This window comes from Rhamphochromis longiceps, linkage group LG11, assembly GCF_057381845.1.
Source record: "Rhamphochromis longiceps isolate RC_006_pf linkage group LG11, R_longiceps_female_GT1.1, whole genome shotgun sequence".
Classification (NCBI taxonomy): domain Eukaryota; kingdom Metazoa; phylum Chordata; class Actinopteri; order Cichliformes; family Cichlidae; genus Rhamphochromis; species Rhamphochromis longiceps.
The window spans coordinates 18,688,591-18,831,718 of NC_140567.1; the positions used below are offsets into that span (position 1 = coordinate 18,688,591).

General features: G+C 40.9%; 10 protein-coding genes and 1 long non-coding RNA gene across 17 annotated transcripts in view; 1 reads left to right on the top strand and 10 right to left on the bottom strand.

Moving 5' to 3' along the window:
• Positions 1-2,882: 2,882 nt before the first annotated feature.
• On the bottom strand, positions 2,883-14,598 carry rnf144b (ring finger protein 144B). The gene is made up of 8 exons (XM_085422601.1): positions 14,297-14,598; positions 11,027-11,293; positions 9,668-9,772; positions 8,863-8,923; positions 7,284-7,491; positions 5,978-6,122; positions 5,740-5,829; positions 2,883-3,967 (listed from the first exon to the last, which is right to left on the bottom strand). Exons 2-8 carry the CDS (start codon positions 11,189-11,191, stop codon positions 3,794-3,796), a joined length of 948 nt encoding a protein of 315 aa, XP_085278727.1. The 5' UTR covers positions 11,192-11,293; positions 14,297-14,598; the 3' UTR covers positions 2,883-3,793.
• A 2,922-nt stretch (positions 14,599-17,520) lies between these two features.
• LOC146658851 (uncharacterized) lies at positions 17,521-20,062 on the top strand. Its single transcript, XM_085421784.1, has 5 exons — positions 17,521-17,670; positions 18,094-18,235; positions 18,446-18,484; positions 18,772-18,915; positions 19,018-20,062. The coding sequence occupies exons 1-5, from the start codon at positions 17,587-17,589 to the stop codon at positions 19,194-19,196; spliced, it is 588 nt and encodes a 195-aa protein (XP_085277910.1). The 5' UTR covers positions 17,521-17,586; the 3' UTR covers positions 19,197-20,062.
• A 2-nt stretch (positions 20,063-20,064) lies between these two features.
• On the bottom strand, positions 20,065-27,077 carry LOC146658852 (dynein regulatory complex protein 9-like). Of its 3 annotated transcripts, none has more exons than XM_085421783.1 (10): positions 26,992-27,077; positions 26,633-26,753; positions 26,417-26,451; positions 26,216-26,322; positions 25,996-26,080; positions 25,739-25,885; positions 25,565-25,639; positions 20,779-20,910; positions 20,608-20,697; positions 20,065-20,240 (listed from the first exon to the last, which is right to left on the bottom strand). In XM_085421783.1, the coding sequence occupies exons 1-10, from the start codon at positions 27,025-27,027 to the stop codon at positions 20,130-20,132; spliced, it is 939 nt and encodes a 312-aa protein (XP_085277909.1). In that variant the 5' UTR covers positions 27,028-27,077; the 3' UTR covers positions 20,065-20,129. The 3 variants fall into 3 exon arrangements, with proteins under 3 accessions (XP_085277909.1, XP_085277908.1, XP_085277906.1); XM_085421782.1 differs by having other exon boundaries at positions 26,216-26,338; XM_085421780.1 differs by lacking the exon at positions 26,992-27,077 and having other exon boundaries at positions 26,216-26,338; positions 26,633-26,951.
• A 504-nt stretch (positions 27,078-27,581) lies between these two features.
• Positions 27,582-64,669, bottom strand: LOC146658853 (protein spire homolog 1-like). Of its 4 annotated transcripts, none has more exons than XM_085422604.1 (18): positions 64,007-64,669; positions 60,099-60,127; positions 50,718-50,951; positions 48,201-48,326; positions 41,696-41,767; positions 41,296-41,460; positions 40,193-40,279; positions 39,519-39,648; positions 35,666-35,716; positions 34,525-34,688; positions 34,334-34,427; positions 33,936-34,095; positions 33,187-33,421; positions 31,873-32,010; positions 31,586-31,656; positions 31,431-31,458; positions 30,857-31,158; positions 27,582-30,307 (listed from the first exon to the last, which is right to left on the bottom strand). In XM_085422604.1, the coding sequence occupies exons 1-18, from the start codon at positions 64,347-64,349 to the stop codon at positions 30,052-30,054; spliced, it is 2,685 nt and encodes an 894-aa protein (XP_085278730.1). In that variant the 5' UTR covers positions 64,350-64,669; the 3' UTR covers positions 27,582-30,051. The 4 variants fall into 4 exon arrangements, with proteins under 4 accessions (XP_085278730.1, XP_085278731.1, XP_085278728.1 ...); XM_085422605.1 differs by lacking the exon at positions 33,187-33,421 and adding an exon at positions 38,859-38,900 and having other exon boundaries at positions 33,953-34,095; positions 64,007-64,666; XM_085422602.1 differs by lacking the exon at positions 33,187-33,421 and having other exon boundaries at positions 33,953-34,095; positions 64,007-64,666.
• Positions 64,670-67,598: 2,929 nt separating this feature from the next.
• On the bottom strand, positions 67,599-68,654 carry LOC146658854 (chemerin-like receptor 1). The gene has a single exon (XM_085421785.1). The coding sequence runs from the start codon at positions 68,652-68,654 to the stop codon at positions 67,599-67,601; it is 1,056 nt and encodes a 351-aa protein (XP_085277911.1).
• Positions 68,655-84,020: 15,366 nt separating this feature from the next.
• On the bottom strand, positions 84,021-90,046 carry LOC146658855 (uncharacterized). The gene is made up of 5 exons (XM_085422606.1): positions 89,675-90,046; positions 88,584-89,585; positions 85,271-85,429; positions 84,729-84,824; positions 84,021-84,648 (listed from the first exon to the last, which is right to left on the bottom strand). The coding sequence occupies exons 1-5, from the start codon at positions 89,675-89,677 to the stop codon at positions 84,328-84,330; spliced, it is 1,581 nt and encodes a 526-aa protein (XP_085278732.1). The 5' UTR covers positions 89,678-90,046; the 3' UTR covers positions 84,021-84,327.
• Positions 90,047-90,248: 202 nt separating this feature from the next.
• LOC146658856 (uncharacterized) lies at positions 90,249-93,594 on the bottom strand. Its single transcript, XM_085422607.1, has 3 exons — positions 93,541-93,594; positions 92,414-92,532; positions 90,249-92,331 (listed from the first exon to the last, which is right to left on the bottom strand). Exon 3 carries the CDS (start codon positions 91,752-91,754, stop codon positions 90,768-90,770), a length of 987 nt encoding a protein of 328 aa, XP_085278733.1. The 5' UTR covers positions 91,755-92,331; positions 92,414-92,532; positions 93,541-93,594; the 3' UTR covers positions 90,249-90,767.
• A 9,418-nt stretch (positions 93,595-103,012) lies between these two features.
• LOC146658857 (N-formyl peptide receptor 3-like) lies at positions 103,013-108,430 on the bottom strand. Of its 2 annotated transcripts, XM_085421787.1 has the most exons (3): positions 108,348-108,430; positions 104,134-104,163; positions 103,013-103,976 (listed from the first exon to the last, which is right to left on the bottom strand). In XM_085421787.1, the coding sequence occupies exons 1-3, from the start codon at positions 108,428-108,430 to the stop codon at positions 103,013-103,015; spliced, it is 1,077 nt and encodes a 358-aa protein (XP_085277913.1). The 2 variants fall into 2 exon arrangements, with proteins under 2 accessions (XP_085277913.1, XP_085277912.1); XM_085421786.1 differs by lacking the exon at positions 104,134-104,163 and having other exon boundaries at positions 103,013-103,988; positions 108,330-108,430.
• Positions 108,431-120,322: 11,892 nt separating this feature from the next.
• On the bottom strand, positions 120,323-121,422 carry LOC146658858 (chemerin-like receptor 1). The gene has a single exon (XM_085421788.1). It carries the CDS (start codon positions 121,420-121,422, stop codon positions 120,325-120,327), a length of 1,098 nt encoding a protein of 365 aa, XP_085277914.1. The 3' UTR covers positions 120,323-120,324.
• Positions 121,423-132,658: 11,236 nt separating this feature from the next.
• LOC146658859 (chemerin-like receptor 1) lies at positions 132,659-133,636 on the bottom strand. The gene has a single exon (XM_085424164.1). It carries the CDS (start codon positions 133,634-133,636, stop codon positions 132,659-132,661), a length of 978 nt encoding a protein of 325 aa, XP_085280290.1.
• An 8,488-nt stretch (positions 133,637-142,124) lies between these two features.
• Positions 142,125-143,128, bottom strand: part of LOC146658860 (uncharacterized) — a 1,508-nt gene continuing 504 nt past the window's right edge. Inside the window, exon 3 of the long non-coding RNA XR_014913660.1 lies at positions 142,125-143,128. This exon is cut by the window's right edge and continues 32 nt beyond it. This is a non-coding gene — a long non-coding RNA (uncharacterized LOC146658860).

Sequence of the window (143,128 nt, forward strand, 5' to 3'; positions counted from 1 at the left end):
TACTGACTGTAAGGCAAAAGTGAAGTATATTAGAAGAATCCTGATGGATTTTCATTTGTTTTATTTTTTGCTGAGTGATGCTTGATGGTAGCAGCAGACAGAAATACAAGTGCTTTTTTGTATAGTTTATTAACTTACTCTTTGTATTTAAGGAGTGGGCAGCCACCAATCTAACGCCCGGTGTGTGTAGGGACAGTACCTTGCTCAGGTACCTCAGGGTAGCCATTCGGTAGATTTGAACCCCGGACCTTCCGATCATGGGACAAATTGGGGCGATCATGGCTCAAGAGTTGGGAGTTCGCCTTGTAATCAGAAGGTTGCTGGTTTGAGCCCCAGCTTGGACAGTCTCGGTCGTTGTGTCCTTGGGCAAGACACGTCACCCGTTGCCTACTGGTGGTGTTCAGAGGGCCCGGTGGCGCCAGTGTCTAGCAGCCTCGCCTCTGTCAGTGTGCCCCAGGGTGGTTGCCATCACCAGTGTGTGAATGTGTGTGTGAGTGGGTGGATGACAGGTTGTGTAAAGCACTTTGGGCCCCCTTAGGGACTAGAAAAGCGCTATACAAATACAGACCATTTACCAAACGATCTACCTGCTGAGCTGTTGCCTCCTAGTGGTGCTTGTTTTGCGCCTTTAGATGATCACACAAAGAAAGCAGCAGTGCAGAAGAATGAGTCTCAGTTTACAGCAGTTGTGACAGATGATAATTGAGGCAAAGCCTTTTGTGTTTATTTATAGCTTGCATGTGCACAAATAAGTACTGGAATAACAAGCAGCTGCTTTTCCTGTTTAATTAATTTTCAAGATTAATTAAGAGAAATGAACTCTGCAACACAATACCATGAAGTTTTGTGCAGCATAACAGTTTCTGAAGTAGCAATGTCGTTGCAAGTGTGTCAGTGTGTCAGTATAATCTTATGGGCATATAATCTGTCGTTATATTCACAAGAATCTTGTGTCTTGTGTGAAAAATTACACTACCTAGTGGACACTAGAGGAATAAAAAATAATTGGCAGAGAAGCAATGCAATGGTCACATGTGTCTGTGTGCTGCAGTCAGCAATAAAGTTATGCTGCCACCACGGTCTGCTTCTTATAAACACCAGAAACACTACATCTGTTTTTCCTTACTGTGCGCTCAACTTGTCAATCAGACAAAAAATAGAAAAACAAAAAAGCATCTCTGCTTCGTACAAAGACATCCATTTATCAAGTCTGCAGACTGTCCTAAAAGTTGTTTTTATACTTACAAGAAAATCTGTCTACTAAAGAGAAAAATCAGGTTTTCATGTTAAACAATAAATTTTATTCTCAGGATCCACTGTTTGCCTCTGACTGACTAACATATTTCCTTTATATACGCAGTCTAATCTTTTTAAATGATTATTTGCCTTCTTTCTGCTCGGTTTCTCTGACACCACATCAAATGGATCCAACTCTGTCTTGACATCATTCGACTTTTGTCTATCCTCCGTAGCTCTTCTTTCTCAGCCTTTGCTTTAATCTTGTGAAAAAAATGTCCTTCCCCATGCTATTGTTTTCCCATCAGTTTATGCCTAATAATCAAAAACATCAAGTGACTCCTCTCTGTGGGTTCGCCTCTGACCACAGACCCCCCCAATCATATGACATTAACAGCAAACTGTCTTTCTACATCTCTTGTTGGTCTTGTGACGTGGAAATGTTCTGCCTGAAATGCCCACTTAGCTTCTCAGACTGAACTGAGTGCAGTTTCTTGTTCACACACAGGGTGCCACTGAAATCCCTTTGAAGGTAACCTGTTTAGCCTCTGCTACATTTACCTCGGTCTTTGGGTCGACCCTGAACTGCCCGCACATTTATACGCCGCTAAACTCACTTTATTACTCCCTGTGCTGTTTTCTAATTCTAGTTGGGTCTTTGTAGCAAATTCTTCTATCTAAGGTTAGAGTGGGGTGACCTGTGATCTTCACACTCACCTTCATTTTGAGTGCCATGGATGTTGGAGTGGTTTTGTCCACTCCAACATTCGTGACTCCTACTTCCAAGTCAGTCGCTGTTTCTCCTAGCTCCTAGCTTTGCTTTTGTGGGTAACTTAATTTACAACTTTGACCCATTTCCTCTTGAATTTACATTTATATGAAATATATACTGTGTTTCTAACTGCACGAGTCATGTGGTCTTTTAACCCCTGACACTGCATGACATTGCTTTTGGTGTGTGACACTACAATTGTACAAAGTTGAAATCACAGATATTCTTACTTATGTTCAATCAAAAGTCCGCTTTGTGATATGAATTCTGACCCCACCATCTGAATGTCTCAGGAGAAATTGAGACTCGTGAGACCAGGCAATGTTTTTTTCAATCTTCTATTGTCCAGTTTTAGTGAGCCGCTGTAGCCTATCGAGGTTCAATGTGTTGTCTATTCAGAGATGCTCTCTTCAGCATACCTTGGGTGTAAGAAGTAGTTATTTGTGTTACTGTTAAGAGAATAGTAGTTTGGCTAAACCCTGAAAACGGTTTCTCAGGAAAATCCCAGCAGTTGCTCAGTTCGAATTCAGCAAGTTGTCTTGATAATGGCTACATGACTACATGGATTAAGTTGCTGCCATGTGACTGGTTGATCAGGCATCTGCGTTTGTTGTTGCAGCCAAAGGAAGCAGAAGAGCATCTCTAGATGCACAGCATGTTTAGCAGCTGAAGAGCAGAGCCACATAATGCTATTTACAAGATATCAACGATGTAAAAAGACCAGATAATGGGTCAAAGTTCTTATGGTACACACTTATACCATTAAACTGACAAGCGAATAACTTAAACCATCTTACAGTGCAGTGTTCTGCTAGGAAACCTTGGGTTGTTTGGGCTAGAAATGATAAACGTCAAAGTCACTGTCCAATGCATGTTCAGTTCATCGTGTTTATTTTCCATTTACAATGGCGCTTTTATAAAATATTTGATGCCGAAACATCAAAACAAATGTAGAAATGACACCATACACACATTCCCCATGAATACATATTAACACACTTTAGAAAAGTACACACTGTCCTCTTTAGAGCCTTTGGTCTGGAACATACACCAGGTGGAAACAACAAGCATCTGCAGAAGAAGAGTTCTCTCTGTGCACCATTGAAGCCTTATCGTGTTTCGTATGAGTAAAGATTATACAGTGCACACATGGTTCCAGATGCCTTCTCCTAACACCTTAGAATGTTTTGCATCACTGCGGCGTTTATAACCATGCAGGATCCTGATGGTTGTCCATTTCCATAACGCTAAAATTATTTGCATAAGACAGAATGAAAGGCAAAGCAAATCGAACCAAGCACCAGGCACTGTAGAGCGAGGCACTTGAGCGCCCAACACTTCTGGTTTGGCTTCATGACATTTGGCACATGAGGGTGGCTTTGCACTTTAAACTGCATGTATGTGTTTGTGTAGGTGTGTTGGTGAGAAAAAGAGAGCCCTGTCAAGGGAGATTCACACCTATTGCTGTCTCCTAATTATCTTGTTGTGCCTCTGAAAACTGGCTAGACAAGTGACTTACATTCATTCTCCTCACATTTACACACCCACCATATAAAGTATGCACTCTCGTGATTCAAGAGTGATTTTTGAGCAGCCCTCTCACTGAGGCATAATGTAAAAGTCCGGAAAACCCGCTCACTTAGAGGGCTTCCAAAAAAAAAAAAAAAAAGGTAATCCATTAGTTCATGAGTGTTTTTTATTCCCATCATGCAGCGCTTAAACTTTCCTTGGCATTCATGAGGTTAGCAGAGTGATCCTGTGCGGGCAGATGAAAGCAGGGAGCTGCTATGATGTGGAGGTGTCTGACTGGCTGAGGTCCTTCTTGCTCTTGTTCTTCTTCTTCTTCTTGTCCCCTTTGCAGGGCTTGCAAACACAGCACAGGATGCAGGGCGAGGCCAGCAGGAGGAGAGGTGACGTCACCAGCACAATGATACTGACTCCCACCAGGATCCCCACCACCTGAGCAGAGACACAGCAATAAATACTGTAATTACTCTTCTTATTAGCACTGGGTCAAATGACTGTGTCAAAGGACTTGGTCATAATGGCATCAGAGATTCATCATCTGACTCTCCCTACAGAAGTTGTTCAGTTCCCTGTTTTGGTTTTATAGTTTGTAACTTTACTGTCTTCATTTTCTGTTTAGATTCAGTTCTGGTGCAAACCTTCTTTACATCACCTACCCAGCAATAAACATTCAGAAAACATTAACAGGCAGCTGGTAAACACAACTGAACTTTTGGGAACTATGGAGACTTAAAAAAAATGAAATTAATGAAAGTGAACTTACATTTACCAGCAAGACAGAACCAGGACTTCAACTGTCAAGAAAAGCGACTAAAGAACTCAGTCACTTTTCGAATACTAGGGCTTGCTGTGTGGCTTATGAGTGTATTTTGCTAACTAAGCTTGCTAACTTTGCCGATAACGTAACACTCGTTAATTCACATTAAGTTCACTTTTGACCCCATAAAACCAACCTGGTGGCGGCTAAAATGCAACGCTGAAGTTTCAAAGTGTGAAGCCTAAAAGAAACGAATGATGTTGTTTTAACAAAGTTCCTCTTTTATATACAGTCTGTAGTTTTAAATTACTGTAACTGTTAAAACCTGATAGACTTTATTCATGTTAAATTGTTAAATCATTCATTCAGTAAACTTGATACACATACCATTATATGAATAATCCCTGTATGTGTAAACAAATAAGGCACACATATATATGTACATATCTTCGTGGACTTCCTGGTTTTCTGTTTCCCTTTGACAACACTCCCATGCACAAGCTGAGGTCCGTGGAGACATGTTTTGGAGTGAAAAGGCATGGCCTCCACTTAATCAGATACAGCACATTTGAGATGAACAGGAATGCCAAACTGTGACTCAATCTTTATCAGTCAACCTCAGCAGCTTACCTCAATAATTCTTTGGATGACTGTATGCTGCCGTAGCAGGGCAGACAGTAATAGCTGTGGTAGTGGATGTGACATGTTAAATAACCACAGATACATGTCATATACCGATGTCAACATTGTTTTGGATATGTAGTTACACTAAGGGTCGGCAAAAAACATCGCAGGTTAAATCTAACAGACTCAAGTACTTAAATGCAGCGGTGGAAAAATAATTTAAGGTGAACATACTTAGAGGACCTGTTAGGCAAGGGTGTAACCAGCTCTATAATGAGTTGTTTTGCACGAAACAACTTCGCTGCTGTACTTCAGCTCTTCACATACTTAGCAACCTGTACACACCGAGACGCAATCTGGAGATCCCAAGCAAACTTATCATGTGATAATGGCATTAGAGGAGGAGAAAGCAGAAGGAAAGTAGGTCTGGTGGGCAGTTGTAATCTTTTTGTTGCATAGTTGGTGTCGTTATGGGCCGGGAATTTGAGATTAGCTTAGGGATTTGCTGAGTTTAAAGGATTTCTTCAATGAACTGTGGGAAAACAAGAAGTCGTAAACAGCAAACTATGTGAGGCTTTAATATTCTTAAAGTGATATATAGTAATAAACCAAGCAGCTGATAAACTGAAAGACAGTAATTATGTCCCATGTCTCATGGTGATTGAGAGCTGGGTTGAAGTCCAAAATCCAGGTTATGTGCTGGTATGATTTGACTCAAATCCAGTCCCTGTATACAACAACCAGGTGGTTCTGTGGTCTAATCCATTCAGACAATAACAACATCACAAAATGCCACGCACTGCTGCCTTACAACTGGGCTCACCTGCGTTCTGTTCCACATAACCGAGGCCCTGGAGTGTCCCAGCTTGTTTCTGCATGGCCCCTTATCATAATGTCTCAAAAAGATATCACCCTGCATTTAAACACAACATACACATGCATGCAAAGACGTGAACAGGTGACTATGCAGCAAAGGAAATATTCCATTTGAATTTGGAAAAAAAGAAAGAAAAAAAGAAAAATGCATCACAGCTATTGTTTAGTTAGCAGGGGAGACTTACATCCAGATTCTGCAGACAGTACCAGCAGAAGGTGTGTTTGCAGCTTTTACACAGCATCTGTGCACAGCCTTGGTTTCTCTCGATGTAGATACCACACATAGGACACTGCTTGATGGGCATGTCAGAGTCACTGTCTGAGCGTGTCCTGTGAATTGGAACAAAGGCACACACGAGGAATGCCGTTAATGCCGCGAGGGCCTCCAGGCAGTGCGTGCAATCTTTATTTAGAGGCAAAGGTGAAGGGTTGTTATTCAATGTAAAGTGGGAAGCAGAGTCTTGAAGTTATGGTTAAGAGTTTACAAATACATATTTCTCAAGGCCGTTTCTTTAAACGCGCTAAAGGTAACATCTCTCTCATTCTAGATGTCATGCAGCCCTCAAAAAACCCTGTTTTTGATTAATACGAGATAGCAGAAGCTATCGCAGCTCATGTGATGTCAGAAAATAATACTGCAAAAAACACAAACAACAAATCTGCTCAAAAACACAAAGTCAGCAGGAGACAGAGACCAGTTCCTTGTTTTAAAAGAGGAAATTGAGCATTGTTTTGGGAAATAAAACTATAAGATATAAGATAAAATGCAAATGTAAAAACTACTGAAAGCCTCTGCAGGCTGAAAACCCCCCAGATATTATGCTGCCACGTTTGACTCAAAAGTGGATTTTAACTCATCTTTCTCATCCCCAGCGCAGGGATCATCACTTCACTGCTGTACAGTGAGGTAATTGGATCGGTGCCCATCCTCCTCCTCCTCTGTTTGGCACAGAGACAATGGAATTCCGATATAACTCAGTGACTCCCCAGTGACATCATTCAGTCTGGCAGAGTCACAGCTCAGCGCAGCGCAGTAATGTCCCTGCTCAACTGGGACGCTTCTGAGGCACACTAAGTTATTAATCCTGAAATAATGTTTTTATAGAGCAAAGGGTTTCTACAGAGAGATGAGGAGCTACCCATCACTTATGTGATTCATTCAGTGTGCTGTGAACATCCTACACCGGTGAAAGTTAGGTCTTTTATGTCAAAGGAAAGTCTGGGATTTTCCTCATGGTGTAAAACACCACAATTGAAAATAAATGTAATCCACGTAATGTCAGAGAAAAATTCATCTGCCTCTGTCATTTCATCACATGCATGGCAACTGATTTGTGCAATCATGCATTGCTCACCAGTTTGGTTACAGCAAGTCTATCTCAGTGTCCTGACCTAATACCCTCCTCCAGCTTTTAGCCCAGTATCATTTCCAAAGTGCAGCTCTGTGGCTGCAGGCAGTGGGCAGCGGACCAAGAGGCTGGCTTTACTGACCTGCTTTGATGAGAAGGCGTCATCATGGCCTGCCGCTCGGGGCAAGCGTGGCCATCCTGCCAGGGCCCTCTGCAGCCGGAGCAGAAGACGGTGTGACAGGTCGGGCAGGGCACAGCGGCGGGGTGGCCTTCGGTGCTCTGCTCCACATTACACACAGCCTGACATTCAAGCACCGGGCACCAGGCTTTACTGTGGTCAAGCTTCACTCCTGTGGAGAGGAAAAGAACGGATGAGGCACATAGTCAAGATTTTGTAATTTAACTCTTTCTGTCAGTATCACTAGCATTAAAGCCACATGCCAGGAAGCAGAGTTTAAAAAAAGATAATCAAAAGCTCCAGTGGTTAGAACATTTTTGGAGTGGCTCAGATCAAAGATCACAGCTAGAGGACGATCGTTATTATTCACTGTAAACTTTTTTTAAAGGAGCAGAAGCACTAATTAAATAAAACAAACTGTGACAAACTCGCATAGAAAAAACATAGTATTTTAAAATACCTGTGGTGGCCAATAGTACCAGCCTCCTAGAATATACACCTGTGGTATCAATTTCAAAATAAAATACAACATCCCATCAGTCTTTTAAGGCTGAGGGGTAAAAAGCCAACGAGAGTGAGTCATCATGAATAAACAGATTTTTCCACTGTTATCAAATTGTTTTGGGCAGGATTATTTACCTTTTCCCACCATTATCAAGTATTATTTATTGTGACGATCAGCTACTTTTACCTTTATTAGATGTTTTCGCCACAATTATGAAGCAGTTATTAAGTAATCGTTGCTAATTATCGAGTAATTTTTATCATTACAAAATATTTTTTCCATCATCATCAAGCAACATCAAACAAACATTTTCACCTTTAACATATAATTCTATCTAACAAAGGCATGCATTTGATTGGTTATTTCTGAAGATCAACAGTTTTCCTACAGGCTTTTGAGGAGTTGTGAAGAATGGGATTTTCCCTTTCTGAAGAAAATGAGCGTGACGTGTCGCAGACAAAACAAAAGCAATCACTGTGAGCTGACTCAAACCCTTTACACTCCCAGCACATGCTTTCACTATGAATCATAACAAAAGGGACAACTGTAGTAAGACCGACTGCACTTTGCACTTTTTTGTTCTTACAATAACACGAGTTTTATGATTTATGGACGGAGTAAACAATAACTGTTATTGGATTTGCAGTGTATTATTGCTGTGCAAATAGAAAATGTCAATATAGCTGCACAGCAAACTACCCCTTTGTTTGCAGCTTATAAATATCAACAGTGTTTCCCACAGAGGTGCTGTTTGCCTTCACAAACATTTACCTAACCAGTAGTACACAATTTATCTCCACTGAGAATCTCTTTTCTTCAGATTAACAGATTATTAACATGGGTGTCTTATAGTAGTAACCCCTTTATTGTTTGATAGCTAGAATTTAAGTAACCTCTAGGCTAAAACTGTACCAGAATTAAACAGAACACAAAAAAAGCCTCACAATATGCCAGGCATGTTAAGATAAATACTGGCTGGGACTGTTTGTGTGACCTGCCTGTCATCAGACAATAGCATGTAAACACAACAGTGCTTACCTCTCTCAAACTTGAGACGCAGATACAGCTCCACCTGACCTGCTGCTGCCAAAGCAGCTATCTGCAATCACACAGAGGTACTTCAATTATTTTACTGACTCAGATTTTATGATGCAGATTTCAGAGATGTGGAAAAAACAGCACTTTGGATACTAGACTTCCTGAAGCTTGTGATAACATGTTCAAAACCAAAATCTTTCATGGTGCTCTAGATAAAAATGAGGTTGTTTACCATCATAGTTGACAATCTGACACTTCAAGTCATCTGCAATTTGCAGCATTATTTTCTAAAACTCATAAGCTGTTAAAAATGACACACTTTGCAGTATTTTCCAGAAAAACACTACTAAAGGATGGACTTCCTAGCACAAGAGTCTTAATAAAGTTGTATTCTGATTAGCAGAAGATTAAGGAAGGGGCACTTTTCATGTGGTTTTGAGTCAGCATTTTCAGCCTCCCCACTGAAACGTTTACTATGTATTGTTTTAATGTTTCCATCTGACGTCATTTCATTTATAGCGATTCACCCCTGAAACCAAAACTAGTTTCTTCAGAACTGTGATTAAGGGTGGATGTGCAGTATTTACACAATTTACACACTGTAAAAAGACAAGCGTGAAAGTCCAGCTTCCTATTTCTTGAGAAGTACGGCAATGGCCTTTATGTCTGAAACCAAACCGGTTGAACCACCAACCTGGGACATTCGAGGAATGTGCAACAACAAAAACGCAGATCACTGATCATGTTTGCATTTTATCTCCTCTCATCATTTTTTCTGCTATGTGCATTGTTGCACAGGCCGTACCTCTGAGTCCAGCAGCACTCCAGTCTTTCGGCACGCCATGTCGGGGCAGGTGATTGGTGCCCCCCCACCCTCCATTATGGCTAGCTGAACATACTGCTGCAAACACTGAAGAGGGAAGAAGGACAATAGGGCATTAGACTGGACGTTTAATCAGACAGGGAGAACTGTCATATGCTCGCCAGCAGCATTTTATCTGAAACAAGTGCAGGAGCTCAGAGAGCCACAATGTTACTCAGGACGAAATGAAAGGAAGATGTTGGGTTAAACCGGGCAGCTGAAATGTCACAGATAGAGAGCTTCCTCACGAGTGCTCACAGAGTCAAAAGTCATGTGTTGCCCAAGCCATGACATTGAGTAAGGCAGGAGAAACTGTGGAAGCACTGTTCATAAAAGCAGTGCTGTTTTCAAAAATTAAAGTTAAAAAATTCTTTAAAGAAGAAAAACTTTTGCATGAGCACAAACCTGTGCTTCCTGTGTGAATACAGCCCTAACACAGCATGAAGCACTGATCACACAAACAGAGCTGGAACAACACCAGGAACACGGTGTGCTCTTTAAGCAGACAGAAGGAGATGGTTCACATTTTTATACTAAAGATAAGTACGTGTTTCAGTATCAATTTCCCTCGCTGTGTCGTACCCTGCGCATGTACGTGAGGTTTATCTGTGCGACCTTGTGCGTGCCGCTCTGACAAATGCAGCGAGCTTGGAAAGAGATTAACACCTGCCACTATCTGGCTCCGTTTTGATATGCAGGCAGGCACGCTTGAGACCAGAACAGTGCAGCAGCGGACCTTTGCACTCCTGTTATAAATATTACAGCTCTGTTATCTAAAGATAGCGCTTCTCATCATCTCACATGAAGGAGTGAAACTGAAACTCAGGATAAGTTTGTGAGTTTAAAAACAAAGAGCGAAGCGATAAAGCACATGAGAAAAAAAATTCCATGGACAATTCAAAGACGGTAAATGTGAAAGACAGACAGCCCTGTGTTGAAATCAGCATAATTTTACTGGAATGGAAGTGTGATAGATTTGCCTATAAAAGGATCTATTACTGTATACGGTCATAAAGGAGGAAGTGGTGTTGTAATAATAAAAAAAAAAAAGAAAAAAAAAATCTCATTCCAAGTAATTTAAACGCCGGACATTTGCCTAAATTGCCCAAATTGTAAAAAGCTGGTTTTGGATCACTGTCCTGAAATTTTCAGCACCTGCAGGAAATGATTAAACGCATGAGAAATGAAATAAATATATTTATATAGCTTGACACATGCACTCTGAGTCACTGACTCAAATGAAGACCTGGACACGATGAGAAGCAGCTCCTGAAAAAACCTGAATGCATCATCTGTACCTACCGCTGTGCAGTAGATGCACTTGCAGCTCTGCAGTCCTGTGGTGGCTGTCGATGGCTGCTCGCTGAGGCACAGTTTGCAGAACACCTGCAGGTTGGCGGCAGCCTCGGGCGTCTCCGGAGCTGACTCCCGGGCTTCCCGGCTCACGGTGGGACTCCCGCTGGCCATGACGAGGCGAGGCCGGCCGGCAGGAAAAGAAGTCACGAGGACGAATCAAGCCTCTCTTAGCCTTTCTGCTGGGAACGGAGAGCAGCCATGGCCTCCATGTTCCTAAAAAGCAGAAACAGCACTAATCTATTTGTCTATTCAGTATGGGTGTAACTCTTTGCTTTCCCTTCCCTGTCAGACAACACTGCACCCTCTTTCTAAAAACCGCCATCCCATTCTGATAACTGATGTAGCAACTCTGATGATTTCAGCTATGCCTGCAGCAATGCCCTGTGATTGTTTTGTTAAAGGAGTGACGATTACTCACAGCTTAAAGCTGCGTGATGTACGAAGCAAATTTGAGTTACAGTATGTGTTATTGCTACAGTAATATGAAAACAGCCTCATTATCCTTTGTTGTGTCTCCATATATTCTTGCCATTTTCAAGTCCAGAGTCCAAGGCGTGTGTTTACTAAGCCCGCAGTTATTGAGCAGCGCTTCATTTATCCTGACAGGAAGAACTGGCTACTGACTGTCACGTCCACTTTACAGAAACACGGCAAAGTCTTGTGTAATTATAGGTTGGGATTTTGTGAACATAATGCCTCAAGAGACTAAATTACATCAGGGGAAAGGTGGTTTTGAACACTCTGAACTGTAGTTAAGTTTAAAAAGTATTAAAAGCAATTAGCCGAGACAGAATGGTGATGCCCCACACGCTTGTGGGGATAGGTTGATTGGATAATCCAAATTGTCACTAGGTGTGAATGTGCGAATGAGTGTGAATGGTTGTCTGTCCTTGTGTGTTAGCCCTGCGACAGACTGGCGACCTGTCCAGGGTGTAGCCTGCCTCTCGCCCTATGACAGCTGGGATAGGCTCCAGCGCCCCCCGCGACCCTGAAAAAGGATAAGCGGAAGCGAATGGATGGGATGGATGGAGAATGGTGATGCTTCACGTCGTCTTTGCTTCAGTATTTAGTTGAAGCTGAACCTCTGAATCGGGCTTTGTAGGAGCAGCATGGTGACCTTGTTTTTGCGTTTATGGTGACACCCTCTGTAGCGCCCACTGCCACAAATGGGAGAGAGCTTTCTCTGAGCTAACAAAGAGAGAAAGACAAAAAAAAAAAACCCCAATACAAAACAAAACAAAACTAGGAAATATGTATTTTATTCTCTGAAATGCCTTTCAGTGTGTGTATTATCACATCATTATTATTAGTCTAAATGACATGTGAGATTCCCAGTGATTTCAGTCTGGACCAAATTAGTGAACTGGCTAACCAGCCAATACCAACATATTACCATCTACAAAGCCACAATGCAAACCTTCTTTGCTTATGAAAAAAATAAAAATAATTATGGACGACTCATTTTAGGACAGCAAGACAAAGGTGAGTAAAACTCTAGTCTGAACTTAAAGGAAACTCAAGTCACCCTCCAAAAAATCCCTTTTGGTTCAGCCCTGTTCCAAAAAGCATGAGAAATAATAACCCCATAATCTGGGATTTGAGATTAATCGCATGGACAACAGTGGTTGGACAGAGAACAGGGTCACACAGGAAACTGTGGCGTTAAAAAACACACTGTGCAGCCTGAGCAGCTGCTGAAATCACACATGATCTTGTACATGATGTTCTCTGCTTCAGCAGCCTATCAATGTTGGCTGGAAACTTTGGAGCCGTTCAATCAATATAGCAAACTCCGCCACTGGTGTCCTCCTTTGTAGTGTGTTAATGATCATTCCCTGGTAACACACACGATAGCTGGGCATGCTGAGCTCTGTGCACGTTGCTATTTTTGCACAGTCATAGTCTGCTCTCCTGCACTACTTACAGGCAGACGTGCTGAGCCGGCTGCAGTCATCGTCCCACAATGCCGTCAGCCTGTCCTGTCCTGCCTGAGCATAACCACCCCTGTGGTTTCGCATGGGAAATTACAGCTTTCGTGCCTGCTAGCCTTGCTTCATGGAAACTCCAGCATTATTAACAAAGTGAAGCCTTCATCCCGAAGCAACTTCAAAGTTTAGAATTTAAGATTACCTGGGTAACTTTCAGTCAACATATCAGGCGGAAGGCTTCATATCTTAGAAAATTTGATAAATCACATTTGTGATTGTCATCTGCCTTTCAGATCATGGATAAAAAGTAATTGTGATGTTTTCAGTGCTGCACACACAGCGAGTGTAAGGTGGAACAAATGATTACTTTGCACCTAAATTTAAATAAGTATCAATGCAAAGTCCTAACAACCGGAATCTTTAATCCAAAGCCTTTACTTTCAGAACTGTCCTTCAAAAAAACACACAAAAAAACCTTTCTGATTGTAATCCAAAAGCTCACATTCAACCTCGAATCTCCACTGTTGCAGCACTTCCTTAATTAGAATGCTTTTGTGTGCAATTGCTTTCTTTTTCCGTGTGGAAGCTGGCCATTCAGCGATTAAAACCCTTCACGGATCAAGGTCTAAATGGCATTCCAGACATTGAGGGCAGGGTGAAGTGGGGTGAGGTGGTGGGGATCAAAGCATCATTGTTGACCTGGGAGGCAGAAACGGAAAAACCAGATCTGCCTGGTAAAAAGCTGCTGCTGCTTTCACACAGACTGTCACTGTTCTGTGGAAGGAGACAGCAGAGAGTGTGCACTGGGGTAGTAGAATTTATATGGCATCATTTGTACGTTTCCAATCACACCATGTGTGTGTGTGTCTTTTTGGGGTTTTTGTTTTTGTTTGTGTGTGTGTGTGTGTGTGTGTGTGTGGGTGTGTGTGTGGGTGGTGCATAGAATAAAATGGCACATAAAGTTGAAACATAGCAGAAGGAAATGACAGTGTGGGAAAATGTAAGCCTTGATGGTAATGCTCACCAGTTAATCACAAGTGTGCTCGGTACAGATATGATTTAAAGGCTGCCTTTGTGCATGCATATTCCCAGACTGCTGATATCTGGTCTTTCTGCACTGCGATCAACCACAAACACACACGTGAAATCTGAGACATCTGCAGCTGTGTCAAGGTTGTAGACCAGCACAGGTCACAGAGCGCTTTTTTCATACGCTTTTTTCTATGATACCACCTTAATGAACAGCTTTGAGGGTGGACAGTACAGGTACAAATGGTGCGGAACCTACCTTCCCTGTGGACCACTGGGCGTAGAAGCAGTCTGAGTCCAGATCCACAGCCGCAGTGCTCTTGTTACTGTGGTACAGACACATGTGTTATAACACAGTCTGGTGCTGTAATAACCTGCTGTCAACGCCTAATGCCACTGCGGCCGTCTCGATACCGCCTCCTCCAAGTGCGTTGCGGGATTAAAGAAAATCTAAATCATGTTTAACCCTCCTGCTCTCTCCTGTCCTGCTCTCTGCTTGTGTCTGAGTTTCGGTTCTCCTGCCTCTCGTCCCCATCCAGGAAGCAGCGCTCTTTGCTCTCCACTTATCTGGACTCTCGACTGCGCCTGCTGGCTGCTTCAATAAACTCATGCTGCTTTCAAGTACTGTCGGAAATGATCCCGCAGGAACAAAAAGAAGGCTTGACATAAACGATATTCCTGCAGCATAAATTTTTGATGGCACGGTTGTTGTCTGTAGTAGAAATAACTATGCCAAGTTCATGTCATCAATTCAAGCTCAGGCTATCAGAATTTACAATCTTAAAATGTGGGCATTACTTGAGTAAAGGGGCTATTTGCATTTTGGGACATTTTTCGGAGCTACTTGTGCACGAGCTAGCTGAGCCATAGCTTGTGACTTTACGAAACAAATTCTAGCTAAAAAAGAAAGACAAAGGAAAACAAATGCAGTTTTAATGATTACTCTTAGAATAAATATTCAGCATATCTACAAACCCTTACCTCTTCTAGCCCCCCAGACAGAAAAACACTTAGTTCACAGTGCAACAACTTCCTCTAGGGTTCTGGTTCACCTAGCAACCACAGCCTCATAAAACAAATCAGAATGGCCTCTGTTGCCTTGGCGTTGTGGTGCAAACAGTGGTACAAAAATGAAAAACAGATTATGGTGCTCAATACATACAAAATCCACCTGTATGCAGATGCTCTTTAATCAGAACAATATGTTTAATGATAACATATAATTATTGTTGTTATCCATGTTATTTTTAAATTTACCGTTCAGAAAATTTCTGGAAAGTTTCTGGAAACATGGAAACCCTTCTATAAGGGAAATGATTGGGTCGTACACCAACGAGACAATGACATCAAGCATACTTCAACGGAATCTGGAGTACTGGAACTGATGGATTGGGCACGTCAAAGTCTGGACTTAAATCCTATTGAACAGATTTGGAATTTAGTGGTCTTAAAGATGGATCGCAAAAAAAGTTTCATCCAAAAGAAGGAAGCAAAGAAACTTGTGAAAAGTACATAAAATAATGGCAGCAAGAATGCGAGCTGCTGTCAAGGCCAAAGGAGGCTATAGGAAATATTATATTCTTCGATTATTATGTGTGAATAAGGACTGTTATTTCAGTTTGTTATTTGCTTAATAAGTAACAATATCATTTTTGGTTATAAACGCATTTTTGCTTGCATTTTCTTGTCTTTATGACATTATTATTAGGCCTGTTAGTTTGTTAAGATTGTTACTCCAACTGCTCAGTGCCCTGAGGTACTGGTCCCGATCAGTGTTGGTCAAGTTACTTGAAAAAGTAATCAGTAACTAATTACTGATTACGTCCCCCAAAAAGTAATCCCGTTACTTTACTGATTACTTATTTTCAAAAGTAATTAATTACTTACTTACTTAGTTACTTTTTAAAAACACGATTTTCAACCTGAATAGGTGATAAAGCGATAGAGCTTTCAGCCCAATTCTACTTTTTCTACATAATCCATCATACAAAATGTAATCAAATGGAAAAGTCTCTTTTTTTAACTTGTTTTATCAGTTTTAATCTTTTAACTTTATGCATCAAGCAAAAATTTAATTATATGCAACATTCTCTGACTTGAATAAATTAGTTTAACATTTAAACCTATTTTCTACACATTCCAGCTCATAAAATAAAATATTTTTTGTGTTTACACTCACTCTTTCAAATAGATGCAAGTAAAACACAGCAGAAAATAAATAAAGTCAAAGACTAAGCGGTCCTGTTGCTCTATTGCTCTAAAAAGTAATCAGATTACAGTAACACGTTACTTGTAACGCATTACTGCCCATCTCTGGTCCCGATAGATTGCAACCTCCTGATGGACTGCAGCCCCCTGCAGTAATCTTCCTTGCCCGTCTGTGTCCTGGATGTATACAGGTGTGCAGAAATGGAGAAAGATGTAAGAAAGATATCATCTTACTTGTAATGCAATAACCAATTTTAGAGTTTTGTGGTCAGGTTTATGACGAGCCATGTTTAACTGACAAAAGCTAAACAAGGGGTTTGTGGTCATTGTTAGGTTACATGACGGGTAGCAGGCATCGATTTATATTTAAGGCAATGATGATTAGATTTCCTTTTTATAGTAGCTTTATACTCTCAAGGGGTTAGAAATCAGACATATGCCTTGTGAAACATCTGCTCTAACCCGCCCAGCTTCGACAGGTAAATGCTACTTATATAATAATCGGACATGGGGGCTAGAATAAGCTTTAATACATTACAAGAAAACATTTTAAAAGTTGATTCGTGATTTTACACTAATTTCTGGGTCTTTGTTGCTGTGTGCCATATTAGCTTACGGTAGATGCCCACAGTTTGCCTCGCCACTGAAACAGTATGCGTGTGCGGGGATGCCCCATTACCTCATGAGAATGACCGGTTATTGTTTATCTTGTTAACAGTCTTTATCTGCTTTATATACATCTATAACTATACTTATTTCATGTAATACCATAATTTAGAAGAACAAATGGTTGATATCTGACTTTATTGGGCGCATTTAAAAAGATTTCACTCACACATTGAAAAGATTTCTCTGTTAGGCTACCCTGCTAGCAGCCTCAGCAGGCTAACCACAAACCAAAACCTACTTGCACGAAGTTGCATCATTTCATGCTATCGGCCTCGATGCTACAGTGCAAAATATAAGTAATTTAGATTTGATCGTGTCTTTTTTGTTAATAAATCATTAGGACATGTTTTGGATTTCAAGGGGAAAATAAAAAGTCCGAGGTTTAGTGAAGGTCGCATCTGCGTGAAAATAAAGAAGGAAATCTTTAACTTAGTGTTTAACAGCATCTCTAATGTTACTGTCTCATCACAATCACATAAAACACAAAAGTGTAACAGAATAATGTCCACAGCAATACAAACATTACAGAGAAACCCCTCTGAACCTGAAGTTAACTGCATGGAAACCCCGAGTTAAAGTGCGCATGCGCAGGGGCTTTTCCCAAACTACGGTTTATCAGTCGGCGTGAGTACGAGTGCGTCTCACAAGGACAGTATCACAAACTGGCGAAAGATGGATAGCACTGACCCTCTGCCACTGTCTCCTTTTATTAACAACAGCTTTGCAAAGACGAAAGAAGGAAGCTTGTTAAATCAGGTGAGATTATTTAGAGCTTTCTGCTTCAATAACGGGCGGGATGTCATGTCTGAAATCTGAGTATGCCTCTCTTCTAAGTTATCATGTCCTATTGTAGAATACCATGTATTTCATTTCACTATTTGTAATGTGGGGGAAATACTTTTAAAGTAGTTTTGCTTAAGTTTAAAACTTCTTTGGGATGTAGCACGGTTTCCGTGTTTTGTTCGTGAAGAAAGAAAATTCTCATCGACTTGTTGTAGGGAAGACGTCACGTGACCTAGATATAATACACAGGTGGCCTGTCCGGGTGGGATGTGGTTTGCAGACGAAAAAACCGCCGACTCAGTTGCCTCTGCAGAAAAACACGTTTTCATTTTAAAAGACGTCATGTCATCCATACTCATATTTTTTTAATGTATTTTTTGTGCCCCCTCCCTCCAGGTGATGCCATCTAAAACCTCCACCGTGGCCACCGTGATCCAATTGGTGCAAAGAGCGGTGCAGAAGAGCTGCATAAGGGCCTGTCAGCTGCTCTGCCTGCCTTTTGACCCTGTGATGTGTGAAAAAGTCACATGTTGCTCAGGTAAAAAACAAAAACAAAACCGAACAAAAATGACTTTATTGGAGGTAGATTTTACATTTATTCTTTACATAACTATAATTGCATGAATACATCTGTTTATTTGTGTTTTGTCGTTATAATCACGATGAACTTTCAGTTTGTCTGTGTAAGCTGGAAAGATAATGTGTCATTAGTAAAAAAGTAACCTTCCCTCTCTTATTGCCTTTACAGCTAAAACTCATCAGCCCAAGGAGAATAAAAACATTCAAGGTAACATTTTAACTTTATATGTTCAATAAAACGTTGGCTTCCTTAAATCTTTTTTGGTAAAATCTTTTGCTTCCCCTTTTCCCCATCTTTATGTTTTCCATTACTTATTTTTCACGAGCCTGGAGGCGTACTGCATTGCGGTTCATTACACATATTAATTGTATGCGTGATGGAAGTTTTTTTTTTGACGTTCGCCGCACATTCAGGAACTTAAAACTGTGACATCACTATGGATCAACAACTTCTCATTTTCTCTTCCCTTTTCTCCTGCTTTCCCCGTCACACAGCAATGGCCCTTCAGAGTCCGCCGTCAACAATACTGATCGTCAACATCAGCAACTCCACGTTGATTGACTGCGTCATTGGAAACGGCACCCATACAGTGGCCGAGTGTCAGCCTCTCATGCAGGAAACTGAGCGCCACATGAAAGGTGTGTAACAGCAAAGCCTGGCCAGCTGAACATCTCTTTAAAATACGCTATGCCGACTGCACTCATGTGAAGTGCAAGCTTTTAATTTGAGTTGTGTTACAGGTCAGATGAGGTTTAGCTGCTACGGTGGGAAACAGGAGTCAGCACAGGATGCTGCTTTGCCACCACTTCCTCCATCAGAAGAGCATCCGAGTGTCAGCATCCACAGCTCCCACGTCAGCTACACCATCATTGGAGACAACAACAGCATGCATGTTGATATGAGCCAGCCGTCCAGCTAAAACGGAAGATTCACAAGTGTGCCACATGTACACACACATGCAGACTCAAGAAACACTGTAGCCACGATTATAACTTCAGCTTAGTATCAGGGCAAACATTTTCAGTCTGGAGGTGAGAGGTAACAATGTCTCTGCTAATCAAAAACTCTGCCAGATAAGCAGTTTATTATTATAAAACACAAAAAAGAGCTGTTTTGTGGGCATTTTGACCATCATGACTGTTGATTTTTCGCTCTGGTCTCTTTTAGTTGACATGAGGGAAAGCTTTTTGTTTGTTATGTAAATGTTCTAATCGGGGGCAATCATGGCTCAAGAGTTGGGAGTTCGCCTTGTAATCGGAAGGTTGCTGGTTCAAGCCCCAGCTTGGACAGTCTCGGTCGTTGTGTCCTTGAGCAAGACACTTCACTCGTTGCCTACTGGTGGTGGTCAGAGGGCCCGGTTGCGCCAGTGTCCGGCAGCCTCGCTTCTGTCAGTGCGCCCCAGGGTGTCTGTGGCTACAATGTAGCTTGCCATCACCAGTGTGTGAATGGGTGGATGACAGGTTGTGTAAAGTGCTTTGGGGTCCTTAGGGACTAGTAAAGCGCTATACAAATACAGGCCATTTACCAAATGTTATCTTATGTCTGTCACGTCATGATATGGGCTTGGGTTAAAATGTATGGCCTATGGTCATTAAAAGTAGACTATTTAGTAGTATTTATTACCAGAGGTAATTTTGATTTCCTGTGTCTCTATATTTGATATTGCTTAATATAAAATAACTGTGACTTTGTTATGTACATAAAACTGAGTAAGAGGACTATGAATGAATGAGTTTTAACTGTTGTAACGGTAACTGCTATTATATTTATAATAAAGACTTCACATACTGCATTAGTGTTTGTTTTTATTCAGATGATCATGTCAATGACATTCGGCAGCACTATCAAAAAGTCATTTCTTCTTTTTCCTTCTTTCCTTCTTGTTCCCTTTCTTGCCTTTCTCAGCTTTTTTAAAACCGCAGAGTCCTCGGCGTACGATGCAGCCTCTCCACCAGGCCTGCAGCTGCACAGAAACAGGGATTCAGTTCAGTTGTATTTATACAGCGGCGAATCAAAACAACAGTCACCTCAAGGTGCTTTATATCGTAAGGTAGACCGTACAATAATACATACAGCAAAAACCAACAGTCATATGACCCACTATGAGCAAGCACTTTGGCAACAGTGGAAAGGGAAAACTCCCTTTTAACAGGAAGAAACCTCCAGCAGAACCAGACTCAGAGAGGGGCAGCCGTCTGCCGTGGTTGGGAATGAATATGCCGCAGTCCATGTTCATTCTGCCTGCTGAATACCCTCGTATTCCTTAGCGTTGTTCTTGAATACGAGAACAACCGAACTTAAAGAGCATGAACTGTGTTGGATACTGTTACCTTGGTGGCAGCTCTGATCCGTGCCTGCTGTTGGTACAGTTTCTCTTGCTCCTCCCTGTCCTCCATCACCATCTGCTCCATCTCCTTGAACTGAAATCAGGAAGTAATTGACATTCACTTAATAACGAACTAATTAGCATCTGCATCTGTTCAGCACCGTGAGCCGCCAACCTTCATTTTCATGTCCTCCAGCCTGTCTAAGTTCAGGTCCTTTTTGAAGCACATGTTGTGGAGCTGCTTGCTCTTCTCCTGCACCATCTGCTCTGTGTGCTTCTGCAGCTCATGCAGCAGCTGCTGCAGCTCCTGATCAGCAACAGTGCAAAGTTAGGTTCACCATATTATCAGCAATCAAATTAATGAGATAAACAGTCTTCTGGAGAATGACAAACACAAAAAGATCAGCTACTTGATAAAGATGAGCCCAAACCACAGAAACTATGAATCCATACAAGCGACAAACCAGGAAAGAGCTTTTTAGTTTTAGAGAAACTGAAAGGACACACACACACACACACACACACACACACACACACACACACACACACACACACACACACACACACACAAAAAACTGAGCACAGTGTTCAAGTTCAAGGTTCTTTATTTGTCACATGCATAGTTATACAAGTATAACACACAGTGAAATGTAGCCTGACACGCTCCTCGACATGTGCAAAAATTGGGGGGGGGTGTAGAGGAAGAACATTATATATATATATAAAACACCCAGCGCGCCCCTGCGGGCGGTTTATCCTTCAAGCTCGGGTCCTCTACCAGAGGCCTGGGAGCTTGAGGGTCCTGCGCAGTATCTTAGCTGTTCCCAGGACTGCGCTCTTCTGGACAGAGATCTCCGATGTTATTCCCGGGATCTGCCGGAGCCACTCGCCTAGCTTGGGAGTCACCGCACCTAGTGCTCCGATTACCACGGGGACCACCGTTACCTTCACCCTCCACATCCTCTCGAGCTCTTCTCTGAGCCCTTGGTATTTCTCCAGCTTCTCGTGTTCCTTCTTCCTGATATTGCTGTCATTCGGAACCGCTACATCGATCACTACGGCCATCTGCTTCTGTTTGTCTACCACCACTATGTCCGGTTGGTTAGCCACCACCATTTTGTCCGTCTGTATCTGGAAGTCCCACAGGATCTTAGCTCGGTCATTCTCCACCACCCTTGGGGGCATCTCCCATTTTGACCTCGGGACTTCTAGGTTATACTCGGCACAGATGTTCCTGTACACTATGCCGGCCACTTGGTTATGGCGTTCCATGTATGCCTTGCCTGCTAGCATCTTGCACCCTGCTGTTATGTGCTGGATTGTCTCTGGGGCATCTTTACACAGCCTGCACCTGGGGTCTTGCCTGGTGTGATAGACCCCAGCCTCTATGGATCTTGTACTCAGAGCTTGTTCTTGTGCTGCCATGATTAGTGCCTCTGTGCTGTCTTTCAGTCCAGCTTTGTCCAGCCACTGGTAGGATTTCTGGATATCAGCCACCTCCTCTATCTGCCGGTGGTACATACCGTGCAGGGGCCTGTCCTTCCATGATGGTTCCTCGTCTCCCTCCTCTTTCTTGGGTTTCTGCTGCCTGAGGTATTCACTGAGCACTCGGTCAGTTGGGGCCATCTTCCCAATGTATTCTTGGATGTTCCTTGTCTCATCCTGGACTGTGGTGCTGACACTCACCAGTCCCCGGCCCCCTTCCTTCCGCTTAGCGTACAGCCTCAGGGTGCTGGACTTGGGGTGAAACCCTCCATGCATGGTAAGGAGCTTTCTTGTCTTTATGTCAGTGGCTTCTATCTCCTCCTTTGGCCAGCCTATTACCCCAGCAGGGTACCTGATCACGGGCAGGGCGTACGTGTTGATGGCCCGGATCTTGTTCTTACCATTCAGCTGACTCCTCAGGACTTGCCTGACCCTCTGCAGGTACTTGGTGGTTGCAGCCTTTCTAGCGGCCTCTTCATGGTTCCCATTTGCCTGCGGGATCCCCAGGTACTTGTAACTGTCCTCTATGTCTGCAATGTTGCCTTCTGGTAGTTCAATCCCCTCAGTTCTGACTACCTTCCCTCTCTTTGTTACCATCCGACTACACTTCTCCAGTCCGAACGACATTCCAATGTCATTGCTGTATAGCCTGGTAGTGTGGATCAGTGAATCGATGTCTCGTTCACTCTTGGCATACAGCTATATGTATATATATATATATATATATATATATATATATATATATATATATATATATATATATATATATATATATATATATACATACATATAGTATATACACTGGGTGAATGTGCAGTAGTAGCAGCAAGCAGGTGAATTCTGTACATTAATATGAATAGACATCTGACTATTTTACAGGATAGACAATATTTAAAATTAAAGGAATTGAAATGTACATTGTGCCTTGGTTTAGTGTCTGGAAGAGTCCTGTCTCAGTCAATTATAGATGATGTGAGAGGGCGGGTGTGTGTGTTTAGGGCACGGATGGCTTGGGGATAGAAGCTCCTCTTGAGTCTCTCTGTCCTTGCCCGGAAGATGCGGAACCTTCTACCAGATTGCAGAAGTTGGAACAGTTTGCTGCCAGGATGGGACGGGTCCTTCAGTATCTGCGCTGCTCTAGTCCGGCATCTCCTGGTGTAGGTGTCCTGAAGCGGGGGGAGAGCAATCCTGCAGCAGCGTTCTGCTGTACGGATCACTCTCTGGAGAGCTTTTTGGTCCTTCACACAGCTGTTCCCAAACCACGATGTCATGTTCTGTGTAAGGATGCTCTCCACAGCGCCTGTATAGAAAATCCTGAGGATCTTTGGAGAGACCCTGAACTTCCTCAGTTGTCGTAGGTGATACAGGCGCTGCCTAGCCTTTTTGGTCTGGACCTGAATGTGGGCAGTCCATGTCAGGTCTGAGGAGATGTGGAGATACTTGAAGGACTGCACCCTCTCCACTGGCGCTCCATTGATGATGATGGGCTTGTAGTCTCTGTGCTGACCCCTTCTGAAGTCCACCACCAGCTCCTTGGTCTTGCTGACGTTCAGCTGGAGGTGGTTGTCCTGGCACCACGATGCCAGATTCTTCACTTCATCCATGTAGGCCGCCTCATCGTTGTTGGAGATGGCACCCAACACCACTGTGTCGTCAGCAAACTTCACAATGGTGTTGGAGCCATGGGTGGCCACACAGTCTGAAGTGTAGAGGGAGTAGAGCAGTGGCGAGAGGACACATCCCTGAGGGGCTCCTGTGTTGATGGTGATGCTGTTGGAGAAGCACCTGCCCACCCTCACCACCTGAGTTCTGCCAGTGAGGAAGTCCAACACCCATGCACACAGACAGCTGTTAAGTCCCAGATCCCTCAGCTTTGTGAACAGTCTGCAGGGCACTATTGTGTTAAACGCTGAACTGTAATCAACAAACAGCATTCGCACATAGTTACCCTGTTTCTTGTCCACGTGGCTGAGAGTGGTGTGTAGGACGTGGGCGATGGCATCCTCTGTGGATCTGTTGGATCTGTAGGCGAACTGCAGCGGATCTGTGGTGTCTGGGATGGAGGAGGAGATGATGTTCTTCAGCAGCCTCTCAAACACCTTCATTACTACCAAGGTCAGTGCAACTGGCCGGTAATCGTTCAGGGATGAGGGGTTGCTGTTCTTGGGCACAGGGATGATGGTGGATCTTTTGAAGCATGTGGGGACCACAGACTTCGCCAGGGACTCGTTGAAGATGTAAGTGAACACACCTGCTAGCTGGTCAGCACAGCAGCGCAGCAGACGGCCGGTGATGCCGTCTGGCCCCGCCGCTTTCCTTGTGTTCACTCTCCTCAGTGCCGCTCGGACGTCATGCTCCGCGATGCTGGTCACCGGTCTCTCGCTGATGACGTCACTGTCCTCGGTAGTCAGGCGGTAGATAGCATTAGCCGCCTGGCTAACCTCGAAACGGCCGTAGAACCGATTCAGCTCGTTGGTGAATGCAGAGTCGAATGTTGCAGTCCCTCATGTCACGTTGGAAGGTGACCCTTGCTCTTAGGTCATCGAGCTTGTTCTCCATGGATTGTACATTGGCCAGTAGGATACTGGGCAGTGGTGCGCGATGCGCCTGCTGTCTCAGTCTGTTCCTAATACCAGCGCGTTTTCCCCGGCGCTTCTTTGTTCTGTGCCTCGGATGAGCGGCCCGTCCTTTGTTGTTCTCCGCGCCGCGTAGAATCTCTGGCGGCCAGGAAGGGTCAGGATTAAAAGTGTCCAAGATTAGATGTGCAACCTTGGCACCGATGTTTACAAGTGATCCGCTGTCGTATACTATAAGACTAGAGGATTTTGGGATGTAAACCAGAGCAAAAAATAGGTAAAAAACAAGAAAAGTGGATAGTCGGAGCGGAGCGGTCAGGAAGGCATCTAGACGTGGCCGCGTGTTGGTTTAGTTAAATCTCCTGATGGCTTATGAATCAAATCACATGGCGAATTCAAGTTATTCAAGCTGCTTTAGCCTTGACACAGTTCATCTCAAAGCTGCTTTGCAACCCAACTCCGCCGCCGCGTCTCTCTGTGATAGTATTTCTGACTTTATCTATAACAAATGTCATATTTGTTGTCATCGATGCCTACCCTGTTCTGTGCTAGCGACTTCCTTGTGCTCTCCATGGATACAGATAAAATACCAGGGAAAAAATTACAGCAGATGGAAATCTTCTTTTGAATAGCGAGCGATCTCAAGTGAACTGCTCCAAAGCTAATTTAATTAATTTCAATTTAGTTTTATTTATGTAGCACCAAATCCCAACACAGTTGTCTGAAGGTGCTTTATACAGTATGGTAAAGACCCCACAATAATACAGAGAAAACCCCAACAACTACATGACCGCCCATGAGCACGCACTTGGCAAAAGTGGGAAGGAAAAACTCCTTTTTGAAGTACAGCCTCTAAGCCACACAGCTGCACAACGCTGCATATAGTATTACTTCACCAACCTCATGCTGCTTCAGCAGGAATTTCTGAGACTCCTCGTGAACTCTCACCTCCTCCTTCAACTGTTTCTTCAGCAGCTGAGACAGGATGAGCCAATGAAGGTGATTATTTAGTCATTAAACATTTGACTTTAAATCTAAAATGTAGAGCCGAGCGTGTCTTATATTTGGACCTACCTCCAGCTGCCCTTCCAGCAGTGCCTCAGCCTGACTGGTCTCACTCTGGATCTTCCTGAGCTGCAGCCCAGTGTCGTTCTCCTTAATGTTCTCTTTGCTTCTCATCTTTAACAAATGATCTTTCTTGTTTGCTTCATGGTGTATGACCTGCAGATACAGGTCCGGATGGAGACCAAGTAGTGGGATTACTGAACTCTTATTTTTTCGACCCTTACAGCTATTCATTCACAGTTGTTCCCTATGGGTCAGTTTCTTACCTGCAGTTTGAGAGTTTTCTGTTGGAGCTCCTCTTGTTGTTTCAGAAGAGTCTGTCTTCTCTTGTCCACTTGTTTCATTTCCTCCCTGAAAGGAGAGTGACTTACATTATAGATGCTGATTATTTCTCCATGTGTTTTTTCTCCTTGTCCTCTATTTAGAACACCCCCTTCTTTTTTACCACCAAGGTCAGGATTACTGGCAAATCATTCAAAGAAGAACCTTTTCATGTTCGTATCCCTTCTCCTCTGCTCGACTTCCTCCACAGCCTGCAGCAGAGAGCTAAAACACTGTTTCTCCTCCAGCTCCAAATGTAGCTTGGACATCAGCTGTGAGATGTATTCACTGCAGTGAGATGAATTATTGAGAATAAATAATGGCTTTGTTTATTTGTTTGTTTTCAGTGTGTTCTGTGCTTCTTACCAATCCCTTGTCAACTTCCTGAGCTTGGCTTTCTCCTGCACCACACACACACACACACACACACACACACACACACACACACACACACACACACACACACACACACACACACACAGTCATGTAATAACGCCCAAAACACAGTTTTTCACAACACTGCTAGATCAAAGCAGCAGGCAGCTGTTGACAGATGTTATCGTGGTAATACTGTGAAATCACCTGTGCAGGTCTTTCCCTGCGTATCCGCATTGCGAGAATATGTCCCAGTATTTCCAGCTGGTGTGAACAGTCCTCCAGTACTGCTACCAGTCTCAGACTCTGAATCCTGGATAAACACATCCTGTAGAAAATGAAGGCAGCGATGAACAGATAGATTCAAAGTTACACTCTTAAAGATGGGTTATTTTTAGCATGGCGCTGTCTAAGAGCTTGCTTGCGGAAATAAACCACAAGCTCTTTGAACCTCGGAGACATTGGCACTGGTGTCTGAAGGCTAAACGTTAGGCTCGGCGCTAGCTAACATTTCCGCTTCACGACAAAGAACGTGGCAGGGGTACCAGGCAAAAACTGTGGCTTACTTCTCTCTTTCTCGCTTTGTGAATACCAGTAACCATTTCTAACACGAAACCAGAGCCGGAGATAAAGTTCAGGCTTTATGTTACTATGGTAACAATGCCACTTTTTTCCCCTTGTAACTTTATTGACAGAGTAAAACATTTACAGACCTGTTTAACACTCCTTTTGTTAACTTCAAATGATGTATTCATTAATAAATAAAATCTAAAGGAACAACTTGTTTTTCCCCGGTCAATCAGGCATTATAAAAGATTATAACATACAAAATTATACAAAATATACACAATTCCCTTCTTCTGATTGTCTATTTACAACACCATTACTACTACTACTACTATTATTATTATTGTTGTTGTTGTGTTTTATGATTTGGTGTTTTATAGTTAAAAAGAAATTGAATTCTTTTCGTTAGTAACCCTCATGGGTATCAAATTATGATCCAGGACTGAATAAAGACTTCCTACCAACTCTATTAGACACTTGGAGACACTTGAAAAAACAAGGCATTATGTTTTTGGATACTTTAAAATAAAAGATGAATAAATAAATGATGAGGATAAATAAATGATGAGGCTGTGGTCAGCTATTGCATTACAGTTTATTGTTTATACTTGTCATTTGTTGCACTCTCTGCAGGGAGTTACAGCTTGAAGGTAATACAGACTGAAGGTACAAGCTACACTGTAGTACATGCATGATGCTGTCTGTCACACCGAGAGGTTTCTTCTGAAGACTTCGCAGCCCTCCTGTTCTTCACACATGGACAATTTCCCTCTCAGCTCTACAGCAGTCTCATTGTCAGCACTGTCATCTTTGAGGCAACACACCTGAACGTTAGAACAAACCCTTTGAAACGATGTATGTACAGTAACAGCAGACGACTGTTCAACAGATGAGAGCGATAACAAAAGGCATCTTTTAAGGCAAAATATGAAAAGACGTGGAATGCGATGAAGTGTAAAATAAACATCCGGGCTATGAGGAAGTTATATCTCTCTGCCAGTGAGACTATGAATGACAAAAAAGAAATCATAAAGGCATTGTATTAACATTAACTCTGAGTGACTGAAAGCTGGGCAGCGTGCTGTTATTTTATGTATTATGATTCATCTTTGCAAACATACAGAAACAAATCATTAACTTGATTCATGGGAAAGCAAGAGCGTTGCATCAGTTTAAGGTATGTTTTGAAAAGATGCTGTAATGGACATATTTCAGGTAAAATACTTAAAGGCAAATCTGAACCATCTGGGTCATAGTAATGTCTGAAATTATTATTATTATTATTATTGTTACAGTCCTAAAATTGTGTTTTTCCTCAGTCAGCCTCTGAGTAGGAGTGAGGGGATCGCAGGTGAACTCAACATTTGTTAGATGTTTTGATTCCCTTTAATCAAAGATACTTTGCTTGTGCTTTTGCTTCTGCCTAGAAACAGGTGATGTCATTCAAATGCTTCCATTTCCAAGTCGGTATTTAATGATAGTTGGATATTTTTGCCTATAGAAGCTCGTCAGGGTGCAAGCGTAACTTCACAACTGATCAAAACTGGTTCATCACAAAAGTAAGCTGGGATAGATTGTGGTGAGATCATAATTTTAGACTGATTGGAGAATTAATTAATGTTATAACTTGTCTTTTGAAAAAGTTCAAATCAGCTTTATTTATACCACACAAATTAACAAAAAAAGCACCTTAGAGACATCTGTGCATACCAAGTGGTGTGCAGTTTAAGAGATTTTAAAAGGCATTTACCAGTTAATGGTAGGGACTAGAAATCTCAATAACATAGCCTCAGCTGTGTTTTGACCTTTTTTCCCCCTAAAGCACCTTTGATAAGATATTTCTGAGAAAGGCAAAACTAAATAACTGGAGCACCACACTGCTGTCACTTATCCCTGATCGAAACCACCTGCACAGATCTGATCAAGTACATTTATAATATTTATTAGCATTAAACACTGATAAATGTTTTTCTTTGTTTTTCAGAGGGCTTATTTTAATCTCTATATTTTTGTTAAAATCCTTGTTTATCATATACTGGGCCTTGATGGAGCCAGATCAACTTTATTCTGATTGGCTGCCCCTCACAAACACAACGTTTGCATGAGCTTTTGACTCCGAGAGATTATTTAGACATAGGCTGGTATCAGTATTTGAAGCGTGGCAATGTTTAATATATTACAACAATCTATAGATGGCAAAATAAAAAGCATGACAGGAGTGTTTTAAAGAACTTTGATCATTGTCTAATTACACATGAATATTTCATTTTAACAGAGACTGGAGCGCTTGAGGTGGTCTTCCTCCATTAGCAAGACCACTGCATAAATCAATAACTACATCAGGTGACATATTTATTTAAGGAGTTATTATTTGGCACTATAGTCAACATAAAAGCAGGTGATATTTCTCTTTGTGTAGCAACCTTTGGAGGAAAATAAAACGGGTAATTTAGCTTGAATTCCTCAAGGAAGCATGGTTTCAAGAGCGCTGTCAATAGCAGAGAGGAGTGAGAGTCTCCCTGAGCATCATCAGCAAAAGTCTGAACTGAAAACAGAGGGTGACATTTTATCGAGTAATTATTTACTGTACATACATGTAAAAAACTAAATTATAGCCCATACAAAATGTACAGTTTTATCTTCTTTTTGATGACCGTCACTCTTCGTTTACAATACGATCGCTTTTCTGTTTTGTGCTTTTTATGTGAACGCGAGTTTAGGTGGAGCAGACCGTGGCACCATCATGGAGGAAGGAAGTCAGTCCCCTTTGCACTTTGTCTCTGTTGAGTCAAATGCCTGTGTCCACACATTAAAGGTATTTCTGATATATTGATGATATTATTAAAAAAAAAACACAAAAAAGACTGGCAGATCTACAGTACTGTCTAGAGAAGCTGATCACGATCAGGACACAGCAGCCAGAAACCTCACTATCCACCACCAAGGTTCTTACAGCCATTCAGGCAGCCTTCTCCGACTCACGTCCACTAATACAGTAAGATCATATCCAGTGTTGTGCCATTGGAGCTGGAAGCAGCCAGAAGGAGAGATACAGAGTTTCAGATTTCACTGATTGTTCGTTCAGAGGGATGGTACTCCTCCCTATCTTTAGGGGAGGACATGTAGAATGACTGTGTCTTGCGTTTTAAGCGAGCCCTCTTGGTGGCCAGTGACAGACTGTGTTTGCTGGAGGCGATTATGTCACAGATGAACTTCTTGCAGTCCACACAGACCTCCATGGTAGCCCAGTCCTCCGTCAGCTCTGGGGGAAGCTCCAGTTCTTCATGAGACTTTAAAGAGCCGTGCTTCGAAAACCTACAGAGACAGAAACAGCAGAGGAGCTCGGCTTGAACGGGAGCGAAACACAACATTGTTTTGATATATTAACAATGTGAATTAGCTTTGGTTTCAAATTATCTAAAATGTGCATTCATAGCTAACTTAATCCATGGGATATCAATTAAATGTGTTTAAAAACAAAAAAACACATGAAACAACTCATCCTGAAAAGACTTAATGAAAAGTTCAGTCATGCATGATAATACAGGTAAATGAAATCCAAACTTCATGATTGTCTTGCTGCTTTTCTGATAAGGACGCTGAATAATTTGGTAAAGTTTGACAATCAGCCAAGCAGTTTCTGATGTGGTAGTTGCAATTTTATCCACTAGATGTCAGCAACACCCAACAAATCTTCTGACTGAAGAGGACACGCTGTACCAAGCAGTAGTAGCTACAATGAACAAGGCCTTTACTTTGCATTGTGTGTGCAGTTTGTGATGACGAACACGAGATGTATGATCTCCTCCTTTTGATTGTTGCACTGCTATTTCTAGTTTGAATAGTGTTGTTCATAGCTCTTACTTAGACATAGTCTTCTGGATGCTGTGGCGCTGTGGGTTACTGGAGGACTTGTCAGTTTTAGCAGCTGCTGCTGTTGTCGCTGCCCCAGGAGCTTTTCTGGGACCTTTAGATGCTCCTTTTGCAGGTTCTTTCAAAGCGGGGGATGCAGCAGCCCCTCCTGGTTTAGATGGACCTGGGGCTCCAGCCACTGACAGTCCTTGTCCTACAGAAGCCATGGCACTTATTCTCTCCCTGGGGAGAGTGTTGGTGGAGCCAATGGAGTAGATGGGCAAGCTGGAATAAGGTTTGGATGGCAGCCGCATCTGTCAGAGATGGAAGGCATGTATGAAAGAGATAAAACTTCCTCACAATGCGTATGGAAGCACAGTAATGATGCAAAACAAGAGAGAAGAGTGTCGTCAGTTTGAATTTGGTTGATTGGGAAGCAATTAGCCAAAGATCAGTGACCACCATTTGCCACATTAGGAAGTATCTTACACTATTTACTTATTTATTTTAAAGAGGTCCACTTTATTGTCACCAGCACAAAGATGTGATACTGCAGAAGAGGACTTATTTATCCCACGTGCCTTACCTTTTTGCAGCACTGTGCGCACACAGGCCTGCAAAGAGACGATTGACAGAAGTTACAGGAGAAGGAATAAACGAAAGCAGCCATAGATCCTTAAATAATTATAAACAGAAGAGTATTAATGAAAAAGATGAAGATAATCATCTGAAATTGTTTACTTTTTGCAGAACTGGCAGGTGTAGGACCAGGTGAAGAAGGAAAACCTTTTGGCTCGACAACAGAAGCAAAGCTGCAACAGAAATATAGAGATCGCAGTAAATATAAAGAAGGTATTTGGAACCAAAAAAACATTTTTCTCAGGATAAAAGTTATACTGTTTCCCTAACCCACTTATGGTGTTATAATTTAACTGTGCTCATTTAGAAAGAGTAAGTAATCCCTGTTTATTAAAGAGAGATTACTTCTTTATAATAGAATTAGCCTAGGCAATAAAAAGATGTATTACCTTCCCCTTCTTCATGGCATTGTAGATGTCTTTGTACTGCTGGAACTTCTCCAGCTCTGCCTTCACCAGCACCTGTCTGATGTGCATCACTTCCTCCACCGTCAGAGACAGACACTCCACAGGAAAACAAAACTCCTCCTGCAGCAACAACAAGAATTATACGCACAGCAGTCAGTGGACCCAGCAGACTCAAAACACAGGACTCAGTGTTTTTCATTCAGCACACACATGCACAACTCTCCTGCACCTTTAAGAGCACTGAGAGTGGGTCCGGGCTACAATTGGGTCATAAAAATATCCTCATTGTTCAGTGAAAGAAACGGCAGCTCAGAGTAGAATCGTGATGTGGGAAAAACAGTGAACACTTTTTTCCTGCAGCAGTGCCGAGAAATAGTGTTCACAAAGCGTGCAATGATTGTCTTCAAGAACTGGCTAAAAAAAGAGAATTTCTTTTTATATTTGTTATCCAGCTGGAAGCAGCCATCAGAACATGATACACTCATAAGGGCATAAGGGATGGACATGGTCAGCAACAATACTCAGGCAGGCTGTGGCATTAAAACAATGCTCAGTTGGTCCTAAGGGGCAAAATGTGTGCCAAGAAAATATCCCCCAAACCATTACACCCTCAGCAGGCTTAAGTATTTATACAGACATTGTGGCAGCAGAAACAGAAACTCGTCAGACCATGCGCCGTTTTTCCAACCTGTTCTTCTATTGTGCAATCTTGGTGAGCCAGTGTGAATTGGGCCCTCAGTTTCCTGTTCTTAGCCCATAGGAGGGGCACCTAATGTGGTCTTGACCATGTCTACATGGAACTCAAGGAACAAAGAGAGCAATATTAAATAAGGGGAACTCCTAGATGACTGTGGTTTTATTGTAAGGGGAGGCTGTATATGTTTGTAGCCACAAGGTGTGTTTGTCTGCTACTCAGGGCATCCTCAGGGCCTTTGTAACAGTCGCACATTATGAATCCTTGATTGACTGCTGAAGGACAAGTTAACGCACCGTGGTTCTTCCCATTTCTCTCTGTTACCAGAAACACAGAGGAGAGGAAACTTCAAATTCACTTTTTAGTGTTCAGAAACATGAAAAAAAGAGATCTTTGATCCTATGTTCGTCTTTCCTGTTACTTCCTGTAAACGCTCTGACAGTTCTTTGTTAGTTCTATGTTGCTATACGTTTGAGCCACTGTGTTAGATATCCAAAGCAATGTCCTCAGCCTGCTCTAGGTGAATGATATCTAGTGAAGAATTAGGAGGATGAGCAGCTACAGTTATTATGACGGGACAGACTGATGGGAGACGGGCAAACCTCGGCCGAGTCTCTTCGAAGGATGTAAACCTTCCTGCACAGAGCAAAAAGTGTCTTCACCAACCCCAACACAAACACCTCGATAGGGTTGGAGCTCCACAAAGGGCACAGAGTAGAGGGAGAAGGGTGGAGAAGGAAGGGAATCCAGGAGTGATGTGAGATTTCGATTCCAACCTGAGCAAGAGAAGGTGGAGGTGTGTGTGTGTGTGTGTGGGAGGGAGGAAGAACAGAAAGCCTGCAATTTAACAGAGATACAGGGACTCGATGGTTCTGGTAAAAGAAGGAGGGAAGAAATCCTGAGAAAGGGGCAAACAGAAGAGAGATGACAGCATGTGTGTTTAGTTTCAATCCTTCCTCATTTCCCTACAGATCTTGATGCTCTACCTACTTATCTCGTTCTCCCTCTGCTTCTTTTGATTATTAAGTTATTTGACCACACTGGACACTGACAGCCACTGGAACAAGTCAAAACAGCAATCGATGGAATATCCTTTGAAACTAACGCATTAGTAGATTTGTTTTTGATTTCAATCTGGTCCAGTTGTGACTCTCTTCCAAAGTGTGTCGTTTGTCTTGTCTTTCTCCCCTAACCCCCCAATCAGTCGTGACAGTTGGCTGCCCCTGTAGTGTATTTAACTTATAACATAAAGCGCCCTGAGGTGACTGTTGTTGTGATTTGGCACTATATAAATAAAACTGAATTGAACTGAACTGAATCCTATTTCCAAATGTTTATTTTTAAATGATACACGAAGCTCTGACTCACCAGGGACTTGGAGCTCTGCTTGGAGGGCGGCTGAAACGGTCGGACATTTGTGGGCGTTTCCTTCTCAATAGAGTGTCTTCTCTGGGGGGTCTTACGCCTCTCTGGTTGAGGTGTAGAGGAGATGGGCAGGAACATGGGTGGAGCTGGTGTTCATAGATAGAACGTAAGAGAGAGAGAGAGAAAAAAAGAGCAAGTTTAACTACAAAGAAGCAATTGATTGGTTAATCTTTAGCTCAAGACCTACTGATTATAAATAATCTTTCAAATGAAAAGACTTTGGGAAACGTGACTGGCAAGGCTGCAAGATTAAAAGCCATCGATCACTGCCAGCAGATAGCTTAGTTAAGGAGGCAGGGGGCGTCGAAAGGCTTCCTGACTCACTTTTCTTCCCCAGCACAGATTCTGGGGAAGTGTCATCCATCAGAGATGTCGCCACGCTGGAGCTGCTCGCTGATTTGCGTCCAACAATCTCATCCTGAATGCACAGAATACACATGCACTTCAGTCGTCACTTTTTCTGCACAAAGTAAATGCATCTAGGAAAAATAAAATTCTAATACACAGAAACGCACTTCAGAGTCAGAGCTGTCCAGTTCAGCGAGGCTGGGAGCCTTCAGGAGCCGCTTTCTCTGAGGAACTGACTGAGATCCAGAGGGTTCGACTCTGGGTGATCCAGATCCGTTGGTGAGAGACAAAGAGCTGGATGTCCTCCTGCCCATACGTGGGCTGAACTCATCTGCATAGAGCCACACAGGAGAGTGTCATTCAGGCACAGCAGTTGAAACGAAACCCAAAACACATCCTCTCTGGATTCTTTGCATCCAAACAGGTTATACTTTGCATCTTTCTTTTACTATCCCATTTGTTATATGGGGGAACAGAGTTTTCAAGTTGTAGTGGGTTTCAGTGGGTGGTGAGGTGAAAGGATGCAATGAATGATGTTACAGAGGACTGAGTTTTGAGAGTCGCCGAAAGGTTAAAGAGGTTGGCGAAGGTTAAGTTTTTCCTAAGGGGAAGCATAGGAGCAGGGCGGTGTTACACGCAGAGCATGGATGCCTTCTTCATGAAATATTTAAACTGTGGACTCCTAAAAAAAAAAGCTTCTCTCCCATATCAACCCCCAGGGAACGTTTTTAGGGAAAGCTAAGTCCTTGAAACCAAATTTCCCAATTTACTAAACAGACACTCTTTACTGGCTAAAGTCTAAAAGTAGAAAAGACAACATTAAAATCAACCACCTACAATACCAAGCTGCCTGATTCTGACTAATTTCTGGGTAAAGCAAAAAGACAACCTGATGAGAGGGTTTGGAGGCAGGGAGTATGGGAAAAGCAGACAAGCGAGTGCTGCAAGAGACAGATAAAAAACACAGCTGATAGGATTGGTGGGAACCCTGAAACTCTCCTTTCTCCCTTCAGCCTCTTGTTTGTGGGAAAAGCATCCACATGAGCTCATCGTCTCAACACGAGCTCTGTTCCTGCTGCCCAGTCTTTTTATGACCAAAGATTCCTAAGAACCTACATCACCAGTTTTTCTCTATTCAGCCATCATTCTAAACCCTTTCTTTGTTTCACCCAAGTCTCAGCATTCACATATTCAAAAAGAGGAGATATTAGTTTAAAGCTGGCGGGCAGGGGGGAGACAAAACAGACAAGACCATTAGGTTAAAATGCAAACATGGCCTTCCAAACCACAGCATTGCTCATACGTTACCTATTCCAGTACGGAATAAATCCTGCGGCATACTGCGAGTTTTGCCGAAACCTAAAAGGGAGACCTCCTTTAATAAGATGGCTACAAGTAAATTGACCACTCAGTACACCTGCCGTTTATATCCAAATAAAATGGAGTGACTGAAGTAGTAAACAGATTTGTGTTTGACAGAATACTTTGGGATACTTTGTGTACGTGTACAGCTACAGGGAAATGGTCTGTTGTCTGGATTACATCATGAAACGTATAACTGCTCAATGTTAAAATACTGACCCTACAAAGGAGTCATTTTGATTCTAAAGTATTTAGTGCAAAATCTGATATTAAATGTTTTTATTTTGTCTATAAAATGATTTAAAATAGACATGGTTTTTAACATATTATCTGTCTTTGTGTGGGTTAGAAGAAGTTTAGTATCAGTCTCATGTTGCCTGGCTAAGTCAAGATGGTTCAGCTTAGTTCAGCATAAAGACCACAGCTTTCAGTTCAGTTAAGGTTTCATTTGATTTTTTTATGTCTAATGTTTAAGCATCTTAGCCATGCTTCAGATCAACGACATGACCAGGGTGTAGCCCAGCTCTCGCTGTATGGTAGATGGAATAGGCTCCAGAGAGAGAGAACTCCAGTGATCGACTGGTCCCCTACTAGCAGGCACTCAGAGATAGAGGGGTAAAAGACCTTCCTTTTAACAAGAAGTGACCTCCAGCAGAACCAGGCTCGGGGAGGGGCAGCACATCTGCTGTGTAGTTTTGCAGTAAATAGAACAAACACTTGCATTGCATACCATGCAAGAGTTCTGATTTGAGAGTTTGGTTTGTTTGGGATCATTGTCATGCTGTCAGCCAATTTCTAGCTGGTATTGGATGGTGGATCAAAAATTTGTGGTGTTTTTCTTTGTAATTCCATCAATTTTAACAAGATTTTAAAAACACTGTCTGGAATGCAGCACAAAACCATGACAGAGCCTCCAACGTGTTTTACAGATAACTATGAACACTCGCGGTTTTACGTCCCTCCTCCTGAAAATGTCAGATTTTCAAGTTTCATTCATCAGACTTATTTCTACTGATTTTAAGTCCAGTCCTTGTATAATTTGGCAAACCTACCTGCCATTTCTCCCAGTTTCCCTTCTTTAAGAATGGTTTCTTAACAGCTACCCTCTGTGTCAGGTCTTTGCCAGCGTTATGTAATTTATTCTAGCGTTATGTAATTTGAAACATCACTCCCATTACGGATCGATTAAGTTGACATTTTCCTTTCAATTTTTTGTAGGGGACCCCAGGGAGCCAATCAAATTACCCAAGTCACACCCTTGTTGCTAATCTAATCACCTGCTGACTCTAGCATTAAACAGAAGCACAGAGAGAGTGGCATCAACCTTCTCAACTAATGCACAACTACAACAAAATACTTAATGTCACATTTTAATGACAATTTAATTAGAACCAAGCAGCACCGCCTGCTCACGTTGCCTTTAAAACAATAAGCTATCACGAAGCCCCAACGCTGCGCGCAGCGACATGATACCTCACTGAGACTTGTGATCACAGCATTTAATCTCATGAAATCTATTTCCCCTTAGCCATACTCATTAATTTGTCAGCGGGAATGTAAAATCCCCACAAAGTACAGAGTTATCAATATGGTCACATCATATGGGAATGAGTGATTATACAGGGAAGGTTTTACACAGGTCAACAGACAACACAAATGAGGGAGCTGTTTTGAGAGACACTGGCTTCAGTAGGAGAGAAAGTGGAGCACAGGATTATTCTAAATTGGCCACCTGAGCACTATTCCCTCATCGCAATCACAACACTATCTCCAAATTTGGAGACAGTGTTGGGCATGTTCCACTGCTGGTAGCCTGTAGCTCGTCATCTTAGACTATATATTTTACTATGCTGTGCAGAGCATGAGGCTGCGCACCGGTCCACCTGCGCACTGGCTCGATTCTGCAAAGTCACTGCTGCACACGAAAGACTCTTTTGTATAGATTCTTGGAGACGTTGACGGTGTCACGTATGCTTTTGGCTGTTCCTTGCCAACCCTTGATTAGATAGCTGGCAGCTCATTTCTACTGAAGTTTCACATTATAGAGGAACCTTTAAGAAACTAAGTGCTTGGAAAAGGTGACACTTTTCCCAAGAAGCAACAGCAGGAATATTTTTCAGGAGGTACAGGAATTTCATGAAGACTGACTAGAATAAACTGTTTCCTCAAGGCTGCAATCATTTTAACAGCCAACAGTATTTTTTTTAAAAAAAGAAGAAGATGTTGTTTGTATAGAAAGCAGTGATGTAATTTTACCATCCTTCCTTCAGAACGCTACATGCAAAAAAAAAACAAAACAGCAACATTGTGAATAAAATTCTTCTTGTTTTGTAGCACCTCTAAACACTTTAAATATCTCAGTCTGGCTGTGAGGCGATGTAATCTCTTCCAATCGAAGACATGTATTACACAAAGTAAAGATTCCTTTTATGACAAATGAAAGGCAGTGAGTTTTGAACATAAGCTCATTTTTTGCTGGTCTGTAGGATAAAGTCACATCAAATACTTTTCAAGATTTCTTTTAAATGATCTGTTCATATATTTTCTATTATTTTTTGAATTTTCTTTTGTTTTGCACACTGAAATATAAGGCAAAGTTTGAACATGAAGACCTTTTTTTTTAATATTTGAGATCACATTGAGATCAGTGTGTGCTAAAATATGAGACTTTACAGGACCGATTGTTTGTTTTCCTCATATTTTAACTAGCCAATACTCAGACAGGTTCAGGAGGTTTTTATCTTTAAAGGTTTTCGAGATTTTCATGTTCAAGCTTTGCCTCAGGTTTCAACGTGCAAAAAATTGGTCTGAACGTTCATTTGATTTCCCTGGTTTTAAGGTTAACAAGTTTAAAGCATGGCCTGTGGATGTAGTTCAGCATGCCACTCATGTCACCTCGCTCTCATCAGCATCCTCCTACTGCCCAGTGTCCCACGGGTCCATTTTTCACCTCCAAAGGAGGCAATCACCAAACGATGAAGCACAACATGAAATGTGTGTACAATATGCAGATTGATGCATTAAAAGTGTGTATCTGTGTCTGTGTGTTTGTTCGTGCTGACAGAACAGATGAGCAGCCACAACAAAGCGGGGAACAGAAAGTGATGAAAAGCCAGGTAAGCAGCGAGGGAGACTTTACCTGACGCGTCAAAACTGAAAGACATGCTAAGTGGCCGAATTACTGCAACGAGAAACGTCATGGACAGTTATTGTTTGTGATAGAGGCACATCAAGTCAAGACTTACTACTGTACATACAAGAAGTTGGTATTTAGTGAGAAAAGAATTGAAATGGCATGCTTATTGTCTTATTTCAGATCCCAAAGGTTTCATTGCTTTCATGACGAGCAATAAGAGGATTTTTGAATAAGTCAGCCAATGGGGAGACACTGCAGACAACACAGTACTGGGTTCAGTGTGTTAATAGAAGTTGCAGACACTTAGCATTATTGTGGCATACGACTTATACTCTGTTGCAAACAATATAAGCCACAAAACAATAATAGGCATTAGTTGCAACACAAATATGAACGGTTAGGCAGCAGCAGCTACAATAGCACAGAGCATAGGCACAAAGTAGGAACATATAAAAGAACAGAAACAGCTCAAAGTAATGAAGCTAGTGCACACTTCTTATGTGATTCTGAGGTGCAGGCATCAGATCCATACTTCAGCTTAAAACGTCTTAAAATTTTAGAGCGAAGTATGGTTGCATGTGTATGGGAGTGTGCACGTGAGTGTGCACTAACGGGACTAAAAGATACCAAGAGCAGGGACAATGAAGTGGGACACCTCCTTACCCAGCCTTCCTCTGCGGACCTCGTCAGGAGAGACCGGGCGAAGTTTCCGCTCTGCTTTGATCTCCTCCAGGATCCGCTCGTGCAGCGTGGGAGGAGGCTGAGTCTGTGGCTTCAGCTTCCGAGCTGACACCTAAGTAGTGTGGGTTGATGATGGGTGGCACAGAGTGAAAAAGGGAGCATACCAACACTGACACAAATGTACAGGGCTGTAGCCCGCAGGCCTGCTTCTCTTCGCCTCTTCGGGTCTACTTTGACTGATTGTTCACCTGATTGCTGAGAGATGAGAGCACTGCTGAAAAAGCAGCCTGCTAATCCTGCTGCAAGATTGATATCAGCACAGAATCCATTATTTCTCCAAATTCAGGCTGCAGTGAGACGTGAACACCCGTGTGCTTTACAGAGTCTGAATTTACAGTCGATCACATGTAGTGGAAATAGTCAAGTCTAATCATCGGGATGATTTTGGCTTTAGCAACAGCAAATCAACCTATAAACCATCTCCTGACATGAGAGTCACAGTGTTTCCCACAAATAACACCAGGTTAGAAGCAGGAAATGTCTTTGTTAAAAATCCTTATTTTTTCAGAGTGTTTACTAATTTGCAAATGTGTAGAGGGATTATGGGTTTAATCTCAGTTTTAATGTTTAAATCAATCAGATTTGTTAGTACTCACAGGATTGAGAGGGGGTCTGGACCTGATGAACTCCAGGATGACTTCATGAGCACTTTTCTTTAATCTTGGTGGGATGTCTCCATTGACCTGAAGCAAAGGAACAATTGGTCTGCTTATATTAGCTCAGACAAACGCTGCTTCTTTCAGGAGGTCATTTACTAGATGGAGAACATGATGGATGGAAAAATTAAATAATCCAAACTCAAATAATAAAAAAAACACAATATCAAAAAAAGTATATATGGACATTTTTAAATTTTCTGTTGCAAGACAACCAAACCCAAGACCACATACATAAGGCTGAGATTGATGATTATTTTTAATTATCATCAAGGCTGTCAAATTTTCCAGCGTTGTTCTCAGAGCCCAAGACGTTAAATCATGCTTGGGTCATCTGACAGTCAAAAAACTAGTAATATTCAATAATGGTTCTAATATAAAAGCAGCAACTCCTCACTGCTAAATAGAAAGACTTTAATCAGCGATCACAATAGTTACAAAATATTATTTGAAGTTTTCAGTTTTGCTATGAATAATGCCAAATGGAAGAGTAAAGTCATGCATATGCAAGTTTACACCAAAGCAACCCGTTATGGTACCGTTTTCTGGAGTATTTCATTAAATGATTTGAACTGTGGTGGTGTGTTTTCTAGATGTGGACTTACACAACAACTTCAGGTATCACACTGAAGCCTTAAAAGACTAAAAACAAAAGTCAACAGTATACTAAAAAAGTGATTATTTGCCCTCGTAAACATGAAGCCATGTTTGAGTAAAATGCAGCTGAAATATATAAAATCAAAGGTTTATTTATTTAAATCATTAAGGAAAATATGTTTGGTATAAAAAGAATCTAAAACAATCAAGTGAAATTTCCATTGACTAGATGCCATTAAATGTAACATAGCATTTTATGAGTGTATGCAGTCATCATTTCATCACATTAGTGAAAGTCACAGTTATACAGTATCCAATAATAATCAATGCAACCTTATGATTTTCATGAAGCAAGCGTTTCCCTGCTGGATCAAAACAACAGTGCAGCACTGAGTGCAGCATTCGAGTAATATTTTCAAAGCTGCAACACGTGTTTTGACACTGACCATGACTTTACGTAGTTTGTAGCGTTTGGACCTGATGTCATCCATGAGCATCTCATAGGGAGTGAGCTGGTACTCAATAGGCAGAGGGTTGTACTGACGCTCCTGCACCTTCTTCAGCTTGACTCCTTCACGCAGGTCCCTCATCACCTGAACCCAGAATCGAGCCTGAGAGGAGAAGAACTAGTGAAAGAGGAACCCAGTGTAGAAAAGAGAGGCTAGCCTCTGCTTGCACACAGAACAGGGAAACAGGGCGCCATCATCATGTGCAGTGGCCATATCAATCTCAGCATGGTTCCTGAGAAGTTCTTTGATTACTGTGTGTTTACCGTGATATATGAATTCATGGAGATATCTTCACGTGAACATTTGAGGCTACAGCCAAAGGTTGAACATTGCATACCCAGTCAGCATTCTGTAACTCGTTCAGGTCTCGGCCAGGCTCCTCTGATGACTCCTCCATCTTACGGAGGTTCTGGTGAAAAAGAACAAGATCAAATATAAAAAGTGCTGTTTTGGTAAATAACAAGACATGTTCCCATATGTAAGCTGTTAAGTGGCTTCACTCAAATAGCTTTGAATTCACAGCTACACAAATCTTTATTTCTCTCATGCTGCCTGTTATGCAGCTCCTGATGTTAGTCTCTGGCTTCAAACACTCACTATTAGTTCCAGACTTTTAAAGATCCCCCTCTGTAAAATCATAGTTTTCTTACTGGAAAGTTTCACAGAAACTCAAGCTGTAAGAACTGTAAGCTTAATGCATATCTTTATTATTATTATTATTGGAAAATAATAATAATTTAAGACATTATAATTTAATAATTTAATAATTTGAGACATTATGACAAGAAGTATGAAGTATGGAAGCAAGTCCCCTTTAATGCTCCCCTTTAACTTTTATATTAACAGGATGAGACCATAACAAGCTTGTAAAAAGCAGTAGACAGACTGAAAATGTGTTTCCTCTGGTTAATCTTTGCAGTGATGCTGTCCTGATCATGTCACCGGAGGGGAAAGTTTGGTAAGACAATCACGGGAGTTTGCCCAGCTGACTGCCGAGTTAAAACCTCAGGCCACAGGGGAAATTAGAATTCACCATCATCCTACGGGGGCACAGCTGTGTTGACTGACTGCTTACATAATATCACTCGCAACAGGCTTTTTGGTGCATCACAAGTCAATATGTCTACAGTGCGTACAGTACTCCAATCAAAAGATAACAAGATGGTCCCTGATGCTTTATGATAGCCCATCAAAATAAATAACTGATAATCTAGCCAGTGAAGAGCATAACAACAGCTTAGTTCAACTGCTGTAAAACACCATTATCTCATTTGGATGGACAGCAAAACTCCAGATCAGATCAAAGCAACATATTTTCCATTCCACTTGAGCAGCTTCTTCCACGTGTTCTGCATTACTTAAATCATGAAAAGTAATCCACAATGTGAACGAAACCTTTTTGCTGCTAAAGGGGCCACAAAATAAAATATTTAGGGCATTTGCCAACTGCATGTAAAACCTTAGTAATTCTGCCTTCTGTTGAGATTATTCATTCATTTTCTCTCTTAACAGCTGACAAGAAGCACGCAACCCTGAGCAAATAGGAGCACAAGTTGTCTGTGAATCACCACTAATTCAGTTGCTGTTCAGCAGCAGGAGGCATGTCTGTGGATAGATAAAGGGGCTTTATTTGGCAGCGATGTCTGGTAGCAGTGGTTGGATGAAGATGGACTTTTCTGAAATGTGTTTAACAAAGAACACCAAAACACACAAACAGGACAATGGGTTTGAAAGGAATTTAGGCACATTTGGTTCTTTACAGAATAATTACTGAGAGTCTACAGTTAGGTAGCAGGTATACGAGTCTGTACACGGACTAAACGCTGATTGATGTGTTTAGATTAAATAGGGATGAATCTATATGTCATTAGGGGAAATGGCAGATGCCGCTCATTTTATGCTGCTGCTTCTTATATCAGCTTACTATTAATTCTTAGGGCCAAATTTCTTTAACGGGCCAAAATAGCTAAAATAGCATCATTTTTACTTAATCACAGTTAATTTCACCATCAAGCACAAACAAAATAAGACATGCTTTTGTTTTGGTGCTAAAAGTTTGAGCAATAAACAGTAAAGTGCATATTGCAAATGTATCCATCATTTTTGCCTTAAGAAAGAAAATCCTGAAAAAACATTTGCAACAGCTTCAGCACAAAAATCTGTGAGTTCCCATCTTTTACATGCAAACTTGTCACTGTGCTCTCTTTGTAAGTACTGATAGTATTTTTTTTTTTTAATGCAACACATTATTAAATCTGCCCCTTATTGACTTCCTCTGTTGCATTTGCTGAATAGCCTAGATTGTATTCCTGCACAGTTGGCTATCCTATTCTATTTTTCTTGCCTCAAAGGACACTAGTAAGCAGTGTTGCCAACTCCTCAGTAAGGAAAATCGCTATTGGCTGTCCTAACAGTCGCTAGAAGTCGCTAAATGACATCATCGCCTAATTTGCATAATTGGTCATGCTAATGTAATTGCAACCTACGCTGTTGGAGAGAGAAATAACATCGTGAAAGAGAGATAAAGTCAGTAAAAAACGTCTTAAATCCATTTATAATTTATATCTTTTAGTAATTATTGTTTTTTAATGTCACAATTCCAACCCTGCTGCTTTATCCGGGCTTGGACCGGCAAAAGTGACCCGAAATAGGCACTCTGGTGGAGTTACTTTGTGTGTGTGTGTGTGTGTGTGTGTTTATAAATATTTTAAAACCTTGTGGTCCACAAAACAACTGAACAGTAAAAGAACTGACTGCATTACAGTCAGTTCTTTTACTGTTCGTTCCTGCGCGATTCATTTGCAGTTTGGACGCATAGGTTTGAACGTCTCCTGCCCTGATAGCAGCTGGGGGAGGACTATCCTCCACCTGTGAGCGCTTTGGCATGGGCAAGGTGCCCATGGCAGCACCCGCTGCTTATTGAGAGTAAGAGCGATACGCGTTTTCACGTCAAAAAGTCATAAATAAGGCTCCAATAACACCAGAAGAAGTCGCCAGATTTGTCGCTAGTCGCTTTTTAGGAAAAAAAAGTCGCCCAAGGGGGTCTGAAAACTCGCTAAATATAGCGACAAAGTCGCTAAGTTGGCAACACTGCTAGTAAGGAATGTCTTAGCAAAAAACAGTATAATGGGTATTAGACAGGAGTGTACCTTGAAGTGGCTCGCAGATTTTCACTTGCTAGTGCCTCTCACATATATATGGGGTTTGAAAATATAACTGCTACTGGAATTGTTAATCTTACTTATGGTAAATAACTGTTAATAAAATCTGTTTACCATGTTAACTTTTTTAATTTATTTGTGGTGACATTTTGATGTTTAGCATGTTATGTTTACCATCTTGCTTTAGCACTTTAGCATGCTAAGGTCTTTTGACATTGCATGAGAAGAATGGCATAGGTGGTCACAATGACAATGCTAAGGTGATGTTTAACAGGTATATTATTCATAGTTTTAACTATTTTAAATATGTGTTAGCATTACTAAACTTGTTAATTAGCACAAAACAAAAAGTAGAGCTGAGGCTGATGGAAAGCTCATTCATTAGCATTAGCATTATAGGTTCCACACATGAGTTCTGTATAAATGGTACAACATTTTATGTGGTACAAGAACCATCGCAAAGCTATACAATGGACTCTAGTTCTTTTGGCACGTAAAAAAAACTGACTACAAGAAATACGTCTGTATGCTATTGAGTTTTAACAAATGACAAACACAGCGATGGTAACAACTTCAGTTTACAATTACTGCAACCCCCAACTTTCCTCAAATTTAAGTTTCTGTCTTAGCCTGTTCCACTCTGCAATAAAACTCTCCTTTCCTCAGAGTTGCGTAACTGACCTAATCCTCCCCTGTATTCATTCAGCTGCATTACACGCAGTGAAAGGGCAGCAGCAGTAGTGCATAGCAGGAAGGAACCCTGAGGTGAGACGTACAAACACATGCACACAGCTCCTTAAGGAAACTGTTCCAACCCACAGCTGAGCTCCAAAATGCTCCCAAGGAAAACAAAGTCCACAATGACTCCTGCCTGTGATCTTAATGGTTGGGTAGAAAAATAAAATAAAAACAGAGCAACGAGACATGACTTGAAATAAAAAAATGAGTCAATAAGACATCTTTGGTAAAAGAATCACGTTGTCAACTGGCATTACATTTGCTCTCAAAGACTTTTCTTTAGAAAGATTTAGAAAGATCTGCATTGTGTCTGTGCAAACCTGCTAATCATCGATCTCTAGGGAACATTATTAGAAATCACCTGCCAGGATCCCTGCCTACAACAGGCATTACACCAACAAAATGCTGTGGAGAGAATTAATCTTCGGTGGTATGAGAACAACTTGTTAAAATATTATGGTGCAAACCATCCAGCCACTACAATAGGACTGTTTTCATGATCATGCCAGGCTGAAGGCTAGCTATGAGAACCTGAACTCAGCGCTCTTGGAAGACTGAGAGTCAGCATGTCTGCAGATTTAGTCATCTATGTCTGACATGCACAACAAACATGTCACTATTTTTTTCATGGTGGCTCACTTCAACCTGTCAGCTGGGAGGGTGTCAGTACATGGCATGTCACCCGCACACAGCACCCTTGCCTTACCAGTTTATATCAAAATTGCTACTGCAAGTGTTTTGCTCTTAATCATCACTGTCACCATAAATGTGTTGCTACTTTGTAACCTCATAGCTTGTTCTTGTATAAGGAAATCAGTAGTTTTATTTCTGTTCTCATTCTATTCCATGTATTCATGTATATGAGAATTAATGAGTGGCCCATAAAATGAAGACAATAAAATCTTCATTTTTAAAGCTGTGAGTCAGAATCATTTGTGGTTATATCACAGTATGAGTAATGTAGGTTGAGCACGCATGTATATTAATTCATTCGCTCTTTCCCCAGCCATTCCCACGGATGCCTTTCTGCATCAGCTGACTGCCTTCTGCGCTGTCACACAGTAAACAGGGCTTTCACACACATACTGTCTTCATGTCTTTGTGAGTCACATTCATGTGTATTGTAAGCTACAGTCAAGCCTAGTGATGGTGATATAACTAAAAACCATTCAGGTGGTTTATAAGAATCTTTGATACTTAAGATAAGATTTATGGTTGTTACATAAAAATTGTCTTCTCTGTCAATAGTTAGTTAGTTGTTCTCAGGGCTAGCCAAGTGGTCAGCTAAATAATTAGCTGTGAGTCATAACGTTATTATCCATCATTAAAAATTTAAGTTATGCAGATTTTCCTCCGTTTTGTCTTTTATTGCCTTTCTGACTTTTGGCTGACGGAAATTCTTGTTTAATTTGGACACAGCACAATTTGTCATGACATCAGTCATCTTAGGCAGACAGCTAGCTTCCGAGCATGAAGAAATCTGTGAGCCAGTCCATCATCAAATTAGGCTGTAACAGATGAGGCTACATAGCTGCAGAACAGCCAGGGTGCCCATGCTGACCCCTGTACACCAGCAAAAGCATCAACAATGGGCGCGAGAGCATCAGAACTGGACCACGGAGCAATCAAAGAAGGTGGTTTTGTCATGGTCCGGGTGAATACGGGGTGTTTCCACTCTGCTGGGCTCCACCTTCAGACGGAGACTCCAATCAGCTTCCACACCTGGTTCCAATCAAGTCACCTGCATATAAGACCAGCGTTCACGACAGACCCCTGCCAGATCTTCTGCTAACACATGTTAGTGCTAGGCCGCCAAGCCCTTGCGAGAACTCTGGATTACTGTTTTTTCTCCTCACCGTGTTTTCTTTCCTTTTTCGCCATAGGACCCATCTGCCTGCCTCCCTGCTCAGCTCCCCACTCCAAGCCTATTCTGGATCTGCTTTGGACACTCCTCACCCGGAACCCCCTGGACACTCCCTCCTCGATTGACACTCCAAATCTGCGACGCGTAAGCCCAAACCACCATAGCCTAATCCTCCAGCTGTGATTCATTGAGACTACCACTGACTACTTTCCTCCTCTCATCATAGTGACTTCACACCTCCCTCCAAGCCGCTGCCCCCTTTCTCCATTCCCTGGATCCCTCTGTGGAATCCAGCCCTCAGAGTTTCTCGTTCACAGTTTTGCCTCACAGTTTTCCGCTCATAGCTTTCACAGTTCATAGCATGCATAGGTTATAGCATTCTTAGTTTTCTGTTTTGTAACTTCGCTCAGCTCTGTAAATAAACTCTGTGCTCACGCCCGTTTTGCCTCCCTCTGTGTCTGCATTTGAGTCCACACCCACTGCCTGGCCCTCTCGGCCGTAACAGGTTTGGTCTGAAGAATCACGTTTTCCTTTGCATCACATGGCTGGCCGGGTGCATGGCTGTGGCTAACCTGAGGAACACCTGGCACCAATGGGAAGAAAGGAAGCTGGCAGAGGCAGTGTGATGCTTTGGGCAGTGTTTCTTCTGGGTCCATGTGGATGGTACTTTTACACGTACCACCTACCTAAGCATCGTTACAGACCATGTACACTGTTTAATGGAAACAATACTCCCTTATGGCTGTGGCCTCTCTCAGCAGGATAATGTGTAACACAAAGCAGTAATGGTTCAGAAATGGTTTGAGGAACACAACCACACGTTTGAGATGTTGAGATATTTGAAATCTTGGCCTCCAAATTCCAAAATCTCAATCCAATTGAGCATGTGTGGGATGTGCTGGACAAACAAGTCCCACCTTGCAACTTGCAGGAGTTAAAGAATCTGTTGCTAACATCTTGGTGAAGATACCACAGCAAGACTCGATGGGTCAGGGCTGTTTTGACAGCAAAAGGACTCACACAATATTAGGCAGATAGCCATAATGTTATGCCTGATCTGTTTTATCATAGGACCCTACCTCTTTGGCACTCTTGATCTTCTCCAAGAAAGTGCGCAGCTCTCTGGTTTCTGTGTACAGGGCTCGGCACACTGCCTGGTAATGACTGGGCGCATCTGACACACTGGGTAGATGAGCTGTGCACAGCTAAAACAGAGGAAGCAAAAGGATTTTCAGTTCACACTTCACACAGCTGCACTGAAAGAAAATCAAAAACAACAATCAACAATACATTTTCGGTGACACACAATTCATTTCTAAATTTCACGCTCTTACATTCACTTCATTAAGTTTCAAGATTTTCTTTGTGATTTGTTTGTTTATTTGACAGCCTGATCAGGTTTTCAGGTCATTTAGGACTTTATTAATTGATTGATTTTGTGCTAAGACAATAACAAGCTATTATTTTGCAAAGCATTGTATTAGATCAGATAATTTAAAGTATAGCAATCTAACAAAAGCTGGCATGACAATGACAATAATTAATCTGACTATTTTGATTGCTGGTTTCACGGCTACAACAACAGCACGCGTTTAGGCTTTAAATGAAGTATAGATAGTCGTATCAAGCTAGCACTTAGCTAATGGATCTCAGTGGCATTAAATAAAAGCAAAATACCAACCAAAAGACACTTGTAAACAGCTGTTATTGACTGATGAACACAATTCACAAGACAGCTCTGCCTGAGGTCAGCCACACTGCTGCTCCACAAACACACACACAGCGATGACAAAATATGCCCTTGTTTCTCTCAGAGGAACAGAAGGTACCTTTGGCCAACGCTCTGCATGCTCTTGGCATCCGTTTGTCCAGACTGCAAAAATTTCACTAAACATGGAAAACACCAGACAACTGTCTCATTTTAGAAACTTTAACCTGCCAATAAGTGTGGGAGTAACAGAAAATAATGGGTTCAGTTAAGTGTACATAAAATTCATATTTTTTAAATACAAAATCAAAACAGTTCCATTGAGTGGATAAATATGGCTCTAATCTAAAATAGTGTCATCGGGGGTTAGTACAGTAGGACAAAAGGTAAACCAAGGAGCACAGGGGGTGAATGGTCTCAGGGGGAAAACAATTCAAACTGACAGCTAGAAAGCCACAGGCCAGACTGCCACACCGCTCCCATGCATCTCCTTGGAGAGCAGTGTTGGTGTGCATGTGTGCACTTGTGTGTGTGACTGGGTACATAGTTATTACGTAAACAGTGCACAGGCATGCGAGGACTGACACAGTGACTCTGCTCCATTGGACAACAGAGATGCATGCCTCCCAGCAAAGATGAGCCTGGCAGCCCGAGTGCACTGTGGTTCTGAGCTCTGCTTTCACTGCTGAGTTTAATATGTTGAATATTTAATAGTTTAATTTTTCCTAAACACTTGCCCTCTTTGTTTGCATCTGTTCCTGGAATACCTTGGTAGATGATGTTTTCCTCAAGAACTGGAGAACTGTTTTAGCTTCACACATAGTAGAGAAAATGTTTTATAAGTGAGTATAGTTCCAAACACTTACACCACTCATGTCTGTTTGGAGAGATTACTATTTTATTTCACTTTCCTTAGATTTGGAATTATGGATTTTCACTTGCAAACGAGTGATTACCTGCTCTAAGTGGGAATTACATCGCCTACGTCTTCCATTACTGGAATCATTAAGTTCTGTTTTCTCCCAGCTGTTGCAGGAATCCTTGATCAAAAAATATTTTATATGTGACTGACAGTGATGGGAATAACGGCGTTACTTTTTTCAGTAACGAGTAATCTAATTAATTACTATTCCTATCGTTACAACGCCGTTACAGTTACTAACAAGAAAATGCGCGTTACTATTTTACACTAGTGGGAACACAACGAATATGACTGCACATTTACGCCGACATCATCCTAGTGCAAAGACAAGTGGAAGCAGACAAAAACAACAAGCATGCATGCTACAAACTTTACCCGAGTCATTTAGTCATTTTTTGTTTTGTCTGAGCACATACGTGTGTGTATTTACATATATATTCATATTTGTAGATGTAAATGCAAGTATGTGTAATTGTATATGTCGTTTTGTACTGTGTATGTGTGAAATAAAGATACAATAACAATAATAGCTGATTGGTGGACCCTCTAGCTCTTACCCAGCACTAACTACTGCACCTCCATTCTGCCCTATAGGATTAATGTTTTCATGGGTGACCACTTTGTCCACTATTTAAAAAAGCTGTTTTAGCTCATGTCTTTTACAGTATCAGCCCACTTTAAGACAGCTTTCTCTTAATTGGCCAACGTCTGTACATAGTGCTTGTGTGCCTGTGTTTCTTAGCCGTTTGGTGCCTTGCAGAGATGACCTTTGAGGAGTAGATATCAGCTCAGAGAAACTGTTAGTATATCAGTATGCAGAGCAGCTGGAAGCCTCTGCTTTTGAGGGGATTACTTTTACATACTTAACACTTATTAACTAAAATTACTTTATCTCTTGGCAGTATCCTTTTTAACCACCAGCCATCAGTGGCTGAACATACATATTAGCGTCCACCAGCTGCTTACATTGAAAATATCTCTGTAGCCACGAATGCCAGAGACGTTATCAGAGTCCTCCACCTCGTCCTCTTCCTCTGTGGCCTCGTAACCTTCGTCAAGGCATGCTTCCCTCTCAGCCTCAGCCATGTTAGTCATGAGATCAATGAGCTGCTCTAGAGGAGGACTCAGCTCCCTTTCCTCACTCTCCTTCAGCCCGTAGTCCAGAGCCTTGTAAATCATGATCCCCAGAGACTCGATCACCTGCAAGACAAAAACAACTAGTTTATATGCTATTACTAACTCATGTCTATATGTTTATTAGAATCATCTGTTTTCATTAATAAATAAAATGTAACATTTGTACATCTAACATGCCTCGATCATTTAAAATAAAATTCATCTATAAATATGTTGTATCTGATAATAAAGATCATAATAAAAATGATACTCTTTATTATACATTTACTCTTTATAACTGTTAACTATTTGTCACATAATAAAAACAAATATAGATTTGTCCCTTTGTTATTCAACATGATCCCCTCTAGTGTATCAGGCCTGAGCGGAACACGTGTGATGTGTTGACTGCACGGCTCTTTGCAGAGACAGCTTCCTCTGTCACCACACAAACACTCCCTCATGAAGATCATATGCACAATCAATATCATATGCATACAGTCAGGTCCCAGTCTGGTCCCATGTAAAGAAAAAGAACAGTAAAGCAGGCTTTATTTAGGGTGTGGCTACTTTTTAAGCTCCTCCCATTTTAACCTGCAGTATCCTCATGTTTGTCAGGCAGATGATATATGATCAGTCACTAAGACTGTAACTAGCTGCTTGCTTGCCTCTTACCATGTCTTGTGTGTGTAGCATAAAGTGGCTTCATCTCCTTTAAACAGCCATCTCTATTGGCTGGAAATGACTGTAAAATACTCCACGTCAGCGAGAACAATAAATTGTCTTTTTTCATAAAGAGTCACACCTTTTATGTACAATAATTGTATATTAGTGTAAAATTAATGATTCGAGCAGTTTCAGCTGGTCATTTACGTGAACGTTTCTGTGAATGAGAGAGCAATAACCTTTATGCAGCTGTATGCAAACCAATCAAAACACTTTTAAGACACTATACTACTTTCTGTGGCTTCATCACATGTTTGGGTTGTAAACACAAGCAATAAACACACATTAATATTTAACAGGTTTAGCAAGAATCAGCCTGTTGTGACCTTACCTCATTCAACAATAATACACACTTGACAAAAAGGATAAACATTAGAGTGTTTAAACAAAATTAAACAAAAAATTCTTACTAGGTGAATAGCTTTTGTCAGACCAACAGTGGCAACAGCAGCAAAAGCTTAAAAAATCACAGAAAATTACTTTAAAAAATCATATATTATTTTCTTTTTCTCAGGCTGATGCATGTAGGTCAGGAGATGGTGTGCTTGAGTTTTCCTGGAATTGGGGAGTCATGGTGGATAAAGCAGACATTGCCAAAGCCAAGATAAAAGAGTGAGAAATCACAGAGAGGATTATTCTGCAGCCCTGAGCACTTAGACAAGACTGAGAGGGGCAAAAACCAAAGCAAAACACTGAGAGAAAAGACAGCAAGAAAGACATGGGATGAAATCAGAGGGAATAAGGGGAGGTCAAATATCAGGAGACAGGAAAAGAGGAAAAAAACAGATAAAAAAACAGAAAATGATATGTTGAGAGGTCAAAGGGGGCAGTAGAAAGGTCAGGCACAAGGATCAAGTGTGTGTGTGTGTAGACATGAAGATCAAGGGCAAATCAATGATTGCTCATGGAAGGAGGAGTCATATGAGACATCCCCCCCCCCATCAGTGGGTAATGGCTGAGTTTTCTCAGGGGGAAATGAATGCGACCTCTTTGTCTCAGCTCCACCTGGGCCCACACCCACTGACAGATGAGACATATTCAACCCAGGATGAACACACCCCACACCCCGATTTAACCAATTATCAATGCATAGTTCACCCCACAGTATGTTTTACTCAATAATGTTTTAACAGTACGTGTTCAGTTTGTGGATTTTTAGGCTCCTGTTTCTTATCTCCTCCTCCTCCATCATAAAAAGCCACGCCTTAAAGTATTCAGTCAAGGTCTGAAACAGCATTTGATCTGCAAAATGAGATTAAATGGAACAAGACGGACTACAGCGGATTCAATCACACTTTTTTCTTCACAGCAAAGATTAAGAGCATCGAGGGACTCACATTGAGATATATTATTCTGTATTTTGCTGGAGTGGGTGTTTAGTTTAAACCAGCATCAGGACCAGAATGGTGCTCATTTAAAGAACAAAAGGCTCATCTTTATAGTCTGTAAGAAAACCAGGCAATGAAGTTTGGTTACAGAGAATTATGACAAATAATCGAAACAATCCTTGGCATAAAATTGGCATTACAGAGCAAACAGATATTCCAGTATTTTACAATCCTAGCGTCTCTTTATTAAAAATAATATGTTTATAAATTTATGTAATTTCTCTCGAACTTTTCCTTGAATTGCAACTTGAAAAACAAAACTTTCAAAATGAGCTCATCATTTAAGGTAAAGGAGACTAACACGTTCTTGACAAATAATAAACTACAAATTGCGACTAATGGACAAACCTGAGCTGTCCCTGTGACTGTGAGGCTAAAGCAAACATGTCTCCATTCTACTTTAAAGTCTCCCTGAATGGTTCCCAGGCTTTCGGGCGACCAAGCGGAATGATGAGATGGAAAGGAGGAAGCAGGGGGAGTAATGCTACAGCTTTGTATAGAACCTGACCTCAGATACAAGCACCAAACATCTAGCAGGATATGATGCGAGCACAGACCCTTATATTTACATGGATCATGAAACATTTAGCCTCTGTCCTAATTAAGTACATTATTGATGTATGTCTGTGAATATGACCAGGTTTCTGCTGCCACTTCTTCACTGTTTTAACATAAAGGTTCCTGCAGTCTGGAGTCCAGTATATCACAGCTTAACTTGTTAAAGTTGCTTACATTTCTATGATCTGTGTCTCTGTTAGAAATATGACTCCTTTTTGTTAACATACATCTCCTATCTGGAGATAAAATAAAGTTAACTAACAGTCCACTTAGCCAATTAATATTTTCAGCACCATATATCAATACACACAATTCAATCCATTTTATTAATATGTAGCAAATTTAGTTAGACATGTATGTGTGAATAACCAATTCAGGTAAAAACAAACTCAAGACAACAGTGTCTGACTGAGGAAGGCTAGGAAGGACCACAGATGGAGAGGAGGCTGGCGGTAACAATGCCTATGAATGTGGCAATGAATACCAGCTGTAAGAGACAGTGACTCACACTAGCTTGAGATATTTGGCTTTGGGTGGCCAAACACCAGTTCCAGCTTTACAAATTGAACAACGGCTGAAATGTGCGAGCTCTGCTCTCTAATATGCAAAAGCACTCAGCAAAGGGCCATAGTCTAATTACCTAGTAAAGCCTTTGAAATTTGGAGGATTGTAGGAACAATGTGGGGATTTTAAATACTTACATGTCTTAATTAGAGGGAGCAGAGAAATTAGGTCATGTCTGTGGCAGTAAACAGGAAACAAGAACTGGGAATCCTTTATTTTTAAAAACTAATTACTAGCACTACGGTCGATTTCAGTGTTTTCAGAATATTGTGTTAGGAATTGTACCATAAAAGCTTATTTCATATACCTTTTTGACAACGACAGGTGGAATTTAGGATCAGTGACAGTCCACCTGGTGTCATTTTATTTTACAAAGCCATCGTGGGTTTGCCTGGTATGGTGTTCTTAGGGCAAGGGTTTCAAACATAGGGCCCACATATGAGTGCGAAATAGCAACAACATTTCAAAAAAGACCTAAACCATTCAATAATAAATAACTGCAAATAAAGACAACAGTCTCCTTTTGGTTATAATCGTCATGACTGAAATCAAGTATAGCATTAGTTCCAGGCCAGGAAGTCACAGTCACACCAGCTGATCTCAGGGCTAGCTCACATTAGCTACAGCCTCAGCTGAGGCTTCTACCCATCCTACTGGCATATCTCCTATAGGGTCCACTATTTCATTTTCTAATCGAACATTTCTCTCATTAATCACTCCCTCATAAAGTTATGCTATGCACAATGTGCACCAACTTCTACTTCACAAGTGAAGACTGTATATTTAAGTTGGGGAAAAGAGAGTGTCTTTATTTTGGGTCTTTTTCTTAGGAGTTTACCTTTATTATTGGCTGCTGAATTATTACAATTGCTGAACAGCACAAAATGCAAAGATAACAGGTGCTTTGTGCTGTAGTGTCCTGTTTTCCTTCTAAGTTAGGGAACTGTGTCACCTAAAAAGCCTTAAGATAGCACATCAAATGTTAAAGCTTACATGTTTTACTCATTCTTTGGAAAAAATATAATTATCATGATTTTGATGCCAACAACGCCTTTCTTAATGGCTACATTTTGAGCAACTTGCTAACATCAACATGCCAGTGACATGCTAGTGATATAGAGTCGGGGCTGAGTGGAATATCCTTTCTGCTGTCAGAAAGAAAAATATGTGTCTAATCTATTTTATTAATATTAGTTTTAAAAGGTCAGAGGGAAACCAAATAGTAATACTTCATTATACGAGGGAAATCAACATGCCAGACCATGGCAACCTTTTCAATAGTCATCGAGTATTTCAGTTTTAATATGAGTGGTTCACTGAATGATGTTACATCCCTCTATTTCTTTTCAGACCACTTGCGGGTCTTCCAAGACCGGTGTTGGGTCACCTTACATTTTTCAGTAACAGACTAATGTAACTACTGTACTACATTCATTCTTCAGTTATTTGCACACTTAGCAAATAGATTTTTAAAAAGCTAGCTTGTTATTAAGCTGAGTAAGACACTTAAGCAGCAGCCATCACTCAAATTCAGCAGGTAACAAAAGCAGTGGCAGTGGCGATCACTTCAGTCTCCTTGGGCTTGTTTTCACCTTTATCTACGTATTACAGAAATTTAAAAGCAAAAGATCATATATGTGTCCTCATCAGGATAAGGATTTGTGTTGGCATGTGGAACTGAAGTCTAAGGTTTATATTGTTAACTAACAATTTGTTTCAGGTAATTCAAACACAAAAGTAACGTGATGCAAAGTGTAACAAATTACTTTCTCCAGTGAGTAATTAAGTAACAAACTAGATTACTTCAAAAAAGTAACACAAAATATATAATGTGTAAAACACATTATATATTGGCATGGCTGAAATCAGATGAAAACTAAAACTGTTAGTTTGTAGGTGGCATGTCCAAGCTGTACCACAGCAGCATGTCTGCCACACCTGCAAAGTCTGACAACAGAAATCTGAACTTTTTTTTGCTTCTGATACTGACCAACATAATAATAATAATAATATATGTCAGTGCAGTTCTCTACATCGAACCTATTTTAAAACAAGTGAATTCAGTGAAATTCACATGATTACATAAAAGTTGAGTAATAAGAAATAGTGCAGATGACAAAACGTCATATGTCGAAGCATAGGCTTTTTCCTCTTAGGCATAATTTTTATCCAGTTTCCTGGCCACGCTGCTCTGGGCTCTGACTATCATATGACTGGGAACAATTACCTTGGTTTTCTTGGAGATGTAGAACCCAGTGAGTTCACATATAGAACAGAGAAAACCTTTGAACCACACAACATTCTTTCCCCCTTAGTAGTTTGCCTCTACTTTTATGCTGTCTGTTTCTCTTCTTTCATGGCAGCACAAGCCTTAATGGGAGAGTAAATGCAAATGAACATTAAACTCGCAGAGAAAAGACACATAACATCTGACTGAATTTTCTGTTTACATTAAACACTGGATGTGATGTTAAACTCTAATCCTTTTCATGGCGTTAAAGCTCAGGACTTGAAAGAGCACAAGGTATGCACGGTTAAACTTTGGCAGAGGGGAATGTGATGAAGCATAATCCACAAATGCCTGAGGTTACACAGAGTCACAGGACTAGGATGCTCCACTGAGGAGTCAACAACAGCCTTTTTGCTAAAGCTGGCGCACATAATCATCATATTTATGTCAAAATATCTGCAACTCCAAAACAAAAAATGATCCATTTTTAGTGAACTCATCTATTCTGATTATCAGGCAAACAGCGTTAGGCTGCCTTATGCCGTGTCGGTGAATCCAGTTCACTGGCTATGAAGAGAAGCAAATCATCTGACATTCACAGCCAGATCATTTGCAAGAGTTCCTGCTGTTTGAAGCCGTGTGCAGATAATGCCCATCACACATATGCTCTTGTTCAGCTAGCTCTGGGCTAATTCCACACTGCATGCTATAGCAGAACGCCTTCAGTCCTGTCAAGCATCAAGCAGCTCCACCAACTTGCAGTAGCTTTCTGATCCATTCTGCCACACACTGCATTGTGAGAACTCATTTGTGGTGCAAAGCTGCTTAGCGGGGATTTGTCTATACAGTTTCCCATTCACTGCTTCTACAGCGGACTGCATGTGTATGTGCTCGGGTTATTTCCTGACAGTCCATCTGTTATTGCAGCTCTATTACACGGCAATCCAAGTCCTCAACGCCTTGAAAGCTACTGCGCGCTATCTCTAATAAACTGGGACGAAAAAGTGTGGTAACTGCAGTGACAAAACAGTTCCTAAAACTAAATAGCAGAGACGCCAACCCCTCCGTACTGTAAGACATTTCCAGAAGCTATTATCACGATCATTAAGAGCAGCTGATAATAGTGCAGTGAGAGTGCACACTGTCAGTTTTACAAAGACATTTAATTAAGGGTGAACATTCTCCCAGAGCGCTCATCAAAGGAGGAGGCCTTGCTGGGTGACATTTTAACTAGTCAATCAGAGTAGCCAGCTGGGAACTCTGCAGCTGAAAGAGGAAATAGGTTGGTAGAATAGACAGACATACAGTAGATACAGACTTTATTAATCCCATATTCAATTTATTACAGCAGCACAAGGAAAGGAAAGGAAAAGAGAATTAGTGATATATTAGAAAATAATAAAATAAAAAAGTAAGTAAGAAAAATAAAGTAATAAAAACCCCAAACTGCTAAAAATGCAGAATCAATAAAATACTATATAATAGTAATTTTTACTGTGTACAAATTTGACTTCACATAGTATGATACACTGGAAGACATGTCACAGAGATATTTTTTTTACATGTACATTAAGTGCAGTGGGAATGATATATATACATGCATTTGTTTGTAGGTATTTATCATGTGTGCATATTTGACAGTCAAACTGCTGTTGGCATGAACTGTAAAAGTAACCAAAACAGAATAACTGCTACAGCCGCTCTGTGTTTCAAACGGTCAGTTTACATATCAGCTTTGGAAGACTCATCACGGTAAGTCTTGCTCAGCCTGTGAAAACAGTTCTGTAAAATGTCCTGTCGATCTTCAGGAGATTTTCAGTTCCTGAGAAAATAACCCCTGGCTTTGGATTAACGGCTGCAGATTTAGAACAAAAAACTGTACACAGACCCCAGAGTTTGGAAAATTACAGGAGTTTGTGAGGCAGCAGTGAGGCTACACAAGCTTTACCTATAGCGACTAAAAATCAAGCTATTTTAGCTTTTGTTTCTTTATTTCATTGTAATAAACCTAGATTTATGTAATGGTACATTTGTCGAGTAATACCTTACAGAAATACTACAAAGTTTACTTTAAAGTTTAAAGAAATACTACAGTTTCCTTTTGCTTGAAGGTTAATTTAGAGGAATGTTCAGTTTTTCCTCCACATCAGAGCTGATGATAACTGTTCGCTTGGTTCATAATTCATTACTTTGCCTCTTAATACCAGCGATCAAGGCTCATTATCCATCTGTACTGTGATGTCATGTCCAGCACGCCTTTTCAACAACTGACAGAAAGTAAGAACAGAAAGTAAGGACCTATACGATTAAGAGTTCATCCTGATACCTCGAGCTGAGGTCTCATCATCAGCTACAAGGACACTTGGAGAGAACATCACTGGCCAAGATCAACACCCTAGTTTATGTTTTCACCACCTGGCTACTATTTTTTCAGTGTTACCTGTGGTTTGCACCCTAAGGTAGGTGATCTGATTTCTCTCTCTAGGACAGAGCACTGCTCTTCTATCTACTTTAGTCTTTAGTTGTCCTTCAGGGCTTATGGCGTTACTGGGCCTCACAAGTTTATATAGATTTTTTAACAATGAACAAGATGATTTGACCACCCTTAATAATTCTGCAGTCACATACCTAGAAGCAGAGATATTAAATGCAAATGAAACACAGAAGTTTTCTCCTTAATTTCTCATAAACTAACAACAAACCATGAAACTCTCCCTGCTCGTGACAAGTGGATAAACCCAGAATCTTAGTTTCATCCTTTTTCTATCAGGACCGGCTCATCATAGCATGATGTCGACTCCATTTTTTTCGCAGTGCGTTTTTTTCCGTATGAATTCTTCTCAAAATTTAAATAGTTTTGTAAATCTGAAATTACTTCAAGGTATTAAAAAGCACATCTCATTCCTGTATCAAAAAATGCCCAGCTGTCAGCGGTTGTCATGACATCAGGACACTAACCACAATTTCGCTGCTGAACATGCAAAAAATGTGTAAATACCTCAGACTGGAGACAGTCTGGTATTTGCTTTGTTGGACTGTTCAGGTCTTTGTAAAGCCTAAAGTGAAATCCATTCCTTACTGAGAAAATGAAAGCACATTTTGAACTTGTTTCATTTGTTAAAGGTATTAGTTTTAGAGGCAGGGGAGCCAGAGCAGTGGCAGTGCAAACATTAGGATTAACACACACCCAGGGCTTACGACAGTTTCAACCATAGCACTATCTGACACTTGAAATAATCCTACAGGGTGTCCGCACTGTAATCTGAATGATATCTCTGTTGTTGTGACTGACTGCTAGCTTACTGTAAGTAGCTAATGAAACCATTCACAAAGAGTAAATATTTAAAAAGATTATCATGTCATTATTGTGGACAGGAAGCCATTATTTGTACGTACAGCCACATATTTCTCTTCATAAGTAACTCGCTAATTGAATGATTGGTTGTGTTCCAGAAAATCTGCATTTGCTCAAGTCTCAGATTTAATCAACTGCAAACAATATTCACAAACTAACTCCACCCAAAGTAATCACTTTGTGTGAGTACGCTCATTTAAAACACGTTTGAAATTAAATTTATTTATCATTTATTTCCACTCAGCAAGTGGATTCCACAACATATATAAATACCAAATAAAAAAATAGATACCAAATTCTATTCACCTGCTACTCTATAAACAAGTAAATACATCCACATACAAAACATGTGCAAGTGTGTGATGATGAAATAAAAGTAACAACAGCAGTATTAGAGTGCAGTTACTCACCTCTGTTGTTGTGCAAGGGCTGTATTTACCTGCAGATTAAAAAAAGAAAGCACTGTTATCATGAGCAGCAAAGAAGCATGAGGTACTCGAACTTTGATGCATAAATGAAAGGTAGCATATTATTCAGCTACAAATCCCGGTTCAGCTACAAAAGTTCTTTTTGTAGGAATAAAACAGCACTGACAGGACTTCCAACCAACTACGAAAACTGATTTACGTCTTTAATATCAAGGATGAGAAATTCTCAGAGAACATAATATTACTGGTACAGTGGTGTAGTTGTTAGTGCTCTTATCTCACAGTGCTTCATCCATCCATCCATCCATCCATCCATCCATCCATCCATCCATCCATCCATCCATCCATCCATCCATCATCCATCCATTCATCTATCCATCCATCCATCCATCCATCCATCCATCTTCTTCCGCTTTATCCGGGGCCGGGTCGCCGGGGCAGCAGCCTAAGCAGAGAAGCCCAGACCTCCCTCTCCCCAGCCACCTCCTCTAGCTTATCCGGGGGAACACCAAAGCATTCCCAGGTCAGCCGAGAGATATAATCTCTCCAGCGTGTCCTGGGTTTGCCCCAGGGCCTCCTCCCGGTGGGACATGTCCGGAACACCTCACCCAGGATGCATCCTTGTCAGATGCCACAAACTACCTCAGCTGGCTCCTTTCGATGTGGAGGAGCAGCAGCTCTACTCTGAGCTCTTCCCGGATGGCAGAACTTCTCACCCTATCTCTAAGGGAGAGGCCATCCACCCTTTGGAGGAAGCTCATTTCCGCCGCTTGTATCCGTGATCTTCCACATTCTGATGCTTAGTTTGAACTTCAGCAGGCTGTCTTGACCATAACTACATGTCTAAATACTTTAGATTGCTGACCAGTGATTGACTGATTAGATACGTGCATTACAGTTTTCTCCATCCCTATGATGGACTGGCAAACTGTCCAAGCATCAGGTGAGATGAGATCTTAGTCTGCTTGACAATAATATTAATTCATCTGTCTTACTCTTATTTGTTGTATAGATTTGGGGCATAATAATCACCAGTGTTATTGTTTCGGAAGTCACATTTTACAGTAGAGTAAAGTATCATCACAGGATTTTTAATATGTAGCACTTGGGACTTATATGCAGTTCCTCTGTGGTCAAGCACCTCCTATTTATCAGTGATAACAAGTTTGATTTCTCAATAAACTGATTTTGGCCCACTTTGTTCTTGCCATCATTATGCAAGCTGGAATCAATTTCAACAAAATCTCTAAGCTGTGACTTATTTATCACTTTGAGTATCATGACCAGTGACGACAAAATTCTCCAGTCGAGAACCCGCGTTGGATGAATGCGCTCCCTTCAAAAGGAAGAATGTAGCATTTCTCCCGGCTACATCAGCAGAGCTTTTACATCATGAGTAAACAGCCTGCAAACAGATGACCCTCTAAACAAACCCCTGTTTTGTATTGTAATACGCAGGAATGCAACATCATGGCACCACTGACATCAGCCCACAACTTTAACTCGCATCAGTAGATTTGAATGCCGTGCTGCTGAGGTGAAGATGTGTCAACTGCATCTAAAATGAGCAGACAATCAAATGTGCCTTCAAAATGAATCAGTCAAGGAGAGTACTGGCATGAAATTCCATCTATTTCTAACAGGCATGAGCAAAAACATTTACAGTCATTGAGATGTAATAAAAAGTGTCAGGTGGCCTGGTTAAATGCTGTATTACATAGCAGACATAATGTGGGTTAAACGGCAACGGAGTCTAAAACAAACTGTGTTAGGATTTAACTTGAAGCCATGTTAGCAGATGATAGCTTCAAAAGTCCTTAACCTTTAAAACCTTTACCACACATTTATCTCATTATTTACATGAATGGCTTTGATTATTAAGCTTGTGCATTAGGAAGACAAAAGCACAGCACTTAGTAAAACAGTTTAGCTCTATTAATCAATAAACATGCAAACACATTCTCAAAATTACAGAATATAATGGATAACTGAATGAAAATCCCAACTATGACTCCAAACAGTAGAAGTTGAGTAGAAGTAGAATGCTGAATACTGTATAGCCTACATTAACCATTTAAAACCGTTTAACAATAAGTTCAAAATCCGTTCATATGAAAGCATTTGGTGTGTTATGTATGTAGGCGGAGCCAATAAAGCAGTCTGGGGATCATCTGAAGAACCATAGGGGTATATATTTAAAAAAATAACCCTCTACTTTTCTCTGACAAACTTAAAAAATAGTACAAGAACAAACAAATCCAAAAAACATATTGATATGCAGCCACTATTTGCAGCATGATGTCACAGTACACAGGCAACAGAGGAATAAAGGCTAGGATGACTCCCCTCTCCAGTGGTTGCATCCATGTTCCTAAAAATAACCCATTCATTCTATAACCATATAGACATACAGGCCAAAACCAGCATGAGCATCACAGCTGAGCCTCTCAGATTTGCTCAAAGACAAAGCAGGATGTGAAATGTATTGAATCAAAGGCCATAACACTGACTCAGCAGGGTTGTGTAACAGTGTGTGTACGTCGGAGCTGAGTTGAGAGCACTTCCCTCAGGCCCTCAGGTAGTCAATTACAAAGACAGAGATGGATAGGCATTAAGTCAGTCTGCTCTGCACTCTTTGGGCAAATGTAAATATAGACGAACATGAACACACCAGCTCTTAGTCTAACAACATCAGGTGCTTAGTTTAAGCAAATGTTCACAGACGCACCCACAGAATAAGGCAATACAAATATCACATAGCATGCAGTGTCACCTGTTTTGTTTTGGTTGGATTCCAGGCTTATCCCTCAATTTAAAAGCTCGACCGTGCTAGAAAAAATATCCACAAACACTAACTCTGCCTCATGTTACACATGACCCACCATAAAGTACAATAACATCAGGATTACAACACTATAGACACACTTTAAAGGCCCGTAGGGGTAGCTTGAGAATATTACAGCGGTTTTTCAGTTGGCACACTGCTACTACTCTCTCTCTGACTCTGTTATATTTCCAGCATGGCACTAACACTGCTTTAACTCTAACTAGCTCTTTTTGTTTTATTGCCTCTCATTAATTGTAGCCAATGAATGTGGCTCCCACAGGTAGAAGTAACAACTAAATATAACCAAGACCTAAATGAAAAAAACAAGGGTGATGTATCACTAATGGTCCCTGTTCTGTTCAGGCACAAGCAGGGCAACAGTCCACGCCTTGATCTGATCAGTGCCCGCATTTCGGCTCGTAATCACATGCTTTAATCAGATGAAGCGGGATGAACAGACTGATCTGATACGAGGTGACAAAACAGGCTGACGGGCTCTTCATAAAAATAAATAAATAAAAGAGATGAAACCACATGATGCCCACACACGTGTGTTTGCTGAGGAGGAAACAGTGAAAATGAGCGGAGACGCATGAAGCCACGTGAGGGAGAGAGCGGCGGGGGTTTGTGATGGTATGTCTTTGTGCAGATGAGATCAGGTCATGGAGCCTTAAGTACTGGTTGTTTTGGTGCTACATGATGCAGATTATGGACTAATCCTGACATGCAAACTGAGCACCTGGTCAGGAAACACACACACACACACACACACACACACACACACACACACACACACACACACACACACACACACACACACACACACACACACACACACACACACACTTATGAATCTTTCACGTGTGAGCTCAAAAACATGTGCGGAGCTATTTACAGGATATTTTTGCATCGCACCTCTATAATAGTCTCACTGGGGCCCTTTCTTTTAGGTTTATTGTTAACATTATACTAGAACGTGTTGGAACAACACACGTATATTATTTAAAAGACCAGTGATGGTTTGGCCTAGATCTGAGTAGCTCTAGGCACAATAATATTTTACCTTCACAGCCCTGGTGGTCCACCCTCACAGACCCGTCCTTCTGTATCCTAACACCCCCCGGTCCGGATATCCTCCTCGGTGTAGCCGCTGATGATGCTCCGGTGGCGGCAGCGCCCCGGTGCTCCGTCGCCAGTGTTCTGCAGCACTGGTAGCACACCGCCCATGCCTGTTCCTCGTTGATGGGCTGGTTATAAAGCCTCAGTATCTCCTCCAGAGACAGATCATCCGCTCCCGCTTCTTCCGGCGAGTTCATCGTGTTGTGATGCTGCTCCTCATCCCGGCGAGTCGCTGCAGCAGCATCCTTCAGCCCTCTGTTGTCCCCGCCGCATCGTCGTCCATCCATCCTTTCATTATCTCAGTGCAGGAGGCCCGATGGCGAGAACAGGTCCAGTCTCATGAGCGAGTACTGACCCGGAGGCATCGATGCTTCCCTCTTGTCTCCCCAGGTAACAGCAGCAGCAGCAGCCAGTCAATCAGCACAGCACTGGATCTGGATCTTTGCCCGCCTGATGTTCAGGCTTTGCTACCAGCAGTCATAAGATACGGTGTGTTTATGCGATTAAGCCCGGCTCGGTGTGTGTGGGTTTGTCTCACATCGCAATTCAGCAAGCTAGGCTCAGTCATTTGTCACATGATCTCTCTCTCTCTCGCTCTCTCTCTCTCTCTCTCTCTCTCTCTCTCTCTCTCTCTCTCTCTCGCTTTCTTTTTCTCTCAAAGTCCTGAGTGTGGACTGGCATCAAGTTAAAGAACTGTGGCCCCTGTAACACAGTGAGTTGTTTGGTATTTTGAGTAATCGCAAAGGGTCTGCAATATAAACTAATGTCTGCTCTCCGTTATTACCTGTTCACACGTGTTCACATGTGTCCCTGTAGAATCTGAGGTCTAATAGTCCTTTCTGAAGTTGGTCTCTGTGACTGATGTAAACATAAAATGTACCTACTCTGCTCGTTTACTGCTGCTTTCTTAATATCCTTTTTGGAGTAGACTCCCAGTTCATAACTTTCTTCTGTTTGGCCTGAACAGAACGTTTGAACGCATATCTGCCATTTCCCCCCCAGCTATTTATACATCTAACAGTGTATAAATAGCAGTGCTTTTATACACCATTTATACAACAGTTTAAAAGGGGAAAACTGAAATGCAGAAATGCAGGTGGAGAGTGAGTCTGTCATGGGCACTAGGTTTTATGCCTAAGTTTTGAATTGTTGCTGATTGTTTGGTGTTTATGGTGTTTTGTTTTCTAGTTGATATTCCCTGTTTGGTTCACCATGTTTATATAGATGGGTTTTCTTTTAAATTCTGTCCCTTTTTGCTGTCTAGTTTCATTTTGTACCTAATTCCACGAGTTTTGTGATATCCTTTCTCCCCTGTATTTTCCCACTTTTAAGGTTTTGTTGTTTCTTTCAATGCCATTTCCTCATGTTATGTTTACTTTTTTATCCAAGTTCCCTGTTTAATTATTGCCATTCATTTCCTGTTTTAGTTTGCTAGTTAGTTGTCTCCTGTGTTTGGTATTTACTTTGTCACCTGCTATTTGAATTGTGTGCACCATTCTTCAGTGTGTGTGTGTGTGTGTGTGTGTGTGTGTGTGTGTATAAGCCCACTCAGTCCTTTAACGGTGCTTCTCTTTATCCTTTTAGTGTGTCTAGCATGGCTTAGTTCCTTTTATTTCTACTTCTAACCAAAAAGGTGGATAATGTCAGCAGTTAAGGAACATTTTGACATGCTATCGCCTACTAATAACATTAATCATTCTCAGAGAGGATGGGTAGATGTGTGTGTGTGTGTGTCTGTTTGTGTATTTATATTAAACATACACATATGGGTATTCTACAAGTGATACATCATTACATATCCACTCGAGTCCACATGTATTATCAGAGCAGGGCTGCTGTAAATCGAATGAGCAGCAGGTGTCAGTACTGTGCTGTTGAACCGGGCTTCATGTGATCTGCCCTTTGGTGAAGCAATTGGCTGGAAAGATTCAACACCTTCATTCAAACATAAGTCTTTGTTTCCCTTTTGAAGTGTATCCACTGCTCTTATTTTAGTTGGATTAGCAGTCTATGATTACCGTCTTATAGTTATTTGTCTAAAAGGCCCTACTTTTAGCTGTTGTGTATCATCTCAGGTCTTTTTCTGATTAGCCCTCTCATTAGAATCGAACAGGCACTTGCACTTCTAGGTTGCGCTAGACTGTTTACTGCTCCCTTCACTATGGCTTACTTCATGCAGTGGCAGTTTTTGATATGGGCGACATGGGTTATTGATCAAGGTGGCATCATGGTGGGCATTAACAAAACAAGTTTCTCGCACCCATGCTGCCTTGACATCAAGCCAGCGCATTTTGGGGATTGCATAGGCACCGATCGGTTTTCTAATAAGAGCTCCCTCCATTTGCGAGGAGCTCTTGCCGTGCAGGGAGGAGAGGGGCGAAGCGGCCAGGGATTCTCTGGGTGGCCGAAGTGGCATCTAAAAACCAGCTTGCAAAATAAAAGGAAATAAAAACAAACCACCAAATACAAAAATAACAGACATTATGATATAGACTTATAATTGGCACCGATGTGTTTTCTAAATTCTATCACACACATATACGCGAAAAGTAAATGTGAGATCCCTCGGTGCGCCTTCTTGCTACTGCTGTGCTTAAGTCTCACACACAACCTGCCAAAAGGGGAGGGGGCGGGCTGCTTCCAAATAGAGCACATTTCATTCATAATATTCAAATGGAAGATGGACAAGAAAAGGTCAAAGCCAGCAGGTCCTCAGTTTAGAAAAAAAGAAAAGAAGAGGAGGAAAAACGAGCAAAAGATAGAGTTAAGCAGATGTGTCATTGGATAATGGCACTTATTATGCATCCTGAAACAAGAGAATATTCATTAGTAGGGATAGTGATAAATTTCTGTTTACCTTTAGCCACTTGGCTATGATAGTAAAACAGTAAACTGACAGTAGCCACTGAGATGTGGCTTATTGAATCTTTTGGACTGTGTTCAGCATAATATTAATTAGCCATTAATTGGAAGAGGTGTGTTGTTGATGTGTCTCCTATTCTCAATATATCACAAATTATAATTGTAATGTCTTTTAGCTGTTTGCATATGATTAAATATTGTTATTATTATCCAATGCTTTGTGTGTTCATTTAATACTACTGATACACATATCAAAGTATATTTATAACACAACACAAGAACAGTGATTATATGAGCAAGAATGATCACTACTGTCATTATTTATTGACATTCCTAAAAAAGTTGAAAGACAGAAAGAAACTATTAGAGAGACTGTTTAGCATAGTAACATCATGATAATTATATAACATTCACATATAATAATAATGAATAGAGTGAACTGTAGGAATGCCAAATATTTAATATAAAATGTAAATGTTTACATAATATTGGTAAGAACTCAGTGGTGAGCTCATAATAAGATATTAACAAAACAAAATGATTATTAATAACTAGAAATGAATGGTAGACTTTGTGAGTTAGTTAAAGTAAAATAATCCATCCATCTTCATCCACTTTTCCAGGGCTGGATAAGTAGTACAGAATACAGTAACCAAAATACATCATATACAGCCTTATACCTCAGTAATCAAATCTGACTTCTCTCTGCTCTGCCTGGTGTTCACTGACTTCATGTCACTGGGAGAGCGTGTCTCCTCTTCTTGGAAGGCACTCTCCAGCACATTCAGGATGGATTTTCGTATTTCAGCCTTAAAATCTTGTCTCAAGAAGACATACAGCAGTGGATTCAAGCAGCAGTGAAGAATGACCAAATTCTCGGAGACATACAACACAATTCGGAAGGCATAGTGAAATGTTTCATTTGGTGGAATAAATACCACCAGCTGAATTAGATCAATGATGTAATAGGGCCCCCAGCACAGAAAAAAAGTGACGATAATGGAAGCAATAACTTTAAAGGGGCGACTTGATTGGCTGGCCAGGTTGCGGTTTGTCCTGAGACGATGGATGATGACAGCATAACAAGCGACAATGACAGTGAAGGGGACTGCAAATCCTAAAAGGAAGTGGGTGATTGAAATGGTATGAAAGACAGATGGTGTTGCATATTTAAAATCCTCAACACTGCTGAAGCAGTAAGTTGTGTTTTTAGACACTTCCTCTGTGTGCATGAAAAAAAAAAATTGAATGTTGACAATCAAAGCCAACACCCAAACACACAGACTCACATAGAATGCGTTGCGTACATTTCGGTGGTTCTGAGTCCAGACAGGACACACCACAGACATGCACCTGTCCACACTGATCACCACCAGAATGTAGACACTGGCAAACATGTTCAGAGAGATTGTAGTGGCGTCCAGCTTGCACATGAAATTACCGAAAGGCCAGTGAAACCGCAAAGCCAGGAATGTTACACTAAAGGGCAGAAATGCTGCAAAGATGAAGTCAGCCACAGCAAGGTTGAGGTACCAAACTGTGTTAACAGTTTTCTTCATCCTGAACCCGGTCACCCAGATAACCAGTCCATTCCCGAGCAGACCGAGGAGAGAGACCAGGGAGAAAACAGCGATAGATATGATGTTGAAAGACTGACGCAAGTTATCCAAAGACTCATCTACATCAGGTGCGGCACTTGTATTGCTTGGACTGAAATTTTCTGGGGTCATTGCAATCATTGCTTTGAGACCTGCAGCAACAGAACAAAAACAAAACAAGTGAACAAGTGTGTTTTAAATTTCTGCTTGAGTCTAGTACAGCTGAAGTTATGACACAAATGAAGACTGTCCATATCAGACCTTAGAGTTAAATCAACATGAACAGTAATGAATTCACTTACAGATTTAAACGTTAAGGCAGATTAAGGTCTAGATTTCAGGTGAGCCAAGAAGTAATTGAAGAAATTTAAGAGCAGTCATGAAAAAAAGAGGTATACCAACTAATTTATTATTAGCAATTTGTTATAAGATTGCATATCTCAAACTAAATTATAATTATGATACAGGGCTTACAAAAAAAAAGGTAATGGGGATGACTGGGACATGCTTGTTTTTAACTCAAGTTATCAATAAAAGGTGCAGGAAAATAATCAGTGGTTTAAATAAACAAAAATCCATAGATGATGGATTTTCATGAAGCAGCATGACACAAATGAATCACCATCTGTTCTTGTAATGAACTGTAATGACCTTTGTGTTTGGTTTGAATACACCTTAAACGGTACACCTGCATTTTTTCAACTATTAGGCAGAAAAACATACACTGTCACTCTCTGAGAGTTTGTAGACAAGTTATAACTATGAAAGAAATGCAGTACTTTATTAGTACCCAATTCTATGTCACTGTAAGATAGTCTGACTCGAGTGATAAGGAAAGTGGAATGAGCAATATATTTACAGTGACCTCCATCACATGTGAAACTTGCTAAAACCCTTCATAATTAACTCAATTAACAAAAATCAAACGCACATGGATTCAGTGACACAGCTTACCTTTCCTTCCTCCTCTGAATCAGAGACTGACTATATATAGGGCTATCAATTTCCCTTCAAGTAGCCACTACCACTAGCTTGAGCTGAGGAATCTAAAACTAAAACTAAATGGCTCTATCTAAGAAAAAATATTCAACAAATCCCTTTGTATCATGAAACAAACAAAAGGAAGCATTCCTATGGTAAAAGAAACCCCTCCTCTTGGTTTAACCTGCTCATGTCAAATATGACATCATCAGTACTTTAAAAAGCAGGAAATGCTGCTCAGACCTTTCTGGTAGCTCATTACCCATACTGTCCAGTTGTTGTTGTTGTTTTTGGTTTTTTTTAAACTGTATTCAAACAAGTCAATACTATAAATGGCTTCAAGTGCTCATTCAGGCCTTTTAGAAGCCAGACACCCAGACACTGAGCCATGGCTCTATGCTACATGCACACAGTCCTGCATATTCACTTTTTCCAGATGTGCTTGGATTTAAAAAAATTCCCTTCTCTCTGTGTACCTGGCCTGTACCACTACACTTGTCTTTGGAATGTCTGCCTTCCTGCCTTTTTTCACAAAATGGTATGAGTCTGTTCTGTCTTTGTATGTGAATGGTTGCATGATTTGCTTATCAAAATAAATACCCGTCCCTGCCTGCATGGTTTCAGCAGTCCCACATACAAACTGGCCATTAATAATTGACATGAAATAATCTCATGGGCTGGATGCTGTCTTGTTTCTTTATGTTGTTGGGGGTTCTCAAGAATGACACCATTACTTGAAGAGAAGGTATTTGTAAATGTAAAACAACGCTTTGCCATCACATTCTGCCCAGAGGTAACTCCCTCTAGCTCTCTAGCTCCCCCTACAGTCTAGGAGTATTAACAACATAAAACATGATACTTTGCTGTTATCATTACAGATGTAATTGTATATAGCCGGCTTGCAGTTCGTTTGACACACCTGTGTTTCAACGAAGCCTGACAGACTACTTAAAAAAATTAAAACAAAACAAAAAATTACATCCTAATCTCAAAATATAAAGACACCTTAAATGGTAGAGGAGGTACATTGTAGTCTTTGAAGAAGCGCAATACCTTGGTCATTTTGGACCTTTGCATTGTATGCGCTTAATTCACATAAAAACAGACAGACATTTTTGATGTTACAGCCCAAACAATTTTTTTTAACAAAAGCTGAACTATTTTAATACAAACATTCGCTTATATTTATTTCACTCACCACGATTTTGCATAAATTCTCCTCATTAGGTAGACATAGTATGTAACTAAAACCACTTTCTAAATTTGGTTTAAATGCACCATAACAGATAATATCTGGAGTTTTACAGCAAGTACATACCGCACTGCCACTGTCTGAGGCTTTTTAGACAAGTTGTATTTATGACAGAAAAAAACAGTGAAGTCCTCACATCAGTGCTCTCAAGCAGTTTAGCTAATTTACCTAATATTAGTTAATTAGCTTATTTTACAAGATTAGTGTTTTCCTGAATAGAAAATAACCATGGATTTTACGGTTGTACAAAATAACAAGATTGCATACCTTTGGTGAAGTGCTCCTGTTTGGCTGTTGATGAATACAGAAAAATGACTGATCAAACTGACTGGTTAATATAACTCAGACTAATCAGGGGAGGATCTACTGTGGTGGCATGTGTCGTCATAAAATAATCTTTCTAATATATTGCATAATACCCCCCCCCCCCACTTAATTTAAAAATGGTTCAGCCCGTTGCTTCCAACTGCTTTATTTGTTTTTAGTAGCAACTAATACCTATAACTGTGCCAGAGGACAATTTGAATCGATACCATGGGCAATTCAGATTGTCTTGACTTCTTCGTTATATAGCTTGTATTTAGATAGCTTATACCTCATAATTGGCATTTTGTTGTTTTGTTTTTCCATTTGAAATGTTAATATTCTTGTTTTGATTGTAACCTTTGATTCCTGTGTGTCTATTTTATCGTTATTCTAGTGTTGTATCTTAATTTTTATGATATTTCTTGCTTTGGTTTACGTCAGGTGTTATTATTCCCAGCAATAGTCACCTAAGTGTTCCTGTTTGTGCCTCTTTTTGTTTAATTTCTGTATCAACATCTTGACATCTTAGTGTCGTTTACAATATCTCTGACGTCCTGGGTTTCTCTCTTTTTTTTTTCTGTTTTAATTTTTAATTTTTTTAATGTCAGTGTGAATGTTTTCACCTTTTGTTTGTTGTGCTTGTTCTCCACAGAAAACTCTTAGTGTATTTATAGTCGAGTCTATACTGTGTCGAGATGTCTGTTTTGTGCCAGTGCTAGTTTCAGTCATAATGCAAATGTACTGTTTACTTTGCAAACTGAAAACCATTTCCTGTTTCAGACCACAGTTGTGATGTCCTGCTTAGTAACATAAATCGAACACATGGGCAAAATTCTTGTAAAAGTTTTTATAGCTACTTATTATTAGAACTATTTATAACTAGATTTTAGGGCTGTGTCCTGAGTCAGTTTCTCTTTTGCCTCTACACCAATGAATCAGAAATAGCCTAGGTTTAACTTCACTAAAATAACATCAAACTGATTAACATTAATTTTTTCAGTAACTTTTTTGTTGTCCAAATAAACACTTGTGACTTCCCCAAAACTTTTTTTTTGACATTTTACATGCTTGATTGATTCATTAGCGCTCTTTCAAAAATCAGAGACAAACTAAACAGCTTGCAGCTTTATACTGGCACTTTCACATCATATTTAATGTTCAGTCTATATCTTTACTGATATAGACTTCAATGACATAAACAGCACAAAATTGTATGTCACAGAGATAGGATATGGAAAAGGGAGGCAAACCCTCAACTCTCTGCCCTCTTATACTTCCTCTATACTTCCTTGCAGCTCTGTTATTAGACAGACCAACAGCCTTCATTTTTGCAGCACCCATCTTATCTAAATCATATCTAAAGCTGCGGGGCATTTGAGCTGGTCTGGTATCATGTGGTTTGCTGCACTGCAACTCTGCATAGTACTTTGAATGATGGCATTAGTGTTTTGATATTTACTGATGTAGATATATAATGTTTTTTTCTGCAGGCGGTATTCTCAACTTTTTTTTTTGAAAAAACACGAATGGTATTTTTCTGTGACTATGTGTACTGTCTCTCAATGTCTTCTTCATTTGTTGAGTCTTACACTGTCAAAATTCAGTTTTCAGACAGAAAATACATACTGGTTAATTCAATTTGTTTTACAAACCCTAATTCAAAAAGTATTCCAAAATAAATTTTTAAGAAGAAAGTACTTGATTTTGAAAATAATCCCGTTATGTTGATTTCTGATGCTAGAGCTCAGTTTCCTGTGGTGGTGATCACACTGGTTAAATGCCAGTATGACCCTCAAAGCAAATGACAAAGCCAGGTGATGATCTTCCATTGCTTTAATTGTCAGATTTAGTGGAACACTTGCATACGTGGGCATATGTGTGTGTATGTTGTGGAATTATATAGCATTATATAGCTTTTTAGCATTATACTTTTCAGCATTATACGTTTAAGCAGGCCTCTGTGTGACCTTAGGAGCAAGAATAGTTGAAGCAACATTACAGGAACAAGATGCACAGACGGGATACTTATAGTACAAAAGTTGTAGACAAGAGGGGGGCAAAAGGGCAGTGTGAAGAACAGTTTAACACCTTGGATAAGTATAGACTAGAAAAGCAGAACTAAGGAGGAGAGCATAAACCCCTGGCGCAACACACACTTGACACCTACGAATCGCACACTGACATGACCCACACACACTCCCACAGTACAGACAGGAACACACACACATTGCAGGCAGAGACATGTACATCACACACACACATGCACAATTAAGATATGCAATTAAGAAAGGGGTTAAAGATAGGGCAAGACCTTAAAAGAAAAGGTAGAAGATGAGAGATGAGGAAGAAGTTGTTTTGATCGAAACTGTGCATGACGTATAGGTGAACGTGATAACAGAATAACAGGAAAGGTGGGAGGTAAATAAGGTTCGAAGAACTGCCCTTCGAATCTGCAAGATGCTTCATGCTGAGCTGATTCCCTCCTGCGCAGGGGTTGAAATAAAGAAGTTGATGAATTGAAGGAGTCTGTCTCGAGTCGTTTGTTGAGTCAGTCGTTGTGGTCTTTCACCAGGTCAGATTCAAAGGATCGGGAGAGGCGTCAGCACGCCGACAATGTGTGTGAGTGTATGTGTGTGTGGTTCTACAAAACAGAATGAAGAAAACAACACAGATTACAATCTAATGTAAACACCAATAATCACGTTAGTAGGCTACATAACATATTACAGCCACATACTTCTATTATGGACCTTATTACTACGCTGATGGCCTTTGCTTGTAGTAGGATGGAAATGGAAAGATGTAATCATCTTTCCATTACTTATGATGTTAAATAAAGTAAAATGAGGCAAATAAACATGATAAAAATCACCAACTCAAACTAAAACTTAGCTTAGTCTAGCCCAGGGGTGGGCAATCTCAGTCCATGAGGGCTGGTGTCCCTGTAGGTTTTAGATGTGTCCTCAAACCAACACAGCTGATTTAAATGGCTAAATTAGCTCCTCAACATGTCCTGAAGTTCTCCAGAGGCCTGGTAATGAACTAATCATGTGATTCAGGTGTGATGATCATTTAGCCATTTATTTTTAGCTCAAAATGACAACATTAACACAGTAAAACAGGTCTCTTTCTTAAACAGAAGCCTGTCATGCTTAACTTCGAGAATATAAGTAAATCTTTCTTTAAAAGAACTCTGTCCTGCTTAACTTAAAATTATATAAATTAATAGAAAGCAATAGAACAAAAATATTCTTGTAACAGTGCACATATAGTGCATTTAGTACAATTGGCTTCAGTTGAGATATTATTTCAGCTTTTCTAATGCTAATCAGCTGCTCCTGTTTGTAAACCCGCTTGTTCCCATGATTACGCATCATAACTCATCATCATTATTCATCTATGTATTACTTTTATGTATTAGTCGTCTATTTGTTGTAATCATCTATCCTTGCAGTTGTTTATTACACAAAATAAATTATATTATCACACTTCTGGCCACATAGCGCTGATATTCACTGCACATGCCCATATTAACCTTAACCAGAGGGTTTAAAAAAAATAAACCAGTGTTTACATACCATATCTGCTTCTGCCGTGGCCTGGTGGACAAAAAATTGGTTAAGGGTTCCCCGAGCTTTCACGCCCCTCATGTTCTTCATGTGCCCACCACTAGAAGCATGCCTATGGAAAAAGTGCGCCGGCACACAGTGCAGTGCGCTTTATAGGTGTTATCGTGCACTTTTCCAGCCAGGTGTTTTCCTTTTCCCATTCCTCCCTGTACTTTTGCAGCCTATTTTTCTTTCTCTGAGGGGAACAAACATTGCTCCTCTAATGCTGGGCTTACACTGTGCGATTTTTGGCCCATTTTGAGACGATTTTTGAGTCGTGCGACCGATTTGGTGATCGGCCCGATTTTGGCCTTCATCGTGCATCGTGTAGTATACGTGGGGTAACGAGAAGCGATTAACACCTCACGACCAGCTCCCGATCATCAATCGCTCGTGAGGGTGTCACCACAGGTGCTCACACTGCTCACGCACAAACACGTAAACGTCGGTGAAAAAGATGGAGCAGCACAGCTGTGCAGCCTGTGATCTGGACACAAGCGATGGAGGCACAACTTGTAGAACTTTGGAAAGCTCATCCGAGCCTTTTCGATGTGGCATCACAAAATTATCACGACCACAACAACCGTGAAAATAGTTGGATTTACACTGCTGCTCAATCACAGCTGCCTGATTAATGTTTTTCATTAGCAATTTAGCAAAGTTGATGGTGGTGGTGTGTCTGTGTGAGTGAAAGACAGAGAGGGAGAGCGAGCGACAGATTTTCTGTTATAACTGTTGTGTGCCCACCTTATTACTAAATTAGGCAGAGCACTCCGAATTGAATCAGGACATAATGTCTTTATGTTGCTTTATTGAACACTGTCCATCTTACAACTAGCCACTTAACGGGGCTTCCTCCGGACAGTAACATCCGGTTCAAAGGTCATCACCTTAAGACATAGCCATATCAATACATGACATCCCCCTTTTCCTTAGACTCAAACTTTAGTTGTAATAAGTTTGATGTCTTTTTTTTTCCAACACTGAACATTCTTCTTGTCTTACTTTCTAACAAGTATATAATCTAACTGTCTCACCACACATGTACCTTTCTTTTTTCAATATATACATGTCGAAATACACATATGAACTTGAAACTTGCCAACTTTAAGTTACCTCTTCACCTTAACATATTATAGTTCATTTCACCACAAAATCACGAAACCTCTCGGGTATCTTTTTAGCCCTCTGTGAGCTACTTGGTCTCTCTGGCCCCTGGGAGCCCTCTTGTGGTGTTGGAGTGAAGGTGTCAGTCTTTGTGGGTGTTTCACCTTCCTCCCTTTCAGGTATTGTGTCATAGTGTCCTTCTCTGGTCTCATTTGTCTCGTATTTCTTCACATGTGTGGTATTCCGGTGATAGCGAGCTCCTGTTGGTGATTCAATAATGACTTGGTTTCCAGTTCTGCTTACAACTTTGTGTGGTGTTGCGTTGAATGGTGTTGTAAACTTGTCCACTTTGTCTTGTTGAACCAGCACTGTGTCTCCCGTGTCAACTTTTGAATACTCAGCTCCCCTTCGTTCATCAGCATAAATCTTTGATTTTCCTTTCTGTTCAGCGTCTCTGTCACGCACGTCCAACTCCGTTGTTTTTGCCTCACTGATGTTCGGTAACTTTCCTCTCATTTTGCGGTTGAACAGGAGTTCTGCTGGACTTTTGCCCGTGGTTGGATGTTCAATGTTGCGATACACTGTTACATATTTTCTTAGCTCTCGCTTCCAGTCAAGTCCTTCGGCTTGTGCGATCCTGATTCTTTTCATCAATGATGCTGTCACGATGAGTTGTGTGGCTGTCAGTGGCTGGACCCACGTGCAGGACTCGGAGACAAAACATTAACTTAAACGACGGCTTTATTTGCTGGAGAGTCACCTTTGGACGATGCATAAACAACAACTTAAACTAACTAGACAGGAGATGCTGAAGGAAGACGACCATGGATACACACACAACAAACGTGGAGGACGCAACAACTGGCAGGGAAAAACACAGGGCTTAAATACATACTGAGGTGATTAGGGAATGTGAAACAGGAGGAGAGCACAGCTGGGACTCATCAGACATGACAAGACAAGGGGAGGCAAAACTCAACACATTGACATAGTACACAGACTTTCAAAGTAAAACAGGAAACTGAACAGACGTGGACTAAACTAGGGGATACAGTGACAGAAATCAAACCCAAGAGAATCAAAACACATCATGAAAACAAAGATAACTAATACAAACAGAAAAACACTGAGTCCACAGACTCAGGACCGTGACAGTACCCCCCCTCAAAGGGCTGGCTCCCGACAGCCCCAAACAAAAAAGGCACAAAGCACCAGGCCAGGGTGGGCGGAGGGGGCCCAGGAAGGAGGGACAGAGACCAAACAACAAGGAGCACAAGAGACCAGAACAAACCAAAAACAGGTCAACACAAAACAAGACTATCCACGAGTCCATAGCAAAGTCCGGGAGTCGACAACACAAGAGCCGAAACAGTTCAGGGGGCCAACCATGCACACAGCAACGGCGGCGACGGGCAAACAGTTCCGGAGGCCGACCGTGCACACGGCAACGGCGGCGACGGGCAAACAGTTCTGGAGGCCGACCACTCGGAAGGCAGTGGTGGCCACTGAGCAGGTCCGGAGGGCGGCCGCGATGCCAGCGGTGGCGACGAACTCCTTCCGGAGGCCGTCCCCGAAGGCCATGACGCCAACTTAGCGGCCTGGAAAACGGCTGGCAGAGGCGAGGCGGAACAGGTCGAGCTGGCACCGACGGCGGCGTGGCAACCACAGGACCAGACGAGGCAGGACCAGACGAGGCAGGACCAGACGAGGCAGGACCAGACGAAGGCGGAGCTGAAGATGATGACGAGGCAGGACCAGACGAAGGCGGAGCTGAAGATGATGAGGATGCGGAGGCCGGACCAGGCGAAGATGAGGGTGCGGAGGCCGGACCAGGCGAAGATGAGGGTGCGGAGGCCGGACCAGGCGAAGATGACGGCAGCGGGACGGCTGCGGAACCTGACGGCAGCGGGACGGCTGCGGAACCTGACGGCAGCGGGACGGCTGCAGGAGGTGATGTGGAGATGTGCTGGCTGGGTCCTCCAGGACCACCAGCAGATGTGAGGATGTGCTGGCTGGGTCCTCCAGGACCCTCAGCTAACGAGGCGTGGGGCTGGGTGGGCTCCTCGGACCCTCCAGCAGACGTGGCATGAGGCCGGACGGGCTCCTCGGGCCCTCCAGCAGACGTGGCATGAGGCCGGACGGGCTCCTCGGGCCCTCCAGCAGACGTGGCATGAGGCCGGACAGATACAGGGCCAGGGAAGAGCTGTGTTCTGGCAGCCGTACCCCTGGGGGCCGGTGTGGGTGCAGCAGCTAGCTGGACCGCCGCTGCTCCCACCCGAGGAGCTGAAACGGGTGCAGGAGTCAGCGGGGTCTCAGTTGCCCCCACCCAGGGAACCAGAACAGGCACAGGCAATGACCGGGCGCCCACCATCCCCGCCCGTGGAGCAGATACAGGTGCAGGGATGAACGGAGCCATAGTCTGCCTGGGAACTGGAACCGGACGCGGAGAGCAGAGCAGAGGAGCTGTAACAGTCACTGGGAAAACCAGGTTTATGGCACCAGACATGGTTCTAGAAAACCGAGACTTACGGCAGGCTGACCTTGGTAAAACCGCTATTCTTAAGTTGTCCAGGTTGACGTTAGCAGTCTTAGAAAAAACGAGTTCAGGGGCAGTCACAGGTGCTGGAGGAATTATACAAGCGGTATCTGAAGAAACTGGGTGTGAAGCAACATAAAACACAGTCTTACAAAACGCAGCGTGGGAAGTTGCACACACAGTGTCCAGGGCTACTGGCTGAAAAGCACGGCGCACAGAGTCATACAAACATGATCGTGGATCCGAAACTTTAACTTGAGCAACCACTTCTGCAGTGTTCAAACCAAGTATTTTTGCCAGCTTGGTAACAGCAGATGACACCTGGTTGGTCTTAACCTGGACAGTCACAGGACGTATAGTCTGGAAGAGTTCACAATGAGCAACACAAACAGTCTTTGAATAAGCAGACTCTAGGCTTGTGAAATTTAACTCGGTGGAGGTTATGGAAACATGAGGTTTATCATAGGAAGCCTCAGAATGAACTGGCTGGTGAGCCGCGTAAACCATGGGTGAAGCAACACCAACAACAGCCTCATGAGGTCTAGCCTGCACAGCATAGATGGAATGTGGCTGGGAAATTGAACTGTCCCTGTTTAGTTTAGCGGTAAGAGAAATGGTCTTTTGAGCTGCATCTTTAATGTCCCGAGTGAGATCATGATTGTCCAAGTCAGAAAATTTCATAACAGATTCACATATATAATCTACATCTGGAAACTCACTATTAACTGATCCAAAAACAGATGGCTCGGAATCAACATAACCTGCCTGAGAAGCGAAAACAGAAACCCCAGTCTTTTCAGAATGAAACCCAGAAACACCACTCTCAGTTACAGGACAAAAAAACCTCTTTTGACTCTGAAATAAGGTCATCTGATTCCTGAATATTCTCAAACTTTGAAGACACAAAAGAGGGAAGATTAGAATGCTCAGAGTCCCGAAAGACAGCCTCAGAGTCAGCCACCTTGGGATCATCAGTTTCTGTCTTTGCAGGCCCTGAGTTAACAGTCAAAAAGTTAACCGACTTCGAATTCGCCGGCTCAGAGCGGGAAATTCCCAGCGTGGAAGAAGCCGGGTGACAACTGTTCTGTTCACTCACCACGTCCAGCAGTTCAGAACTGGACTCGGGTTGCGGTGAGGGACGGCGACGACGAGAACGCCGCTTTCTCTTAGAAACCGGAGCGACAGAAAAAACGGAGAGTGTCGGAGCAACAGTGACTGGTCCCTCATCCTCCGACCACATTCCTGCCAGGCATGAGGCAGGTGAGGGGTGGTCGGAACCAGACGTGAGGGAGGAAGGAGTCCGATGCTGCGACTTCAGCTGCTGCAGAGGGGCTTTAGAATGCTCCGCCCGCTGCGGCGGCATGAGAAGGCTTGCTCGCTGTGACTGAGGCGGTGTGGATGAGGAGATGAGGGTGAATTGGGCCAGCTCCCGGGCTTTGACTGCCTCCTTAGCCTGGGTCAGCGAACGGCTGAACTCCGAGGCAATAGACAGCTTGCGCAGTTGAGGATTTCTGTCAAATATGGTTTGTATTGCATTCAGCCCGACTGAGAACTTCTGCAAATCTGAGGCGTGGCTAATGCGAGTCATCAGTCCGAGGATGCGAGCAAGGTCCACCTCTCTCTCGAGGGGAGCTGAGTCCGCTGGGTCCATGTTATGGTTGCGTCCTTCTGTCACGATGAGTTGTGTGGCTGTCAGTGGCTGGACCCACGTGCAGGACTCGGAGACAAAACATTAACTTAAACGACGGCTTTATTTGCTGGAGAGTCACCTTTGGACGATGCATAAACAACAACTTAAACTAACTAGACAGGAGATGCTGAAGGAAGACGACCATGGATACACACACAACAAACGTGGAGGACGCAACAACTGGCAGGGAAAAACACAGGGCTTAAATACATACTGAGGTGATTAGGGAATGTGAAACAGGAGGAGAGCACAGCTGGGACTCATCAGACATGACAAGACAAGGGGAGGCAAAACTCAACACATTGACATAGTACACAGACTTTCAAAGTAAAACAGGAAACTGAACAGACGTGGACTAAACTAGGGGATACAGTGACAGAAATCAAACCCAAGAGAATCAAAACACATCATGAAAACAAAGATAACTAATACAAACAGAAAAACACTGAGTCCACAGACTCAGTGTTTGACATCCGTGACAAGCTTTACAAAACTTTTCTGCAGCTTTGTCCATCCCTGGCCACCAAACTTTTGTTCTGAGATGCTGTTTGGTTCCAACAATTCCTAAATGTCCTTCATGAGCTTTGACAGTGCTTGAGCTCTCAGGTTTTCTGGCAATACAATGCGAGTTCCCCGCAAAACTATGTAGCCGATGACACACAGTTCATTTGCAATGGGTGCATATGTTTTGCATTTTTCAAAGTGTCCATTTTCAATAGCTCTTCGCACTTCTGTTAATTCTGAGTCTGTAGCAGAGGCTTCTTCAACCTCTCTTGTTGTGAGTGCTTTTGGAGTAGCATTAACTGCAACAAATCTCACATATTCTTCAGATTCATGCTTGTGTATCTCTTTTGTGTCAGACAGCAGTCTTGACAGTGAATCTGCAATGTTCTGTTTTCCCGCAATGTGCACTACTTTAAAGTCATATGGTTGCAGTCTGAGAACCCACCTTTCTATGCGTGCACAAGGTTTAGATTTCTGGCTGTATATGACCTCCAATGGCTTGTGGTCTGTGATGAGGTCAAACTTCCTGCCATACACATATGGATGTAGTTTCTCACATGCCCATACTAGTGCTAGGGCTTCTCTTTCTGTTTGAGAATATCTTCGCTCACAGTCTGTTAAACTCCGACTTACGTAGCACACTGGTACCTCTTCTCCGTTCTGTATTTGAATTAGCACTGCGCCCAAGCCTACAGGGCTTGCATCTGCTATGACTCTGGTTGGGGCTTCTTTGTCAAAATAGGCTAGGGTACCTGCTCTGGCTAACTCAGTCTTTAGTCTTTCAAATGCTTGCTTTTGTTCTGGCCCGAATGTAAACATAGTTTCTTTTCGAGTTAAACATCTTAGTGGTTCAGAGAGTGTAGCAAACTGTGGTATGAACCTGCTACTGAAGCCTACCAGTCCAAGAAAGCTTCTCACCTCAGTAGCATTCTTCGGTTCTCGGGCTTCCACCACAGCTCTCACTCTTTCTTCAGTCGGGCCAATGCCTTTCTGTGTCAGCAGTATTCCCATGAACACGAGTCTGTCCATGTTGAACTGACACTTCTCACAAAAACAAATCCAGGTCCGTGTTGTCCTCGTCGCCATTGTTGTGTGCCCACCTTATTACTAAATTAGGCAGAGCACTCCGAATTGAATCAGGACATAAAGCACGGTCTTTATGTTGCTTTATTGAACACTGTCCATCTTACAACTAGCCACTTAATGGGGCTTCCTCCGGACAACAACATCCGGTTCAAAGGTCATCACCTTAAGACATAGCCATATCAATACATGACAATAACCTTCATTTTATGGAGGCACAGTGTGAGCACTCAGGTCACATCAGAGCATCGGGCGGTATAGTGTGAGACCTGCATCGTGACCTACGAACTTCTAACCCCTGCGAGTCAATCGTGCAGTTTGAGCAGGAGCTGAATAACGTGACTGAAAAAAATCGCACAGTGTCTGCCCAGCTTTAGGTGTACTGTCATCCGAGACTTGCACCGCAGTGTCTGCGTTTGTTTCCCTGTTGGCCATGCTTCTTGTTGTGGTCATCTGTTGTCTTCCGGTATTTTCTCCGTAAGCGACCTTTCCTCGACCAATGAGATGAGCGGTAATCTGAATTGTCATACTCGAATTGTCAAAGTGTGCTGTCAGCTCATTGGTCACAAAGCAGGAGAGGGGCTGGGAATTATGTTTTCAAACAAAGCGTTAATTCCATTAAAAGTTATAGACTACTTTTGATTCTCACTGTATTACGGGACAAAGTGCGTCCCTTATTAGCTCAATACGGGACGTGTACTTTTGTTTCGAAATACGGGACGATTCCGTTTTTTAAGGGACGGTTGGCAACCCTACGTAGACTGAGAATGCCCACACTGGCTTAGCCAAAACTTAGCTTGGCCTCGCCAATCTAAGCTTAGCTTAGCGATAACTTAGCATATAAAATGTGTAAGCAGAAGATGTCCAGAGTAGGGATGGGTACCGGTATCCATAACAGTAGTAACCAGACTGAAAAACAGCGCACATTTCAGTGCTTTATTTCGGTGCTTTTTTTTCCTGAGATGTCATACACTTTGGATTCTAGCCAATCATTTTACCTTTCCAAGGATAGTAGGCGGGCCCAGGAACGTAGTTCTTTTAGAGCAGAGCTACAGATTAAAAATGCCCAAGGCAAAGCGGTCAAAAGTCTGGCTGTACTTCACAGCAAAAAATGCGAAATCAGCAGCCTGCAATAAGTGCTTTAGGGTGATACTGTGCAAAAGAGGTAACACCTCGAATCTGATGAAACACCTAGCGACGTATAGCATTTTGTTAAAAGCCGAGAAATGCACCGTATTTGATAGCTTGCTGCAAGACCGAGCACATCTACTGCAGGTGTGGTGCCTGTTATTGGACCCGGAGTTAACATAACATATGACAAACAAGAAAAGACTCATAAACAAGAAGACATGGATGATAACATAAACTAGACCACACTCAACTACGACAAACTAATAAAAATACTAGAACTTCACATTACCACAATATATCATAAGGCACAACGGATTACAAGGTGCATTAAGCAAAACAAAACAGTCAGATAAGTCAAACTTTATTCAACGCATTCTTTTTGTGAACTGATGAAGACACTTGGATATAGTGATGGGAATTCCGTCTCTTTTTAGAGAACCACCTCTTTCGGCTCCGCTCACTGGAAAGAGCCGGCTCTTTCGGCTCCCAACCGGCTCTTCAGGTTCACTGTAAAAAAAAACAAAACAAAAAAAACGTTGCTAAAACTTAAAAACTCAAGGCAACCGACTGCATTTACGTTTTTAGGTTCTGATGGATAACTTATAATTTCAAGTTTAGGAGATAAGTTGCTTTAGCTAATGTTTTTGTGTTGACAAAATTAATAATTGTCCTTTTTCTCAACTCATATTTTATTGTTTTTGCAACGTATTTCCTAAAGTTTACACAAGGTATTAGTTTTAGTTTCGGCAACGTATTTCCTAAAGTTTACACAAGGTATTAGTTTTAGTTTCGGCAACGTATTTCCTAAAGTTTACACAACATATTTTTTTTGTTTTGCCAATCAATTTCCTAAAGTTTAGAAAAAGTATCTTTCATAGTTTTCATGAGGTGCTCCCTGTTGTACCAATGAATGTTTACACAGTTGATTTTCAAATAACTTTGTGTTCAAAAACAACTGCACCACTGACAATGTTGACTTTTGAGATCAGCCATTTTTAACATACTGACAACATTCAGCCACAAATAAAGTCCTTCCAAAAACACAATTTTTTTGTAACAAATGTTACTCATCCAATTTTAAAGGTGGTGTTGTCAGACAGAATATCAAACCTATCTTGATAGATAGTCACTAACAAACAGATTCAAAACATCAGATGGCAGGATGTGAACAACTTCTATCTGGTTTCCATACAGCAAACAACTTTCAAACAAATGTTTCCACCACTTGTCTTTTAATAGTAATGGTATCAACACTCCAATTTCCTGTGAAGTTCAGTATCGCGCCACATTGGTTATAAAACTAGTACAAATGTACATAAAACCAGATTATAAAATTTTTTAAAACAGCTCAAGTTAGAATAAAACCTTTCAACATCTTATAATAACATGTTAGACATGAAATCTGCAATCAGCCATGCAAGCTACATTAGGTAAAGTTAGAACAGAAGACATTGATTCAGAACTTTCTGCACCATACCGTTTTCTTAAAGACAGAAATTAACTTTTTTCAGAGCAACTTGCCATGAAACCCAAAAACTGTAAATCAAAACAAATTGCCATTCTGTTTTACACAAGTTGCATTTGAGTTGAACATGTTGTCAAATAGGTTAGACTTTGGTTAAGAGCTTGGTTTTGAAGCTTCTTATCCTCTGGGAACAGGTAGATGTCAACTCCATAAAAATGTGTTGCACAGCTTCAAATGTGTACTTGAGTTCTTTGGGAAACTCCATGTTGAGCCCATAAAGTAGGCCAAACAAGTAGGCAAAGGCAGTGGGAAGGTCTGGCAGATCATCAAGAATAATGTCCTCTTCCAAAACAATGGCAGTGTTGACCACTGTGGACTGCGAGTTGGGTCCCACGTAGTCCTCCAGAACAGTGAGGATGCCCACCGTAACACCTCGGGTTGCCCTCTCAACTGGATCTGTATCCTATGCAAAATTAAAAAAACAACAGTACATATAAGTCTCTGAAAACCAAAAATGAAGATTGAGTAGATTTGCATACTCACCAGACATGTTAAGAAGAGTTTGGTCTCGTCGTCGCGAACAAATATCGGTAACCCTTCCAAACTGATGGTTCGTCGATGCTGGACTATGTTTGAGACCTAAAACAAGGAAATCAAATAAGACTCAGTCTCATTTATAAACCTACCATTTTGTTTTTAAAACACATTAAGTGTTGTTGCTCAAAATACAGCCTTAAGAAATAAGATGTTGAAATGAGTTATTACAGATAATTGGTCATGTTTTTGTCAGTTTTTTTTATTTATTTATTTTTTAAGTAATTTTGATGTGCAACAAATGTAGCACACTTATTACAACATTTATAACAAAAAGTGCCATGAGTGGGATGAGAGTTGAACTGTCTGTCATGACCTGCAATCTGCCAAACACAGCGCTGCTTGTTAGCTTATAATCCCATTCAGGACACACTTTTTGAAAACTAACAATTTTTACATCAATTTAGTAAATATTTAATAAAGTATCTTTCGTTACAGTGGGAACTTCAGGTTCCTCATAAACCAGACACAAATACATTTTTATATATTACCTGTTCATCAAACTTCTGCAACAGGGAATCCATGTCATTGCGGAAAGCAGCTTTTCTAATTCGATACAGCTTAATCAGCCAAAGTGAGTAAGTGTCGAGGGCAGTCATGAAGGTCCCCATGAGATCCTTGGTGGTAATGCGTGAGAATTCCGCACAAATCTACAAAGCAACAAAAAAAAAATAAAAAATAAAAAAATAGAAGAAAACTTTTAAAGGTACATTATATAAAAATCACATTGTTTTCAAATTTGGTTAAAAGAGCTTAATTTCAAAACATTTAGTTAGTCTCGGTTGATCTATTGGTCAGGCCTTGATTGGATTTTTTTTTCTTTTAGTGGTAGTGGTGGTACAAATTATAACTGACGTATTAAAAAAAACAAAAAAAAAAACAAGAAAAATCTGATCGGCAGATTTTACAGTAAGTCTATAGAATACCTAATCAAATGTTGATAAGACAAAATAATGGTTTCAATTGTTACAGGATGCATTGCAGAAAAGAAATAAATCAATAAATTGTATTTTAAATTCATTGAAAAAATTCCATTAATTTTATAGTTATGTAAGAATGAAGTAAGAATAACATCCTGTGGTCAAATTTGTATACTTTCATAACACGTAAGTGACTTTCTCAATCCTGTTCTGTGAGTTTCATGGCTGTTGCCTGCTAAGGGTCAGCACCAAAAGATTCTAGATGCCCAGTGAAGACAAGTCATTGCGGCGACCGTGGTTCAGGGTAGGGCTGCTCGATTATGGCAAAAATGATAATCACAATTATTTTCACTGAAATTGAGATCTCGATTATTTGACGATATTTATTTAACCCTTTAAGACCTACCATAGAACCAAGTCCGCCAGAGCTTGCTTTTTTTTTTTTATTAATTTTATATATATATATATATATATATATATATATATATATATATATATATATATATATATATATATATATATATATACACACACACACACATCAATACAACTGTTATAGCCCATAATTTAATAATATGTATGCATTAAGTCCATAGTAACTACATTAATTGCATAAAAGTGCAATAAACTACAAAAAAAAAAAAATTGAAAATCGTTTTTGTTACATATATTTCTACTTGGAGAAATTTAAGAGGCTTATCCCTCCAAACTTTAAATACAAAAGAGTTGCAAAAAATAGTTTACAACAACAGGAAATTTATTTTGAGTGTCTTCATAGTTTTATTTTTGAGATACACCAATTTTTATATACACTGCAGGAAAAACGAAAAACAATCCTATGATGCAAATTTGCAAAGAAAACAGCAGGTGCATCAAAATAAACTATTTCCAGCAGTGTAATTCGAGTTCTAAGCATCACAGAAACTATTCAGAAAAGTCAAACATGACTTATAAAAACACCAGTATAGGCTCTTAAGGCCTACAAGTAAAAAACTACATTTTCCGCGAAAATGACGTCACTTCCGGTTTAGGGCAGGAAATGGCGGACATGCGACAGTTCGTGCTGACGTCTGTTTCACTGTGGGAAGTGGCAACGCGTGTTTCTGTAATATTATGTTTTTGTTCCTGCAAGCGCTTTTTATGCAATTTTTGCAAAGTTTTATGTGGAAGGAAACCGTGACCGAGGACAAGCTGATGGCATAAGATGTAAGTACAACTCCTCCGGTTTCATATACAAAACAAATTATTGCGCTAGCTTACGTGGTTCAGGTTCTACAGGGATTTAAAAATAGTTACGCAAAACTGAACGTGCGGCTCTTTAAAGGGTTAACAATAAGAATGTATTGAATAATGACTTTAAAAAATAATATAAAATAGTGTGCAACACCACTGAAGTCTTTTTTTTACCTCTCTTTTCAACCAACAGCAGTCACTCTCCTCTCCAAATAACTTCTGCTTAGCTTTCCGAGCTTCCCTCGGGTCCTCTTAATCAGCGGTCTCCAACCTTTTTTGCGCCACGGACCGGTTTATGCCCGACAATATTTTCACGGACCGGCCTTTAAGGTGTCGCGGATAAATGCAACAAAATAAAACTAGTACCGGTACCGAAAAAAAGAAGAGTTATTCATAACACACGTGAAAAGACCAAGGAAAACCGAGTTAACGATCAAAACGATAACAAAATAACGCTGAAAACCGATAAAAACCCTGAAACCATACATTTCACACCTGAGCCTCAACTCTCACGGCCCGGTACCAAACGACTCACGGACCAAGGCCCAGGGGTTGGGGACCGCTGCTCTTAATTGTTGTGACGCATGTTCGAAATGCAGAGAGGTGCGCTGGATTTGCCACACGGAGCAGCGTGAGAGTAAAGCACGAGGGAGGGGCTAATAATCGGCTCAGTCATTTTTAATGATCGTTGAAAGCCCAGATCGTAATCGTGATTAAAATTCGATTAATTGAGCAGCCCTAGTTCAGGGGGTTGGGAAGCTCATCTGTAACCGGAAGGATGCTGGTTCTATCCCCAGCTCTCTCTGTCCTGGTCGTTGTGTCCTTGGGCAAGACCCTTTACCCTACCGCTTACTGGTGTTGGCCAGAGGGGCCAGTGGTGCGATATGGCAGCGTCACTTCTGTCAGTCTACCCCAGGGCAGCTGTGGCTACAACTGTGGTTTCCCTGCACCGATGTGTGAGAGTGAGTGAGTGAGTGAGTAGTGGAATTGTAAAGCGCTTTGGGTGCCCAGAGAAGAGCGAAATAAAAGCAATCCGTTATTATACACAGTAAGTTGACAAGTAAATAGATTTCACTTCAATAGAGTTGTTGGTAATACCAAAATTAGCTTCATATTTTTAGAGCCAAGTATTTTTTTATATTTTACCACTAGCATTGTTAGCTCAACGGTAGCCTTCAACCTTTTCTACAAGATATTGGAGTGATACAAACAGATGCTTCTCAAGGGCACAAGAAATGGAGCTCACGTTCATTTACTCACCCAGACAAGTTTCGAGGCATTTGGAGTTGTTCAGAAGGAATTTTAAAGGTCCTATATCATGTAAAATCAACTTTTTGGAGCTTTTAAACACATTTTAATGTTATTTCCTTAGATTAAAAACCCTCCAGAGTGGTTTTTGGCTTAATTCAGGCATTTCTTAGTTGTCTCAGTGAATCCTTTCCCCATAACCGTGGCTCAGCTCTCTCTTGCAAAACGACTGACTCGTAACATTGGGATTAAAATTTCTTTCTAACAACTCCAAATGCCTTGAAATTTTTCTGGGTGAATAAATGAACGTTTTCCTTTCTAGAAATAAGACCACACTGGGGAAAAAGGGAAGAAAAAAACAAAAACGGAAGTTTTCCTTTAAATATTTAAGAGATTATCTTACCTGTTCTTTCAAGAAGAGAGCTGGCCATCTGAGCTGCATTTCCTTGACCAAGGGCTGCATCTCCACAACTTCTTTCCTCCTGAGAGAGAATGTGATGTCCATCTTTTGGGTGATGAGTGCCATGTTCTTATCCCTCTTCTTCATTTCATCTTCCAAAATGCATCTTTCATTTTCAAGAGACTCATCATTGTAGTTTTCTGGGCCATCAGGGATAAAGTTGACTTCACCTCGCTTTGGTTTCTTTAAGGAAAATCTATTTGAGCAACTGTCATCTTCTTCCCCTCTTCTTTTTCGATTGACTGCAACTTCACTACATCCAGCTTGACTTAGCTTGGAATGGTAGTTGCCAAGCTTGAACTTAATGCTTGTTGCCCAACCATCATATCCTGTGCCATTGCCAGGCTCTTTGAGGCAGGGATGTTTGGAAACTAGCTCCTGTGCAACAGATGTTATTTCATTCTTGTCAGGGTACGCTTTGATTGCAAACATTTCTTGTGCCAGCTTGTCTAGAATTTCCATCTTGATGTCTCTTGTTACACTTAAATTTGCCCCTGCTTTCTTATATACCTCATTGCCCTTGTGAAGTTTTAACGCTACATCATAGGAAAAGGTTGGGATAGGAAATGGATTTGGCCACTGTGAAGTGCTACGCATGTAGGTCTTTGTGGATGAGGATGGGCTGAAAGAAGATGCTGAACTCACACTGGCTGTATCAATAGATGAGATAGCGCTATGATCAGATGGAGTCTGTGGTGGCGAGGCTGATGCATTTTCCTCCCAAATGAGGTGCAACACTGCCCGTCCAGCAGGTAGCTCCTTAATATCCATCAGGTTGCAAAGTGCGTTCCCAAAATCTGGGTCTTCATATTGTATTGCAAAGTCACCTTCAAGTCCAAGCTTTGCTTGTAGTTCATCTTGAAGCTGCTTCACAGATTCTGGAACAGTGGACAGTTGGATTTTTCTGATAAGTTTTGGACTGACGTGGACTCGCAGTAACAGGGCCTGTGAAGACAAACCAAAAAAGGGCGCAATTCTAAATAATTAACGAATTCAAAGTAATCAACTGAAAACTATTTAAGAATAATACATACCATCACTTTCAATGCAGGAGGCACGTAACAGGTGTCACCATCAGTTGTCCATCTACGCAGTATTCAGCTAAAGGGTGGTAATCATTCAAATCTTCTGGGTCAAGTATTTCCAGATCTTTGTAGCTGCTGTCAAGCCGATATGATCTGTAGTGTTCCATAAACCAAGAGGAGAGCTTTGTAGCAACAAATGACACTTTCCCAGAGTCTACCAAAATGTTCAGTATCTTGTAGAATTCAGGTAGTCCACTCAGTTGTCCTGATGAAATGATCATGCCTTTAACATACTGGGTCCCATACAGATAAACACATTTAGCAAATGACACAGCTTTTACCTGTGGATATTTCAGTTTCAAGCACTTCTGAAGATTTTCATTCAAGAAACAGATGTCAACTGTGTCAATATTATCAACATGCACACTTGGTTTAAAAAGACTGTGACCATCTAAGAAGTATGCCATCATTTGTTGATGCTTTGAAGAAAGTGTTAGTAGTATATTCTTAAAACATTGGACATCATGCACAGTTTTCTTGAAAAAGTTGTGCTTGGATTCAAATCGAATAGTCCACAAATCAACTAAGGGACCAAAACAACGCACAAGATGACTATAATGTTCAATATAGTGGTGTTTTGGCTTCAAATTAAAATCAGGAAAAGTCTCTATTAGTAATCGTCGATGATCCAATATTTTGGTGTCCAAGTATGACAATATTTCTTCTGATAGAGTTGTCGAGACAACAATTTCAACAAGCTCCTTAAGGTCCATCAATACTTCCCAAGATGGCTCATGTTCTGGTATACGGGTCCCAATGATAAAAGGCAGCAAACGCAAAAGTGTCCAGTTTTCATGTCCATTGCCACTCACTCTTCCTGTTCCAAAACTGGCTTTTGTAATTTGTTGTGGCTTGTTGAGCTTATCAGAGAATTTATATGGAAATGATTTTATACGTTTGTTTAGTCCTTCAAATGTAATAAAACCCTTTCTGATTAAATCTTGAAGACACAAACACAATTCCACAGGGACAACACCTTCAAAGAAATCATGTAATATATCTGGAGGAAATCCAGTGACTGGATGAAAATAGGACAACGCACTTAAGGCACAGGAACCTTTGACACCACACACACACTTTGTCTTTGACCATCCTCAAGCTCTTCTAGAAAAATGTTATGCTGTTCCACAGTTCTTAATGGAAATTCTGTAGGATCAAGAGCTGCAATCTGATGTTTATCAATACTACAAAATCGACAAAATTTGTCGACATTAAAGGACTCCAAAAAGCCTGCAAGGCTGTGAGCCCCAAGGTTATCTGCACAGACACAAAATACAGTTCCCTTTAAAAAACTATTTAAAGATTCAACATACACCCCTGTGCTTTCAAGACATTTTAAATCCTCAATGAGTGGATAAAGAAAAGCATCATACCCAAACTGTTTAACGTCTACACTTTTACCAAGAAGAGCAAGCTGTATTGAGTGTAATGTAGAACGAAACCTTGCAGATAAGTTGAGTACAACCCAATAGACAGCAGTTATTTTATGAATTTTTCGAGATGTTCCTAAAGGGTTGCATATTTCAAAGTCGTCAATATACAAAGCTAAACTAATGCAAGTATCTTGCAATCCTAAAAGCTTGTTGTTTTTGAAATACTGCCCATCTCTAAATGATCTGTAACCTTCACTAATTTCTTTATCAAATGCTAACTTTTCAAAGAAACTTTTCTCTTTCAATAAGTTCTCCAAGACCTGGTTTACTGAGACATAAACAAATGTATTTCTAGTTCTCGCTTTGTAGATGTACTCTGTAGGCTCAATTACATGAAAATTATTCTTGAAATAAATATTTCTCTTGTAATCAGTAGATAATGCACCTTTTGGTTCTGTTGAGATAATTAATGGGTTGGTTTTGAAAAGTGCATCATTTATATTTTTAATTACATCATCATCTGCCTCAATGTTCTGTTCAGCAAGCACCTGTTTGATTCTTTGAAATGAATGAACCTGAGAAAATTTTAAAATGTCACCAATTTCCTCAATAATTCTCTGCAAAGCACTTTTAGAAACATGTAACAATGTTTGCATGCATAGAAAAAGTCAAGCTATTTTATGTTCAAGACATTGGTAATCTACAAACTCATTGTCCTCTTTATCACTTGATGCTACACCTGAACCACTTGGTAATGTCTCTGGCTCCTGAGAGGTATTTAAGGATTTATCAGGGGAGCTACTTTCACTAGGACATGCATTTGCATGAGAAATCAGTCTAATACAGTTTTTTATATCTTTTGAGTTTTTGTGCTTTCTGCTTGTGTGTGACGTAAAGGTTGATAAATTGTTGGTAGCATAGTCACATTTTTGGAAAGGACAGGATACAGTCTGATTTTTTTTTAAGTGCCTTAAAATATGTGAAATAAATGTATGCTGTGAGCAGTTTTCCTTAAATTCACAAAAAAATGTTGAGATCTCCTGCCTTTTCTTAGCCCTGTTGTGTGATCTGCTGAGGTGAGACTTCAATGCCCCTCGTGTCCTGAACGAACAGACGCAGTCACTGTAAACACAGGGCAAATGAAATCCTCTTCTATGTCGTAGCTGGTGATGTCTTAAGAGTACTTCTTGGCTTGAACAGACAAAAGAGCAGAACTGGCACTGCATACAAAAGCTATAATGAGAAGAGAGGAGAGGACAGTGTCAACAATTCAAAAGAAACCTGAATTAATCTCAAATTACCAAAGTTACATTACCTGATAATGTGTTTGGGGCGGGGAGCAGGCACTCCTGTTCCGATTCCTCTCCTTACCAACTCCTCATCAGTCCCTCATAAATCAGGACAAGCAGTGGTCTGGAGTTGGCTTTTAATTCTCTAAATAAATAAAAATAGCAATTAGTTTTAAAATAAAATGCCAGCTTCCTGACATTACTTAAGAATTTTTTTCTCCTGTCCTAATTTTTTTGGCTCACTAAAGTGAGCTGATTCTGCCTTGTAAAATGCCATGTGAAACACAGTAAAACAAATAATTTACAAAACATACATTACATCAAATGTTTAATTTATTTAATTTATTATTAACAAATTGTATTCTACATGGAATGCACCAACAGTATACTGGGATGTATTATGTAAGCAAAGGATAATTTTGTGTGATTGGTTTTACAACTTAGAATGACAAACATTGGATTGAGAGTATGAGTGGGATAAAACTCCTGAAGCATCTGTTTAAATTATCAGTGCATTTATTAATGGTGCTCCATAAATAAACCAAAACAATGTTGTTTTGTGCATAACAAAAAGCTCACAATTGTGCAGTCAAAATGTAAAATAAAAGATGCTGAGCATAATAACAAAGACAGATTTTGCAGCTGCTCTGTTTCCAAGTTCTACTGCGCAACTGACAGCCTGGAGTTTGAAATCCTCTTTGTAACAGTGTCTCTTACAGGTGCCATTTATGGTCCTTACACACATAATATGGTAATATTACGTTGAAGCAGAGTACGTATCACTCTGCGAGGCTCCTCGGTAGCCGTAATGCTCCAACAATCCATCAAGCAGTGCAGCTTCATAGCTTACCAAAGTCGTACCAAAACATTTGACATATTTTTTTAAGCTGTGTACCACATAAAATTGGTTCGAGGTCAGTAAGCACAACCAGAATTCATACATAAGGCAGACTGTCGATTTTTGAGATGAAAGGATTTTAGGCCGTGCGTCAACGCGTTAGCCCGGTTAGCTCACTAACGCCACCCAGCCCCACGCACGGGGTGATCCGCGGTAACTAGTTAACGGAGATTTGCCCCGTTAATGCAGTTATGGCATTAACTTTACGCTGACAGCACTAAAATAGTAATCTTCAAATGTTTTCTTTTTACCGACCAGCTCCTCTTTGATAGCTGCCGTGTCCATCTTGTCGTTGCCTGCAGGTGAAGCGATGGGGGAGGGGGAGTTGTGTTCAGTGAAGGAGAGAGGCGGAGTAACACAGCGTAGAGACAAAAGTGGACGAAAGAGAGGCAAATAGTGATGGCCAAATGAAGCTTTCCGAAGCACTGAAGCTTGTATTGAAAAACGGTTCATTACTCGAAGCTTTTCAACACAGTCCTCTCCGGTGACATCTGGTGGTGAAAATTTTGAAGAGCAGCTTGAATCTGCAAAATAAAACGGACTGCTCAATCATCGCTGCTCACTCAAGAGTGGAGTTCTCTCTGATATTGGGCCACCGTTCCGTTGCTTTGAACATGTAATTGGTTTTGTTTTCTCGATTGGGGGGCTGAAAAAAATGTAATGCGTATTTGCGTAATACATTTTGATCAATAAACTTTCCCTATTTAAACATGCACTATGGTGTGGCCTTTCTTTGCTCATAACTCCTTGATGTTGGTAAATACAATAAGTGAGCAATATATATAATATACATATGAGAATGCACAGCACATTATGGAGTATGCCCCTGCTGTGAAGTCCTGCCTCCATCTACTTGTCGTTTAATCACTGGACAGCTGGACAGGTTCATACAAAATATTAGATGAGGCCAATTGTCCTATACATATTTTTGACCTAGGGGTGGGATTGATTGTGAACTGGAAAGGGAAAATGCTTAGGGAGCTGAGTACGGCTGCATCGTCACTGATTTGTAGAATCATTTTGATTCGATACAGGATCCGATTCAATTTGATTGGAATCTGGAAAGTTTTGGCTCAGTCAGAAATATTACAATTCTGATCATTTAACAGTATATATCCATAATTTCGTATCTATTAAAAGAAAGCTGACACATGTGAGACTTAATTAGAGATGTAAACAGAGAGTTATGAAACCTGCAGCTGCAGAAGCCAGCGGAAAAAAAAAAGAGGCAAACACAGCGCGGACCCGACGACGCACCAAAATCTGACTCTGACGCGTCGGGTCCGCGCTCTGTGTTCACGTTTGTATGCAGAATCCGTAAACCTGCTCCCAGGTACTGTTTTAGCTGTATGGTGTTTGACGACATGTTGTGAGGTTTAACCTGAGATGCTGGCGTTTCAGGCATAATAACGTTAATTTACAAATCGACACGGGATTTTAATGAATCAATATCACTTTATTCAATTTAGCATGGATTGTAATCAGAAAAGCGATAATCAAAACCCACCCCTAATCAAGAACTTGCAAAGTAAAAACATGATCAATGTAAGGTAGCCCTTTTGTTATTTACATTTAAAAAGAGGATTAGTGTTACTGTGCGCTGGCTGAGTCTGTTTCATTTCTTAGAAATAGTTTCTCCTGCCCTGGAGAAAATCCACTTGCATGGAACAGAAGAGGCTGTGGAGTGCAGGAACTACACTGCAAGCTGGTAGATATGCAGGTATTCCTGGGTCCTGCAGACTATCACCTAAAAACAATAAACAAAATGATTTTCTAAACTGTGTAGCAATGTAATGTACGTATAGTGTCAAATACATTTTTGTAGTCTTCATTAGCTTTAATTCACATGGAAGTGTTCCTAAAGTCATATGCTGTAATGATATTTACATTATGAAAACATGATTTTGGACATTTCAAGTTTTTCACTTCGGCAGATAAAATGAATTGAGCAAAATCAACTCAAAATATTCCCACACGCCAGAACGTCCTCTCTTCCTCGCTGGCTCCATATCTGTCAGTGGAATGATCACCTCTTCGCTCTCTGTCACCATCAACACACTCCACGAATCCCGTGGATGATTCACTTCCTTATATCCGTTTGAATCAGGTACCGAAGCAGTTACGTGCGTAATGAAGCTTCGGACGTCACTGGTCACGTGACTTTTGCCAAACGAAGCAAGCCTCGACACAGTGCTTCTGAACCAGTGTGTTGTTTTTTTCGACACACGCTCCGGAGCGTCAGCTTCAAGCGGGCCATCACTAGAGGCAAACTTGCGGCTCCACGAGTATAATTATAATGTAACAGACTATATCGATATAAACGATATTGTCACATCTCATATTTCATTTAGTGGAGCTCGCTGGCCATGAGGACTCCACCACCCCGTTCACACAGAAACTAAAGCACACATTTTATTGGCTAAATGTGATTCGAACAAATTAAGACATAGCAGCAGGCGCCCCCGAATTTTATTTTATTTTATTTAAATAGCGGCGGTCATGAGTGAGTCAGCCTATTTTGTTTCGTTAGGTGGTATGGCGGCCACAGACTGCACTTCATGAAATACGCATAGGGGGCGTCGCGGAGGCTTGTCAGATATGAGCGCGCCTCTTTAGTAGAGAAGTTTGTCGGATTTTCATTGTTTTGTGACATGGCACGTAGTTTGTGACATGGAATCTTAAATGATATAGTAAACACATACCCATAAGCCACAAGGCCTCTTAGCCAAGAAAGTAATGCTATGCTAAGTTTCGGAAAAATACGAAGAACTTCAGTTGTGATATTTCTAAAAGACAAATTGAGACTGTTCAAACATATACTGTCTGATATAATAAAAGAACCATTACTTGCCTTTAGAAACTTGAGATGAACGATCTATCCAGCTCCTGGTATAAAAAGCCTCACGTTCTCATTAAGGCAGACGGCCAGGTGGCTTTCAGTCCTTGCAAAAGCGCAAAGTAGACCCCGTAGCATCCAAAAATATGAGATGCGCATGCGTACTCAGGCACAGAAAGGCGCCAATAGCTTCAACTCATGTAAAACTTGAATTCATTCATTTTGCCAGCAATAAATTTCATCTGAGACCAACTTTTGCTCCAAAACGTTAAATGATTAGTTGAAACCCTTAATGTATTTGAGTTTATGGGCCAACTGAACTTTTATTGTTGAATTGTGAAAGAAATGACTGTAAGCTCAACAACTGCAAGTTTGATTTTTTACAGTGTTGTTTTGTTGCTTTAATTAATTTATTATCAACACCAATATAAAATTATGCACAAAAGAAATGACTAATGTTAAAAAAACCCTGTGGTTTTATTTATATATGTTTATATATAAATATATACCGTGGCCCCTAGAGACAAAGCACGTACAAACTCCAAAACACGTACAAATTCCAAAGCACGTACAAAGCTACCTAGATCACTTAAATTACATAATTGAAAGCATATGTGTATTGTCTGTGTATTTATACACAAACTCTTTCACCTCTCTCTTTTGTTCCAGTGGAGCCATAGGTTGAAAGGGCAGAGCACGTCGTACACCATTGTTGTCTTCTTCAGCGTCAATGTGGAAATCTTTTCACCCTTTGGGTTATTACTGTGTTTGTGGAATCTTCTTGCAATAGCTGGCATGAACCCAAGTGGCTCGACCTTCGACCTAAACTGCTGTCAAGCTGGTCTGATCAGCACCCGGTCTCCCAGTCTGGGAATTCCCCACCTTGGGAGGATTTCAGCATTCACCATGTTATACTCACACATAAGGCCAAGTGTTGGAATTTAATAATCTTTAATACAAATATACCTCATTGTTACGTATCTCACAACTGCTTAATATTTAGCATCACACACTTGTTTATACTTTATTTCACACGGTTAAGTATTGTAAAGTTTTTTTCACAATTCGGCTGATAAATAAATATAATATTTATTCACCTAGATAATCCTACATTATTTATTTTTAAAAGTGATTATTATTATCCAATGTTTGATGATTTGTTTTTGTTTTTTTTTGTTTGCCTGTCCCGTTTGGCTCTTTTGCCATCAGAATTGTTGTCTAAAGGCAAAGAAAGATGCCCAACGGATTTACTTTACCAAATTGACCATCCCAGCCTTGCCGTAATGGTCCATTTGATTCACCTTTTATTGTTCATTTTATTTTCACTTACTGAATACGGGACAGACTGGACTGGGGGAAAGAAGGGGAGAAAGAAAGAGGGAAAGAGAAACAGCTGAGAAGAGGGACGGGGGAGAAGGGCAAAAAACAAAAACCAACAGAATGAGCAGAGAAAAAAAAAAAGAAAGAAAGAAAAAAAAATGCATATATCGATCACCTGGATCACCTGCTGAGAAAGAAAAAAGAAAACAAGCAGAAGAGAACAAGAGTAATAGAATAAACAACATCACAATGATATATGGGAATATGACAGTAAATACTAAATATTAAACATTATTGTGCAGCACATAAGATCAACAGAACACAGTGTGCTTTGAGGTAGGAGCCAAAAAGGGTGTAGTTTGTGGGTGTGATCACCCGTGTGTACACCTGTGAGCATGGACGCGCTTGTTTTTTTAAAAGGTTCCTTCATGTAATGATCTGCTAGAGGGTGTGGGGGGGCCACAGCCCCGTCCTCCAGGGCATGAAGCAGGTATGGAGGAGATCAAAACTCCAGACATCCAGAGGCCCCCAGAACACAAGAGACCAAGGAAGACCAACAGAGGGGCAGCTGCGCCACTGTCCCAGAAAGAGCTGAGGAGAGTCCCAGATGAGGGCTCACTCAGCAGCCGCGGAGCAGAAGCCAGGGGGAGTTGCAGTGACGCGCCCGTGAGCTCCGCCGGCAGCCAGCCGTGCCTGAGTGACCGAGCCCCAGACCGAGAGGCCGAGGGCACCCCACCTCCGAAGTGGCCCGAGCGAGCCCCAGGCTCCAGGCCCCGATAAGCGGCCGCCAAGGAGTGAGCCGGTGTGTACCTGGACGCCCATCCCCGGACACAAAGAACCGCCAACGCACCGATGTCTGAGGGAGTCCGCCACTGGCAGGGAAGTGGTGGTAGGGGGAGATAGGCCTCCAAACCTTGGAGGGCCTAAGATGTCCCCAGAGAGGTGGCGCCTGACACCCAACCTGACATATAGACACAGAAATACAGGCACACACATATACAAACATCCATTCCCACCCTCATGCTCTCATATGCACTTACTCCACACTCAACCAACGTGGAGACAGACATAAAGAGACGCTGTACACACGATCACACTCCCCAAGCGTACTCTACAAACCGGGTCTAGGTACCCTTGCCCCTGGAGGGGGAACTGCACCCAGACCCAGGTGGTGTTACCCTTTTCCCTGCGGTGGGGGGAGGCAGACCGCCCCGACTCCGCAGCAGCAGGGAGGCCCCACACTCCAGACCGCAGTCGGACGGCCAACTCCTCCTCCTAGCCCCCCCGCTCCAGCAGGTCGCAGAGAATGGGGGTGAGAGAAGACTCCAAACCTCCCTCCACCCGCTCATTGTAGTGTTGATGCATGTGTGTTCAAAGGTGCATTTAAAACCCAGGAGTGCATGGAGCTACCTGCCAGAGAGCAGCAGGTAAGCGCATGGTCCCTCCTGCTAGCCCTCAATGTCTACGTGTATGTAACCTTGAGAGGTGGGCAACGACGCCAGGGGTGGGGTGTACACCCTGATGGTACTTTGGATTCCGTGTATCGTGCCCACCCCCAAGATCCTATATGTATGTGTAATGAGAGTGTGAGTAATGTGAATGTCTAAGTTGTGGGATAAAATTGAGGCAGAGGCAGCCAGAAGGGGACGGGGGGGGGGGGTAGCCTCCTCTGCACCCTGGTGACATACCCCTACTCCAAGGTCCTGCATGTGTGGGTGGTTGTGGTGGAGCGGGAAGAGGGAGGCAGCTGGAGATGGGGAGGGAAGGAAGGGAGGGGCAAGTGACCCCTCCCTGGGGCCAGCTCCCCCGCTGACCCCAGTAGGCACCCCCATACTCCGCGACCTGCCAGGGAAAGGGGGCCCAGGCCCATCCAGACCGGGGCCCAGCGCAGCAGCGCCTCCCGGCCCCACAGAGCCCGGGACAGTCCACCCAACCCCACCACAGAGAAAACTGCACCCACCCCACCATCCACTCATCTTCCAGACTACATAAGACAATAAACACCCAGGCTGAGATCTTCCTCCACCTCTCCTGTATCTCCCCCTCCTGCAGGGAGAGCTCCCGAGGAGAGGAAAGCTCCTGCAAGATGTGACAATCTCCCCCACCAGTTGAAGAGCCCCCCAGGTGGCTCGATGCACCGGCGGCACCCTGCTCCAGGGCTGGGCCCCCATGCACCCACCCGCCCACAACCCCGGCAACACACCAACCAGGACCCAAGCCCCCGAGGCCCGGCCCGGGCCCCAGCCCAGAGACGGAGCGCCCCCAGAACCTCACGCCCATCCCGGACCCACCCAGGGGCAGCCAGGCTACCAGGTCAGTAACCCACGTCCGTCAGCACAGACCCTCCCCTAGCCCCGCTGCACGCAGCTGCGAGGAAACAGTCACCTGAGAGCCAACAGAGCCCCTAACCGGACATGACCGCTACCCCGGGTTGAGCCCCCCAAGGAAGATGCCTCCGGGGAACCCCCCGACGCCCTAAGCCTGTCCCTACCCCCACACCAATCACAACAGTGAAGGCGGGACCAAACTATGACCCCCCACCCCCACTAGGTGATGGAGCTGATCAAAGGAGCCCAGAGCAATTGATCTGATGTGGTGGCAGAGGCTGTATCAAGACTAATGTAATCTAATAGATAATTTCTATATTGGTTAGAATTAAGATTATTTTTATTTTTCCAGTTCATGAGGACTGTTTTCTTGGCTATGCATAGGGCAGTGAAAACCATATGGGCGATATTCTTTTCTGAAGTGACATTATCTAAGCTGCCCAACAAACACACTAAGGGGGAAGTTGGAATGTTACATTTCAGACACTTCGATAAGTCTTCACATATCTCGCGCCAAAACTTCTGAACTGGTGGACAGAACCAAAGAGCGTGGATATAATTGTCCGGTGAATTGGTTTGGCAGTGTGAGCAGTTGTTGGTAGACGTAAAGCCCATCTTGAACATCCGATGACCTGTATAGTGCACTCTATGTAATATTTTGTATTGAATTAATTGAAGACTGGGATTTCTAATTAGATGAAAGGTTTTTAAGCAAATCTGAGACCAGAAGTTTAGGTCTAAGTTAACTGATAAATCCGCTTCCCATTTTGCAATAGGAAGTGATATTGATTCATCTGTTTTAGAAAGCATTCTGTATATTTTGGATAGTAATTTGGGGATTTTAAGAGTAAGAAATTGAACCACACTTGGTGGTGTTTGTAGTTCAACTTGACCCGGTTTAAATTTCTTTTTTACTATGGATTTAATTTGTTGATATTCTAAAAATCTTTTCTTGTTTATCCCATATTGTGTAACTAGTCCGTCAAATGAGATAAATTCTGTTCCTTCTAGTATATGTTCTAAATATTTGATTCCTTTACCACTCCAATCTGAAAAGTTTATCATATTATTGTTTTGTAATATGTCAGGGTTGTTCCAGATAGGTGTACGTTTGCATGGGATTAATGAAGACGCTGTCAATTTTAGAAACTCCCACCATGCTGTCAGAGAAGAGCTGATGTTGATGCTTTTAAAGCATTCATGTCGTTGGATGTTTGAGCTGATAAATGGTAGGTCTGAGATCTCTAGATTATTGCAAAGTGCTTGTTCTACATCTAACCAAGGTTCATCTAAGAGGGTATGTTTTAGCCATCCTGAGATAAACTGAAGCCTGTTGGCTAAGAAGTAGTGCTGAAAGTTAGGCAGTTCTAGTCCTCCTTTATCCTTGGTCTTTTGTAGTGTTTTTAAGCTTATACGTGGGGGTTTATTTTTCCAAAGGAATTTGGACATACATGAATCTAGCGATCTGAACCAATCTTGTGGCAGTTTAGTTGGGATCATTGAGAATAAATAATTTATTTTTGGTAAGACCATCATTTTTATAGCGGCAACCCTTCCCATGAGTGATATGGGTAGACATTTCCATCTAGCCAGATCATCTTCTACCTTCTTTAAAAGTGGGATATGGTTTAATTTAGTTAGATCTGCAAGCTTGGGAGAAACATTAATACCTAAATATTTTATATTTCCCGATTGCAGTGGTGTAGAAGAGGAATTATGGAGGGAGCAATTAATCGGTAGAACTGTAGATTTTGACCAGTTAATTGAGTAATCTGATATTCTTGCAAAAGAGTTTATCAATTCAATCACCCCAGAGATATTGGTTTGTGAATTTTGGAGAAAGAGTAACACATCATCCGCATAAAGGCTGATTTTATGTTCCACGTTCTTGCATTTTATGCCCTTAATTACTGAATTCTGTCTAATTGCTGCTGCTAGTGGTTCAATAAAAATTTGACCATTGTTGTCTTCTTCAGCGTCAATGTGGAAATCCTTTCACCCTTTGGGTTATTACTGTGTTTGTGGAATCTTCTTGCAATAGCTGGCATGAACCCAAGTGGCTCGACCTTCGACCTAAACTGCTGTCAAGCTGGTCTGATCAGCACCCGGTCTCCCAGTCTGGGAATTCCCCACCTTGGAAGGATTTCAGCATTCACCATGTTATACTCACACATAAGGCCAAGTGTTGGAATTTAATAATCTTTAATACAAATATACCTCATTGTTACGTATCTCACAACTGCTTAATATTTAGCATCACACACTTGTTTATACTTTATTTCACACGGTTAAGTATTGTAAAGTTTTTTTCACAATTCGGCTGATAAATAAATATAATATTTATTCACCTAGATAATCCTACATTATTTATTTTTAAAAGTGATTATTATTATCCAATGTTTGATGATTTTTTCAGTAAATACTACTGATACACATATCAGTTTATTTGTAAAACAACACAGGAACAGTGATTACAAGAATGATCACAGTTGTCATTATTTATTGGGTTAAAAAAACTTTTAAAGAGCAAAAGCAGAAGAATAAGAATCTGTGAGACTGTTTGGCATCATAATATCATGATAATGATATAATGATCTTATATTATAATAATGAATACACTGAACTGTAGGAAGGTCAAATATCTAATATATAATATAAATTTTTGCATGATATTGGTAAGAAGAAGTCATCTTACAATAAGACATCAACATTACACACTGTTTATTAACACATGGAAATAAATGGCAGGCTGTGTGAATGAATTATCCTTAAAGTATGTTTTAACTGCCCAATCCATGCTTATCTAAGATGGCATCTGTGGGAGCTGTCATGTCCCGTCAACTAAATTTGCCTGGTATTGTTTGTGTTTTACAAAGTGAACTGGACACAAAAGTAATACTGATTTTGATTTTGCTGACTGGTTCTTCTTCTGGGAAGTAACATTGTTATAATCACACAACAACAACAACAACAACAACAACAACAACAACAACAATAATAATAATAATAATGGCACAAAGTTAATGTAGTCAGGAAAAACAATACAGTGAAGAAATAAACCATCACAGCACCATTTAAACAATTAGCTGTTTCCATTAGATTCATTTTTAGATTCATTTCATAAGCACATAATTTTATTAAACCTTATAAAAATTTAATCTGCCGTTATATTTACAGCTGGTAAAAAGTCCCCCAAATTTTTCAATCAAAGGTTTTAACATGTTTATTAATCTCATATACAGCCTTATACCTCAGTAATCAAATCTGACTTTTCTCTGCTCTGCCTGGTGTTCACTGACTTCATGTCACTGGCAGAGTGTTTTTTCTCTTTCTTCAAGGCACTCTCCAGCACATTCAGGATGGATTTTCGGACTTCAGCCTTAAAATCTTGTCTTAAGAAGACATACAGCAGTGGATTCAGGCAGCAGTGAAGAACCATCAAATTCGAGGCAACATTCGACACAATTAGAAAGGCAAAGTGAAATGTTGCATTTGGTGCCTTAAATATCACCAGCTGAATAAGATCAATGATGTAATAGGGAGCCAAGCACAGAAAAAAGGCAACAATAATGGAAGTGATAACTTTAAAGGGGCGACTTGATTGGCTGGCCAGGCTGTGGTTTCTCCTGAGACGATGGATGATGACAGCATAACAAGAGACAATGACAGTTAAGGGGACTGCAAATCCGAGAAGGAAGTGGGTGATAACAATGGTCTGAATGACAGTTGGTGTTGCTTTTTCAAAAAAACCGATGTTGGAGCAGTAAGTTGTGTTTTCAGTTTCTTTCTTTGTGTCCATGTAAAAATAATGTTGAATGTTGACAATCAAAGCCAACATCCAAACACACAGACTAACATAGGTTGCACTGCGTACATTTCGGTGGTTCTGAGCCCAGACAGGCCACACCACAGACACACATCTGTCCACACTGATCACCACCATAATGTAGACACTGGCATACAAGTTTAGAATGATTAGAGTGCCGCACAGCTTGCACATGAAATTGCCAAAGGGCCAGTGAAACTGCAAAGCCAGGGATGTTGCTCTAAGGGCTAGAAACACTGCAAAGATGAAGTCAGCCACAGCAATGTGGAGGTACCAAATTGTGTTAACAGTTTTCTTCATCCTGAACCCGGTCACCCAGATAACCAGTCCATTCCCGAGCACACCAAGGAGAGACACCAGGGAGAAAACAACAACAGCCACGGTGGTAAGAGACGAAAACAAGTCAACCCAAGAATCATTTAGATCAGGTGCAGCAGTTGTATTGATTAGACTGGCCATCTCCATTATTGTTTATCAAGAAACCTGTAATATCAAGAAAACAAAAAGAACAGAAAAGAGACATCAGGGTCTGTATGAATGTATGCAAAGTAATCTTTAATTTTCCTAATCTTTTAGATTTCTGCTTGAGTAGAGCTGTTAAGCTGTTAAGGCAGATTAAGGTCTAGATTTCACAAGTGATAAGCCAAGAAGGAAATGAAGAAATTTCAAAGTGAATTTAAGAGATGAACTAATCAATTAAAGCAATTTTTAAAATAAGATATTGTATCTCAAGATGAATAAGTTTTACAACAAAGTGGGTATAACAGGGACATGCTTGTTGTTAACACAGTAACTCATGAAGTTACTGAAATTATCAATAAAAGGTGCAGGAAAATAAGGAGGTGTTTTTGTCTGACCTTTGATTTATGTAACAATTAGACACAAGGATGAAAAAAAGAACAAAATTTGGTGACAAAAGGTTTGATAAAATCTCTTAAATGATTTTAAATGAAGTAATCTTAAAAAGCAGCACTTATTGTGAAGCAAAATATTTAAGCTCATTCAAACTATGCTATTTTAATCTATTCAATGAGTGGTGCATATATGTAAAAATAAATCCATAGATGATGATTTTCATGAACCAGCAGCCTTTTTCAGAAGTTGAAATATTTTGCCACAAAGGCAGATTCCCCTCTGTTCATGTTGCCCAGTGCAATTTCATGTCAGTTGTAATTAAAGACTTTTTATGTTTATGTAATGAGGAGAACTGTAATGACCTTCGTGTTTGGTTTGAATACACCTTAATACAGCAAAGCGTTTTTTACAACAATTAGAAACAGACAGAAAAACATACGCACGATCACTGTGTGAGAAACAAGTTATAATATGACAGAAAACAATTACTTCAAGAATTCTCATCAAAGCAGTGCTCTCTCTTAAATGCAACAGCTTAGCTTGTTTGCTTAATTTTAATAAATTATCTTATTGTATTATGTAAATACCAGGGTCAGTCTATTCCTGCATAGCAAATATGTGATGATTTTACAAACTTACAAAAGGAAAATATCAAAGATCATTTACCTTTAGGGAAGCTCCCTTGTTGGTTGTTGATGAATGCAATGCAGAAAAATGCCAGGTTAATATATGTGAGGTAAGACGTCACTGCCCACAAAGAAAGAAATTGAGAGAGAGCGAGAGGGAGAGAGAGAGAGAGCAAAAGATGTCTAAAATCTAAAATATAGTGTGCCACCAGTATAGCTCTGTTATCAGCATCCTGTTTTGCAAGCTTGGTCAGCTTTTGTATTTACTCTGAAAGTTGCCATTTTTGCCCTTACATTTATCTCATTTATTCTTTCTCTTGATTCTTAGTTTATTTCTGTCTTAACTTTTACAGTGTTCAAAGAATTAAAGGGACACTTTGAAAACACATCAGACCTTAATGGGAAAACAATGTGCCGAGCTTGAAGGACAGACTGCCCGCATAGGCGAGAGGGGAATTTTAAAAAAATATTGTAGGAGGTGACTTTGCCTCTGAACAGGAAAATATGTACAGTCGGGGGTCAAAGTGGGTTCAGCAGGTGGGGAAACAATGACTCTCTTCTCTTTTTGCTTCTCTCTCTTAGCTTTTTGTTAAAGCAAAAATAATAACCCTACTTTGAAAATGGAAAACTAGAAAGAACAGATATTTATTTAAAATGTAGGGACCGTCACTCACCAGGAGAAATGCAGGACTAAGTGGACAATGGGCAGTGAACAATTTCATTACATTATCTAATGGCACTCAGGGTGCTGTTACCTTGCCTAGAGGTGTGTGCATTACTTCAAAGATTAGCAGTACCCAGTAGAGGAGGCACCGGAAGCAATGTGAGAGAAGTGGGGCAAGCCTATTAGGCCACCTATTAGGTAATTCAATTAGTTATTATTGCCAATGATTGCTCACTAGATCACAAAATATACCACATACTTTTATGAACCACAAAGGTGAGGGACCGCTGTTTTTTCAATAAGTCTTGGACTCTGTCATTCAGCTAGCTGGGTTAACAAGCTACCGCACCAACTGAGCCTTAAGTTAAGACTCATGGTGGGGAAGTGTGTGTTTACATCATTGACGCTTGGTGCTAAAGTGCTACTGTTGTGCACAAATGCTGTCCTCCACTGGCAGTTTATTATCATTGAGAAGAAAGGCAAGACCATCAGACCCTGCGTAGAAAACATTGCATTTGTTCACATCTCCTTTTGAGTTATTACAGGGAGCAACCATCTTCAGTAAACTGGACATGCAGAATACTTACCATCTGGTAAGAGTAAAGGAAGTGGATGAGTGGATGAATACCTCCACCAGGAAGACGAACTCAGCCAGCCTCACCTCTGCCATTTTGAGTATCTGGTGATACCTTTTGGTCTTTCGAATGTCCCCTCTGTGTTTCAGTCCCTCGTGAATAACGTCCTCCAGGACTTCATTAATCGCTTTGTCTTCGTCTACATGCTTATCTTTTTGAAATCAGCCCAAGAACATGAAACCCACGTCAGGCAAGTGCTACAATGTTTGTTGGGGAATAAACTTTTTGTAAATAGAAAAAAATATGAATTTCACATTGACACAGCTTCCTTCTTGTGCTACAGAGTAGAGAAAGGCAACCTCAAACCAGAGCCTGCAAAAGTGAGGTAGTAGTAGACTTGCCAGTCCATCTAACCACATGCATCTCCAATGTTTCCAGAGTTTTGCTAGCTTGTATCGCTGTTTCATCGGTGATTTCAGCAAAATGGCCTTACTCTTAACACATCTAACCTCTCCAAAAGTTTCTTTTAGTGGTGTGCGGATCGATTTTGAAATATCGATTCTTCCGATACCAGTAATTTATGTTCTAGAATCGATTCTCATATTAAAATATTGATATTTTAGTACTTTGGGGTAAATTTTTAGTTTTTCATTAACAGGAAAGCAGTGGAAACAAACTATATCATTCGAATTGGAAGGAACTACTTCCTCTTACGCCTTTCATAGTCATGTGCGAAATACGGCTGTATAAATGTGTCGCAGCCCCTGGCGTGCGCACTCACAACAATGGCTGAGCGTAAACAGAGTCATGTGTGGACGTATTTTACCTCCACAAACAGTCAAGACGCGGTTTGCGATACATGTGGCAAGACAGTGAGGTGTGGTGGCAACAGCACTAACCTCGTCAAACACCTCAGAGTAAATCATGTCACAGAATATGAGCTTATGTTGAGACAAACTGAAGAGGAGGACAGGGACAGGTGCTACCAGGGCGAGACAGACGTCTCTCGCGGAGTCCTTTAGTACTGCAGGCAGGCAACATGCTCAAATAGTGCACAACTTCAGGTTTTTTATTTCTGTATGATAATTCTGCATTATTAAGCAATGAGAACAAGTAGTCTGATGTCCTGATCATTATGAAGCTATATTACTATATTCTCATTACAATTTCATAATACAATTATATATTGTATTATGAAATACAATAAAACATTACGTTTTTGTACAGAGTATCGGTATCGGATCAGTATCGTCGATACCACCCTGAATTTTAGTTGGTATCGGATTGGAAAGGAAATCAGTGGTATCGCACATCACTAGTCTCTTTCCAGTGGAATCCTTCAGCGTAGTCAGTGTTTGATCTCCTGAAGAAATGTTTCGCCACCACTCCAGTCCTGTCCCAGCCTGATATTAACTGCTAATTTATCATCGAAGTGGATGCCTCAGACTCTGATATAAGAGCAGTCCTCTCTCAGTAACGGGAAACTGCATCCATGTGCTAATTTCTCCTAGTTGTCTCCTTGATTGCAGTGGGTATGCCGATCGCAACAGAACCCCTGCACCAACTTACACCAAAGGCCAGAAGGTTTGGTCCTCTACTCAGTAATTGGGAGTACTCTCCCAGTTGGACCATGTGAAATAGAGTCTATGGCCAACCCGGTTTTGTGCATCTGAAGCTGCTTCTCAATATGCAAACTCATAATGCGTTCCATGTATCTCAACTAAAACCTGTCCACTCCACATTCTGGTGAAATCACTGTAAAGTGCACTAAACTGTGATTCATTTCCACACTGATCACTAGAATGTAGACCATGACAAATGTGTTCATATAGACCATATTTATGGTGTATCACACTCAGGGGTAGAGATCTTGCAAAGAAGAAGTCAGCTACAGCAAGGTTGAGGTACTGAAATGTATTGACTGTTTTCTTCATCTTGATCGTGGTCACTCAGATATCCACTTGATTCCAGAGCACGCAAGGCAAGAGCCCAGGGAGAAAACAACAATACGGATGTTGGTGAGAGACTGAAACAACTCAGCATACACAGAGCCATTTGGATCAGGTTCAGCAGTTATATTGATTTGACTGAAAGAGTTAATTGTTATATCCATCATAGTCTTGAGACCAGTGAAGATGATATAAAGAAACAATACAAATGTATGTAAATCTTTAATATTTCTACTGTAATGCTTGCAGAGTAGAGATTTTCTATATGAGCACAGATTTAGGCACTGAAAGTTGTCTAGGCCTTCATACTGTGGAGCTAAGAAAGAAGCAAAGAAGAGTAAAATTTAGCATAAATTAATGACATAAAATACCAAAATTCAGAAAACCCGAATTTTTCACTCTTGAGATGAAAAATAACAATACAGGAGTGTGCTACGAAGTGATTTACATGTGTGGGACATGTGGGGACAGTGTTAAAACAGTGACGTATGATATTACTGAAGTCATCTTTGAGTAAGAAAATAAAAACATGTACACTTTCTCTTTGTTTGTCCTCCTGTACAGCATGTCGGTGTAATTTCACAACATAGACACAAGCATTAAAATGCAAGTATGAAAACAAGTTGATGACCAAAAATTTAGAAAGCCTATTTTGTAAACATTTTAAATATTTTATAAGCACTCATATACCACAATATACAACCTTGATGAGTGTCACTGATGTCTGCAGTTAGATGCTGCCAAAACAATAAGAAAATATTTGCATATATTCCTGGTTTGGATACAGCTCTTTTTATCACTATTCTGCATAGTTCTTTTTGTTGCCATTGTTTTTGTGTTTTTTTTTCAAAGGTACCTTTAGCCCTTTTCAAAAACTGATTGTCATTAACTTTCTATGACAAAATTCTAATATCCAACAAAGTATCCTTTATCAGTCTTTATGTAAATTGGTTTATGTATTTCATATGGATATTGTCATCCTTTGATTTTTTATGGTAAATGGTAAATGGCCTGTATTTGTATAGCGCTTTTACTGGTCCCCCCTAGGGACCCCAAAGTGCTTTACAGTCATCCACCCATTCACACACACACATTCATACACTGGTGGAGGCAAGCTACAGTTGTAGCCACAGCTGCCCTGGGGCAGACTGACATGTTTATGTTGTTATGTTTTTATTCCTTTGCGAAAATCTTTTCACTCTTTTTGAAAAAGGGAATATGTGATCACCCTCAACAACGCATATCCACTCAAAGTTTTCAAAAACTGAGAAATTCTCAGCTGCTCTAAAGAGACAGAGACAGAAAAACGATTGTTGTCTTGTCATTAATGTACCATGCAACTTGTTATAGCGAAAAATTTCCGCATCCTGTTTTGCCATCTTGCTTGAAATTTCTTGTTAACTCTTACAGTCATCAATGTTCTTCTTGTGCTTGGTCAGTGTTAAGTTTTGAAAGAAGTTTGGGACCATGAGATATACACCGTGTGGCATTGCTTATTGACAATAACACAGCCTAACAATACCTAATTTCTTCAATTTTCTTTAAAGTAAATTTAACTTAAAACTTAAATATCTCTCCACTCCATTATATTTTCTATATGTACAGGGAATAACACCCCTTCGTCATGGTGCATGGATACTTCTTTAAGATAATCCTGCCTGCCCGGCCATGCCCCACAGCTTACCTATAAAACAGCTGTGCGGTGATGGAATAATCAGAATGCTTCACCAGTCGGCCAGATGCAAGACTGGCCTGAACGAGTCCCACAATTTGCGAGGACCGCAACAGAGCGGGCTGCTTATGGTCGGCCTGCAAGATGCTGAGATGACTGTGGAGATGAAGGCTGCTGCTGAGGGGCACCCAGCATGAGTTCTCCAAAAGAGGGGCTGGCTACCACATACAGGCGGTAGAACCTAGTAAAGGTTGAACCCTGTCACCATGTTGCTTCTGCACAAATGGCAGATGCCCCTCCACAATGTCCATGATGCATCCATGTGAGTCGGGGGGGATCCCTGCAGAGGCATAAGCTTGCAGAATGCCTTCTAAAAACCAGTGAGACAACTGGAGTTGGACAGGGGTTTGCATTCACTGTAGCCTCTAAGGGACTCTCTGTCCTGATGATAACATGGACTCCCTGAAATTGAGGCAGATACGGCTAGAGTGACAGATCAGGAGGACAGCCTGTTCCAACATGTTGATATGGTGGGACACCTATAAGCTGGTCCAGCGGCGCACAGTGGCAGCCATGAGGCACATGAGGTGGAGGTACAGCCCCAAGCTTAACCGAGAGGGTAGACCAAACTGGTCTAGGCATGCCCTGAGAACCGGACACCGTTCAGCAGGAAGAGATGCGGAAGCTCTGATGGAGTCCAGGGACATACCCAGAAATGCTGTGATCTGAGACAGTTACAGTTTACACTTCTTGGGATTCAGGCGCAGCCCTAGAGGCTGAGCATGGGATACCAGCAGCGCTACATGGTTGCGGCACTGCTTTTCTGACATGGCGCAGACCAGCTAGTCGTCCAGGTAATTCAGGACCCTGAGGTCCTGCCGCCTCATAGGAGCAAGGATGGCGTGAACATCTGGGGTGCGAGAGAGAGGGGAGGACTCAAAACTGTAAGAAACGTTACTGCCCCTGCCAGATCTGGATCTGGATCTGGAAGCATTCGTCCTTCGGGTCAATGTCACCTGTGAGGGTGAGGGTCTGCTGGGAGTTGCTAACTCAGGTGAAGGTTGTGATGGTTGTGATGGGGGGGGGGGGGGGGGGGGGTCTGCGGAAAATCTGCAGGTGGTAGCACTGGGTCATGGTAATAACCACCTAAGGGTCTGCCCCCAGAGCCGACCAGGCCACCCTGCATTCCACAGCAGACAGGAGAGGGAGCTGGCTGGCCTGGCCTATGGAAATGTCGGAAGGTGGTGGACAGCTGAGCCTTGGCCACGCGTCCTCCACCTTTGCCCTGCATGTGGGTGCTGCATCTGCAAAAGATATCCAACTGAGGCCTGAGATTCCCACGGCCTGGGAGCAGGTTAAGTCACGGAAGCCCTGGGCCTAATTACACTCAGAGAATGCCTAAGCAGGCCCTCAACATGTCCTGACCATCACAGTGACTACTCCAACTTCCTGCAGAAGTTGGATTGCCCCTGGGCCAAAATTGCTGTAGGTTCAACTGGCAGCCTCATTAGGCAGTCCTGATTGTGCTGCCAGAGCTGGGATTGAGATAGTCAGTCAGAGGTGGCCGTGTACCACCCAGAAAGAGGCCAAGGAGCTACTTGTGGAAAAGGCCTGCTCGTTCATGAGCAAAGCTAGGTGACTGGAAGCAGCCAGGAACTCGCCTGCGTTGCCAGGGTCCCCAGATCATACCTGCGTCTGAATGGCCTGTTGTAAGAGTAAGATAGACAGGCCTGAATTGCAACGGCGCTGTGTAGCCCAGCTAGCATGGTGTCCATTACCCAAGCGTCCTGGCTAGGAAATGAGCGGGCGACCAGACGGGCCAGGGGCGGATTCACTGGGGGCAAGCCCCAAGCAATCTGCTCTCGGCTAGGCATGCAAGGAAATCTCCTGCAGGCACGGGACCACTGGTGCAAGGCTACAGGGGAGTCAAACTGCCTGCACACTAGGCCCATGGGCCTGGACACTCTGCCATTGCCTGTAAGCCATCCACCTTCCCTACCTTAGCCTTAGGTAGTGGTTCCCAAACTGTATTTGCTATGACCCTCTGTGTTTTACAAGAAAAATGTTCACGCTCCCCCACCCCCAACAACTCATATCCACTCAAAGTTTTCAAAAACTGTGAGAAATTCTCAGCCGCTCTAAAGAGACAGAGACAGAAAAATGATTGTTGTGTTGTCATTAATGTACCATGCAACTTGTTATAACAATTATAATGTGTTATAAAAAATTACCGCATCCTGTTTTGCCATCTTGCTTGAAATTTCTTGTTAACTCTTACAGTCATCAATGTTCTTCTTGTGCTTGGTCAGTGTTAAGTTTTGAAAGAAGTCTGAGGAAATTCAAGGTGTGTCAAGTGGCAGTAACACATAACGTGATAAAGCAATTGAAGTAAAAGGTACTGTCATGTGACCGAGTGTGAACCCAGATACAGGACTCAGCTGACTGACATAACTCAAAGTCACAGCTTTACTTAATGCTGGTAAAAAAATAATAATTCTGGTTAAAATTGGATGTGGATGCTCTTCTTGAAAGAATCGCTATGAGAGAAACTTTAACAGAAGGAGAATAAGCGACACTGTGTATATCTTATGGTCCTGAGTTTTTGACCCAGGACTTTGAGTTTTTGTTCTGGAATTATTATTTTTTTTACCAGCATTAAGTAAAGCTGTGACTTTGAGTTATGTCAGTCAGCTGAGTCCTGTATCTGGGTTCACACTCGGTCACATGACAGTACCTTTTACTTCAATTGCTTTATCACGTTATGTGTTACTGCCACTTGAAACAAGATCCTTCAAGTGCACTTAACCCCCCCCCCCCATCAAATTTCTCAATGTTTCTGTCTTCCACAATAAAAATACTTAAAGGAATAAAACTATTTTCTTGTTTTTAACTGGAAATAAAATACCCCAAGACTGCTGATAACTTTATACAACATATGCAACTAACATCATTTCAAATTTTCTGTAAAACCAGCAGTTATGGTCTGTACATAAGTGGCACTTGACCTGTGGTTTTTCTTTTTAATTGCTCACAGAAGGGAACATTTGATGCTGTTTTTCCAAATTCTTCAACAGAGAAAATATGTTCTGAAACTATGGGGTTCTCTCTTTTAAATAATTGTATGCCCCATCTGTTTCTGACCTCTTGCCTGTGACCTTCAAATCTGTCAAGGCCGATGTCAGAATAGACAAAATCACATGGAGGCACAGGTTAGCATGATAACACAACTTTATTGTACAAAGCACTAAACTGCAAGGAAAATTAGACCGTGAACTATGAACTGAGAATTATTACATTTGTAAAGGTGATGTAAAGCAATAACTAGAAACAAAACACAATTACATTACCAGGACAACTAGACCATCAACTATGAACAAAGATTTCTTAAGTCTTTGAGTTTAACGTGAAGCTATGATTAGAAACAAACATAATTGGATTGAACATGAGCAAGGCAAGGCAAGGCAAGTTTATTTGTATAGCACAATTCAACAACAAGGTGATTCAAAGTGCTTTACAGAGACATTAGAAACAAGAACAAATAAAAAGCACGATTTAAAATTGAATAAAACAAGCAAATAAACTAACTAACTAACTAATTAACAAACAAACAAACAAACAAACAAACAAACAACAGTATATAAAATCAAAACAGATAAAATCAGAACAGTAGATAAAATCAGTAGTTAATGTAAGTTTTGAAATTTAAGCTTAAAGTGTGGATTTGGTGCTTTATTCAAATGCAGCTGAGAACAGGTGAGTCTTCAACCTGGATTTAAATAAACTGAGTGTTTCAGCTGATCTGAGGCTTTCTGGGAGTTTGTTCCAGATATAAGGAGCATAAAAGCTGAATGCAGCTTCTCCGTGTCTGGTTCTGACTCTGGGAACTGTTACACCCCGGCCTAGGCAACCGGGGTGCAACGTAGAAAAACAAAGATAAGGAAAACAAAACTACGAAGAAAAACACTAAGGCTCTCCACCAAAATCCCAAAAAGTGTCTCAAAACGAATTTATTTACATCAAAACACAAAACGTCGAACTATTTACAACGGGGGGGAAGAAGATCGCGACCATGATCAACTGACACACAGGGCTTAAATACATGGAGGGAAACAATCAGGGAATGGACAACAGGAGGGAAACACAGCTGGGGCAAATCAGAACTGACGAGACAGGGAAACGTAAACTGAACACATTAAGATACACAGACTTTCAAAGTAAAGTAGGAAACACATAACAGTCACGCAAAAACAACACATTACCAACGCCAAATCGTCAATCCCGGAGGAGCACCTAGACACTCAAATCCACACACAATTACGGTCACAGTCGTAACACCCCCTTACCCAAGAATTAACATTAACCCCAAAATGTTTAATTCAAGGAAACACCCAAAAAAAAAAAAAAAAAACATTTAAAACATACAACCCCAACGAAAAATGTTTGTTCCATGTCCAGCCCATACGGCACCGGCCACCGTCCCGCAGGCGACGCTGATGACTGGACGGGTCCTCCAGTGGAAACGGAAAACCGGAGCGGGCCCTCGGATCCTCCAGCGAAGGTGGATGAAGGCTGGAGCGGTCCCACAGATCCTCCAGCGAAGGTGGATGAAGGCTGGAGCGGTCCCACGGACCCTCCAGCAGACGACGAAGGCTGAGGCGGCCCCTCGGACCCCCCAGCGAAGACGGATGAAGGCTGGAGCGGTCCCACGGACCCTCCAGCAGACGACGAAGGCTGAGGCGGCCCCTCGGACCCCCCAGCGAAGGCAAATGAAAACTGAAGCGGTCCCACGGACCCTCCAGCGGAGGCAGATGAAACTGATGGAGGCTGGAGCGGTCCCCCTGACCCTCCAGCAGACGACGAAGGCTGAGGCGGTCCCACGGACCCTCCAGCGAAGACGGATGAAGTCTGGAGCGGTCCCACGGACCCTCCAGCGAAGGCAGACGAAGGCTGGAGCGGTGCCTCGGACCCTCCAGCGAAGACAAACGAAGACTGAAGACTGATGGAGGCTGGAGCGGTCCCCCTGACCCTCCAGCAGACGACGAAGGCTGAGGCGGTCCCTCGGACCCCCCAGCGAAGGCAAATGAAGACTGAAGCGGTCGAAATTGATGAAGGCTGGAGCGGTCCCCCTGACCCTCCAGCAGACGACGAAGGCTGGAGTGGTCCCACGGACCCTCCAGCGAAGGCGGATGAAGGCTGGAGCGGTCCCCGGGCCCTCCAGCGAAGACAGACGGAGGCAGAAGCGGTCCCTCCCTCGGACCCTCCAGCAACGGCGAACGGCTGAAGCGGCCCCCCGGGCCCTCCAGCGAAGACAGACGGCTGAAGCGGTCCCTCCCCGGACCCTCCAGCGACGGCGGACGGCTGAAGCGGTCCTCGGACCCCACAGTGATTGGACGAGCCCCCATATGTTACACCCCGGCCTAGGCAACCGGGGTGCAACGTAGAAAAACAAAGATAAGGAAAACAAAACTACGAAGAAAAACACTAAGGCTCTCCACCAAAATCCCAAAAAGTGTCTCAAAACGAATTTATTTACATCAAAACACAAAACGTCGAACTATTTACAACGGGGGGGAAGAAGATCGCGACCATGATCAACTGACACACAGGGCTTAAATACATGGAGGGAAACAATCAGGGAATGGACAACAGGAGGGAAACACAGCTGGGGCAAATCAGAACTGACGAGACAGGGAAACGTAAACTGAACACATTAAGATACACAGACTTTCAAAGTAAAGTAGGAAACACATAACAGTCACGCAAAAACAACACATTACCAACGCCAAATCGTCAATCCCGGAGGAGCACCTAGACACTCAAATCCACACACAATTACGGTCACAGTCGTAACAGAACTGATAAAAGACCGGATCCAGATGACCTGAGGGATCTGGATGGTTCATACTGGGTCAGGAGGTCATTGATGTATTTTGGTCCTAAACCATTCAGAGCTTTATAGGCCAGCATCAGAACTTTAAAGTCTATCCTCTGACGGACAGGCAGCCAGTGTAAGGACCTCAGAGCTGGACTGATGTGGTCCACTTTTTTGGTCTTAGTGAGGACTCGAGCAGCAGAGTTCTGAATGAGCTGTAGTTGTCTGACTGATTTTTTAGGTAGACCTGTAAAGATGCTGTTACATTGACTACAGAGGCTTAAGCTCAGGGGCATGAAGGAAAGCCACAGCCTTCAGGGAATGCAAGCGGGATTCTCAACACGGGATTCTCAACACACAGCCACTAAATGCACAGTAGAGTGCATTTAGTGACTGAGTCCATACGATCCAGAGGAGTTATTATCAAAGCAGGTTTGCCTTACAGTTTGCAGGTGGAGAACTGGCGACAGGGGAGGTAGGAGTTCCGGGTGAGGTGGCTGGGTTCCAAGAGCAGAGAATCTGTTGAATGCAATGAGGGCGGCTGGAGGGCAGGTTAGTTGAGCAGACCAGAGCTGAGGAGAACAGAGCTGCCAAGCCTAAGGCCAGTGACAGGAGAAAAGGTGAGTATTGTCTGGGATGTAGCGTGGAAATCGGCTGAGCAGCTGCAGAGAAAAACACGAGGTAAGTTTCTTTCTATGACAATCTCTCTTTAAGCAAAAGCTGTCACGGCCAGCACTAACTGTGGTTAGCAGAACACTTGGCAAAGAGTAGTGCTGAGTGCTAATCTTAAATGCTGGGAGCTCAATTGCCCGCAGGTGTGGAGACCAGTGTTGGTCAAGTTACTTGAAAAAAGTAATCAGTAACTAATTACTGATTACTTCCCCCAAAAAGTAATCCCGTTACTTTACTGATCACTTATTTTCAAAAGTAATTAATTACTTACTTACTTAGTTACTTTTTAAAAACCCGATTTACAACCTGAATAGGTAATAAAGTGATAGATCTTTCAGCCCAATTCTACTTTTTCTGCATAATCCATCATACAAAATGTAATCAAATGGAAAAGTCTCTTTTTTTTAACTTGTTTTATCAGTTTTAATCTTTTAACTTTATGCATCAAGCAAAAATTTAATTATATGCAACATTCTCTGACTTGAATAAATTAGTTTAACATTGAAACCTATTTTCTGCACATTCCAGCACATAAAATAAAATATTTTTTGTGTTTACACTCACTCTTTCAAATAGATGCAAGTAAAACACAGCAGAAAATAAATAAAGTCAAAGACTCAGCGGTCCTGTTGCTCTATTTTCACCTGTAAAGCAGGACTAGGGTAGGCGGAGGTTTACCTCAAAGTAAGGTCAGTACTTCCACGCTTTAAACGCTGCACGCTCATACTCTCTCCCACAATCGATATATGATCCACTGTTGATCTGCACACAGCTGTTGTCACCAACGGCGCACTCGCTTACGTCACTGTCATGAGACATTCTCGCAGAAAATCACGGTTTTAGTAACGCAGTAATGCAGCGTTCCTACGGGAAAGTAACGGTAATCTAATTACCGTTTTTGCAATAGTAATCCCTTACTTTACTCGTTACTTGAAAAAAGTAATCAGATTACAGTAACGCGGTGGAGACATGCCAGAGTTCACTTGCCAGCAAGTAAAGATTTGTTGATACTGTTAATAAAGTTTACGATGTATGAGAGGCACAGAAAGATGTAAACATAAACATTTGTGTGTCGATCCTAACAGTGTGTCACTCTGACTTTTGATTTAGACACAAACATGAAAAGAGAACACCAAAGGTTTTGAAATACTGGGCAGCATGGTGGTCAACACTGTTGCCTCACAGCAAGAAAATGCTGTGTTCTAATCCACCGTGTGACCAGGACCTTGCTGTGTATAGTTTGCATGCTCTCCACATGTCTGCATGGTGCCATACATTACATTACTTAATATAGCCTAGCTTGTATTATTCAGAGTATTCCTTTGTGTTCTTAGTGTTAATATCTCATCTTTGTATATAGATTCACCCCGTCCCCCTGAGCCTGTATGTGAGTTTGCCTTACTAGTATGGGGTGTGCGAGAAGGCGAGCAGGTTATTTCAAATATCACACGCTTTGGTTACCAGTGCACATGAAAAGAGAAAGACTTCACTGAGTGAAAAAGGGATAAAGATACAAGCTGGTGATGATCCAGTGTAGCTGGTCTCAGGTGATGAAGAAACAGCCTGATCACCTTCTCTACAAAATCAAGATGAGTTTAAAAACTAAAATTTAGTTTTTCAAGGTATGTATGCTACTTTATATTTAAAGTGCTCATATTTCAACTGAATGCTGTTATGTGTATGCATCTCTACACATATTATAGGAAAATTTATAATAATCCACAGCAGATCTGATCAAAAGCAAAACTTTGTTCTTTCTTGCGGTCTTTCAATGTTAAAGTATAAAACCCCATTTAATTCAATATATTTTCAAGTCATATTCCACCACAGTTTTCTCAGTATTACATTTTGAATTTTTATTTATTTTATTTTTAGCTTAAAAATTAAAAAACACTAAGAAGTATTAAAGTATACTTTAACACTTCTTAGAAGGGGGGGTACAATACACACACTCACAGATTTGTGATTAGTTCAATTGTTTTATTTACAGTGTGCTGTCAGACTGCAATATTCATGTTTACTTTACTGCTCAGCTTGCTCTGTCACTCAGCTCAGCTGCACCATTATTTCTCTTGTGCTGGGGGTGGGTGGTGGGGCATGATTAGACAATTGTCATATGCTGTGTCTACCAGCTTCCCCTGACAACCCACTGCCCCACTCTTCCCCTGCAGCTGAGCATTAGATATCAGTGTAACACACTGCCTAGAATACAGTTATGTGACATCATCATCAATGAATATGAACTAGATGGAAGTGATCATGGCTTTTAAATTTTTTGCTGACTTTGACTACATGTCTGCTTTTACTTATTTCTGTTGCACTCTCTCTCTTTGCCATCTTCATCCAGCTTTCTCCCTTTCTCTCCCACACGATCCCCTGATTCAGTCTTTCTACTGTCACCAAAAGTTAAATAGAACAGTGAAACACTATTTACAAACTAATAAAGTTATAAACTGTTCTGTTTCAATTCATAACAGTATTCAAACTGAATACAGGCTGCTCTTGGCCACTGACAGGCAGCAGTCTTTTGATTTGTTGTCACTTGGCTCTGTAACTGTACTGTAAACAAACGATGAAACCAAATTTGACCAGAATGGGAATAGAGAACTTTAACAAACTAAGACAATAACCTCTTGTGATAATGGCCCATACTGTTTTTCACACCATGGCTGATAAATAAATAAAATAAAATGTATGTAAGTAAATATAATACTTTTTGTTCAGCGAATAAAACAATACAGGAACAGTGAATAAATGAGGATCACTACTGTCACTATTTATTGACGTCCCTGGGGTTAAAAAACTTTAAAAGAGAGAAACTATCAGTGAGATTGTCTGATATGTTACTAATGGAACTGTAGGAATGTCAAATATTTAATATAAAATGTAAATGTTTACATGAAAACTCAATGGTGGTCAGCTCATAATAATATATTAACATAAAACATAACACGGATTATTAATACATGGAAATGAATGGCAGACTTCATGAGTTAGTTAAAGCAAAAAAAAAAAAAAAATAATAATAATAATAGCACAAAGTTAATGCAGAGCTGTGAGCCAAAGAGGCAAGAAAAACAACACGGCACAGAAATAATACATCACAGTACCATTTGTACCATTAGCTGTTTCCATAATTTTATGAGCGGGGTTTATTTGAAATTTTGTTTATTGGAACAAAATTAAACAAAATTTCATTCATTAAAGGTTTATAAAGATTTATAAAGATTTACTCTGGAGTCATGTTTACAGCTAGTAAAAAGTCTCAAAGAAATTTTCTATTAAAGGTTTTAACATGTTTATGTACCTCATATACAGCCTTATACCTCAGTAATCTAATCTGACTTCTCTCTGCTCTGCCTGGTGTTCACTGACTTCATGTCACTGGGAGAGTGTGTCTCCTCTTCCTGGAAGGCTCTCCAGCACATTCAGGATGGATTTTCGTATTTCAGCCTTAAAATCTTGTCTCAAGAAGACATACAGCAGTGGATTCAAGCAGCAGTGAAGAACGACCAAATTTTTGGCAACAAAGATCCCAATTGGATGGCATAGTGAATTTTTTCATTTGGTGGAATAAATACTATCAGCTGAATGATAGGGAGTCCAGCCCAGAAAAAAGGCAACAATAATGGAAGCAATAACATTGTATAACTGCTTTTAGTTCTATAAAAAAGTAACCTGAATGGACTGTTGTGATTCATAGATTCATGCAGTCATGTATCAGATTAATGCTATGGCTAGTAAAAAAGCCCCAAAGCATTTTAAGATATTTTTGAAACATTTAGAATCATTTTTAAGATAGTTGTCACAATTGTCTGCCATTTACAGTTTAATTATTTGGTTTCTTATACCTCAGTATTCAAATCTGAGCTATTTTTGCTTTGACTGGTGACCACTGACCCTGTGTAAGTGCGAGTGTGTGTCTCCTCTTCCTGGAAGACAGTCTCCAAAACATTTCGGATGGATTTGCGGACTTTGTCCTTAAAATCATGGCCCATGAACACATACAGCAGTGGATTGAAGCAACTGTTGAGAAAGGCCAGACTGGTGGCCAGAGGCATCCCGACACCTATGACAAGATCTAATGTGTTGCTCTGAGTAGCAGACGTGAATTTCACTAGTTCAATTACACCAATTATGTAAAAGGGAGCCCAACACAGGAAAAAAGTGACAATAACAGCAGTGACAATTTTAAACGTGCGTGTTGATTGGCTGGCCATGGTGCGGTTTCTCCTCAGATGATGGATTAGGACAGCATAACAGGACACAATGACAGTGAAGGGAACTGCAAATCCCAGGAAGAGACGAGTGATAGTCATGGCTAGATGACGAAACTGAATCACAGATGGTGCTGTATAGTTATCAGAAAGAGCATAGTTGCTGAAACAGAGGATTTGGTTTTCAGACATTTTCTCAGTGTCCCTGAAGATGAAATATGGAGCACTGAGAATCAAAGCAACCACCCAAACACACAGACTCACATAGGATGCTTTGCGTACATTTCGGTGGTTCTGAGCCCAGATAGGCCACACCACAGACACACATCTGTCCACACTGATCACCACCAGAATGTAGACACTGGCAAACATGTTCAGAAAGCTGATAGTGGTGTTCAGCTTGCACATGAACTTGCCAAAAGGCCAGTGGAAACCTGAAGCTGTGTAAGTCACACTCAGGGGAAGAAATGCAGTGAAGAGGAAGTCAGCCACAGCAAGGTTGAGGTACCAAACTGTGTTAACAGTTTTCTTCATCTTGAACCCGGTCACCCAGATAACCACTCCATTCCCGAGCACGCCGAGGACAAAGGCCACGGAATAAAGGATTACAGACATTGTGTTGAGAGACTGTTTCAGCCCATCATACTTGTCACCATACACAGAGTCATTTTTATCAGGTGCAGCAGTTGTATTAATTTGATCGAAAGAGTTGTTGGTCATCTTCATCAATGTCTTCAGATCTGCATAGAAAAAAACATGAATTTATGTAAAAGTCATTTTTGATATTGATAATAATTCTGTCTTCACATATTGCACAGAAATATAAATTAATTACTCTTAAATTAATGTTTAATTTATAGTTAGTTATGAATCTTAGACAATAAAGGCTCAAAATGAACAGCAAATAAAATGCATTTAGCAGTGAAGGTCATCACTTGTAGTTGAGAGCACTGTTTTCAGCTCAAATTAGATTATAATCCATCCATTCAGTGTTAATGGCTACTTCAGTTCATGATTGCACTACTGTGGCAGCAACATTCACAATGTGATATGAAAATTCTTAACTGGCTGCTGAGCATAATGTATGCATGTAGTCACAGTTATCAGGAAACTGAAGAGTGTCCAAATCAGCAATGATGTTACAACACTAAAAGAGTATGTCACCGTAATTTCCCAACAATTGAACGCAAACACGAAAAAATAAATATCTGACCAAGAACTTCAGAAAAACTTAAATTATTCTTAAAATTTGCAGTCCTCAAAAAAAAGTATAAATTTTTATTTGTTGGAACTGATTGAAACAGAATTAGAAGAAAAACAATTCAGACTTGTAGAACGCAAAGGAACAACAAATGCTATATTGATAAGCGTCCCAGAAAAAGCAGTTAAACTTCAAAAATATCTGTACTCATGTTTTATTGATGACATGAAAGCCTTCAGCACTATCAGCTACAAAAATCTAATAGTTATTATTAGTTCTGAACAATGGCAAAAAAAGACCTATTATGAAGAACATGCACTTGGAACAAACTGTGGCAATCAAAAGTGACAAAGAAATTTTCACTTCTGGTTTCGAAATTTGTCAAACTCAGAAGTGGTGTAGGGCAAAGTTGTGTGTTGTCAGCTGATCTGTTTCCTCTATACAGTGATTATATCTTGCGAGATCAAAGGAGTGCCAGGCATTGTGGTTGATGGGCACCTCATTAATAACCTGAGATGTGCAGACGACACTGTAATCAATTCAACATCTACAGAAAACAAATACTTATTGTATATAAGAAGAGTGAAGAAGTGGGACGGACATTAAGTCCCACATTCATTTTCTTGAATCTCAAGTAAACTTAGACAATGATCATTTCCAAAAAGAAAGACAATATAGTGCAACATCATACTAAAGAATTCCACACAACAAGGCAATAAGTTTAAATATTTGGGTATTACTGTGAGTAATGAAGATTGTTACGTAAAATCAAGATTTGGATTGCAAAAGGAAAGAAAGCTACCTCTGCAAGGACTACAGTTGATTGACAAATTTCCTTCAAGACAAGAAAGAGAGTCCTAGATGTCTACATCACACCTATCTTCATGTATGGAAGCAAAGAACGACCGACTAATGAAGAGGTTTTAAAATGCGCACACACCAAAAGATCATTAAATAAAACATCAGAGAGACAAGCAAGACTCTCTGGGACAAGTACTGAAAAAGGACAATTGAAATTAAATCTGGAAAAGATTGAAGGGAACAAAGACAAGGCAGAAGGCGAGAAACCGTCACTGGCAGAATACAAGACCGAAGGAAGAAAACACCAAATGAGTTGCTGGACTGTGTGAGAGAGAGGGCATCTAGTCTAAACGCCAATGCCATCCAATAAGACACTTAAGAAGAAGAAAATATGTATGGCTCTTCTGTCAGGTGTGGGTTGATGTGCAGTAGAAGAATATCAGAACAAACTGTGACACATTAATACAACCTAGACTAAACTATGTGTATTTAATATGCTCAATTAAACTTAATATGTTCAATTAAAAAAGATCATTTAAATGATAGGTGATATTTTTCAGCTTTGTTGGCCACTTGTTGACTGACCCATGAAAAGTGGTTTCTCAGTTTACTAAATAAAATAACTATTAAAGGGTTTTTGACAATCCAATCACAGGTTTACCTAATCGTCCATTTGATGTACTAAACGTTGGGCAATTACATCCATCATAATAGTCATGATGGCTGTGTGGGTTTGGGTGAGAATGTGGACTTTAATACTCACTGTGCAGTTGTTGAGCAACACTATGTCAATGGAATTGGAAAAAACCCCAAATTAAATTACTGCTTGTTTTTCTTCAGTGAAAAAGACCTTTACTTAACCTCTAGGTCTGACAGATGATAACAAACTTCTGCAGTTACTCTAACTGCTTGCACCATGCTATATTTGGCTGCCTACATTTATGTCTGCCTGCAGCTTGGTTTAGATGTATTAGTCAACACATTTTGACGAATAAAGAGGTCAAAGAAGTTATAACTGTGCAAAGAACCTTACCGGCAATTACTTTAAAAGTCACTACCCTCATGAAAGTAATGCTGTCTCTTAAGTTCAGTGGTTTAACTTAATTTTAAGAAATTAGCCTATTTGATTATTTAACACTACACTTCCAGTGAATAACTATCCCAGCAGTCAGTGTTTCTACGTTATGCAATAGTGTAAAAAATGAATTTCCTTCTTTTTAATTTTTTTTATATATGTATAAATATATATTCCATCCATTCATGCATGCATATAGATATTCAGGGAACTGAATTTTTGGGGGCGGAATCTTGAAAATGTATTAATCATGAGTGACTTAGTAATTAAAAACTGGGAAAGTCTTAAGTGTCAGAGGTTTATCTATTAAAAAGTAAATACATGATGATTTTACAATCGTACAACAGCTAAGTAACAAAGACGGCATACCTTTAGTAAAGCTCTCTTGTTGGTTGTTGAAGAATCTTCTGCAGATGAATGCCTCATCAAACTCTGACAGGTTATTATAACTGAGACTAATTTGTGGGTCGTATTTTGCCATTTATAACAAGGCAGATCCACCGGAAGTTTGCAAAAGTTTGCAGACAAATGAAAGAGAAAGAAAAAATGAGAGACAGCACTGTTGCATTGTCTTCAGCATGGCCTTAGTATCACTATCTTATTTTGCCATTTTCCTCCAGTTTCTTTCTTGACTCTCTAAGGCAGTGGTTCTCATACCTTTCACAATGAGTATCACCTCATGACATATATGGCTCTTGAAGTACCACCCTTATGACCGACATTAAAGTACAGCAGTACACCACATACAGTTCACACGAGACAATTTTATTTCTTATATAAATGTTATTTATTTTAACTGTCATAAACAGGATGTGACAAGTGATAATACCACTTGTCAAATCCTAATACCACTAGAGGGAGCTCACATACCACAGCTTGAGAACCAGTGCTCTAAGGCAGCTGTGCTATGAAACAATCTGAGGAAAACCAAGGTATCTCCACAGTCAGTGGCATATATTATAAAACAGTACAGATTGTAAAACATGAACCTTTCAGCTCATTGTACCTACATTCCTAATGGGTTTCTTTCTTTCTTTCCTTGTTTTTACTCAAGAGCATTCACACTGAATTAGGTTACAGATGTGGGTTACAGAATAATTATTACCTCTATAAAGTCACCACCTATAAAAAGTCTTTAAATGTTATAAAGCATAAAGGAAAGACTTACCAGATCTCTAGGAAAGTACAACTGAATTGGGCAGAGAAAGAACAAGGTGTTTAATGAATCCGCTGGTGTGGAAGTACGGAAAGGTTTTCAAAGGAAGAGGTTGTTAGGTTGGCTCAGGTTTACTGATTTGGAGATAAAGTTAAGGGGGTGAGGCTGAGATGGTTTTAAGACGTGCAGAGGAGGTGGATAACTAAAGGGACCAACAACAGAAGAAAATCGAGCATTGAGCAACAGAAATCAGAATGAAAACTGTTTTTCCCTGTCTATCAACATCCTGTTTTGCAGTCTTGTTTAACTCTACTTCTTACTCTAAAAGTCAACTGTCCACTTCTTGTATTTTTTCATGTCATGGAATAATTCCATGACATTGCAAGGAATTGTAAAACTGCTTGTGGAAACACCTTATGTGTTGTGATCAGAATGTAAACTGTAGACCTACAATATGAGTGGGAAAGCAGTTAAGCTAAAAATATGTTATTGATCGAAATGTTATTCACAAAAACAACTAAAAACATTTTGTCAAGTGTTCATAAATAAGTTTAAATTATATGGTAATATAAAATATATACCAAAGCTGCTGAGTTTGTTATGATTTTGTGATTCATTATTTTGGATTCAATAGATTTTAGGACTATCAGCTGTGTACCAACCTGACTTCTGCACAACACAACTGATGGAGTTCATCATGAAGCGCATTGAGAGTAGACCAAGAGTTCACAGCACTGTCAATAAAGCAAAGAGTGGCTGCTTTGAGTAATCTAAAATATAAGACATATTTATCAATTTATTTATCATATATTTAATGTCTTCAGTGTGTATCTACAATGTAGAAAGTGAAAATAACGAATTACATGAGAAAGTTTGTTCAAACTAATGACTGGTAGTGTATATATGAAGCAATCCAAGAAATATAAAGTCAAACACAAGCAGGCAGTATTCAGTATGACATGAAAACTAACCCAAACCCAATATGACAGGGAAAGTAAAACTACAAAAAAGACACAACAATCAAAGTAGAGCAGAAAGTCACTGACAAACATTTAGAGTAGACTCTGGTACAATACAATTCTATTAGTACCTACTCAGATTGACTTGACATGGTTCACCATGGTTTTCAGGTTTTTCCATTAGGCCATAGAACCTGATACCAGGTACATTTTTAGAACCTGCTCGGCTGGGGTTCCAAGCGATCCGACCAGGTACTAAATTGTGACGTTGTCAGACTGCATGTCACCGATTGGCTGGCTAGTAGTTTTCACTCGATGAGTCATGAGAGCATTTTGCTCACAAAAATCAAAACTTTTTTTAAAGCCCATTTTTAAGTTTATTCATAGTCTTCGTAATTTCTGAGATCATTCCACAGTTTATTGATATAGCCTTTTTTTTTCATTTGCCCATCTTTACTTCTTCTGCCTATTTAAGGTAATCTTGTCTCAGTCTTGTTACTGACTTGTTGCCAGTTAACCCAATTAGTTGCAAAATGTTTCCTCAAGCGGTTTCTTTTTAGAATGACTTACTTTCCAGCCTTTTGTTACCCTGTCCCAACTTTTCTGTTGCTGCCCTTAAATAAAAAAACAACAACAACAACCAATTTTTGTCATGAATAGTAAAATGTCGCTTATCATAAATTAAGTTATCATAAATTAATATCTCTAGAAAATTAAAACCGCCGCCCAAGCATACAGATCACTAATAATTATAGCTCACTAATGATTATTTACTTTCCTTGACCGCAAGTAAAGACATGTTGATTCATAGAGTTCATGGAATTTTACGATTCATGAGAGGCACGGAAAAATTAGAATATAAACAAGCGTGCTGATCCACACCCGTGTGCACACAGGTGTACACACGGGTGTTCACAGACACAAACTACACCCTTCTTGGCTGCTACGTCAAAGCACATTGTGCGCTGTCAATCTTGCGTACTGCACAATAACATGCAATATTTAGTATCTACTGTTATCTACTGTTAACTAGTTTATTGTGATGGTGTTGTATTTAGTATGTTGCTCTTTTTTGTTTGTTTTCTCTTCTATTTTTTCTTATCCCCATACAGGTGATCCAGGTGTTTTGTTTGTTTTTCTTTTTTTTCTTCCCCCCTTTCTCACCATCTCATCTCTCCCTCTCATTCTTTCATTCTTTCTCCCTCTCCTATCCCCAGTCATGTCTGTCCCGTCTGTAACAACCAAATATCAAATCAAATAAATGCATAATTATAATAAAGGTCAATCAAATGGACCAATATGGCAAGGCCATGATGATGCAATTGGTAAAATAAATCGCTTGGCATCTTTCTTAGCCTTCAGACAACAATTCTGATGGCTAAAGATCCAAACAGGACAGGCAAAAAAAAAGAATATAAACATTTGTGTGCTGATCCTAATAGTGGTAACATATCTCACAGATGTCACTGTGACTTTCAGTTTGGAAATAAACATGAAAAAGGAACACCAAAGGTTTCAGGAAATAACAGTTTTGAAATATGGGGTAGCATGATGGTTAACACTGTTGCCTCACAGCAAGAGAGTCCTGTTTTCAGATCGACTGTGTGACCGAGGCCCTTTCTGTGTGGAGTTGAACCATGAGAAGGTGGTATTCATAAAACTATTAGAAACAAAAATAAGACAATGCAGTTATTTGTTTTCTTTTTAAAAAATGTGTTTTTAATAAAAATGGAAGTGTAACTGCCTGTCCTTTCACTCAAAGTGGCATTTGTTATGTGTATCATAATAGTTGTCGCTGCCCGGAGTTGGGTGAGAAAGTTCAGTCCAATAATCACCGTGTAGCAGCTGAGCAAATGTACGTTAATGAATGTAAAACTAAATTATGATTCCCATCAAATAAGAATGAAATAAAGAAACAAAATGCCCATTTCTTATCCACTAGGTCTTACAGAGTTCAACCAAAACCAAAACTATATCATGAACTACCACAGTTACTCAATACATGTGGCTTCTTGATCCATGTTGTTTTGCATGTCTGTATTTATGTGTGTGTGCAAGTTACTTTAGCCTGTATGAATTCCCTTCTCATAGTCACATGGATATGTAACCTTTTCTTTTCACTTGTTTACTTTACGAAGAACTTTGAACTCTCAGGTTTTGATTAATCCCCTATTCAACAAGTTTCCAGTCCGATTTATGTGCAAACTAGATAATAGGTGTTTTGTTATATATGTTTGAGTAGTAGTTATATATTTCTTGCCTTATCTATTTTTGAAGAGGTTTTTCAAGCGGCCATGCAAAACCTACTTACACATGAGACACTATTAGAAACACATTTCAGTGCAGTTTCAGTGCAACTCCTTGGTGTGAAGGGGGGTGTTGAAGGTAGACTGGTACACCCTGACACTAACACAGAGCATAACCAAGGAGCGGCTGCCTTAGGAATGTGTGGGGGTTATGGGAGGATGGTGCTCCTGTATTTGTGATACCGCAGCAAGGTACAGACAGGACTAACCAGGGAGGGCTAAAGTTTAAACCATGGCCTCTCTCCATTGATAGCCAATCACAAGTATTTTCTGTTTTGAATATATCATTTTAGTTACGAATTGTACAGGACTTCTGGGTGTGCACACTGCTTGACACTGAGAAGTCCACAGTCCTGGGATATCGAAAAACATGGGGAATTTGTTTATTTCACATCTAGTTGCTAGTCAATACAATATGCTGCCAGATCCCAGAATACACGTGTATGTTACAGTCACAACTTTTCTTTAACAGTCTCAGCATTTTTCCTTCCTTGTTTTTATGGGTATTTCTCCAAAACATGCATTAATCACAATTGTTGATTCTCTGGTATATTTAATAATAATAATAATAATAATAATAATAATAATAATAATAATAAATCATTCTTGAGAATTCTGTATTGCTAGCAATGCAATGGATCATTATTTCACAGGGAAGTATTATCAAGATGTGACAATAGCAAAAGTGGCCAGTAGGTGTCACTGTCAAGCTTGGTTTCAGATTGTTTTGAAACTTTTGCACAACGGCTTTGAATGTGTCATTTTTTTCCTCAAAGCCTTGTTTTGCTCATTACTGGCAAACACTGAAGTTGCTCCAAGAACAGGTGCATGATCACTTACAGATAAGTGGGGAGCAGTGTTGGTCAAGTTACTTGAAAAAAGTAATCAGTAACTAATTGCTGATTAAGATATATAGAAAAGGATTCAAAGCAAACTGATCAGAGTGTTAATGATACTACTCAGAAACGTTTTTGTAAAGGACTCTGTGCGATAACGCAGTTATTTTGTATATTCATAGACAGAAAACAAAGTAACCACGTGGGTTAACAGTGTGATTTGATGTTGTGGTTTTTGTTACGAGATAATTGTGGAGAAAAAGATAAAAGAATGTGTACATGAGCATAAAGGATAAATACGGAAATTCTGTTTAACAAAGTGAAATAAAGGAAGCAGAACTCACATCTCCCGTATCTACCTTTTGTATATAAATCAGAGCCACCCGAAGGCAGTTTTCCTCTTTAGACTGCTGCCCTTTAACACTGAAGCATTTATATAAAACAGCTCCCTCTGCTGGTATATGTAATGTGTTTTCTGTGATTTTAATGATTTCTCATCAAATGAGTTGTAGAACTAGCTGTTATGTTCCCCTAAAAGGGTCCAGGCGATTAGGGAGAGTAACAAAAAGTGTCCGGGTCGGAAAAAGGAGACAGAGAGGCAAAATGATTAAATTAAAGAGTTTTATTAAAGTTTCTATTAATAACTCAACTAAAAGAGATGGACAAGCCACTATCACCATTTAAAGAAACAAAACAAAACTCAAGCGTCGGCCAGTAAACTGAAAAGTAAGTCAGAAAAGGGTTAGTAACCAAACACACTCCTCTTCACCAAGCAGGAGCAAACAATCACAAGATTCAGCTCACTAGCTGCAACCACCAAACACTCACACAGCTCACTAGATAAAACCCGTCACATGGCACTCTGGCACCAGAGCTTACTCACCTTTCTCTGCCTTTAAATACCTTTAATTGCTGATGTGAGTCAGCTGTACAAAAGAAAAATGTGGCACCTAAGGCAGGAGAGACATCTGTGACAAACGATACTACCAATGAAGCACCATCAGAACTAATGAAGCACCACTCTCATGTTTCGCAGGTGGGACGCAGATAGACTCAAAGGCAGGCTGACATAGACCGAATAAAAGAGTCCAGGGAAACAAAGTCCATTCCGTGAAACAGCAAAGTAACCAGCAAGTTCCCAATAAAGGAGTAAGGGGGGGACAAGGAAGACCGCTGGAAAGAAAACGCAGTTATATGCCAACAGTAAGGGGATAATCGGTGGGGGTGGGGGGCTGAACTGAAAACCAGAAGGCACAAAAACTATCAAAATGAAGCAGGAAGAAGACAAGAAACACAGAGACAACACAGAGTTCTGAAATTAGGAAGGTGAAAATAGGAGAGACAGGATAAACTTACAATTAATGAACAAATTTTGGACCAGAGATGGACCGATCCAATATTACGTATCGGTATCGGTCTGATACTGACCTAAATTACTGGATCGGATATCAGAGAGAAATAAAAAAAATTTATCCGATCCATTAAATATCACAAAAGCACCTCAGAAAACTTGCGACATGGCGTAACTCAGCTCATAACCTTAGCACGTGGGAGCTGTATGCGTCATGCAAGTGCAAGACCTGTCGGTGGTTTGGTTGAGCATTTGAAGCCTCACTACCAAACCAGCATTTCATCTCCGAGGAAGTTATCCCAGAGAGAAGTAAAGCAAGTGTTTACGTTCATCTCTGAATGTTTCTAAAGCATTCCCACGTTAAGCTTAACAACCGATATATGGAGCGACTGCCTCTTCTCTCCCCCTCCCTCTCCTGCTGCTACTTCAATCATGAAACTGATCAATGATCAGCTGATCGGCTCCCGTCTCTTGTTTGTTTTTGATCAACTTTGCGCCAGAACGAGGAAACCAGCTGCTAAACAACAGCAGCACGTTTAAGCTTGATAAGCTGTTGTTAGAATTTATTGACAGCTGGTAACTGTGCAGGGGCGGGTCTAGCAAAGTTTTGCCAGGGGGGCAGGTAGGGCATTAACGGGGAAGGGGGGCGGTTCACCATGAAAAATGAAGTGGAGATCTCATTTAAAATAGCTAGCTTTTAATAAATAATTATCTGAATCTTACACCCAAAGTTTTAATCTCTTGTAAAATGTATAGAAGTCCATTACTGTATATAGTAACTATTAAGTCTAATATACTCTAGTAAGCTATAGTACTTTTTCCTTTGGGACAGTACCATCTGTGCAGTCTGCAGTTCTGTTGAAGAAAGATGTTGAATCTATTTAATTATTGTGGAAAAATAATTGATTTCTGTGAATTTTCTTTTACACGTGCATTAAATTAAAGTTGATTATGTCGATTAATGCATCACGAAGCGGAGGGTGGGGGGTGGTTCCCTATTTTTTTTTGGTGGCAATCCTATTAATTAGGTTGCTTAATATTTCTGATAAGTACTGTTTAAAATACCAGAATAGGGAGGATCGTGTAGGTTACGTTTATTAGATTGATCAGTATTGCTGAACTATAAAATAGTTTTTGCATACAGGCATAACAGAATAGCTTTAGTGTTTGTTTTTTTTACTTGAGTATGAACTTATACAAAATGCAGCAAGATATTTTATTGATTAAAAAATACACTATATCGGATTCATATAGGTATATATATAGGGCAGCACGGTGGCACGGTGGTTAGCACTGTTGCCGCACAGCAAGAAGGTCCTGAGTTCAATTCCACCATCAGGCCGGGGTCTTTCTGTGTGGAGTTTGCATGTTCTCCCCGTGTTTGCGTGGGTTTTCTCCGGGTACTCCGGCTTCCTCCCACCGTCCAAAGACATGCAGCTTGTGGGGATAGGTTAATTGATTAATCCAAATTGTCACTAGGTGTGAATGTGAGTGTGAATGGTTGTCTGTCCCTATGTGTTAGCCCTGCGACAGACTGGCGACCTGTCCAGGGTGTACCCCGCCTTTCGCCCTATGACAGCTGGGATAGGCTCCAGTGCCCCCCGCGACCCTGAAAAGGAGAAGAGGATGGATGGATGGATGGTATCGGACACAAAAAAGTGGTATCGTGCCATCTCTACTTTGGACACAGAGAAAACTAGGTTCTAAACTAAGAAAACATAAACACAAAACTGAGACAACCAGAAAGAAAACAATCCATTTCCACAATTTGTAAATAAAAGTACAAAACCCAATATAAATAAACACAAATACAAAAATTATTGCGAAAATAAAAACTTGGGCAAAAGATACAGGGACTGAGACAATCGCAGGTAGTATAGATGGATATATCAAGTTGCTCCTGTTTGTCACTTTTTATGTGTTTCTCACTTGTTTTTGGTACATATGGAGAATACTGTGCGTAATAGGCATTGCATTATTTTGTTTTTTGATTAAGAATGTTAAGAAGTTACACTAAAATATTTTAGCATTCCAAAGTGTTTCAAATGCCCCCAGAAATGTTAACTTGCTGTACAATATCACAGTAATAATATATAATATAGTTAAAAAAGAGAATGCTTTTGATCAACATTCCTAAAATTAATTAATTAATATTATTAAATCTTAAGAGATTAACTCTATAATTTGAGAGGATCCATGAATTTAAAGAAAAGGTAATTTGTTAGACACAGTTAAAGTCACTATGTACAGTACAATGTATTTATCTCTTTAATCGCATTACAACTGTGTGTCAGACTCTAACTTCTTATTGTTCTGAGTGGTTGCATTTGTATAGATATAAGAGCGAGGAACTTCTTCCTGGAAGGCAGTCTCCAAGATGTTGTGGATAGATTTGTGGACTTGACTCTTAAAATCCTGGCCCATGAACACATACAGCAGTGGATTCAGGCAGCTGTTGAGAAAGGCCATACTGGTGGCTATTGGTAACCCAATTATGGTGATATCATCTAATATCTCACTTGAATATTCTGGCATGTGATTTGCCATCTCAATTAGACCCATGATGTGAAAGGGAGCCCAGCACAGAAAGAAAGTGATGATAATAGCAGCGATGATCTTAAAGGGGCGACTTGACTGATTGGCCAGTGTGCGGTTTCTTCTGAGACGATGGATTATAACAGCATAACAGGAGACAATGACAGTAAAGGGCACAACAAATCCCAATAGGAAACGCGTGATAATCATGGCCTGATGAGTCTCATTATATGTGTCCTCGTCACCAGAAAGAGCATAGTTGTTGAAGCAGTTGATGATATCCTTATTGTGGTACGATGGTCCGACGTCCCTGAAGATGAAGTATGGAGCACTGAGAATCAAAGCCACCACCCAAACACACAGACTCACATAGGATGCTCTGCGTACATTTCGGTGGTTCTGAGCCCAGACGGGCCACACCACAGACACACATCTATCCACACTGATCACCACCAGAATGTAGACACTGGCAAACATGTTCAGAAAGCTGATAGTGGTGTTCAGCTTGCACATGAACTTGCCAAAAGGCCAGTGGAAATCCAAAGCTGTGTAAGTCACACTCAGGGGCAAAAACGCAGTGAAGAGGAAGTCAGCCACAGCAAGGTTGAGGAACCAAACTGTGTTAACAGTTTTCTTCATCTTGAACCCGGTCACCCAGATAACCACTCCATTCCCGAGCACACCGAGGACAAAAGCCAGGGAGTACACAACCATAGACATGGTGTTCAGAGAATGTCTCAACTCAGCATACTGGTAAACAGGTGCAGCAGTTGTGTTGAATTGATGAAAAGATCTAGTGGTAATCTCTATCACTGCCTTGGGACCTGCAGTGGTATCACAAAAAAAATAAATATATAAATGCATTATGTAAAATTCATCTTTCAATTTTTTTCTTTCTGTTATAACTAATTGCATTGAATGATACTCAGTTATTTTTTAAATTGCTACTTAATGTCTAGTTAGTTGTAAACAAATCTTAAACACTAACTGCTTCAATTAAACACTGACTGCATTTAGCAGTGAAGGGTCACTTGTAAGTCAGATATCTCAGGTATAATCAAGGCTATGAAAGCAGAACATGTGAAAAAAATTGTAGTTGGCTGTTTTGGTATAGATTATTTCTTGATAGAAGAGCATGAACAGTGACTAATTCATTTACAGATTTAGAAAATGAATTAGTTCTAGACTTCAGTAGTAATGAGTTAAATAAAAGGAAGAATTAAAGAGTGAAGATAATACATTTACGAGACTATATAAGGGAGGGGGGGGGGGGGGGGGGGGGGGGGAGGAAAAGTAGATAAAACCAGTAGTTAAAATGTAAGTTTTGAAGTTTAAGCTTAAAAATAAAACAGTGTGGATTTGGTGCTTTATTCAAATGCACAGGCAGCCAGTGTAAAGACCTCTGAGCTGAGCTGATGTGGTCCACTTCTTTGGTCTTAGTGAGGACTCGAGCAGCAGTTCCGAATGAGCTGTAGTTGTCTGACTGATTTTTTAGGTAGACCTGTAAAGATGCTGTTACAGTAATCAAGCCTACTAAAGATGGCAGGTAGTGTTTTTTTTTATGACATATATACACTGGGATAGCATATTCAATGGTGTCACTATGTTAAGTATTTGACTAAAAAGCTCAAGTTGTGTTTGACCTATATACACAGATTAACTGTTGTCTACATTTATAACATATGTTAACTCTTGATGCACAGCTGTTATTTTGCAGACTAATAATTCACATAAAGAGGTAGTTTAGATAGTTTTATGTTTGGTTTTGATAGGTTCATGACTTATACTTCTAAAAAGAGGACGATTTGTTGTTACTTTATTATTCCTATTAACATATACGAACTGAAAGTCACTAATGACGCTATCAGTCTGTGAGAGGTGTAGGAAAATGAGGTCATGGACATTTTGTATTTCTTTGTCTGCCATGATGTATCACTCATGAAGCAGCATCTATAACTTTGTCAGTTTTGTTGCTTTGTGTTGACTGACAACCATGAGAAGTCAGCGCTCAGTTAGCTAAAATAATTAAGAATCACAGGGTGACTTTTTAAATAAAGATTAATTAGTGTCACCCTCTGTACTTTAACGTGAATATGTGCAAAATATGGCATTTGTAGGCAGTTACATACGTCATATTTTTAACACTATTGTTGGATGATAAGGTGAGGTTTCAGACAGATTCAGAAGAAGTTGAGCAATTATGTCTGACAGAGTGAAACCAAAAAAAAAATGTATTATTGACAATTTTACAGCAGCAAAATAATAAATATTGTTTACCTTTAGTAAAGCTCTGTTGTTGGTTGTTGATGAATCCACTCCAGAAGAATCACTGATCAAACTGTGACACATTGATTATATATAAACCCATTCTGAGAAAAAAAACCGCTGCTGAATTTGGCTTTCAGAAAAAGTCTGAAACCAAAATGAGATCATCTGTATTTTCCAGTGGCTACCGTAGAGGTTTTCTGTCAGCATCCTGTTTTCTAATCTAAATGAAGTCTCTTTATTAGCTGTGAAAGATGCTGTAGTGAAACAAGTTTGACACACCTTGTGTGTCTTCAAAAAGTAACGTGTGACTAAAACATGAACAGCATCAAGGTCGGATTCTAGTGGAAACATAAGAATTTAGATTGAAGCTAAACTTAAAAAAAAAGATTTGTTGAAATAAACCTTTGCAAACAAATCAAAACCAGATTTGGACAAATGTGAAGGATTTCCCGTAATAATGTCAGTTTGCTTTTCTTTTTAATGCAATATTTCTAAAATATTCTATGATCTCACAGGATGACGTTCATCCTACACACGCTGCCTCACCAGAATTGGTTTTCACAACCACAGTTACTTTTAACGTAATATTTAAGCCTGTGTGTTCTGAGCCATCATTGTCGAGGAATCTAACCCTACGCAAAGTTTTGCTTTTTCTAAATTGTTGCGTTGTCAGCAAAGAATGTAACGATTCCTACTAACATGCATCAAAAATGACATTTTCTCCAAAAAATAAAGGTAATGGTTAGGGTTTAGGGTCATCGCCGACGCTGACTCATATATCTTTATATCTCTAAAGCAAAACATAATGTGGTGGCACGAATCAGGGACACACACAGACTCACACAGGATGCTTTGTGTACATTTTGGTGGTTCTGAGCCACATCACAAACACAGTATGGATCATCAGTCCATACTGATGATCAGTCCATACTGATCACCACCAGAACGTAGACACTGGAAAACATCAGAATCAGAATCAGAATACTTTATTGATCCCTGGGGGAAATTATTTTTTGTTACAGTGCTCCATTTTAAACCAACATTAAGACAAGACAGACAATACACTAACTAAGAATAGTACAATATATACATATATATACATACATACATACATAAGTCACTCATAAATAAATAGTTGGAAAAGAAACATGTGTAGTTGTAGCAGTAACCAGTGTGTTAAGTGGATGCGTTGTACAGGGAGATGGCCACAGGCAGGAATGATTTCCTGTGTCGTTCAGTGGTGCTTTTCAGTAATCTCAGTCTCTCACTGAACGTGCTCCTGTGACTGACCAGCATGTCATGGAGGTCAGAAAGCTGTTCAGAAAGCTGATGGTGGTGTTCAGCTTTTACATGAAGTTGCTAAAAGGCCAGAGGAAACCTGAAGCTACGTATGTCACACTCAGGGGAAGAAATGATACAAAGACGAAGTCAGCCACAGCAAGGTTGAGGTACCAAACTGTCTATCAGCCCAATATCATTGCCAATATCAGGTGCAGTTGCAGTTGCAGTTGTACCGATTAGATCAAACGAGTCATTGGTCGTCTCCATCACTGTCTTAAGAATGACATAAAGAAACAACAAAATTAAATCATTTTGTAATGTCTGTTTTTCAAAGCTCTTCTTTCAGATGTGCATGCACACTATCAGTGAAAGGTTTGATCACACCTTCTCATTTAAAAGTTTTTCTTTATTTTTCGTACTTTCTACATTGTAGATACATAGTGGGGACATCAATTACATGATGCAAGATATATGGAATTATGTAGCAAACACAAAATGGATAAATAACTAAATATGTCGTATTTTTTAGATTCCTGAAAGTAGCCACCCGTTGCTTTGTTGACAGCACTGCACTCTGATTGGGGCCATTGTCTTAAGGTCATTGCCTTGTTGAAAAATAAATGATAGTCCAACTAAATGCAAACCAGGTGTCATTGCAGAATGCTGTGGTAGCCATGCTGGTTCAGTGTACCTTCAATTTTGAATAAATCCCTAAGATGAGCGGGTGAATTTTAAGACTGAAGTTGTTGAACAAGCTTATTTGACTGAAAAGTAACAAGATCCCTTTTTTAATCCACTAGGACAAAGAGTATTATCGAAACTAAAATTTTATAATGAAATACTAAAATAATCAAATTAAATAATCAATAATGAAAAGATTTTTTGACAGAAAAGCACTGAGATTTAAGACATGCAGAATGTAAGCTGATCGATTCACAAAAGGCAAGCATAAAATCGTTTGACTTGAGCAATGATGTCAGCTCTGAGTTTTACCATGTGAGAAAGTGGAAATAATGTAAAGAATAGACAAGCAGGCATACAGCAAGACAGGTGAATAGAATTTCTCTTTATTGAACTTAACCATAAGCTTGATTTTGGTGTTTTGTTTTTGACGTTGCAGATAGATGGACGAAATCAGTCACAGTCTTAAAAACGAAACATTGACCAAACGGTTTATAGAAGCTACAAATATGCCAGGAACCTTACTGTGAATTACTTTAAGTCACTATCCTATCAATTGGGCCACCCTACTTAATTGTAATAATGCCAGTGACAACATATTCCAGAAATCAATGGCCAGGCCTGAGGCTTGGGGACGCCATGGGGACGCCATGAGCAGCTGCACTGTGGATTTTGAGCTGATGTGTCCCCAGCTTCTCACAGGTAGTGTCATGGTCCGTGGTCCTGTGTCTGTGGAATGCGTGATGCTCGGGTAGCCACACCCCCGGGCTGGGCCATCACCGGCACACCTGCTCTCCATCGCGGTGATTACATGAAGAGCTACTTAACCCGGCGCTGACGGATGCTCCACGCCAGTCCGTTAATCACCTCACAGTGGTAACTAGACTTCCACGAAAGCGTGCATTCACTTCTGGTTGGAACTGTGTTTAATCCGTCTACTTGTGTCCAGGTTTCGACCCGGCGTTCGGCGTCTGCCACCTGCCTGTCCTCCGGCTCAACTAGATCGCTCGGTGCATCATCTGGCCCATTCGCTATCCCCACGGACTTCCTGCTCACGGACTGCCACACTTCCCTCCCGAGCTCACACAAAAGCAACACTTTCTGTTAAACACAGTGGTTTAACTTATATAATCTTAATAAATAAGCCTATGTTATTATTTCGACCAGAGTTATGTCAGCATGATTTCACAATTCTCCAAGATCAAAACAGGAAATTATCAAAGAAAGATTACACAACTTTAGTAAAGCTCTGTTGTTGGTGTGGATGAAGCCACTTTTGAAGAATCCTGGAACAAAGTATGAAAGATTAATATAAGTCAAGCTAAACTGCATAAAAACAAAGAACAAAAGGAAAGGTGAAATAAGAGAACAAAATAAGAGTCAATGTACCCATCACAAGCTAAAATGAAAAAAATAAATAAATAAATAAAAAAAAAGAATTTTTACTACAAGCAGAAGAGAGGGGACCAGTGTGGGGCTGCTAACATCCTGTTTTGCAATCTTGCTCATATAACTTTGACAGTTAGCTGTCTCGCTTTGGTTTTTGACCAGTGTAAAGTTACAAAATCAATTTGAGGAAACCCACAACCAATAAGACATAATAGCATAGAGTAGAACATACCATTTAGCTTGTTCCATCTGTTCCGGATGTTTCTGCTATGAAGAGCATCCACATCAGATTTTAACTGACCAAAGATATTTCTCTGCCATCTAAAGCTTACTTGTGAGCTTTATTTTGATGTCCCTGAACTAAATTCACATCCGTTTAGATTTTACTAAATCATTAGTAAATTTAAAGAAGTTTGTCTGCCTACTGCAATGTAAAGACTAGATTATATACATGCATCTTAAAACTGCTGGGTTAGTTTTAACCTTATTTTTAATCTTAATTCAACTTTAATGTCATAGTATTTAGTGGATGAAGAAAATGAATGCATGGATGGACAGTTTCCTATGTCAGACCAAAGCTAAACCCTTAGCAGTTTCCTCCTGTCCAAAGTGAAAGACCCAGGATGTTATGGCATGCCATCTCCAATACCAGAGAACCTCGGGGCTGTGTCCTGAGTCAGTTTCTCTTTTCCCTCCACACTAATGACTTGATCAGCCCTTCAACAATCACAGAATAGCTGACGTAGATGAAATGACCATAGTTGCACTGTTTAATATGTTTAATGACAATAACTTAGTCACAGCCTAAACACACCTGAAGGTAATAGTTAGCTAAATGGAAAACTAGCATTTCAATAAGGAGAGATCTAGAAAGAATGAACATGGTTTATTGATTAACAGAAATTAGAGGTGTTTGGCGGTTAGACTCCGATAGCCCCTCTCGATGGAATGCAACCTCAGCTGTGAAAGGGATTAGAGCAGGGCGCCGAAGAAAGAAAGAAAGCTCGGCAGTTCTGGCCTGCACGTTAGGAGTAATGCATAGCACTGAGAGGCATAGCAAGCATAAGCACAGAGAAGAGTGAGAAACTGGGAAGGTCTGAAAGGATCTCGAACAAGACTAAAGGCGAGTCTGCTGGATTGAGTAACAGACTGTCTGGAGCATCAGCATGAATGTTGGGCCTGGTGGCCACCTTCCAGTGCCATTCGATCAGAAGATGTCAAGGCCAGGAGAGAAGTAGAGCTTGGGTTAAGGCACAGCGCTGCAGATGGCCAAGGGAGCAGAGAGCTGTGGAGGCTGAAAGATGCAGAAAGGAAATAAGAGCTTCAATGGTGTGGGGCTGCTGATGGCTGACAGAACAGAATACCTGCAGAAGGTTGAAATTGCAAGTGCAAGAGCCCAGCTTAGACTCGGGGCTGCTGATGGCATAGAGAGAGATAAGAAATCATGCACATGCTTAAAATGTAACCCCACAGGTCCAAATGACTCCACAAAACCTCGCTCATGAACATTGATAAGCTAACAGGCAGTGAGTTATCCCTCTCCAGGGAAAGTCATTCCAAAGAGAATCTGCACAAACAAAGACAACGGGTAAGTATTCTTTCAAGTACAAGGTGAACCAGCAAGCATGCGAAGGAGCCTAACTGCATGTAGTACAATGTTTCAGCAAAGACTGAAGATCAGTGCTTCTAAACAAGGACATCAGAGAGAGAAATACAATCACAACACATGCAGTGGCATGGACAAGTACAAATGTGTTGAATTGATTCTAACATTTACACTCCTAATGCCTGGAAATGTTAAATTAGCCAAAAGAGTGGTCATACAAGACAGACCTCATTGTAACATGCATTTGTATAATATGCATCACCAAATTAGTCTGAAATGTTCTTTTTGAGTAAAAAAAAAAAAAAAAAACTGTGCTAGATAGCATACTTCATTTGCCAAACGGTGGCACTTCTTGCTCTTTTTCCTGTCATTCACTGAAGACTCAAAGCTTGCAGCAGATGAATTGGAGAAACTGGAATTTGATGGGAAATGAACACACACTTATCATATTACTTTTCCATTTCTGGTGTTTTCTTTTTCCTCCAGCTGTCTTTACTGTTGGTGAAGCTGAGTCATTGAGCTGAGTATCCAGGGAGTGTTTGTTATCTTAAAATAAATTCTTTAAAAAGCAAAAATGTATTTAATATGAAGGCAATATGAGCAGAGAGTGCAAGCATGTTGAGAGACTGGCTGTGTTAGTTCAGTGAGAGAGTTATTTGTAAAGAAAACAATTTTCACTAGCAGTCAAAACCAATGTATCCACTTATGTCTACATGTTTATTTTATTAAATATGAACAAAATTATAGCAGTGCTGCCATGAGAGAGAGTACCATTTTGTTTATTTGGTAGTTCAATGAAAGGCTTCAGTTGTCATAGGCTGGGTAAGTGGCTGCTTTTTCCCTTGTTTTCACTCACAGTCCCACCTTTTGGGCAAGGCTCTCATCAACACAGCTGGTAGGCTCAACTGACTACCAGCTGTGCCATTGAGAGCATCCTCACTGGATGCATCACCACCTGGTATGGCAACAGCACCGCCTACAACTGCAAAGCTCTCCAGCGAGTAGTGCGGTGCTCTGAACGGATAATTGGAGGTGAGCTTCCCTCCCTCCAAGACATCTACAGGAAGCGGTGCCTGAGGAAAGCGGGGAGGATCATCAAGGACTCCAGTCACCCCAGCCATAAACTGTTCAGACTGCTTCCATCAGGAAGGAGGTTCTGCAGCATCCGGTCTCGTACCAGCAGACTGAGAGACAGCTTTTTCCATCAGGCCATCAGACTGCTGAACACGTCATAGACACCTCAGCTTCACTACTGGAACTTCAACATTATGCACTCCACACTGTATATAAATGCCACTTGTTTTGCACATATTCAACTCTGTATATTTTATATATTTTATTATTATTATTATTATTTTATTTTATTTTTTTACTATTTAATTTGAAAAAATGTGTATACACACACACACACACACACACACACACACACACACACACACACACACACACACACACACACACACACACACACACACACGTAGGAAAATATTTAGTATACACATCCAGAAATGCATACACTATTATATATTGTACATATATTTATTAGTTTCAGGTTGGCCATTCTTGTATTTTGCTCGTTTGTGTTGTTGTGTTTGCACATCTCTGTTGCTTGTGGGGCTCGCACACAAGAATTTCACTCGCATGTGCTGTGCCAGTGTGCCTGCACATGTGATGTGACAATAAAAAGTGATTTGATTTGATTTGATTTGATTTGATTTGATTTGATTTGATTTGATTTGACGGCAATCCAGGGATTACCAGCCAGCAGTATTTAAGGCCAGCGGCTTCATTTGCTCTCCACCGGTTTGTCTGCTAACCGGTACTACAGGTCCCTCTTGTTCATGCATTCTATGCTTTTTGTGTCTCATCTTGATTCTTTCCGTGTACCATAAACCAAGCAGCCAGGAACACACAGGTACAAATGTAAACTTTAAAAAAATGGGTTTTATTAAATACCAAAAAGGACAAGATGATTATAAAAATTCAAAATGACAAAAAATAACCTTTTTTTTAAGAACCAAGAGGGCCCATAAAAGAAGTTAACTTGACAAAACTACTCAAAAGTTACTTAACAAAACATAACTCAACAAACTGACCTCCCAAATGAGAAACAGCTCCAGTTATATAGCAAATGAATAAACCATTATATACACCAAAGGTGAAAACTAGAGAGATAACAGCTAACCATCATTCAAGAAGAACCCCATTCCCCCTACATGATCACAATAGATGGTCCAGTCCATTTGATTGGCTTCTGCATTTAAACCAGCTCCACCCTCAGCCTCCTGTTTCAGCCAAACCAGGAAGGACTGGAGCGGAGGCCAGGTAACTCAGAAAGAACAGAAATATAGTATAACATATACCCATATAAAATACCAAACAATGCAAAACAGAGTCTATGCCACCATTTTAACTATAGCTTAGTGCTGTCATGCATTACAGGTAGTGATGGGCAGATGAAGCTTCATGAAGCACTGTAGCTTTTCATCCAATTGGTTCATCCCAGCGCAAAGCATCTTGAAGCTTCATTTGCTCTAGTAGGACATCCACTGGACGTAAAAATATTAGTTGGCATGAATTTGAAGAGTGTGGCCTTTTGCACACAGCCTGTAAATGTCAACAACAAAAGGAGTGTGTAAAACATGTATATTGTAGTGATGGCAGTATACTGTGTATATTTATACTGGCAGTATGGAAAATGATCATTTGGAAATGCTTAAAATGGGAATGATCATTTACTGTGAGGTGAGGTGTGGTTGGGGTGTGGACAGTGGTTGTGCTTTTGTAACGTTGAGGTATGGACAGCTACACACTGAGGCTTTGAGCTGCAATCCTGCCCACATTTTATTCTGTAAAAACTAAATTTTCACTGCTTTTATGACCTTTTTAGTGGGGTGAACATAGGTAGGCTTTAATGATTTAACAAATCTTTTGAATCCTTTGTCCTCCACAATGCTAAATGGCTGGGAGTCCTCAATCACCATGCT

What these genes read in the sequence shown, in the direction of transcription:
- rnf144b (XM_085422601.1), bottom strand. Translation starts at nt 11,191, where the DNA reads ATGGCCAGCGGGAGTCCCACCGTGAGCCGGGAAGCCCGGGAGTCAGCT. An exon ending in GAGTGCTGCTGGACTCAGAG is followed by an intron (nt 8,924 to 9,667) that starts GTACGGCCTGTG and finishes GTGTGATTGCAG; the next exon opens with ATAGCTGCTTTGGCAGCAGC. An exon ending in TTATGTGGAACAGAACGCAG is followed by an intron (nt 3,968 to 5,739) that starts GTGAGCCCAGTT and finishes GTCTCTGCTCAG; the next exon opens with GTGGTGGGGATCCTGGTGGG.
- LOC146658851 (XM_085421784.1), top strand. Translation starts at nt 17,587, where the DNA reads ATGGATAGCACTGACCCTCTGCCACTGTCTCCTTTTATTAACAACAGC. An exon ending in GGAGAATAAAAACATTCAAG is followed by an intron (nt 18,485 to 18,771) that starts GTAACATTTTAA and finishes CCCGTCACACAG; the next exon opens with CAATGGCCCTTCAGAGTCCG. An exon ending in AACTGAGCGCCACATGAAAG is followed by an intron (nt 18,916 to 19,017) that starts GTGTGTAACAGC and finishes GTTGTGTTACAG; the next exon opens with GTCAGATGAGGTTTAGCTGC.
- LOC146658852 (XM_085421783.1), bottom strand. Translation starts at nt 27,027, where the DNA reads ATGGTTACTGGTATTCACAAAGCGAGAAAGAGAGAA. An exon ending in ACAAAGCGAGAAAGAGAGAA is followed by an intron (nt 26,754 to 26,991) that starts GTAAGCCACAGT and finishes CATTTTCTACAG; the next exon opens with GATGTGTTTATCCAGGATTC. An exon ending in TCCTGCTGAAGCAGCATGAG is followed by an intron (nt 20,911 to 25,564) that starts GTTGGTGAAGTA and finishes GTTGCTGATCAG; the next exon opens with GAGCTGCAGCAGCTGCTGCA.
- LOC146658853 (XM_085422604.1), bottom strand. Translation starts at nt 64,349, where the DNA reads ATGGATGGACGACGATGCGGCGGGGACAACAGAGGGCTGAAGGATGCT. An exon ending in ACAAACTACGTAAAGTCATG is followed by an intron (nt 40,280 to 41,295) that starts GTCAGTGTCAAA and finishes CCTTTGCTTCAG; the next exon opens with GTCAATGGAGACATCCCACC. An exon ending in TTCGAAGAGACTCGGCCGAG is followed by an intron (nt 32,011 to 33,186) that starts GTTTGCCCGTCT and finishes TTGTTGCTGCAG; the next exon opens with GAGGAGTTTTGTTTTCCTGT.
- LOC146658854 (XM_085421785.1), bottom strand. Translation starts at nt 68,654, where the DNA reads ATGACCCCAGAAAATTTCAGTCCAAGCAATACAAGTGCCGCACCTGAT.
- LOC146658855 (XM_085422606.1), bottom strand. An exon ending in CTCTCTTCTTGAAAGAACAG is followed by an intron (nt 85,430 to 88,583) that starts GTAAGATAATCT and finishes GTTGCTTTGTAG; the next exon opens with ATTTGTGCGGAATTCTCACG. An exon ending in TGCAGAAGTTTGATGAACAG is followed by an intron (nt 84,825 to 85,270) that starts GTAATATATAAA and finishes TCCTTGTTTTAG; the next exon opens with GTCTCAAACATAGTCCAGCA.
- LOC146658856 (XM_085422607.1), bottom strand. Translation starts at nt 91,754, where the DNA reads ATGCAAACATTGTTACATGTTTCTAAAAGTGCTTTGCAGAGAATTATT.
- LOC146658857 (XM_085421787.1), bottom strand. Translation starts at nt 108,430, where the DNA reads ATGATGGATATAACAATTAACTCTTTCAGTCAAATCAATATAACTGCT. An exon ending in GGCTCTGTGTATGCTGAGTT is followed by an intron (nt 104,164 to 108,347) that starts GTTTCAGTCTCT and finishes GAAATCTAAAAG; the next exon opens with ATTAGGAAAATTAAAGATTA. An exon ending in TTAAAGATTACTTTGCATAC is followed by an intron (nt 103,977 to 104,133) that starts ATTCATACAGAC and finishes GTCTCTTACCAC; the next exon opens with CGTGGCTGTTGTTGTTTTCT.
- LOC146658858 (XM_085421788.1), bottom strand. Translation starts at nt 121,422, where the DNA reads ATGAAGATGACCAACAACTCTTTCGATCAAATTAATACAACTGCTGCA.
- LOC146658859 (XM_085424164.1), bottom strand. Translation starts at nt 133,636, where the DNA reads ATGTCTATGGTTGTGTACTCCCTGGCTTTTGTCCTCGGTGTGCTCGGG.